The sequence below is a fragment of the Anas platyrhynchos genome, chromosome 5 (assembly GCF_047663525.1).
Source record: "Anas platyrhynchos isolate ZD024472 breed Pekin duck chromosome 5, IASCAAS_PekinDuck_T2T, whole genome shotgun sequence".
Classification (NCBI taxonomy): domain Eukaryota; kingdom Metazoa; phylum Chordata; class Aves; order Anseriformes; family Anatidae; genus Anas; species Anas platyrhynchos.
The window spans coordinates 31216322-31354572 of NC_092591.1; the positions used below are offsets into that span (position 1 = coordinate 31216322).

General features: G+C 46.7%; 7 protein-coding genes, 3 long non-coding RNA genes and 1 other non-coding gene across 15 annotated transcripts in view; 7 read left to right on the plus strand and 4 right to left on the minus strand.

Annotated features, from left to right (window-relative positions):
* Positions 1–247: 247 nt before the first annotated feature.
* Positions 248–36045, plus strand: BAHD1 (bromo adjacent homology domain containing 1). Of its 2 annotated transcripts, none has more exons than XM_072038659.1 (7): positions 248–401; positions 23490–25142; positions 28013–28374; positions 29963–30122; positions 31062–31138; positions 33174–33265; positions 35594–36045. In XM_072038659.1, exons 1-7 carry the CDS (start codon positions 248–250, stop codon positions 35781–35783), a joined length of 2688 nt encoding a protein of 895 aa, XP_071894760.1. In that variant the 3' UTR covers positions 35784–36045. The 2 variants fall into 2 exon arrangements, with proteins under 2 accessions (XP_071894760.1, XP_027314061.2); XM_027458260.3 differs by lacking the exon at positions 248–401 and adding an exon at positions 2226–2471.
* Positions 36046–46198: 10153 nt separating this feature from the next.
* On the minus strand, positions 46199–50105 carry LOC140002630 (uncharacterized). The gene is made up of 3 exons (XR_011809643.1): positions 50002–50105; positions 49426–49558; positions 46199–48655 (listed from the first exon to the last, which is right to left on the minus strand). It is a non-coding gene; the product is annotated as an uncharacterized lncRNA (long non-coding RNA).
* Positions 50106–50107: 2 nt separating this feature from the next.
* Positions 50108–64245, plus strand: LOC140002629 (uncharacterized). Its single transcript, XR_011809642.1, has 5 exons — positions 50108–50244; positions 54945–55101; positions 56286–58456; positions 59055–59167; positions 64074–64245. It is a non-coding gene; the product is annotated as an uncharacterized lncRNA (long non-coding RNA).
* Positions 50729–53312, plus strand: CHST14 (carbohydrate sulfotransferase 14). The gene has a single exon (XM_021272218.4). It carries the CDS (start codon positions 50878–50880, stop codon positions 52237–52239), a length of 1362 nt encoding a protein of 453 aa, XP_021127893.3. The 5' UTR covers positions 50729–50877; the 3' UTR covers positions 52240–53312.
* A 13984-nt stretch (positions 64246–78229) lies between the features above and the next one.
* Positions 78230–82384, plus strand: LOC119717214 (uncharacterized). Its single transcript, XR_005266397.2, has 3 exons — positions 78230–78344; positions 78768–78954; positions 80329–82384. It is a non-coding gene; the product is annotated as an uncharacterized lncRNA (long non-coding RNA).
* Positions 82034–86570, minus strand: LOC101801414 (prolactin-releasing peptide receptor). Its single transcript, XM_038180619.2, has 3 exons — positions 86381–86570; positions 85889–86023; positions 82034–85315 (listed from the first exon to the last, which is right to left on the minus strand). The coding sequence occupies exon 3, from the start codon at positions 85246–85248 to the stop codon at positions 84157–84159; it is 1092 nt and encodes a 363-aa protein (XP_038036547.1). The 5' UTR covers positions 85249–85315; positions 85889–86023; positions 86381–86570; the 3' UTR covers positions 82034–84156.
* Positions 86571–94370: 7800 nt separating this feature from the next.
* On the minus strand, positions 94371–99859 carry CCDC32 (coiled-coil domain containing 32). The gene is made up of 3 exons (XM_072038661.1): positions 99619–99859; positions 97501–97657; positions 94371–96234 (listed from the first exon to the last, which is right to left on the minus strand). The coding sequence occupies exons 1-3, from the start codon at positions 99857–99859 to the stop codon at positions 96099–96101; spliced, it is 534 nt and encodes a 177-aa protein (XP_071894762.1). The 3' UTR covers positions 94371–96098.
* LOC101801091 (protein-L-isoaspartate(D-aspartate) O-methyltransferase) lies at positions 99764–105369 on the plus strand. 3 transcript variants are annotated; one of them, XM_013108389.5, is made up of 9 exons: positions 99764–99896; positions 100906–101031; positions 101912–102016; positions 102547–102578; positions 103058–103162; positions 103402–103522; positions 104207–104292; positions 104537–104706; positions 105016–105369. In XM_013108389.5, exons 2-9 carry the CDS (start codon positions 100917–100919, stop codon positions 105026–105028), a joined length of 747 nt encoding a protein of 248 aa, XP_012963843.1. In that variant the 5' UTR covers positions 99764–99896; positions 100906–100916; the 3' UTR covers positions 105029–105369. The 3 variants fall into 3 exon arrangements, with proteins under 3 accessions (XP_012963843.1, XP_027313600.1, XP_071894761.1); XM_027457799.3 differs by lacking the exon at positions 99764–99896 and adding an exon at positions 100364–100514; XM_072038660.1 differs by lacking the exon at positions 99764–99896 and adding an exon at positions 100521–100644.
* A 310-nt stretch (positions 105370–105679) lies between these two features.
* RPUSD2 (RNA pseudouridine synthase domain containing 2) lies at positions 105680–108630 on the plus strand. The gene is made up of 3 exons (XM_027457797.3): positions 105680–106131; positions 106269–106565; positions 107342–108630. Exons 1-3 carry the CDS (start codon positions 105760–105762, stop codon positions 108131–108133), a joined length of 1461 nt encoding a protein of 486 aa, XP_027313598.2. The 5' UTR covers positions 105680–105759; the 3' UTR covers positions 108134–108630.
* Positions 108631–111322: 2692 nt separating this feature from the next.
* Positions 111323–111404, minus strand: TRNAS-GCU (transfer RNA serine (anticodon GCU)). The gene has a single exon. It is a non-coding gene; the product is annotated as a tRNA-Ser (tRNA).
* A 272-nt stretch (positions 111405–111676) lies between these two features.
* KNL1 (kinetochore scaffold 1) overlaps positions 111677–138251 on the plus strand; it is a 30641-nt gene continuing 4066 nt past the window's right edge. Inside the window, exons 1-22 of one of the 2 annotated variants that reach the window (XM_027457795.3) lie at positions 111677–111808; positions 113634–113716; positions 114161–114230; positions 114653–114692; positions 115430–115489; positions 116732–116793; positions 117249–117304; positions 118015–118054; positions 119086–119123; positions 119471–119523; positions 120952–126132; positions 126863–127007; positions 127885–127952; positions 128078–128176; positions 131706–131821; positions 132653–132743; positions 134404–134520; positions 135039–135126; positions 136935–137015; positions 137490–137529; positions 137642–137743; positions 138209–138251. The exon at positions 138209–138251 is cut by the window's right edge and continues 58 nt beyond it. In XM_027457795.3, coding sequence (XP_027313596.3) covers positions 114196–114230; positions 114653–114692; positions 115430–115489; positions 116732–116793; positions 117249–117304; positions 118015–118054; positions 119086–119123; positions 119471–119523; positions 120952–126132; positions 126863–127007; positions 127885–127952; positions 128078–128176; positions 131706–131821; positions 132653–132743; positions 134404–134520; positions 135039–135126; positions 136935–137015; positions 137490–137529; positions 137642–137743; positions 138209–138251 — 6555 coding nt within the window. In that variant the 5' untranslated portion in view covers positions 111677–111808; positions 113634–113716; positions 114161–114195. The remainder of the gene's footprint in view (positions 111809–113633; positions 113717–114160; positions 114231–114652; positions 114693–115429; positions 115490–116731; positions 116794–117248; positions 117305–118014; positions 118055–119085; positions 119124–119470; positions 119524–120951; positions 126133–126862; positions 127008–127884; positions 127953–128077; positions 128177–131705; positions 131822–132652; positions 132744–134403; positions 134521–135038; positions 135127–136934; positions 137016–137489; positions 137530–137641; positions 137744–138208) is intronic. The other variant, XM_027457794.3, reaches the window with a different exon arrangement.

Consider the following 138251-nt stretch of genomic DNA (forward strand, 5'->3'; position numbering starts at 1 on the left):
TCCTTGCATGAGTGGTTTCCCATTTGAATGCTGCTTAAACAGCCAGGAAAGCTTATTGTTCAGTCCTACACAAGCGTGCAGTACCTTCCGACAGGGATCCGCGGACATGGGAAGCTGCAGATGCACTTAAAGGTACGCACACCCGCCCCTTGCTGGCTTCTGGGGCTGTCTGTAGCCGTTCGGGTTATTTTAGCTCATTTCTTTTCTGCTGCATCACAAACGTTTGGGATTTGTTTCAGGCAGGCTTATGGTTTATCTGGACATGGCGCTGAGATGGAGCGCTTGCTCCCAGACAGAGCTCCCACCCTCTGGATGGGTTTCCTCCTCTCACGGGGTGCTCCAGAAATACGGCGGTCAACGAGGTTTATCTGCCCCGCTTGTATTTGCTGCTACATCGTCAGGTACGGTCTGACTGGGAGGTGGGTATGGGGGGACTGGTGGTCCTTCTTCCTACGCGTGAAATTGGGGCTGACGACCCGTTGTCGTCCATGGGGTCCTCAAATTCCACCAGGAGGAAAAGGCTGGGCTTATCCAGCTTCATCAGACTTCAGCTTGAAACTTCAGGTAAAAAGAAAACCACACATTTTTAGACTCAGTGTCTCCAAATAGCTGAATTCTCCCTCATTTTTTTTGCGTATCCCTTGGGTCCCATGAAGATCCTATTATCGTGCTCTTGCTTGTGAGGTCCAGCTCCAGAAACAATGCAGAGAAAGCACCAGAGCCTCCGGGGTCTCCTCCAGCTTTGCTGCCTGGCAAGCAGACCCTCAGGGCTTGGGGGGTTTAATTTTGTGTGTGTGTTTTGCCTTCCTGGTACGCTTTGGGTTGCTTGCCCCATGTGCTCGTTGCTTGCTTCTCAGGAGTTCCGTAGGTTTAAAAGAAACACTGAGAACAAACAAAAAAGAAAGGTGAAACTGATGGAGACTTCAGTGGTAGGGAAACCGTGGTTGTGTCCTAAGCTCAGCTGAAGACATCTCATCGCTGAGCTGCCAAGACTTGCTGCATCCCTTTTGTTTTTAAACACATTTTTGGGGAGAAATACCGAGGGTGATGGCTGATGGCCACTCTCCTGGTCAGGAAGAAGAAGAAATAGCCGCCATGTGCCAGGCCTGTGGTGGGGGCCGTGTAGACCTGAGTGTGTCCTGCTCTGGGCTGGACATGGGGTTCTGTGGGGGCTGTGGAAGGGTTTTGGGGCACCTGGTGGCTGTGGAGAGGTTTTGGGGCACCTGATGGCTGTGGAGAAGCTTTGGGGCACCCGGTACTTGTAGAGGAGCTTTGGTGCACCTGGTTCTTGTGGAGGGACTTTGGGGTGCCCAATACTTGTGGAGGGGCTTTGGGGCACCCAGCACTTGTGGAGGAGCTTTGGGGTGCCTGATACTTGTGGAGGGGCTTTGGGGCACCCAGCACTTGTGGAGGAGCTTTGGGGTGCCCAACGCTTGTGGAGGGGCTTTGGGGTACCTGATATTTCCCCGCTGGCTTTTTCCTATCTCCAAGCACTCGGTGGTTTCCCCGATGCCGGGTTAGGGGCTGCTGACCGATGGAGGAGAGCTCCTTGCACTTCCCCCCTGCCGATGCCCACGCTTGGGTCTCCCAGGCTGAGGCGTGTGGAAACACCCCAACCCACCCCAAAACGCCCCAAATGACCCCAAATCGCCCCCTAATCACCCACACCTCCCCGCCACCCCCCGGCATCACTCCCCTCAGCGCCGCGCACCCCCTCGGGGTACTTTTCCTCCCCCCCCACACACACACACCCCGGAGGAGAAACTTTTCCACAGTTTCGCTTTTTTATTTGGGGGGCAAACGGAAAATAAACGGAAAATAAAGGGGGGGGGGCTGACAGCCGGCGGGGAGGGGTCGGCACTGGTGTGATTTGCCTCAGGAGCCTGAGGGGAATATGGGGGGGGGGGGGGGCAGGGGAGGGAGGGGAAGGGGGGGAGGGGGGGGCGTGGGGGGGGGGCGGGTGTTGGGAGGGGGGGGAACGTGGGGGGGGGGGGCTGAGGGGGGCGGGTCCAAGCGCTCCCATTGGCCACCTCCGGCGGTCAGGGGCGGCCGCCATTGGGCGGCGCGGCGGAGCGAGCGGGCGGCGATTGGCGGCGGACGAGGAAGCAGGAAGGAGGCCGGAGGGGCGAGCGGCTTGCGGGGAGCCAGCGGCGGCGGCGGCGGCGGCGGCAGCGGCGCCTCCTCCTCCTCCCTCCCCTCCCTCCCTCCCTCCCCTCCCGCCCTTCCTCCTCCTCCTCCTCCTCCTCCTCCCCCCGCCCCCCCCCGCCCCGCTCCCGGCCTCTGCGCGCCGCCCGCCCGGGCCGCTCCGGATCGCGACGCCCTGAGGCGAGGGCGGGCGGGCGGCGGCGGCGGGGGAAGCGCCTGGAGCCCCCAGCCCGGTGCCGGTCCCGCCGCTGACGCAGCAGCGCCGAGCCCCGGCCTCCCTCGGGCTCCCACCGCTGACGGATCCAGCCCCGCGGGAGCGCGCCCCGGTGAGTCCCCGCGGGAACGCGCACCCCCCCCATCCCATCCCATCCCATCCCATCCCCTCACCTCTCCCGGTCCCTTCTCGGCAGCAGGTGCCGGGGCCGCCCGCAGATACCGGGAACTTTCCCTCGCCGGGGGGCTGGGGGGAGAGGGGCCGGGCCCTAACCCCCCCCCCCCTCCGGTCCCGGTCCCTACAGAGCCGGGGGGCAGCCCCCCAGGGCAGCCGGGCCCCGTGGGGCCGCTCCGAGTTGCCCCCCGGGTTGTGGTGCTTGGCCCCGGTCCTGCTCCCGCTCCCCTCGCTTCTCCCCCGCTGGCCCCACGCGTGGGGTGCAGGTGGCTCCGAGCCTGCCCCGGGGCACGGTGCAGGACTTCTGGGCTCCCACCTTCCCCCCCACCCCCTTTTTTATTTTTGATTTTATTTTATTTATCCCTTCCCGCTCCCCTCGGTGGCCCCGGTGGCCGCGGGTCGGTTTCCTCTTCTCCTTTTGTGTAGCGGTGGCTCCCTAATGGAGGCGGCTTCTTCGCTGGCTCCCTCTTTTCCAGCTGCTTCCACGAGACGCAGGAGCCAGCGCATGTGACCGGCAGGACCGCGGCAGGCCGGCGGCGACAGCTCGACACGGGGATGCCGGGAAGGCACGGGGGGACCCCGTGTCTTCCACCAGAGCATCCTCCAGAAAACTCAAAGGGCTGGGGGGGAAAAACCCGTCAAAACCCATCAAAACCCGACCTTCGGGGTCTGCTCCCCTCGCCTTCCGTTCCCTTCCTGCCCTCCCGTTCGCCTTCTCTTCCCCCGGGCGCTTGGCTGAGGGAGGTCCTGGTTCGGTGGTGTCCCAAGGGATGTGGCTGCCCCTCGGCTCAAGCCCTAATTGTCGGGAGAGAGAGGCCGGGTCCTTGGTTAATTGATCTGCTGGCTGCAATTAGGAAGCCCTCGGTGTGATTGCAGGCATCGGGCTCGCAGGTCCCGCTTCTGGGGTCTCATTTTTTCGGGTAAAGGTTCCCCACCCGTATGGTGGTGACGCCGGCCGCATGATGGACCGGTGCTCCTGAAATCTTAATGGGATTTAAATATCAGCACGCCGCCGAGCGCTTTAACAGGAACATCCTGCTAACATATTCATCCCGAGCCATCCTTCACGTTTGTCATGTCCTGGCTACCTGAGTCGGTCCCCGGCTTCAGCTGCGACTGGCTTAAATATTTCTTTGGGGTCAAAACGTGTGTGCCGCTCTGATTTAATGGGACTTTTTTATGATTTAAGCACTGATTTCTGTTTGTTCGCTTAATGAATCCGGCGTGGCTTTCTCAACGTAGCAGCAGCGTAGGTTTCTAGCTGCTCTTCTTGAGCAGAAATGCTACCGCAGTGAGACGTAGCTTTGCTTAGAGGTGTAAAATCGCTTGGAAAACCCCAAACCTGCGGATGAAAACAACTTTGTGGGAGGGGAAAATCCTTCCTGGATGCTCTCTTTGGTGCGGGCTGACGGTGACAGTCGCACAGAGCGATGTAATGCTGCTGAGAAGCGTGGCGCTTGGGGGGCAAAACCAGTCGCAGCCTCACTTCTGTAGCCGAAATGTTGTCGTTTTGGGAGCTGCTGAGTGCTTTTTAACCAGATTGAGTAGTTTGGGGCTGGCGTGCTGTCTTTCTTACCGTCATCTACATCACCTTTTTGTCTCTAGTCTGGCAGCCGTGTTATTTCTTTGTGGTTTTTGTTTTTTTTTCCTCTCTGGGCAAAAGATGTAAATGAATATTGTTTGCTGTGGTGGTGTTAATTGACACTGTGTGATCGAGGGGCTGTATGGATGGGGGGACACGTGCCGGAACAGCCTGTGGATATCCTGTTGAGCTAGTGCTTGGCCATTATTTTGGGGAAATAAACCCTTCAGCAAACGCAGCTCTCATGCTGTCACAGCACCGTAACTAAGCCTTGAAAGGTAAACCTGTCTGCCCAAAGCAAACAGCTGAAAAATAATTAGGAGTGGGAGGTAAATGCCCGCTTGCAGTTTGGCATTAAGTTCAGACCCATGGGAAATGAAAGGTTGTATCTGGTGCTGCAAAACCATGAGGGTATGCCCAAATCTTGGGTCCCGGCAGCAGCGGTGGGTGGATTTTTGTGCCCCACCTCACACTCGGTTAACCGTGGCATCGCACCCCGTGGAAGCAGCAAACCCCCTGCTTTCTGCCCGAGCAGCAGAGCTAATTAAGTTACAACCGTCATATCGTTAATAATACATGAAACAGCAGTTTGGATAACTGGGAAAGACAAAAACTGGAAAATAAACACCCCAAAGAAGCCGTAAAATTAAAAAGAGCTTCAAGCACAAGCTGCGTGTGTTGTGCCACAGGCTGGCACCAGCCAGGATGGCTGTGTGTGCGATGGGAAGGGATGGGTGATGCCTTCCAGGGGCTTTCCTCCCCATCCTGAGGCTTTTCTGGTGGTCTGGCTTGTTGCTTTGTGTTTTTTGTGTTGTTTACTTTTGCTTCCCGATGTATTTGCGTCCGTCTGAAGGCGGGTTATTGGCGAGCTGTGAGGAAGTTGGTTGGTTTTGCCACTGCAGATTTGTGTCAGCCTTCGGTGTGTGTATTTCCTCTGGGTGTGACAGCTGTGGGCCGTGGGTAACTCCTGGATGCAAAGTGCTTTTAAGGAGAAAAAAAGGGAAAAAGGGAGGAGCTCTGGGTGGTGCTCACAAGGAGCTGTGCCCCTCACTTTCTGATTAATCCTGGGAACCTGTGAGGCAGTGGGAATTTCTTCAGAAATCTTTGTAGCCATCCTGCGCAGCAGTCTCCGTTCTCATTTGCACCAACGGCATGCCTTTAAGGACAAAAATATAATAAATAAATAACCTTCGTGGCCAGGTGCTGGCTTAAGTGAAGGAATTATCTGTAACCAGACCATTCTGATTTAACCCTCTCAAGTTTTTGCGCTCGTAACCCCTCTATCAGCAACTGATGTTCATTAAACAGGGAAAACGCACTTAGATCTAGGACGGGGCCTCTTTCTGAAGACAAAAAGGGACAGTGCAACATGCCTTTACCCGCTTACTGCCCAAGCCTGATGTCCTGGCATGTGGCTTTATTATTAAAAATAAAGTAAGAGCTCAGCAATATTTCACGTGACAGTAAAAAATAAAAAGTCTTCCGTCAGAAGAATGGGTTGAAGGAAATCTGGTCTGGATGCAAAATGAAGTGAGGGAGAGATGTTATCATTAAACTGTAGGGTATCATTAAGAAGAGAAGATGTAAATCTGGTTGAAGACAAACCCCTTTGCACCTGTTCTCTCACCCTGTCGATATTTGTGGAATTGGAATCTAATTAATCTGTTAAATGCTATTTCTTCTCTTGCGATGGAGGCAAAACCCTGGACAAAACAGGAGAATAGGAGAGCACGGGGAAGCTGGTGGGACGTGCAAGGTGTGGTCAGCTGAGAGCAGCAAGCAGCCTGAACCTCTTTTTTTTTTTTTTAAATGTATTTATTTTGCAATCTCTGAGCTGTTAATACAAGTCCTAGAGAACATTTCGGGTTCATTCGTGGTAGGAGTCACTCGGCGGAGGGCATCCACAGCCAGGCTCTGGCCAAGTAGGAGTAGCCGAAATGAGGCTACCTTGTGGCAAAGCATTTCCCTTTCCCACGTTCATCTCATCATCGATAGACGCAGAATTTCACGAGCATTTCTCTAGGGGGTGTGTGGTTTAGTGCAAATTAAAAAGAAGAGGTGGGATGCTTCTGAGTTTTGCCTGGGCGCGCTCGAGCGATGAGCAGGCTCGCCACGGGGCGGGCGTTAGGCGGCGGCAGGGACTGCGGTGCCCTTCCTGGGCTGGTTAAAAACGGGGGAAAATGCCTCGTGTGAGGCACTGCAAGGCTGGTGGCACCGAGCAAGCCTTCTGGCTGCCTGTGAGCATGCTGTTAGCCGTGGAGTATAGCAAATAAACACCTCTTAGGACGGGAAAGGGGTGTGCATCGGCTCGCACGAGCTCACCGAGGGCGCAGCAGCGCCTTGGCGGTTTTAGCTTTTAAAAGCTTTTCACGCAGGGAGTGCTTTTATCACCTTTTAAACGTTCAGACTTCTAGCTGCATCTTCATAAAAGGCGGTTGCTTTAATTACTGCTGAGGGCCACGGCCGGCCGTTCATCCCTTGGTGCTCTGCACAGCACCGTGGCCGAGCTGCTTGGTGGGGCGCTGTGGGGGTTTTTGGGATGCACAAGCATTGGATCCCCCTCCATCCCCTACAAAAGACACCGTGGATCCCCTCCATCCCCTCCAAAGCCTCGTCGTGCAGCTGACGCCGTCCCGCGTGCGGCGGAGGGGCGCGCGCCGCGAGCAGGTGGGCTGCTTTGGGCATGGAAGAGCGTGGGATTGATGCCAAGCGCCTCGCGTTCGGCGAGGAGCCGTTCCGCTTCCGAGCTGCAGGTTGCCGTGTTTCTCGTGTCCCAATTTTCTGGAACAAAGGTGTGACTAAACAAGGAAATTATGATTTTCCCCCCGGCTTTGTAAGCCGCATCGCGGGAATGCTTTCAGACACCCATTGTTCTTCGAGCAGTTTTTTTATTTTTTTTTTTTTTTGAAGGGCTTTGAAAGTGTGCAGCCTGCCCGGCTCGGCAGGCTTCATCCCTATAAAAGAGCTCGGCTTGAAGCATCTGCCTGCGTATCAACGCCTCAAAATATTTACGATGCTCTCAGCACCAAAAACCAGGTCCTTCCCTTCGCTTGCCTCGACCCAAACCGCTTGGCCCCCGGCGGCTGCTTTTCGGCGCCCGAATTCTCGTCCTGGAAATAAAAGCGCAGCGCCGGAGCAGCCCCCGGAGCCAGGGGCAGCGCTGGAGCCGCGCACCGCGCACGGCCTTCTATTGTTCCCGGCTGTGGCCTGCGCAGAGCGCTGAAAATAGCACGCTCTCGCCCGCCGTCGTGCCGTGCCGTCTTTGTGTGTCTCCCGGCGCCCGCCGGGTACCTGGAAAGGGCCGAAAGCAGCGGCGGGAGGCGAGGCCGGAGCTGACTTTTCATTTTTTTGCAGGGCAGCAGCGCGGCGAGGAGCGCGGCCGAGCAGCCGCAGCATCGCCGATGCCGCCCGAGCCCACGAGCGCCCGCTCGCACCGAGCCCTCCGCCGGGGAAGTTGTGCCAAGGAAAGGAGCGTTGGGAGCGGACCCTAAAATGGAGGGGGGCACGGCGTTAACGTGAGCACGCCGCCGGCACGGGCGGATGGAGCGCGTTCTTGGGAAGAACGTGAAAAGGAGAAGGGTCCCCAGGGGCGGAGAGGAGGGGGGCACTGACATCTCCCTCTGCGGAGCGAGGCTGGAGAGGCACCGGGGGGGGGGGTTCGGGCAGGGGGAGGTAACCAGCGAGGATCGCATCGGTAAGCAGGGGAGGCTTGGAAGCGCAGGCTTGTGAAGGAAACTAGTGGGCAGCGCAAGTTTTCTGTTGTTGTTTATTTAAAAAGAAACGCACCAGCAGCACGTTCGGTTTTGTTTCTTTGTTTGTCTAGCTCAGAGGCAGTGCAGGAAAGCAAGGCTGGAGGTGGCTCGGAGTAAGGAGATGGAGCAGATCTCTCCAGAGCGAGGAGGATTGCAGCTGCCAAATCCTTTTCCTCTGCTGTCATGTGCAGACCGAGAAGAAAAGGTTTCTTTTTCTTAAAATACCTGGCTAAACGCCAGGTGGCAGGACAGGTACAAGAATCCTGACGTCTTGGACAGGCAAAGCCCGAACTGGGATTTCTTCAGACTTGAGCAAATTGCTGGAGTAGTGGAAGCGAACCTGGCTTTTGGGGGGATTTGTGCCCTAACTTAGTAACCCCAATTCTCCCACGCATCCCTAATTATTTAATGATGGTGCATTTGTTATCCCAGCATATACTGGTGGAGGCAGAATATGCAAAGATACCTGCCCCCCTTCTCCCTCGTGAGAGCCCTGTCATCTTCTCTCCCATTCTTAGATGCTAGAATTAATTACATTCCTAGGTGTCTTTCATTATTTGGGATTTCTACCATCTTTCTTGCTTTCTGGTTGCAAAGAGGTGAACCCTTTCAGACTTTGGAGAGGACAGGCAGCATGATTGGGAAAGCACTGCTTAGCCAGCCTTAAAATAATAACAATAATACAAAGGATTTCCGTTTGTTCCAATATCCATTTGTTTCATATAGTAGAAGAAGATCCAGAGGATGATTCCCTCTTCAGAATACGATACCAGCTTCTCTGAAATCGCTGTTCTGAGGCCCCCAGGGCTGTCAAGGTGGGATTTAAAAAGCCTTGCACCTCTGGATGCTGGGGAATGAGGATGCAGCTTTGCTTAGGAACTGTGGGTCAGCATCTATGTATTAGATGTGCTCCCCGGCAGTCATTAGGGATAACTTCAGCCTGGCCCCGAAGTTTTTTGGTGCGAGCAGCGTGAATGCAGTGCAGAGAGTGCCTCGCTACCTGCGAAGGGCTCTTGTCTGTGCTCAGCCTACATGTGATTCGCATCGCTTGTCCTGCCTGAAACCGCTAATGAGCTTAACAACTCTTCTGTTTTCTCGGTGCTTAACAAAAATTAAATCCTTCCCTGCAAACAACAGTGTTGCGGAGTGCTCAGCCCGGTGGTGCTTTCATGCAAGGACAATGGGGAATCGCTGGCTTTGCCTGAGATTCCACCTCGAAGCTCATTATGGAATAATTAGCTGGTTCTTGACTTTGCCGCCGAGTTTTAGGGTTTGGGGGGCTTGGGGAAGGTGTTTCCTGCACTGAAAGCATGACTTATCTTGAGACCCGGCCTTGATTTTCAGACACGGGGCTGTTTGAAACTCCATCTGCCCACTAAGTGAATGTCAATCCAATTTAGGCTTGCATATGTTTCCAAGGAAACCATTGGAGGCAACGGTGAGAAATGGACCACGGAGGGGCAGGAAAGCGAGCGCACCAGCAGCATTTCCACTTTCCAGTACTCAAACACGATTAAAACCTAGTTAGCTGTAATAACCCTGTGCAGAGCGGTGGTTGGACTACTAAAGTAAAAAGGAAAGTGGCTTCAGGTGCTGCCCCCGAGGTCTTTCCCGTATAGATTATGGCTTTACAGAGTGCAGTCCCATTTTCCTTCCCCTCTAGCCGGCTGGAAAACTCATGCAGCTGTGTTAAACCCTGTCCATCCCCTCGCTTGAACAGAGCGAGTTGTAAATGCTTTCTCTCCCTCCTGCCCAAAGCAGTCTCTATTAAAAAATTAAAATAATAATAATAAAATAAAGTTGAAAGTGTTCAGGCAAATCTAAGCTCAGTATCCTGAGTAGGCTCAAAGCATTGAGGCATCTCGGTGCTGCACAAGGAGCGTTTTTGGGCTGGTTTGGATATTCCTTGCCCAAGGAGCAAGGAAAAAAAGGGTGAATATTTGGCAATTGGCTTCTGATCACTCCAGCGGGCTGAAGGTGCTGCGGTGGCCTCAGGGCTCATCTTTTACCCAACGCGAAGGGAAACCTGTAAGGTTAGACTGAGCAGAGAGCTGCATGGCTTCCTTGGGCACCTTTTACATCCATGGGGCTCTAAAAAGCATCCCCGTGCCTTGCTAGCACTCCCCCAGGGTAGGAAGCACCAGAGTGGTCTGGAGACTCAAAGACAGGATTTGCATTTGGGTTCAGCTCGGAAGAAATGAGCGAGTTTTTTTTTCTTCCCCATTAGGAGGAATTTTCCTTTAATTGAGAGCTTAAATTCTGTCTCAGGCAGAATTGTGAGCCTGCCTTGCTTTCCAAAGAGAGGCATATTTCTGCCTGCTAATACAGCCATTAAATAAAATGTTTATCTTGGTTATTGAAATGAGTAGCAAGGTTCTCACTTCGGAGCTCTAAAGCGGGATATTATCTGTCATTTTACTTTAAAGAATGCTGCTGGCTCGCTCAGGTTTAAAATATTTTACTGTGACAAATAGCTGAAATCCTGGTATCTGGGGATATCCTGCGTGGGTATATTGGATCCTTGTGTATCGCAACTGCAGTCGGGGGCTGAAACTCCTCAGCTCAAAGCTCTGTGCAGCTGTCGTCCAGCATCAGATCCTCTTTGGATCAAATCTCTGGATATTTGGGCTGCCAGCGGCAAAACTGGCTCCGGGGCGGTCGCCTTGGGTGCTGGGACGATGCGGTGCTGCACCGGGGGGGGCTTTGCAGCACGTGCTTTTTTTTTTTTTTTTTTTTTTTTTTCCCCTTATCAGTTGTTTTCCTGTTCACTTCTGCGTGCAGCTGGGGTAAGCAACGCTCGCTGCAGCTCTCTGCCCTCTTCCAGCAGCTCCTGGAAACTTTCCGCCGGTCGACCGGCAGCGGCGAGCGTCTCCCGCTTTGGCTCGGTGTCAGCTGGCAGCTCCTGCAGCTGCAGGCATCCCTCGCGGGTGGGTCAGGTCAGAAAATTCAGGGCGATTTTGAAGTATCAGGGTGCTCTTTTGAGAAGTGCAACTTGTGTAGGGTTTTTGTCCCTACCTAACGCGCTTACATGTAGATGTTTTGAAGCCAGAGCTTGACTTGAAGGGGCCTTCCTGAAGATCCAGTCGGAGGCACCTGGGACGTTTCCACAAGACGAGGCTGAACTGCTTAAAAGCTTTGTGCTTCCAGAGGGGACGTCTCAGTTACGTTCTTTCGCCACTCACCTGAGGTGGGTTTGCATTGCTGAACGTGTGTGCTCTTAAAAATGAGATGGAGAAAATCACAGTCGAGTTTTTGGGCACCTGTGCTGACTGTGTGGCCCCTGCTGCTGCTTACCCGTGGCAGCATCAGGTGCAGAAAAAGACCTTGGGGTGGTCATAGCCATGCTGTGAGGCAGGGGATGAGTTGTACCAAAGCGTTGCTGATGGATATCCTTTTAACCTTCTCTTTAACCCGAACTTCTCCAGGCAGTCTGATGCTTTTTCTAGCCCAACAGGAAGGAAAGATGTAGGAAAAATCTTCTTAAATCTCCCTTGGCGCAGTGTAAGTCATTTCCTTATCCCCTGGAGAATGCCATGCTGCTGTTCTGCGTGTTACAGGCTTTTTTTCCTCCACCCTTTTAATTGCATGACTTCAGCCCTTACACCCACCCTTGCTGGTCGCTTTGCATCCCTCGGTGCTGCCTCACTTGTCCCATGTTGGACGTGGTGCAGAGCCATGAGCTGGAGCCTGCTCCCACCTGCTCCCATCCCGCATTCCTGGGCACATGCCCCAGGACGTTTGCTTTTCTTTCACAACAGCGTGATGATGTTGACTCACTCATCTCGTGCTCCTCAATAAACCTCAGCTGCGAAGTGCCACCTTGCTGGCTGCTTTCATCATGATTTCACTCCTGCCTGTCTGGGCTGTAAATTGTGGGTTTGTCCCTATTGATGGGCATTTAAAACATATTTCTAAATGTTTTTTCTGGCTCATCAGGATCCTACTGTGGATCTGTTACTTGTCCAAGACTTGCTAGCTCCCTCTCCAAGCATCACCTGCAGGTGACTTGCTAATAAAATATTGAATGGTCTCAGGCCTGCCCTCAGGGAGCCTGCTATGTCTTGCTGTGTTTTGGTGCTGAACTGTGAAGTTTGAGGGGGAAAAAGCCCTATTTGAGGCTGCCTGACAGCAGTTTTCTTCAGGCCACGTATCCCTCGTTGGCTCCTGGGGATGTCCCCAGGAGCAGCCGGAGAGTAATTGAGGAGCAAAACCCAGTGCTCTGCTCCTCCTGTGGAGTGCTAACCAGATTAAGTGGCAGCAACCAGACAGATTAAACAGATGATTCCCAAATACTTCTCCTTGCAGACAACTGCTGTTAGTGGGGCCTGTGCACGTGGAGCTCTTAGGGCAGGCTTTGTGGGTCAGGTCACGTAGCACAACCTCACAGAGTCCCCGTGGGACAGGGGGCACTCACATTGACCGGAGCTCCAAATAATTCAATCCTGAACTCTCCGGGCAGAGCATTTAATTTATTCATTGTTCTTAATTCTTCCCGGTTCTTTTCGAAAGTCTGACTTTCCTTTCAGCTGTGCAAGACCCAACACAACCTGAAAAGTGCTTGGGTGGCATTACACGGCTCGCCTTCTTGTACCTCTCGCACCAACAGCTGAGCTCGTTTAATCACTCCCTCTTTAAATGGCCAAATAGTGTCACGCCTGTGTAGGTAGATAAATGCAAGTTAATGAGGGGATATAAAACAAATCTCTCCCAGCACGGGTCTGTGAATGCTGTCCGGTCCATTTAAGGGGGATATTTGTTGCCATGACTGATCAGACCTGGCTGCGAGCACGCGCGCGTACTTAAATACACACCTCTAACGATGTGGGTAAAGGATGGAGGAACGGGGCCAGCTCCTAATGGGACTTAAATGGGCTTCTGGTGGTTAGGAGAGCTCCTCCAGCCCTGCTCAGGACCCGTGGTATCACGTCCCCCTGCTTTCCTGGGCTCTGATGTTCCCCGTTAGGTGTGCTCAGGGGATGGAGGTCCCCATGCCCCAGCCGGGAGGTGCCGTGGCATCGGGCACGGTGCTTGGTCCGAGCGCGATGCTCTGCTTTCCCCAGCCCACCCCAGACCCCGAACAAGCCGGCAAAGAGCCAACGCTGGGCACTTAAAACCTTGAAGGGCTAATTGCTTAGTAATGAAAAGTGTAATGACCGAGCAATTAACTTTAATCGCTTAGCGGCTGGTGGAGGTTGGGGCTGGTCTGATGAAGACATTAGTAACGTCAGGTCCAAACCTAAAATCTCTGTTCCTTGGACAGATCCAGATTTCCTGGGTGCTCTGTGTGCGGGCCAAGCCTTCAAGTCCGTAACCATCACCTCCCTGTCTCCCTGCTGCCTTAGCAGAGCGCGTATTTCAGTGTCTAATTACCTTCCTGGAGAGCCAATCTGCTCTTTAAAACAAAAAAAGAAAAAAAACTCACGCACCTGACGGCAGAAAATCCCTTGTCTGGACAGGTGGGTGTCCTGACACCAGCACAGGAATTACGAGGCTTGTCCTCCGTTGAGAAATCAGGAGGTGTTGCAGCACCCTTCGCTTGGGCTCGTGTTTTTGACTGACCTAGCTCATTAAAGCAGATGAGCTGTGAAATTTTAAGAGGAGCTTTCTCACCTGCCTCGTACTCGATCATAAGTGCTGTGCGCTTGCCTTGCAAAGAGGGGAGGGGGACAGAGCTGCAGTAAGTTGGGGTAGCCTTGGTGCATGGATATACACCTATGTGGATGCTATTAATTGAGACAATATTTTATGGGGAAAAAAATGTACAGTTTTAAATGCATACAAATATTTCTGTAGAGGTATTTTTAGATGGGCTTGCTTCTCGATGAAACACGGGCACCTTACCATTTTTAGGTATTGGGGTGGAAACGGTGAGGTACGGTGTCTTGAAATTCTGCTCTTCCTTTCTTGCAGCTGCGGGTTTCTAGATCTACAAAAGTTCTGTCTGGTATGATGAGAACAGCCTAAATTTCAGCCCCATCCAACCTACTTTTCCAGGAGTAAGTTCAAAGGCGGAAAGTTCAGCTCCAGGTGTAAGCTCCGCTGAGCGTTGAGCGCAGCGCTGCGGCGCATGGGATGCAGGGAGGAGAGCCTTGGGTTACATGGGTGCCGGTGGGAGTTGTCTGGTGCACTCTGAGTATAAAAAAGGGATCAAAATTTACAGTGGCGACATCTGAAATGCCAGGAGAACATCAGCTTTACGGACAGCTCGCTTCGTGCAGAGCAAGCTGGGGCTGAAGTTGTGCAGTGCTTCTGAACAAATTGCGTAGAAACAATAGATGCTTCCAAATGAAGGACGATGCTGTCTTAAGGACTTCCCTAGGACGGAAAATACATTCAGATTGCAGTTTTAGTCTGAAGAGGTAGTTATGGTCAGCGTGCTTCAGCTAGGGATGAGTCAGAACACAGGAATCCTCTAAAACCTTACACGAACTTGGTATTTAACGTAGGCTTTTTTTTGCCTGCCCGGGCTTAAGGTTTCCGTAAGTTTAAGTCAAGGTTATAAACAGGCGTGTTGTAGATTTTAAAATCCAGTTTCTCTTCTGCACCCCCCTTAAGGATTATAACTGATAGAGTCAGTGCCAGGAGCCTCAACGCCAAGGATTCAGGTGCTGAGGTGGGGCTCTGCGTTTTGAGGGACGCTCGGAAGTTACAAAAATACGGTGAAATTATTTAGGGGGAAATAAAAAGGTTCTTGTTAGGTGCATTTTGGGTCTGATGGTTAACTAAACGTTATGCCGAAGGAATACCCTGATTCTCCCTGAATTTCCTATGTTGCTTTTTTCCCTCCCCTAAAGCAATTTCTGAGCTTGCTGAGTAGAAACGTGCTGCCTTTGGATCTCAAGGGTGCCCCGCTGACAGTTTCCAGAAGGAGTTAAAAGAGTGAATAGAGACCTCTGTGGAGGCAGACTTACCCAGGAGGGGACAAATCCAGGTCCAGAGACAGGACAGCAGTGACAGCCAGGCAAAACGGAGAGGAGCTGGCAGGGATGAACCTGCCCTCAAAGTCCCCAAAGGCGGCACAGTTTTGCAGATGTGCCTATAATACCTGAAATCATGGCACACCTCGAATTATTTAATTTGAGCAGCTTGGAGGAAGTTCCTAAAGTGTTCGGGGAAGAGCGTGATGCTGGTATATAGAAGAGCTTTAATATTTACTTTAGAAAAATCTCGCACATTGTTCTTCAAAATACAGCATCTTGGAAATAATTTGTTGTTCCATTTTGTCCGTGTGAGCAGGAGCGGTGCCAGAGCGATCTGAGCAAAGTGACACATGATTGATACTTCACCAGACTCAGCCTTCTGCCATGTAGGAATTTAGTTTGCATTTTGCATGTATGGAAAATCAGATGAACAGGGCTTGGGTTTTGTTGTTTTTCTTTTTTTTAAACCGTGATTAACTTGATTGGCAAAGCTTGTGCTCCTTCTAAAAACACAACTGTCGAAGCTCTTGAAATAATTTTTGCTTGGTTTTTCAAGCTACTTATAGGCATCGTCCGGGGTGCTGTTAGCGTAGCTGTCATGTAGGCAGCTTCACGCTGAACCTATTTAAAGTTCTAGTAGGCAAGTCTTTGTAAACAAGGCATCTTCAGCGCGCCTAGCGTTTTATAGCTAGCAGTGGTTGCTGCTGACGATCTCTGGGGTATTTCACGAGAATTGCAGGATCTGTAGGGCTGCTGGCGGAGGGGAGGGCGGGGACGAGCATCCGATAGCTCTGACTCACAGTGTCAAAGCAGTGTAGAGGGAGAAATCGAGCGATGATTTCTCAAGTGCAGACGTCTCTCAGGCTGGGCTTGCTACCGAAGACTTGGCTTTAATAATCTGGAAACTTTTGTCCTGCCTGTTTCTTAGGTGGCACCCCTCCCGGCTTTCCTGGTGCTCCCCTTGCTCGATCCCTGTAGCTTGCTTGCCTTCGTTAAAAGGAGACCCTAACGAGCACCACGCTGGGGAACGATGCAGCGAAGGCAGAGTGTCAAAATGTCTCCTAGGCTCGAGTGCTCGGTACAAAGCTTTCAGCCTTGCGACGAGCTGAGCCTGATCTCCACCCCACCTGCACGAGCGCACCTCCTGCGCTTGCAGCATGCTCCAGGCTGGTTATTCACAGTCCTCGCTTTTTTTTCCTTTTTTTTTTTTTAAAGATTGGTTTTGAGAGGTGAGAAGCCGACGGTGGGCTTTGCGCTGCGGAAATAATTACAGCGTTTGCGTTGGCAAAGGAAGGGTTTCTGTTTGGGCAGGGGCTGGATTTCTGCGTGTGTTTGTTTGCTCGTATCTTTAATGACATGGCTGCGTCTCATTTTTCCCCAGGGTCCCTAAACTGCTCTGTGCACGAGCAGACAGAGTTCGGAGAAAATATTCAAAGCTGGTGGCTACCGGCCCTGAATTTTAGGGTGGCCACCGGTTCCTGCTGGTGCAGCTGAGAGGCTCCCTTGGAAGAGGGGATGACTGCAGGATGGAGATACTGAGCAGGAGCAGCTGGATGTTGTATCGCCCTTAGGATATCTGATAGCTCAAAGCTTTGTTGGCATCCTTGTAAGTCCCCTCTAACCTGTTGGAAGGCAGAAGAAATGCCTCTGAGCGAGGAAAGATATTGTTCTGTACCTCTCTGAGGAATCAAAGGGGACAGAGCGACATCCAATCTCTGCTTACTTCTGATTTTTGATTATTTTTTGAAGTCCCCATGGAATTTTAGGGTAGGTTTGCTTGTAGGTTAGCACAGCTCTGCATCTGTTCTTGAGAGAGCAGGCACGAAACTGTGGCTGCCCTTGCTCTGAATTGCCCTGAGCTGATTTCTGTCGGCTGCTAAAAACACTGAAACTTTCTGCGGATGTGCAGAAGAACAGCACTTCATGGTCAGGTCACAATCAGGATTGTGGCAACCATTGGTGGTGGAAATCTTCAGTTCTTACAGGCCATAGGAAGTGGTTTTTGCAAGTGTTGGTCGTGCTTGTGCTACGAGGCAGTGAGCGAAGGCTTCGCGTTCGGAAACTTCGGTCTTCAATTCAAGCCTGTGAACAGAGCGCGGCTCTGGGGCTCTGTCTGGTTTTGGTGACTGATTTTGGGGTTGCTTGGGTCATGCGTGACTTCCTGCGCTTCTCCTTTACTACAGCACACATGGGGTATTCAGCCTGAGTGGTACCTTTTTGCTGAAAATGTGAGAGAAAATACAGCGTTGTAGCATCAAGAATGGGGAGAGGAGAGACAGGGCCTTTCTGAAAAGCAGCGTGTTTTTCCCAGACACCGTGGTAGATCCACAAATAATGCACTTTGTCATTGATGTCAAGGGGCCATCTTTCCATGAGATGCACTTTACCGTCTCTTCCAACCTAGAAATTCTGTGATTCTGTGATTCTGTGCTGAGCCTGGTTGCAGGGGCAGGGGAGATGAAGCAGGCACTAGAAACCAGGGGAAGGCTTTGGCTTCCCAAATTGCTTTGGCCAGGGAATTTTAAAGTCCACTTTTTGCCTCGGAGACTTGAAAAGGGCCATTTTGTCCAGGGCAAGCCGTGTGGTGGTGCTGGTAACGCAGGGCGTCTGCCCAGGATGCCAGGAAGGCTCCAGTGTGCTGGGCTCCCGGGTGCTGCTGTCAGGTTTCAGCTTTTCCCTTTTTCCATTTTTTTCCCTGCTTTTTTTCTTTTTTTTTTTTTCTCTTGCGAGCCGTGCTTGCTGGGGCTGCGGAGAGTGTGAGAACAGCCGGAGAAATTTCATTTTGGCTTCCCTGCAAAGTGCTCCAGAGCACTGCCACTAGGCGAGATCTGAAAGCAGATACTCAGGAATAGGACAGGCCCTCCCAAGGAATCAGCCGCGCAACTTCTCTGCCCTGCCGGGCTGTTAACAGGTCAGGCTCATGTTTATGCAAGTGGTCAGCCGTGCAAGCAGGGACTGCACCCCGGCGTGTTCCCTTCGCAGCTTGCCATCGCTTTCAGACAGGTAGAGCGCCCCTGGTTTGAAGCATCCGCCGATAATTGCAGTTGTTTCAGCACTGTAATTCATCACGGGCCACACAGCGACGTGCCTGGAGCAGCGGCTTTCACAACCGAGCCATAATTACTGCTGTCAGACCAGGGAGGGGAGCGAGCAGCCCGTGCAGCCTGGGGATCCTCTCTGGACAGTGCAGGAGGTAAAGGAAACCCCGCATCCCTCCTTGCTTGCCTTTCTGAAGCTAAAGAGGCACCGACTGCATCAGCTGGTGCGGTCTTCACCTCGTTTTCAAGAGGTGCTGGCAAATGGTGAGGGTTGTGTTGATGAGAGAGAAAAACAAGCCTTTTCTGCAGGGTAATGAGCTCTGTATAAACAGTTTTCTCTGGAGCATGTGGATGATGGAGCTTTCGATGAGCCTCCAGAGACAGATCAGGGCTGGACCCCGCGAAGACAAATCGCAGCCCGTAACGATTGTAATTTTTCTAAATGCTTGAGGTTGAAAGGATGCTCCTGCTCGTGGGACTCACGCAGCATTTAGGCGATTCAGCCTGGGATACCTGACGCTTCGGTGCTTTACCCAGATTTCCAAGAGCTCCTGGGAGGCTTCCTTCATGCAACACGTCCTTTATAGCACCGCAAGTGATCTGACTTTAAAAGCAGCAGGGAGAAAGGAGCCAATCCTCCAGACACTTGCAGTTATGGGGTTGTTGTCACAGTGTAAGCTGCACCAATTTAAAAGAATATAACTTCTTCCAGCAGACAAGGGCTGAAAGTCAACAGCACAATGCCGTGCGCAGGGAGGAAGATTCCTGTTGTCGTAACTCTTTGTATGTTACTGAAGTGCCAAACGGATTAGAAGCTCTAAAAGCTTTAAATTTCTGTGCTTTTGGCATCGTCTCCTTGGAACGAGCGCGTCTCTGTAGTGAAGCCTTGGAAGGGAAATGGTGCTTGAATGGGTAGTCCCAGACTGGTTTCTTCTAATTTCACTTGCAATCAAGCGATGGAGAGGAAGAGACAGATGCTGCAGCTGCATGATTACAGAAAATGCAGCTGTTAGCACACTTGCTTATTTTCCTGCTAATGAGGCATCAACTCTCTTCTGATTTTGCTGTTTGGGTCGTGCTTTTATTCTGGCAGAAAACGAGACCGCTGCATTTAGCTTTGAATTTCTGCAGTCGGGTCAGGGTTCTGCAGCTGCCGGTATAATTTTTCTGAACTGGTCCAGTTTGAGGAAGGAGAGAGTGACTGCAGCGAGCTTTAAAATGCCTGGTGGGCTCTGCACGCAGCTGGCTACACCGAGCTGCTCCGCCAAACTTGTTTCACTTCTAGCAGTTATAAATCACCGTCTCCTTGCTGCTAATCCAGTTCCTCAGCTGCAAGCAGGAGAGGGGTGGTTCTGCCGTAAGTATCTTCACTTTCAGTTCTTCAGCTAGTGTCGTGATTTCCTGGAGACTTCTGGGCACAGCTGGCTTTGCTTCGTGAAGCCAGACAGAGGTGGAAAGGGGACGAGCAGCCCTGACGCTCCTCCTTGGTGACTGAATTGAGCGCTGGCTGTAGATAAGAGCTCTCGGTAAGCTCTGTGTGACTCGGATTTTTAAGGCATGATATATGCTGTCAGATATTTCAGTTTCAAGCAGCATCCAGAAGCTCTGCTCATGCTGTATGCTGGGGAGAGAGAAGGGATTACTGGCTCCCAGGTAAGTCCATGCTCAGGAGTTTTGCTGAGAAGTGAATGGGCAGGACTAGCCCCCTGGCAATTGTAATGCAAGCAGTTTGGTAAGCAGGGAATGAGTTCTTGCTAGTCCTGTGTGCGAGAGATGACTTTTGTTCAATGGAGCAACTGAGTAAGACTGCTTGTTTCTGGATGCGTGCCCGTAACAGGGATGAATCGCTGATTTAGCGGGCTCGTTTGCTTCATTCCTGTTGTGGTACCTCTCCAAAACTGGCAGTGGCATCACTGTAGTGGTCTCGTAGCAGATCCTCCTGGCCCTTTCTGCACCTGTGTCCGACAGATCGCAGACAACTGGAAAACGCAGCCAGTTCTCTGGGCTGAGAGCACCTTCAGTGGGACTGCGAGAGAGTTTCTCTAAAAGGGATCTCGAGGACCTGACCGAAAATGTTGCGGGTGGCTTCTGTGGGATATGGAGCTGGGTGTTGGGATCGTCCACCCCCTGCCATCAGTCACGATAAATTCACCCTGCATCCGGTTCTGGAATCTGGATCATCTGGAAGATCCATTCCAGTTTCTCAACCTGGTTGTTCTCACCTCTATTAGAGAATTATGTCAGAAAAAGGGAATTAAAAACACCAGCTTCGACAAGCTGCCCTGTGGGTCATGGCAGTTGATTTATCGTGGTGATATCCCGGGGTAGTTCCCTTTGTAGAAACTGAACCTTCTGAACCACGCTTTGTAAGTGACCACTTCCAGGCTCAAAATCTGTTTATTTTTACTGATGATGTTGAGCTACTGCAGAGCAAACGGGACGCAGTCATGCTTTTGAAAACAAACACAGTTCGCCTAATTTTTAACTTGAGGTTTTTAGCGGGGTGTGATCTGGAAAAACGACCTGCTCTTGGTCTCCAAACTGAATGCTCAAGCGGGTCGGGGAGAAACTTGGCTGATTGGGTTTGTTTATCCAAGGAACTTGTGGCAATTTGTGAGGGAGCAAATACAGAAGTCAGCATTACTTCACTGTGATTGTACTCCTGCGGGTAGCCTGGTGTTTCTGCTATAAAGCTGCATTTCGGAGGGTTTACAATCATGTGGAAGTGTTGCTGGATGGAGCTGATGTTTTCCTTGCTGTTGCTTAAAGGATTTGCGTGGCCGTGATACCAAACCGTGTGGGGTTTGCTTATTTTGTCTTTGCACAAATTTCCAGATACTTAGTTCCTCGTCTGCAGCTGAGCTCGGAGTGGGGGAGAGAAAACTTAGAGACCAGATGAAAAGGAGGAGATCTCTGCAGATGTAGCCTCCTTCTACTAAGAAGTAGTAAATAAAAAGCCTGTGATGGCTTGATTACTGTTGTGCCTGAGAACTCATTGTGTCAAAGAGCTTACGCGACCGCGACTCTTGAAAAGGATCGCGTCGAATCACTGTGTTCTTCACACTTTAATGCATTTTTGACTCAGTATCTCTAATGTCATCTCTGTGTGTTCAACTCGAGTGTTTCTCTTGACGTTCCGGTTGCAGTTGTCAGTGATGAAAGCTGGTGTAGAGAGGAGTTGGAAATACGCTACAGCACGCGGGACGGTGATACCTGTTCTGCACCAGAATGCAGATTTCACATCTGGGCTTCAGAGAGGGAGATGTTTTTGTTGCAGTTGGAGGAAACGTGCATATTAAAGCTCCATTTTCATCTAGAGTATCATAACTTAAAGCATTCCCGTGCTTAGGTTCTGGAAAAGATATTTTATGTAAGCTCTTGTTTGTCTTGGCATTCCCCGTGGGGTCCAACAGGGAAGGCAGCCACTGTGCTGTTACTGATTCTCCACTTCATCGCTGGAGAAATTCCCTTCCTTCAACCTGTACCGAACTTCTTTTTATCCTTTGGGCAGGTCTGGTTTGAACAAAGTCACGTCTAAAGTACTCTGGTTTTAAGAAATATCCTTCTTTATTCAAACACTGCTGTGCTATAAAGCCTCAGCAAGTGAAGGACGTGGAGTGGTGGCCAGAAGATGACCGCTGCTCTCAGGAGAGCGATGGGAGCTTGAGGAGAAGGGGCAGCTGATGCTGGTTTTTAAGGCAAGCCATGGTTGGTTCATTTTTTTCCCCTCCCTGCTGAGCATTTCTGCCAGAGGTCCAATCTTTTGTTGGGGACAGCAGAAAATAGGTTTGGAGTTGCAAGGAAACCACCGGTCTGTATGGACTGGGAGACAAGCCTTGTTTGCACATTTTGTTTTTTCAATAGAAGTCCTCTTGCTAGCTCCCAGGGTTGGCTGTGGTTAATACGGCTGCTTGTGCAAGAATTCCTCAGATTTGGGGAGAAATTGTCTGTCTGAACTGATGAACCATCTTCCCAAATTCCAGAACCTGTGTTGCTTATCAGAAAAAAAAACACGGATGTATATAAATGTTTGCTCCCTGTGGAGCGCTCCAGTTTGGGCACTAGCCAGAGGAGTTATCCCACACGTAACGGGGTGTAAAGGGTTCAGTCACTCCAGGACATCCCAGGAAGGCTTTGACATCTGCAAAAACAACGTGCAAACCACGGCGGCTTTCAATTCCTGGTTTTCTTTTAGTTAATGCATACAGAAGCAAGTCAATTAAAACACACTGGGCTTATTTCAAATAGATAATCTAATTATCAGCTTGATTAAGCCATATCAAATGAACAGTTCTTGTAATTTGGTAGCTTTGTTCTCATCACTACAGATGCAGGAGCTTTAATTAGCCAGCCTCCAAGTAGCAGGCCGGCGTCGATCGTGTCAATCGCGGGGTGCTGCAGCCGAGTAAATACCTGGTGCAGGGGGCATCCAACAGCTCCCGGGTGGATGCTGGTGGGAAGCCTGGCACTTCGGTGCCTATAAAGGGAATCTGACTGCTTTGTAAACACCACTAAATGCAAGCGATCGCCCTTTGCTGCTGTTTCCCATGCTCAGATACAGGCTGTGTTAAATCTGTTCCAACATATCTCAATTAGACTTTTTTTTTTTTCAATGCCTGTGGTTATCCCAAACTCGCACACTTTCGTGGCTTTCAGCATAGAGCTCGGGGCGAGCCGTTCTCCTCCGAGGCCTTCCTGCACTGGCAGGAAAAGTTCCCTCTTACGGTAAATCGGAGCCGGACCGTTTCTTTAACTTTTTACCTGGCTGGGAAAGTCCGGAGGCGGTGGGGCCGGCCGGGCAGCAGCGTGTCGGGGCGCAGGGAGGTGGTTTGCTCAGCCTCGCAGGCAGATGCTTATCTCTTCCTTCTTCTGTTTTGGACATTCGTGTCGGTTTTAACGGTGTCCTTTCCATCTAGATGGAAAGTCAGGGATGACACGGCTAAGTAATCCCTTTCCTCTTTTTGCGAGCCTGCTCGAGCCTCTGCCAGATGTGGCGATGGGGTTGGTGGGAGTCCGCAGCTTTTACAAAACGCGATTGTGGGGAACGACAGCAGCACCAGGTAGCCAGGTCCTAACCTGTATAGGGATTTGCATGTATTTATTTTATTAGCGTTGGCAGATCTCCACCTAATAGACCCAAGTTTACTTTTTATATGAGTAGGTGGACTTTTTTTTTTGTTTTTCTTCTGTCTAATTGTTTCAAAAAACGACAGTGAAGCAGCCTGCCTGTACCAACACGCAAGCAGTCACATACCTGGCATTTATTTCTGTGCCTACCCTGGACCGGGATTCAGATGAGCTTTGGTAGATGCGATGAGAGTTTGTAACGTGGTAGAGACGGCATCGGCTTAGCGGGGAATGCGTTTGGGCTGGGAGCTGGCGAAACAACTCTCTGGATAAATCCTGGTTTTCCTGGCTGCTGTGACACTTGCCGTCACCACCTCGCCTTTAATTACTGCCATGTTCTAGGGCTTAATATTAAACCGCAGCACATTGCATCCTGTCTCCTAATTGGCTTAACTGGCCGTCACCCAAAAAGACTCGGCTCTGTGCAGCAACAAGCTGGCCCGAGTGTTTCCTAACCGGCAGCCGGTGCTTCGTGAGGAGGTGGGTCCCTCTCAGTGCTATTAACAGATGTTTTTTTTTTCCTCTCTTCGTTCTCAGGATTGGACATTGATCCTATGACGCATGCCCGGAAGAAACAACTTTTCCTTCTGAAGCATCCAGCTGGTTCTGCTGGCCAGGCTTCGTCCCCCCCAGGCAGCGGGAGGATGGACAGGACACGGGCAGAGGGCGGCGAGCAGAAGGACGGGGATGGCACCGAAAGCACCAACGGGCCGAGTGGGTTTGCGGGGCCGAACAAAAGCAAGAACTTGCAGGAAGTCCGCAAGACGTACCCGCTGCGCAGACGCCTGCTCCCTTCGGTGAACAAAAAGACCTGCAAAGTGCTCCTCACCAGGCTGGAGGACGTGGCTGGATCTCTGTCAAAGGAGACGCAGAGCTGCAAAAAGAAGGACCTTCCCAGTTGGGTGGAGGGCTTGGGACCTACCTTTTTTGCTGAACAAGTGAAGCCCGTGGGAGCGGGGAAGAGTGATTCCTCTGGGGAGAAGTGCACAATAACTTATCCGGGGACAGACGAAGACCTTGACACCGCTCCTTCGGAGCCCAGGAAGCGTAGGCTGGCCTCACTGAATGCAGAGGCTGTGAACAATCTGCTTTTTGAGCGGGACGATGGTTTGCTGTCTGGCAGGCGCTGTCGGAGGGATTCTGCCAAAGCCTCTGGAGACTGTACGGTCAAGAGCTTGCATTGCAAAGCTGGTGACAACTGGTCTGCCTTGGAGAAACCAGCTGTGAAAACAGGTAAAGGCAAAAACCGCCACGAGCCCAGTCAGAAATGCAATAGCTGTGAGCATTCGCTGGATGAGGTCTTTGATGATGGGACAAAGAGGGAGGATGGTACCGTCCCCTATCATCCCACCCCAAAGAGACTGGCCAGCCTGAACGCTGTGGCCTTTCTGAAGCTGACCCACGAGAAGGACCAGCCCCTGAAGCAGAGGAGTAAATCGGATGGGGAGGGCAAGTCCGAGAACCACTGTTCGAAATCTACGCTCAAGTGGGCCAAAGCCAGTCGGAAGAATTGCGTCAAGTCCAAAAAGGAAGCGGCGAGCTTGAAAATGGAAGGGCAGCACGGCTGGCGGGGGCTCACCCTGGGCGCTTTCGGGAAAGCAGAGCAGCGGGACTCCTCTAGGCTCTACAGGACGGCTGAACCCGTCCCTTACGAATCCCTCTCTAGCTCCTACGCTAGCACGGAGAGCTTCTACCACAGACTGCCTTTGCTCATGGGTGGACAAGCTTCCATGAAGCCTGAGTATGGAAGACCCGGAGAGAAATCCCCAACTCCCAAGCAGGAATTTCATCAGCCTTCCTTTCCCGTGCAGCAGTTCCCTCCCTTGCCCGTTCCCGGGAATCACACGGATTGTGGATGTCTCTATGAGTCCTCGGATCTGACTCCGTTGAACGGGTTTTACGTTTGTTATGGCCAAAGTGGATACAGTGGCTACTCTCACTGCTCGGTTTACCCCAAGGATGAGCTTTCGCAGTCTGCGACCTGTGAGGGGCTCTTGGTATCGCCGGGCTCCTTGCCATCGGGTGCTCATTTCCAGCCCCTCCACTGGTGCAGCTCCCCGTACTGCTGTGGGGAAGGGACGGCTATTAACAGCTACAGCGTCTGCGGCGTCGTGCACGTGCCGGAGGGCAGGATCAGCAGCGTGCACGCGGGACGAAACAGCTACCCCTACAAAATGCCTTTTGCAGCAGGTAAGGTGCAAAGCGTGAGCAACATCTCGGTTGGCGTTCCTAGGAGAAGAGGGCTGCTCTTTGCTTTTTTGCTCAGTGGCTACTGGAGGTGTCTCGCGGTTCCTCAAAGCTTGGGATTGGAAAGAAATCTGTTTCACCTCCCTTTCCCCCAGTTTTAGCCCAGAAAGGCTAAAAAGCCCCTTGAAAAGTCTAACTGGTGTGGAAATCATGGAAGTGCTGAAAGAATCTAGGCAGAAAGGAAGTGACCGAGGGCTTGTTGTGCTGGAGCTGACTGCTTTGCCTGGTGTAAAATGCGTGGTTTCCGTTCCTAGATGCTTTGCAAGGCTTCTCGCTGTCTGCTGCTGAGCAGAGGGCCTGAAACACGTCAGGCTGCGTTGCCCATCCCGTCCCAAAAGCCTGCTCTCACAACCGAAGCATCCTGGCAGAGCAGCGCAAAGAAGCGAGCTCTGCCTCGGTTGTCAGACTCTTCCCAGTAAAAGCTGCTCAGGGGATGCAGTCTTTTAAGGTTTCATTCGATCTGATCTGGCAGGGCTGAGCCATGATTCAGTTTGAGTCTACTGGTTGGACTGATGCTTGAATTTCTTTGCGGTGATGTAAGTGCTGGTAGGTCGTCGCTTCGGCGGATAGCGGTGCTGTTGTTTGCTATTCAACTGGAAAAATCAGGCCCCGAAATGGGGTGAGTGGCAGTGGAAGGGTGGGGTAGTTGGTGAAAGTCACCAAGCAAGGCACTGCTGCTGCTTCCAAACGTGCTGTGCAGGCAGAGCTGCTGCTCAGCTGCTGGGGGTGTAAGCGTTAGCATTTCACCTAACCATAGGCACGCGTTCGAGTCAGAAGAAGCACGACTGAGCCACCCCAAACAGCTTTCCAGGTAGGTGGTTGAGGTTTGGGTTTGAGCGAGGCTTTGCCATCTTCCCTTGTAGGAAGCTGCTGAAAGGCGGGAGCGTTTGGTCGAAGCATAATTTCCATTTTCCCTAAATATCTCCGCTGTCGTAGCGCTGCTTCCTACGGCAGGGGCCAGGCAGTGTTCCCTCGCAGCTTCGGTGCCCTTTCGATCCCAAGACAACCAGCTCGGCAGCGTGTTCTCGTCTGACACCTTCCTGCCTGGTGCCCCCAGGTCATGCCAGCCTGCTTCGTTTTTTTTTTTTTTCTTCAACATTTTGCATGCTGCTGCCTCCGATTCCCAGTAAGCAGAGGGGCTTTTTTCTGAGTTCAGCCCTCCCTACAAGCCCAGTGGCTTCTCGCGGAGCTGGCAGTTTCAGGGTATGTGTTTACCAGCAATGTGTCACCCCGCTGCTCTGAGCTTTTCCCAACGTGGATTAGCAGGCGGCAGGATCCTTTCCTGCTGTAGCACATTTTTGGACGCAGCCCGTTCTGGGTTAAAGCCTCCTGCACGTGTGAATGCTTCGCGGGCTCTCGGTTCCTTCCTGTGAGCAGCTCGGGTTTAAAAGTCTCCGCATCAGAATAATTTAGACTTTGTTCTGCAGGCTGAAGGAGGTCTCCCAGGATATTAACAGGAGTTTGTGCTTAGGAGGTGGTTTTTATAGGTCTGCCTCTGAAATTTCATCCTCCCCTCAAGTGGGTTAGTTCAGGGAATTCAAGGATTACTCGGTTGGAAGTGCCAGGCTCCCATCTGAGAGCATCGGTACGAGGGGATCCAACACGGTGTGTGACACGGGGAGGATCTGTCTCAGGTGGCATGTTCGAGTTGCAGCCTCTTGTGAGCAAAACAGGGGAGAGGGGATTCAGGGAAGCGGTGGTTCACCGCTCCACGGGTCCTGTGGGGATTCCTGAACTCACACCCTGACGTCTCACCAGCAAAGTTGTTTCAGCATCTGCTGCTCGGGGTCAGCAAACCCCAGCGATGCCCACAGCAGCCCTCGGGTCCGCGGTTCAGCACTGGCTTCGGTGCAGCCCTGGTAGGGAGGGAGGCCGATTTCCCCTTCTTGCAGGGGGATCTCGTTCATTATTCAGCCGGAGCTCGGTGACTTCGTGGCTTTTATTACCTTTTTATGTTCTTTAGCAGCTCTCTGTTGTGCAGCAGCGTGCTACCGCAGACCTGCTAGGTCACGCTCTAGGCTGGAGGCATCTCCTGGAGGTTGCCCTCAGCTACTCTTTCAGTCACCACTGAAAGCGTGCCTTTGGATGCAGGGGGTAGGAACGAGTTATGTCTCGGTCTGGGGGTTGTCTTCCTGCTGACACAAGGTAAAACAGACCACACTTGCTCTTTTCTTGGCCTCAGCCTGGTTTGGGGGCTTGTTTTAGGACATCTGTAGGTGTTCCAGGCTGCTTCTGAGAGGCAGCAGCAGCCGAGTTACCTGTCGTGGTCACTGCTTCTGCCCTGGGGGCGCGGTTTTGCTGAAGGCAGCCCCATGCATCATTTCACATAGTTTTGATCCACGTTTTTTTGTATTTCTGGAGTTAATTTGGAGAATCTTCTCATTTTTCCCCTGATTACTTGAATTCAGCTTCTGGAAAGAAGCTGGCTTCTGCCACTGCCGTGGTTTAATCCCTCCCATCACTCCGATAAGCCTTTTATTTCCTTTATGCATATCGACAGGCTGGAGCGCTTTGGATGCTGGCCAGTCTGATGTGTGTTACTGGCTGGCAGGACTTGGGGGGATTTCAGAGGGGTTTGTTGTAGCGCAGTGTCATCAGCAACAACATATTGGAGGATCACAGGCTTAGAAACATCTTCGCTTTTAGAATCCTGTGACGGTGCAAAATGAAATTACGACACGAAGGGGCTTCGCTGCTGTAATGCAATAAAGAGAATTTCAGGGGACGGTGTTGGTGCTTTGGGACAGTCCTGGTTGTGTAGTCCTCTTGTATTTCAAATGACATTCGTGCCTCTTTTCCTTCCCTTCTCATAGAAGGCTGCAAGTCTCTGGACCAGCTGAACCTCACAATCCCCGTGGCAGGGCACCCCGCGTCGCCTGCCCACCCGCTCTCAGGATGCCCTGTACCCAGCGTGCCGCCAGCTGCAGAACCCGTTCCTCACCTGCAGACCCCCAACTCCGACCCTCAGACCATGGCCCGGGAATGTCCGCAGAGCTCCAAGCCTCCCAGCGGCTCCAAATCCGGCCTCCGAAACACCACGGGCTGCCTCCATGCCTCCGACAGCAAGGCGGCGGGCGGCCACGGCCACCCAAAGCAGCAGCGCATCAGCCGGCGACGGGCCACCAACGGCTGGATACCCGTCGGCACAGCCTGCGAGAAGGCCGTCTACGTCGTGGTAGGTGTCTGTGGAGCACTGCTTTCTCGTTCATTTTGTTGTTTTCCTCATCTATTTTTCTCCAAATCCATTTGAGCATCTCCATATTGCTGAGGTCCTGGAGGTTTGGGAAGGTTTGGGGTCTTGTTCCAAGGTAAAGGTGGTCGCTTGATGTCTTCTAAAACCTCCCAGACACGTTGTGAGTCAGCAGCCCTTTGGCTGGGCTTTGAGGCCAGGCTGTTGGCTCTGATTTTCTCGCACACCCTGCATTGCCTTGCGTGACGAGAGGTTTGGAAAGGAAGGAAAACCTGCTGCTCCTGTGCTGGCATCAGCCGAAATGCTGTGGTGATGAACACTCTGGCATTTATGAGGGTGGCACCCGTGAGTCCGTCTTACAGAGATCATCTCCAGCTTCTTCCTCCTGGGTTAGGTCAACACTGAGAAAATAAGGGGTGGTTTAGCCTTGCTCTAAGGATCAGTTGTCCAAAGGCAGCTCCTGTAAGCTTGTTCAGTAAACGTCAGCAGTAAGGAGAGCCGTGGCCTGGGCAGACACATCTGTGATGCCACTTGGTGTGATGGCACAACCTTGAGCTGCTGTGATCATCACCCAGGTTTGTGGTTTCAGCTCTCAGAGCTGCACACGGGTAGCAAGGGCTGTAGGAAGACGAAGCCTGTGGAAGCTGGAGATGGGCCTCTTTCACCCCTCACTCACGCTGTGACACATTGAGAGGGGCAGCACACCGTGAATCTCCTGAAGTCCCGGCACAGAATGCTTCCCATTTTGCTTGGACGATCTGGCAGAAGGCTAAACCCATCCTGCTCGGGCATTCTGAACTCAGTTTTCAGAGCAAAAATCAAAAAATAAAGCTCACGGTCCTAAAAGCAATCCTTTTGTAACATGAGCAGGTGCTAAGGAAATGCCAGCAGCCTTGTTATAGAAAGCTTTACACTGCTGCCTCGCTGCTGCTGCCTGCCTTGTTTGTGTGAAATATTTCATTTTTTATTTGCTTTCTTTCGATGTTTATATCAAAGAAGCACAGAGCATTCAAAATACACCTAGCTTCCAGTGCCTTTGGATATGAAGAAAACGCACAAGTAGGCAGATAAAGCGGTGGTTTCTCTGAAGGAGGGTCTTTTTGCAGAATTGAAGGAGCAATTGTTCTTGGTTTAATTTGAAATAAGAGTATTAATTTCACAGATGCGTGCTTTTGTGAGACTTGCTGTCCGATTGGTGAGCTGTTCCTTCCTGCCAGCACAATACAAGAGGAATAGTTGTATTTTATCTCATGTTCTGTTTGAAAACAGTGGCCACAAATGACCTGCAAGCACTTGGATGCTATTCCCTACTTTCTTTACCTAGGAATGCCCCGAGTAGTTATTTTGACCTGGTCTTTGCTTTCGTAAACCAACACAGTGGGAAAAGGGATGCCAGGGGTGGTCTTATGGTGATGACTTATCTTGGAGTGGAAGCACTTAACTTGTCTAAGCCTACTGAGAGCTTTTAGTTCACAGCAGGACCAGAGAATTCTTGGATCGAGCCAGCAAACAATAAACTAACTTTTTGCCTGTATGCTTGGGCTGCTTTTTCTTCTGTGTGCCAATGCTGTAGAATGAACCTGAGCCAGCTGTTCGCAAGAGCTATCAGGCTGTGGAGAGAGACGGGGAGATTATCCGGGTACGAGACACCGTCCTCTTGAAATCAGGACCCAGGAAGAAATCGATGCCGTACGTTGCGAAGATATCGGCTCTGTGGGAAGACCCCAAAACAGGTACTGAGCCAAAAGAGTACGTTTTGGCTTCCCTGCTTGACAGATGAGGAACTGGGGAGGCGACGGATCTCAGGAGAGCTGCAGGCTCGTTAGGCTACTCCGCTGCTGCCAGGTTGGGTGACAGGGGAGGAGATTAGCTCCATGGGTTTTGTTCAGACTGTTCCAGGAGCTGAAATGCTCTTTAATCACTAGGCTGGGACTGCTAATCAAAATCTTCCTGGTCGTGAAAGCACATAATATCAGCCAAGTGCACATCTTAGCAATGATCTCCTTTATTATTCCATTGCAGCAAACATCTGGGGAGCTGCTGTTTACTCAAACGCCAGCAGACACGTGGGCTGGGAGTTGGTGTGGAGCACGGCTTATCTGCAGAGGCTCTGATAGCACCCGAGTAGGGGCGGGGATGGGAGCAGTGTGCTTTTGGTGTTCAGGTCCTGAATCTGCCTGCTGAGGGCTGTGTCAAGTGTTGCAAAGTGCAGCTCTTGCTTAAAAGGAAGAAGGGCAAAAAAAAAATGTATTTTGTAAAAAGTAATAGTGTGTGGTGAGGCCAGGCTCGGTCGTGCCATCCAGCAGCAGCAATTCTGGTGGTAGTGTGGGAGGTCACGCTGCAAGCTTTGGGTGAGGATCTCCTCCAACCCCGAGCCGCAATGGAAACTTTTTTTTTTTTAGGGAAATGCTTGATTTTTGTGCATAGCCCACCTCTTTGTGACAATGTAATGCAAGTAGAAGGGGGTGAAGGTGTGATGGGAAAGCAACGTGACTGACTCGGTGCAGCTCCTTGCTGTAACAAAAGGACACCTAGTTCAGCATGAAATATTTATCACGGCACAGCTGCCTCTACACGAGCGCCATGGAAATGAAAGGGAGGAAGCTGGATATTAGTGGGAAAACACTGTGACAGCACTGAGCCTTGACATTCTGCAATAAATCTTCTTGCAGGGGAGCTGATGATGAGCCTCCTGTGGTATTACAGACCGGAGCACACTCAGGGAGGCCGTAACCCCAGTATGCACCAGGTGAGCCACCCGGACGCGAAACTAGAGGCTGGGGCACGTCTATATTTTTGTGAGAAGAGGGGATTAGCCTGAGGATCCTCCTGCATGCTTGGGTGGCCTCAAACTTAGGGGGCTGAGCTGCCGTGTGGAGGAAAACGGAGCTGTCTCTTGGCGGCGGCGCAGCTGTTGCCAGATGTGCGGAGCGGCGCTGCCCTACACACGGGTTTTCCCCAGTCTGCTGTCGTGTGTGGAAGCTCTGGGCTGTGATAGAAGCTGCTGCGTCTTTTTTGTGGCTGCCTCTGGTAAATTTTAATGTTTCTCCGCTTAATCGGAGAAAATCCTGAGCGTTAAGTGAAAACTTGTTTTGACTTCTGCTTTAGGAGTAAGGAGGAGTGAGTTTATATTGAATCAGGATGAGGAGCCTCTCTGAAAAGGGTTTTCTGATTCACACCGAAACGTGGAGCTTGATGCAGAAACTCCCACTGAAATTCTGCAATTTTGATTATGCAGGATGTCTGAGCAGATAAGTCACGTGGTGCCTTTTTATCATAAAAATCCCTGAATCTGCTTCTTGAGCTCTGGAAATGTGTTTGTTCTGTGCAGAAATGCGGATGCATCATCCACCCCTGTTTAAATTTATGACAAGAACTGGACTGATTTGAGGATGTTGTGCCAGAGTTAATAGAGTTCACTTCTAAGAAGAAAAATGTGTGAATCACTATGACTTCATGCCTTGTTCTGCTTTGCTTGGACTAGTGTCGGGTGGCAGAACATGCTGTTTTTAAACCAGGAAGGGAGAATTTACTGCTGTTTTTGACCCATTGAAATCCTTGATGCCTTTTTTCATTTAAATAAAATTGTAATGGTGTGAGAGAACAGGATTGGAGAACAGCCAGGGAATTGTACCTGCCTGACTTGCAGGGCAGAGAGGAGTTTCTAAACCAAAATATGCTACCTCATAGCTTCCTGGTCTGTAAATGAAGCAAGAATGCATCCAGTTGCATTTTAGTGTAGGGAGAGAGCCAGGAGTCTGGTTAGGAGGAACTGAGCCACTTTTCTGCACACCTGCTTAATTATACAAGCCTTGAAATGAGAGATTGCCATGTGGGCTGAGTAACTGCGATGGGCTTGCCAAAGATGACTCAGATCATTTTGATGTAAGGAGTAGACCAAAACCTCAACGTGCAGAAGCGAGGTGTGGCATTTTCAGTTTCTCTGATTAAGCCTGGCCCCAAATGGTGACCCTGGTTTGAGTCTTCCTTTCCAGCCTGCTTCCCTGGGGCTGTGAGCAGAAGCAAAGCCTGCAGGTAACGCTTCCAGCCTTGTGCAGAGCATCTGTATTGCCACAGATCATCTCTGCTGATCTAACCACATCTGAAATTCTTTAAAACGGCTCCGTCTGGGTTGCCCCGTGTCTAACCAATCCTGCCTGCTACAGAGCCAAGTTTCCTAAATTACCCTGGGAGAAGAGGCTATTGCTACTTCCCTCACTAAAACAGCCTTTTAAATTGGATTAGGATGAAGAAATGGTAGCAAAGGAATGGGTTGCTTTATCTTTGATATAGAAATGGATTAGAAAGACTCTGAGAGTGTGTCACAGGCCATTAGGTAAGACAGCAAAGTGCTATTCAAACTCTGTTTCTACTCTTAGCTGTACAAATGAACTGGAAGGGTTTCCAGCACAGGAAAGGAACATGAATGAAGAACATCCCTCATCCCTAGGAGCTCAGAGGAACGTGTGGGTGGGGAGCACTTCAACCTCCTGCCTGCAGAAGCGTTGCCCACCGGGTTTTCTGCATGTGGTCTGAAGGATCCTTTCTTGTGGACCCTGTACAAAGTCAGGTTTAGGATAAGCTGGAGCAAAAGCAACCTCTTGCAGGGCCACAAGACACCTGGAAAGTGTCTGACTTATTTGCAATACTGGCTCTAAAGAGCACCTGCTATGAGCATGCTGTGGTAGCCTTCTCTTTGAGGTGATGGGTGAAGGAGTGGGGCTGGCCCTGCCTCCCTGCAGCTCCTGGCCAGCTGGGTGACCGCCTCCTTCCTTCTCTTGCAGAATGAGATCTTTGCATCCCGGCATCAGGACGAAAACAGTGTTGCCTGCATAGAGGAGAAGTGCTACGTGCTGACCTTTGCAGAGTACTGCAGGTAGGTGGTGCTCTTAACTTGCTGCTGTTCCTGAGACCTGTGTCTGTCTCCAGCTCTTGTCACTCTTTCCATTTCCAGCCATCACCCAGCAGAACCTTCCCTGCCCTACAAGCTTTGGTCCAGGTGGAGCTGGATGAGCTGCACTCACTCTCCATACAAGTTTGGTATTGGGGTCTGGGAGCACTTCTTCCACGCCAAGCTCATTACATATCTCATCGTTTTGTGTGTGAGATATGCTTTAAGGGGCTTACAAATGTTTGTACTTGTATGATCTTGGTACCACAGCATGTGGACATCTGTAGAGGACAGTGCAGGAAAACCCATAATGATGGACCTAGTTCAGTGGTAAATTCAAACTGAGCAAGGCTGGAAATCATCTTATATGGTGGTCCCTCTGGTATATGGATGCCCTAGTTTGCTCAAATGCCTGCTGATCAGCTTTTGTCAGTGTTGCTACTGGATCCTAGCAGTCGTGCCTGCAGATTTGGGCGTTCTGGGTCGCTTGGAGTCGTGACTAAAGCACTTACAGTTAAACTTGTGCTGGTTGAATGGAAACTCGGTCAGTAAGAATTTCAGAGCATCCATATTCCATTTTGCCATCCTTGGTTGTATGGATGAGCAGAGCAGAATGGAAACAGGGATTGAATGGGCACACAAGTCCATAACGCAAAATAGTGCTTGAAATGTCTTCAGTTTTGCTGGCTGTATGTTGTTGACTTTGGAGTCTTACCACAGAGGGCATGTTTAAGTCCTGCAGCTCTCTTCTTTGTCCTCCTGCTCCTAGCCTAAGGCTACGCTGTTTGAATTTCTAAAACCAAACTTTTCCAAACTCGCTTTAAACTAAATTTTGTTCCCTCTTTTGAAAACTAAAAACCAACCTAGGGCTTTGGACTCAAACAGCTCATTTCGCTCCTAACAGTCTGCTCTTCTGGAACAGCTGTTGGCAGGATTATTTTTTGTGTGTGTGTGTTCTGCTGTGGGTAAGGTTACCTTTGAATGAAGTTCCCTGAAGGCATCCTGAATTCATCCTTTGCCTGTGTGGAAGTCTGACAAAGACATAAAGGTTTTCAGAAGCCAAGAAGTAGCTCTTAAGTGATTTAGGAGTTGTGGACTGCTCGAGCTAGCTCTGATCAGCTCTGAGATGGCTTTTGTCTTTGGTCACTTTTACCCAAAGGATTTACTACTGCAGGCTGCAAAATCTAGTCTGTACCATAGGCTTTGGCAAAAGGGTTGTTAATGTATCCTGGACAGGAACAGCTGAGCACCTAGAACAGGGGATTTTCTTGCCCTGAATCCTAGAAGTGCTAGTGCAGTTGATGGCATGAAGCTGTTGCTTTCCTGTTGCTCTTACCTGGTGTGAAAGACTCGACAGGTTTATCCCTGACTGGAGCCAGGCTGTGTGACTTGCCATGCTGCAGGCAGCTTCTTTAGCTTAGACACAGGTAGCACGGTTGGTGTTTGAAACATGCATGTGTAAGGAACATGCACATATCCAGTGTTTGGCGTGAAGCTGAACTGGCTTGAGTGCTCACAAAATGATGTTCTTTTTTGTTAGAGGTTGTCTCAGGAGCTTGTCTGAGCTCCTCCAGGATCACCCTAGTAGGTGCATGGGGCATTCAGTCACGGGGACCTGGTTTAGTGGGTGATGGTGGTGGTAGGGGGACAGTTGGACAGATGATCTTGGAGCCCTTTTCCAACCGTAATGATTCTGTGACCTGAAGCCAGCTCGTTGCTCTTTGCTGTTTTGGGCCAGCACCTGACTTCGCGTGGATGTCTGTTAGGCAAAATGTTGGAGTACAGCTCAGATAGACAAAAGTTTTCTTCTAGAGAGAATGCCTTTTGTCACTTACTCAGGGAGGTGTGGATGTCTCTAAAATGTTGCAGGAGGTGCTGTGTATTTGCCTGTAACAGGCACAGTTAGCTTGAAACGCAGTGTCTGACCCTGCCCTCATCGTACCCAGCCCCTTTGTGTCCATCCAAGCAATGCCCTGATGCATAAGACTTTTCCAGGGCTAATTGACAAAAACAAGGCCAAAGTAGTAACAACAAGGTGGATTAATTGCAATCATCTTTCATACTGCATGGAACCTGCCAGTGTAGAGAGCAAAACCAACGTGTCATTCTGTACGGTTCGGTGTAGGATCAAAAGCAAGAGCTGTGTCACCCTATTGAGCAAAGGTGAATTCTCCTACATGCTCCCCATGCTCCTTATCCTCGGGCAGCCACGCTCGTGGCTTCTGGTTAGAAAGACTGACACAAACAGTGAAAATTGTGCGGTGAGAGATGAAGGGAGTCCACACTAACTCTTCCAATGTCGTTGCATTGCAGATTTTGTGCCTTGGCAAAGCGTCGAGTCGAAGGGATCCCTGGCAGGAAAACCATTATGGTTCCTCCCTCGGAAGAGTACTCCACGCCTCTGCACCGCAAGGTGCCCGAGGACACTGACCCCGAGCTGGTTTTCCTCTGTCGTCACGTCTACGACTTCAGACACGGGCGCATCCTGAAGAACCCGCAGTAGTGCAGCCCTGCAGCGGGACCGCAGTGAGGGGTGAGCAGCACCAGAGAGCCGACGGCGGGCTGGCAGCCTGGGACATGCGTGCGCTCGTGGCGACTCACCTCGTGCTGCTTGCAGAGCAGAGCGCCCAGCGCTCTTTCCTCGGACTGAACAGCACGCGCGGGAGCAGATCCCTGCGGAGGAAGGCAGCAGTTGAAAGCACAGCACTTCGTTAAAAGCATAAATGAAAATATATACGTATAAAATAAATATATGTATATAGATATAGGTACTTGCATACGTAAATCTATATCTATATATGTATCTAGAGATGCATATATTGGGAGGAGGGGGTTGTAGGGGATAAAAGCCAGTAAGCTGAATCCAGAGCCATCGTTGGTGGGGACGGTGGGAAGGTGCAGGAGGGATGCTGTGGTGCGTTGGATGAATCAAGCTGTGATAGTTCTGTGGTTTTCGTGCCCTGATGTGAAGTGGGAGGACTGAGACCGGTTCCTTGGCAGAGCGCAGGAGTCTCCTCTGTCCCACAGGGAAGAGGGAAGGTTCCTGGTGAGCGAGAGCTCCCCCGAAATACAACAGTTGCTTTTGAAGCTACCTGGACGCAGAGTGGCGTTGTGTCATGCTTGAATTGGTTTTGCTCCATCGGGGGGAAGAGGTAGCCTCCTCCCCCCCCCCCTTTTTTCCCCTCCTAATCTCTCTCTTCCCCTCACCTTTTTAAGAGTTGTTCTGCGATTCACCACCCGGACTGAGGCTTGGCAGCCAGGCTAGGAAATCTGCTCCAGCTCAGAGGCAGAGAGGGAGCCAGCAGGATTTACCTCCCAGTGTGGCGTTGCAGAGCCGTGCATCTGTCCTAGGTGCCCTTCCCTGAAGGATCACGCATCCCATAAGGCGCGCTGCCAGCAGGCATGCATTGCTCTGGAGCTGGGAGCACACCAAGTGGGCTCCGTTGGTGAAAACCACGTTTTCTCCTCTCTTCTGAGCATTGCTCCTGCTCTGATGGTGCAGAGGGCTGTAGTGATAGAAGTGGGTTTACTCCTTTCTTCCCAGTTTGTTTTTCTGTAATGTCTTTTAACCCCACGTCTTCAGTGTGAAGCTAGACACCTGGGGGGAGAAATGGCAAACACACTCTGAGTGGTTTTTGGCTTTTTTTCCTTAGCCCCCCTTTACGGCACTGTTGTAACCCTGGGTGTCCCACTGAAGCCACCAGCAGAGCTGTCCCAGCGCTGCCTTGCAGCTTCCCCTCATCTCCAAACCCCTCCTGTCATCCGAGCGAGCTCACCAAAGTGGCTTTGTGGCTCCTGAAAGGACCTGAGTACTGGGAAGGGCTTGCACTGACAGATGCAGCCCGCGCCCCGCAAATATTTTTTGCCTCTTGCCTTACGTGTATAGATCCTAGATAGACTTTAGTTTATCTTCAACGCAAGCTGTCGGAGTTGATCCTAAAGCAAACCAAAGGACGGTGTAACAGAGTCCGCCGAGTCAGCCTCGCCAAGCTGGGATCCGTGTCGAGATTGCACTAATGGGAAGGATGAGGAGCAACGCTGCGTCGGCTGGAGCCGCTCCCGTGAGCTAGGGATCTGCATCTTTCTGCTTTTTGGGGTGGGCTTCCGAACTCACGTTAAATGGTGGAAGTACTGAAACTGCTTTCATGTCATCCTGTCGGTGGAAGTGGCGCTACCTGCACTGCCTGCTGCCCTGGTGGGAGCGGCGTTGGCTCGCTCCGGTGGCTGTGTGCCCAGAAGGAAAACCCCATGGCATTGAATCCGTGACATGGGCGTAGCTTGTTAACCAGGAGGTCTCCAGAGATTTGCTCTACATACCAAAGAGGGGAACGTGTCTTGAAGAAGAAGACGTAAGAGGAGATGACAAGAACTGGCACCCACCACGAGGGACAGCAAGGCACCCGTCTCCCTGCTGCTGGTGGACGATTCCTGCTCGGTGTTGCAGAAGGTGCTGGAAAAGCCCCGTTGTTCTTGCCGAGGGGCAAACACCCTGCTCTAGGACATCTGACCCTCGGTGCGTAGGCGAGAATCCACGGGAGAAGCATCTCCCTGATACCTCAAGATACTGTTAGTGTCAAAGTAATTGCTCAGATTTCTCCTTAACAATTAGCTTGGGCACTGGTGGTCTCTTGGAAGGACGCAGCTGGGCTGCCCGTACAGCAGCATGCTGCTGGGATAGGACTTGGGAGCACTGCTGGGGCTCTCAGGTGACCGAAAATGCCATGGGGAGGGGGGCAAGGAGGTGTCAGAGAGTGTTCCCTGCTGCTGCTGGGTGGGAGGGCGCTGGAGAAGCAGAGCTGCTCCTGCCCATCACGACGAGGGGAATCGTGGCCACCCAGCACACGGGGAGCAGAGCAGCTGTGCCCTGGGGCCGTGGCCACACGGTGCCAGCCAGGGAGGACACGAGGAGCCCTAAACACACGTGCTGGCCTCGGCAGGGACGCTGCTGCTACCCAGCCCGGAGCAGGCAAGCTGCCTGCAGCCACCTCCCTCTAGCACAAGTGCCATCGGACGCAGGGTGCTCCAAGACCCACCTGCCAGGCCAACCCTGAGCATTGCTGCACAGTCAGGGAAGGGTTCGAAACCCAGCCTTGGAAACCACAGTAACTCGATGAAATTCCTTCTTCTGACCCCTCTTCTCCCCCCTCCCCCCCCCGCTCCCACCTTTGTCCTGGCTCCTCTCCAGGCAGAAGAGAAGTTGCGCTTGCCCTGGGCTTGGAAGGGGCTCTGCTCCGTGTCCGGAGAGGACAAATCCCGACTCTTCTCATGTTAGAACCTGCTTCAGGCCAAGAACATTGTTTGAGATTCACGTGGTTGCTTATGCTGTTGTGCAAACAGCATGTAAATGAATCAAAATGTCTTATCCATAATGAAAATATTTCATGCTTTTTTAATCTATTAGATATGGAAATATTTTTTGAAACTGAAAATGCAGCCGGTAGAATTTAAATTGAAACGTAATACATGTAAAATATATTTTAGTTGATAATTTTGTAAAATGCACTTTTTTTGTGTCTCTTCCCTGGTTTCCCAGATCTGTATTTCAGTGTTTACAGATGGAATGAGAACATTCCCTATACCCTCCTTCTGTGAGAAAGATATATTAGAAGTAATTCTTAAAAAATAAATTTGAAAAATCGTATTGATTTAGAAAACAAAATCAGTGCAACGCTGTTCTTCTCCTTCTTGCCTGAGCTTTTCAGGATGGGTACCTGCGGGGTGCAGGACTTGAAGAGCCTGGAGGGTGCTGATGGGAGAGCGAGTTTTGGCGCTTGGGTCCTTGGGGCTGTCCCTGGAGGAAGGTGTCCCCATCCTGGCTGGGACGCAGCCCCAAAATGAATGGCTGGTGAGGCTCCTTGTGAAAACTGAGTGAGAGCATGGAGGATCGGCCAGGGGGTTGATTTTTTATTTTATTTCTAGTCTGCTCTCAACAGCTGCTGTCATCGGAATAGTTAAGTCTGCCTTTCAGAAGGGGAAGATGTTAGTGGCAAAGGCTGTCTCCACAGGCTTGGGATGTCAGCCCGTGCTTTAGAAGCACTTTAGGAGCATTTTGAGAGGTTGGTTTGAGAAAAGCATTCCCCACAGAGCGTCACCTCTCCAAGCCAACAGTCCACTTGGCAGCATTTCTGCCAGCCCAGCAGCGTCCCTGCCCCAGGGCACCAAACGCATGCTGAGGACAGGTCTGACAAACTGTATCGCCTCTGTGGACATCCCCAAAAGGCACGAGGGGGATCCCAAGCAGGTGTAAGTGCTGAGAGGAATGAGGTGACCCACCTGATGTCACACAGTGGGGTCAGCACTTCTGTGAGGAGTGGGATCTGGCGGAAACCCTCCGTGCATCCAAACGCAGGTGAGTGCAGGCTGAAGGTGCTGAGCTCGGGTGTTTGCAGCAAGCAGCAGGTCCTGGGAGTAAGGCCAAAATGATTCTGCCTGGACAGCGATGGGAAACAGTGCTGCAAGCAAAATGCTGGCAAAAAGCTGCTGCCAAAGCTGCTCGCCCCAAAACTGTGGCGTTTGGTGTCAGGTTTTGGTGCCCTCTGCATCCACAGAGCTCCAGGCGCAGAGCAGTGGGGAGGAGCCGTGGTTTAGCTCTTGGCTGGGTGGCTGGCCCTTGGAATGGGTTATTTCTATAAATAATACTGTGTTTTAATTAGAGCTGGACCCTTGCGTGCCTGGGAAGGGGGAGAATGAGTTCTGGGAACAAAATGAGCAGGATGAAAAAGTGACGGCTGGTACCAATGCTGGATTAGCTCCTAATTATAGAGAGGGGAGTGAGCGGCGAGCGTGGTTTGTGGCATGAATGCAGATGGGCTGGGCACGGGAACAGCAGCCTTAAAACACAGGGCAGCAGCACAACGGGGTTTTGCACTTGTCTCTTGCCCCAAGGTTGCCTCAAAAGGGAGATTTTGAGATTGCCCTGTTGGTGGGAGCAGTGTATGGATGTGCGCGGGTGGGGCCACTGCTCCCACCACCTTAAGTAGCCACCTTGCCACCCTGCCAGCCTCATTAGCCCATTTTCATTAAGTTCCTGGTCTGACATCTTCATGGGATTAGGGCTTGGTTTTGGTTTTTGCCAGAGGACCTTTGCTTTTTTTGATTTCCCTGCCCATCACCGTTAATGAGGAGCCCTCTTACCATGCTGCTCCTCGTGGGGAGCTGTGGAAAGGTTAAGCACAAACCTGGAGGAGTGGATAAAAATGAGAAAATTTGGGCTGAAAAAGGAAAACCTTCTTGATAATGAAGTGCAGTAAGCTGCGAATTATCTCCCATGGGGAGAAAGGAGCTCATCCCGGGACATTTAAATTTGCAAGCCAGTGTGGGGTGAGCAGGCGTGATGTGCCTGACCCTGGATTTTTGCTAAAGACCCACTCAAAACTTTGAAGTTGTGCTTAGTGCACGTAGAGTGCCAGGGCTGAAACCCTGAGACATCAGCAGTGTGGTGGCCAAAACATGCTCTGTGCACGCCCTCTACCTCTGGACAGCTCCTGCGCTTTGCCAGGCAGTGATGATGTCTCCCAGGGGTCGATTTAAAATAAAAGAAAAATTGAGAAAATTTTTCTATCCCAGCTCTTCATGCACAGTGAGCTGAAAAGCTGTGATTAACGTCAAAATAAAATGGGTTTATTGTTGAAATTGGCCACCCAAGGAGCTGAGCCGAGGGCAAACAGCCCTTCTGGGGCTAGCATCGAACGAATTTGGGCACTTGTGCCCTCACAACAGTGATGAAGGTAACGGGCAGGGGCTCATCTGCCCTGGCTTCAACACGTGGTGTCCAGAGGTGGGCTGCTGGGGTGATTTTGGTGCTTGGGGCTGCAGCCACCTGCAGGGTGAGGCTTGGCACTGGGACACACGTGCTGGAGGGGTGGGAGGTGTTACAAAGTCCATCCGGAGGCTGGGGAATTAAAATCCGTGCAGAGGAAGGGGGCTGCAGAGGAAGGGGAAGAAGGGTGGCTCACTGCAGCCTTGGGGTGTTGGTGCACCTGCTCAACCCATGGCTCAGGGCTGTGTTTTGGGGCAGCTCCTTGCCAGGGGAGGCACCGGGGGGCTCCTGGCACAAGCTTCTGCAGTCACTTCCCTACAGGCTTCATCACTGCCTTCCTCCCCCTGGAGCAGAAGCAGAGCGGCTCTTGGTGTCAGTTCTGGTTACCAAAGCATCTTCCCACCTGGAGCAAAAGCCACGAGCTCTGTGGCTGTGTTTAACCACTGCCTGAACACTGCTAATTGTCACCGGCTGTAGCGGTGCCAAAACTCACCCCAGCCAAGAGACGGGAGTGATTTTGGCCATGGCATTTGCACGATGGAGCGCTCAGCTCGGTCCTGTGCAAGCGGCTGCCAAGCAACAAGCAGCACCCAGACCTGAATAAAAACCCAGCTCAGCCTGTGTCGTTTGTTCCCACTGAAGCCTTTCCTTGCCCCACAAAGCTGTTTTTCCAGAGATACCGAGCTGGGTGGTGCTGGAGGGCATCTCCTGCGGGAAGACAGCAGCAGGACGGTAGCACATCCCCTTCAGCCCTGGGGAAAGGAGGCTGCGGGGTGGGGACCAGCTGAACCACGCTGCTCCAGTCTCCTGCAAACCCCACAAATTCAGCCAAATCTGCCCTTTTAAAGTTAATCCTCCCTGTAATGGCAGCAGGGTGTTCAAACAGGGGGTTGAGGGCACACATGCTGTTTCAATTACTCTTTTTCTTCCAAACCCTGGTCTAAAAAACAGGTTAAGAGCTCTGCGTGCTCCTAGAGGAGATTTTGGGGCAGGCATCCCCCGCCAACCCACCTGTAAGTCGTCTTTCCTTCCTTGCTGGAAAACTCCTACCTGTGCTATCGGCACATTCGACATGGGATGGGGCCGTGAGCGTGGCCACCGAAGGAGCCCCCAGCACAACACAAATCTGTAGCACGGCTCTGTGCTGATGGAGGTAATTAATCAGAATTTATTGAAATTATCAGAATTAATCAGTAATTTATCGGAGATGCCGCGATGGCAGATAACACGAGGCTGAGGAGCTGTTGTGGGAGCGAGCGTGGCGTTCGTGTCACTTGTTGCTATAGGGATGGGACGGCTTTTCCGCCGGAGCCTCTAGTGAGAGCAGCTAATCCATTTCTAAGTGGAAAGGATATTTAATAAAGGAAACAATTTAAACGGGATTTACACAATACGCCGCGTGGAAGCACCATTTATTCTGCGGCTTTGTATTTAATTTTCGTATCTCCGTAAACCTCTTCGGAGTGCTCTGTAGGGACGAGCGGTACTTGGAGCGGGTTCGGCTGCCCAATAATTCTTAGCCTGTTGGTTTGTGTTTACCCTACGGGGGAAGCACACAGTGCATTATAGTAAGCCAGGAGGGGCAGGGTGATGCCTGCAGGTGTTAGCTGGGCACCACCTGACCCTTGCCCAAAATTAATTCTGTTTTTAGAGATGCGTGTCGCACACCTCGCTGCAGGTAGTGCTCTGCTTGTCTGCGCTGACTTCACAGAAAAGGGAAAAGAAAGCAGCCCCTGTGCAAGCGTCTCTTAAACGCCAGGCAGGTTGCTAGAAGCAGTTTTCTTTGTTGCTCCGAGTTTTCTCTGCTCCCGTAAATGACAAGGTTTGCAAGGCGGTGTGCTAGGCAGCAATGGCAGTGCCGGGCATGTTGAGTGCTTGATGAATGAGATGGTTGCAGAAAACCTGGCGGGGTTTCCCCTTGGGAAGCGGTTTGGGACTGTTCCCGAAGCATTTCTGCTTTCCACAGCAGGGACGTCGTGGTTTGGAAAACATCGAGTGCACTGGGAAAGAGCGGGTAAGAAAATTTTTCTCCTTTCCTCTCCAAAAGGTGAACTCCCCATATGCCTTCGTGCCATGATTCAGGCTCCCTGGGTTTTCTCCTGTGACATAAACATGATGGTTTTTTAATTATTTTTATTATTATTTTTTTAATATGTAGAATTTGAAAACCCTGTCTATAGCAGCACATCTTTTCAAAGCACTGAGCATGCTTTTGGCAGTGCCTGAACCCGGTGATCAAAACACGGGGCGCTGGGTGCAGGAAGGACCACGTGCGTGCGCCAGCTGTCCCCTGCTACACCTGGGGTCAAAAATATGAAATTCTCCAAGGGATGAAGCTCTAAATTGCTCAAAATTGAGGGTGACCTTGCGACTAAATGCTTCCCCTCCGTCCCAGGCTGGGATGGGGCGGTGGAGACATTTCTTCTTTTCCAGGTGCAGCTCCCAAATCCTCCCCTTTTGTATCGGAGCTGGAGTGCAGCAAATAAGTAGGGTTGAGTTAATACCACACTGTATAATTACAGTCTATAAAGAGGGAATTATATGGCATGTTAGTGCCATTTATTTTACCGTATTAGCTGCTGTCGTGCACACAAATGAGCACGGTTGGGTTTTGTTCTCGCCTCCCTGCGAGATGAAAGCCGAAACGCCCGCTGTGAATGGATTTCCTAAAGGGAGCGGGGACGCCTCGGGAGCTGCTCGAATGCCCGGTGCCAGCAACCCCGCAGGCATGTGGGGCTGTAAACACGGGGCTGAAAAAGCAGCAGGGCTTCCCTGCAAAGCCAACTCCATTTCCAGAGTCTTCATCCAGCAACAAGAAGAGACGCTCCCGACTTTGATTTATATTATTTTTTTCTGATATTTGGGAAAGTTGGCTTGCAATTTAAATTCCCTCCTTTGCAAGGGTTTTCATGAGAAACTGTGATTTGAGGAGGATGACTGTGGGCCTGCAGGAGAACAAACAACTTTTGCATGGCCCGAGGGTTGTAGTGAGTGTGGTGTGGAGGATTATGGCATCCCAAAGCAAGATGTGGGGCAGCGTGGGGCCGCAGTGCAGAAAGCATCCTCAGCCCCACGCAAGATGTCCCCAGCGGGCACAGCCCCTGGGATGGACCATTGCAGAGGGAAAGTGCTGTTATAATCTTGTAATAAACCCATGTGGAAAAGGATTTCTTTGTTAAAGGGTCAGACCCCCCCCCACCCTCCATCTTCTAGTGTGAGAATTGTAATGCCTGTGTTAGATTCCTAATCATTTTTTTCTAAATTCTGGGGAATTTTTTTTTGCTATTTTAGTTATTTATAGATGGGGGAAGACAGTCTCCAGTGCTTTTCTGCAGAAAGACCAATTTCTCCATGGTAAGGAAGCAAGGGGAAGCAGATTTACTTATTTATTTTATTGCTCTTGACATTTCCTTTAAAATTATCCAGATGGGATGGATGGAGTCCTGGAGTTCTTGCTCAAGTCACTTCTGCTGCTTTGCCTAATTAAAACAGCACATGCTCTCTAACAGTTCATTTTTCAGGAGATGAAGCTTTCTCTCTTCTGTTTCCCGCTACCCAGATCCTGAGCTACCTCCTTCATTTTCCACTCTTGAATGCTCATATCCGACTCCACCTTTATGCTGATACATTTGCAAGGAGAAAACCCGTGTTTGCCAAGCACCTCGAGACCTGCACGATGCTCTCAGTCGCTCCAGTGAGGACCACCCAGCAACTCAGGGGATGTTGTGTTGAGGAATACCCTGCTTAATGGAGATGTCTTGGTAAAATAGGTGGACTTTGGGGGGCTCAGTTGGCTTTTAGTTGGCTGTGCTTTAGTTGTGGGCTCAAGGACAAGTTCCTTCTTAATTCCAGCTTGAGCCTCTCTTTCTTTTGACTTACACCTAGCATTTCTCATCTCCCAGTACCCATCACTATCACTGTCCAACCTCCCTCTCAAACAAATTTCCTGGGGTAAAGCATCCAGTTTGCAGGCTGTTCCTTGCTCCCGATACACGAAAGGACATTGCAAATGAAAATAGCTACCCGTTTGACCTCAGCCCTACTTTCTTGCCTTGTGGTAATAATTTCTGGCATCAGAGATGAGATACTGCAGATTTGGGAGGCGTCAGAGCAGATTCAGTCCTTGCTCTCCTGCCTGTGAAATTAGTTGGCTCACAAAAACATTAGTCATATTCACGCAGCAAGTACTAAAAACTTGCATGCTGGCAAGCCCCCCTGGGCATGGTGAAGTGTCCTAGGCTTTCACTACATCCATTTTGCTCATTTATCCAGGAAAGAAATTGCTATTTCTTACTCTGACATTTGGTTTTGATTTGTTTTATGAAGGAATGTAAGCAATTTCTTTCCTTTCAGACCCAGGAAAGTGTTATTAGGTGCCATGTAGCATTGCCTTCCCTTAACAGATATTTCTGCCTTTCTACCAAGACTTGGGAGGAATATATATAATGAAGAAAGAATATTTCCAACCATCTATCAGGCTGGCATCAGTGAGAACGATGCATTTTCACAAGACAGCCAACCCTTCTGACACATTTTTCCCACTGGAAATAACGCCCTGTCTGGCACATTTATAGGAGATCTTTAACCCCCCAAAAAAGTCATCTACCGAGGATGTGACAAAGCATAAACCCTGCAGCAATTTTCATTTCTAAGGATCAGTCCTGCTGCTGCAGCATCCCTGCTGTGTGTGGCAAATCACTCAGTGCTGACTCCAAACTTTCCTGGTTATTTAAGCGTGCAAGGCTGGCTGAAGCAGGTAATGAGGCCGGTGGCAATCACTGCAGAGGACCTGCAGGACTCGTAACTTCATTACAGCCCCACAAGAGCTGTTTGGGAGCCTCGGGGAACTGCTTGTTGTAAAGAGGAGCAGACGTACCTAGAATGAGTTTGGAGACTTTGAGACCCTCTGGCAACGTGAGTTTCATAGCTGCACATATTTAATGTGTGTTCGTACTGAAAATTTGATGATAAAGCCACAGCTGGCTGCTGACATTAGTGATGTCTGATGTGTGCACAACTGGTAGGGAGACACAGCCCTGGTCTGTAAGGGCTGGGAGGAGTCTGAGATTGACCAGTGGAGGATGAAGAGCAGAAAAAGGAAGTTTTGGTTTCTACTGCTTAAAATTTTTTGTTCTCTGCATGGGAAGGGCTCCTGCACATTGACCTGCTCTTTTTCAGTAGACCTGGAAGCTGCTGCCCGCGGCCAGTGCCAGGAAAGCTCTGACTCAGAGCTGCTGTTACCGAAATGCCGGTCCCTGCGCTATTTCTGAACTTCCCCTCACCTCCTGCCCAGCTGGAGCAGATCCGAGCACTGGCGCCTATATGGTGTGTATAGCCCCAGCGGGGAACGTACAGCCTTGCAGCCTGCCCCACAAATTTACTGTCCTTGCAATCCCGGGGACCTGAGCATGTTCTTTTCCTTCCTCCAGGCATCAGCACACTGGAAGATTGGCAAAGCCAAGGTGGGACGAGCTGCTGTGGCTTCTACTGACCGTGTGTGGTGGTTGTTTCCTTGCAAAAAGGAACCAAAACTCCTGAAAAGGCTCAGTTCCCAGGCAATTGCACAGTTATGCACAACAGAGCAGGGAAAACGGCATTAAACTCAGCATAAGGTCTTTGCAAGTTCAGCCAGCTGCATATCAATTAATTTGCAGTTGCAAGATAAGCAGATCCTTCAGCACTACATTTTCCTTGAAAATAGTGATTTCTATTACGAGCAAGACAGACCCAGCCTATCATAACAATCTGCTCTGAATTATTTAGCATATTCACCCAGCATGTTTGACTTGTTTTTAAAAGACTTTTTTCCTAGAGAGATAAGAAACTCTGCTTTACATAGAAGCCATTTCACAATCAGCTCACTACACTTATCCACTTCCTTAAGAGGCTTTATTACACTAAATTACTGGATAATCTGTGGACACACAGCCATGACATCAGATCTCTTCTCTTCAAGCTTTGCTCGTTTTGACTTTTGATCTGGAGCTGCTCATATCGGTCCAAGAGGTCCTATTTTGCCCACATTTACTTGTCACTGTCCTGTCACGCTGCACTGTGCTTGTTTGGAAAGTTGGCATCAGCTCAACTGTTCTTGAAAGATTCTTTCTTTTTTTTTTTTGCTAAACTTTTTGTTGGGGCCTCATGCGTTCTTACTTTTTGCAGTTTCTCAGCCCAAAGTTAGTATTGGATATTACCCGAAAGACCAGCAGGGCCTTGGCAGGGCATGTGGCAGTGCTTGTGATGACCATCAGTGTTTGACCTCATGCTGAGCTGGAAGGACACGTATGTCCTTCAGTCTTTCTCTCCATCCCCTATAGGAATTGACACTTTCTTTGTTAAGACCATTTCTATTAGTCAGGGATGAATTGTACAATCTGCTTTAAACCTGAGTGTCACCTTCATAAACGATACTGGGTTACAGTGTAATGCAGTTAAATATATAAAACAATGCATTATAAAGTTGCTTCTCTGCTCCTGTGAGTTCGCATCAAGGAAAAAAAAAAAAAAAAAGAGAGACTTATTCAACACCAGCTGGTGGTTACCTGGGGGTGGAGAGAACGTACTCCTAACCCCTTGGTCTGGACAGGCAATGGGCTGACGTTTTCTGTTCCTGCTCTCAGGAATGGTCTTTGCTGGTCTGGCAAGAGATGTCCTGCCACAGATTGCAATGCCAGCCCTGTGATCTTAAGGCAAAAGTAAATGGTAGGGTTTGAAAGCAGCTTGAAGAGTGTTGTAAATTATAAAAATCCTGTTTTTATATCCTTAAGAAATAAGTAATCGTGGGGAAGAGGCTGCCGTTACACCCCTAGGTAGATGAGGATCACTCTGAGATCTGGCAAAGCATCTCTATGAGCATGTCTATGAGAGTTTTCCTTGTTCCATGGTGCTGCATATAGCCATGGGATGCAAACAATTTACTGTGACTTGGTGTGGATGAATGTGTCTCTCTTCTGCATAGGGACTTTAAGATTCCTACAGATGAAAGGTGCAGTTTAAGTGCAGCCATACTTTACCCATATATAGCAACGACAGCTGGATTTGGTTAATCCATTGGGCATGCTGTAAAGCCTGCCTGTTTTCCCAGGCACTCACAGTGGGGGTGGATTGAGAAGGTTGCTCTGTGCAGAGCTGTAAGTGCTGCTGGTATGGGGGACAAACGGTGCTGTGGGCTGCATGTGCTGTCTGAGTTACAGGAGACACGGATTTTTACGGTGTCTGTGAGATGTCGCTTTTTAAATGTGAAAAAGCAAAGGAACAGACTCTGAAATTTCACGTTTGAGTAAGTACAATTTATTCCAGGCAGTGCTGAAGGTAGTTTCTTAACACAATGCTCTACATGCTCCAGCAAGATCCAGTGATAACATCACTGGCTAGTCATTATGCACTAGTCTGGGCTAGGATGACAACTACTGCAGAAATACTTACCTGCAGTGGAGAAACAAGCATCAAAGTTTGTCTAGAGTGCACCATGGAGTCAGCAGATCAATTAGATGAAACAGCATGTCTGCAAGCCTCTTCCTTCCCAAACTGACAGTTTACAATTAGGATCAGCGAGATGCTCACAGATGCAGTCATCAGCAGGCCTTCTGTTTCCATGTGCATCTTATGCGTGGTTCCTGTAATTGTAGCAGAGCCAGAATACATATTTAGTTGGCCAAAATGAGGATCAGTTGCCTTTAGTTATATGGAATAAAGTGACAAAGGTAAACAGGTGAGGTTTGAAAGCATCCTGAAAAGGGCTGCCAGTTATTACAAAATCCTTGATATATCTATAAGAAAGAACTAAAAAATTCCATCTCTTGTGCTTCACAGTACAAGCTTTATAGGCAACTCACAGCAGCCTAAACTTGGGGCTTCTTAGTGACATTTTATGTTCAAAATGTATCTTCTCTGAAGAAAAGGATCTCTGAAATATATTCCAGTAGTTCTGGACACTCTGAACATGGTGCCTCTTTTAACTGTTTTGAGGATCAAGTTTATTACCATGCAGAGTGAGCATTAAGCACATTCAGTATAATTTTATTTTTTTTTTATCGGGGACATGGGCTTTAGTCCAGCACCGCAAATCCTGTATTTTCTTAGCTATGTTGTTTCTATAGAGACTTTGCATCCTAACAAAGATTGTGCTATTAAGACCAATCTAAATCAAAGTTTCCTTGCATACCAGGGAGAAAAAATGAACTGACTGACATTTTGGGCAGTCTCCTATTTCTAGCAGTCTGGAATATATATTCAGAACTCCTTGGATACCATATGTAACTACTCCAGACCTATAGATATCACAAGTGAATAGAAACAAAGGAGGGCAAGCGGTGCTAGGCTAGCATGCCTTCTAAGAAATAAAAATTTCCCTTGTTTGTTTTGGAAATAGTATTAGTGCCCTTACTAGTGTTTACTGTAATCAATCTTCTTCTCCGAGATGCAGACTTTCCAAGTAGGTCTGATTCTCATCTCATACGTTGGCACACCTTCAGTTTACACTGGTATTAAGATCAAGATCAGATCCTCGGACCTGTCCTCTGAAATCATATCAGAAATCTGGTCATGCTACAGATTGTGAAGATTTTCAGCTGTGCTGCTGATCACAGTGTAGAATATTCAGTATCTTCCTAAAACGAATGCTGTATTTACATCAAAATAAAACTGTAAAATGTAAAATAATCTAGCTTCAGGCACTTGCACTTCACTACAAATACTTTGTCTGTCTTGGCTGACAAAACAGTCTTGGCTTTTGATCAAAGAAAACTAAGCTGTTTTCTTTTGATGTTAAGAAAGCTTTTGACAGAGTCCCTGGAAAACTAGTTAAGAAGCATAAACCTTGTGGTATACTCTGAAAGTGCAATGAAGAAAAAATACGCTGAACAATACAAGTATGATATGATTTCTGCTACGGAAAGAGCTCTATTTAGAAATTGCATCCTTAAGTCTAGTTGAGCATTTACCTGCTGTTCGGGCTGCCTACCTGGCTCCAATTACAAGCCTCTGGTTACAGCTTGTTGCTGCTTTTAGGGTTTGCTTTAGGCGGAGGTGGTGTGAGGAGAGCTTCAGCACGAGTCATGCAGACAATCTGAAGAGCAAGGCTTGGGGGAAATACCTACGTATTTAGAAATATTTTTCTTTGCCTTCCAGGTGGTGGCACAGCTGTCCTTGGCTTAGACTCCCCTCTGTGCACAGCACCCAAGAGAAGCTGCAGAGAGCTCACAAGGTAACTTAAATCACTTTGTCTTCCACTTTCAATGCTGAAACTGTGCAATAAAATGTTATAGGGTTGAACAAAGCATGCCATAGCTAATTAATAGTAATCGGGCTTAATGAAGTATTGGGGAAAATGCAGACTACAGACAACTAATTTAAGCCTGTATCATGCTACAGAATGACTAAATACAAGCGGGGAAGCACTGGGTGTCAAAAGGTGCAGCTATCTTGGAGGTCTCTTCCAACCTAGATGATTCTGTGATTCTGTGATTCAGACTCGGTGGATTTAAAGCCCACTCTTTGCACCTCAGTATTTGTTACTGGAGCATAACGAGTGCGTGCAGGTGGGGTCTGGGTGCAGAAAACGCAGCCCTGAAGGGTCTGGAAGCCTCCTGTGGGCTACGAGCACCCTCCAAATCTGTCCTGTAGTTCGGAACCAAGCCCGGGGGTGGTTTATTTCCTTAAATGTAATACTTATCGGGGAGAGGAGAGCGTGGGATGTTCGTGCACCCTAAAATCTGCGCCTGCCCCGAGTGAGGCACTCAGGAACCGCGGAACGCGGCGGGGCTGCAGCCCTGACTGGAAGGGCGGCGGCGGCCGGCTCCAGGCTCCCGTCCCTCACGGAGCCGCCTGAAGGGACCGGATGATACCCTCCGAGGCTTCCTGCCCGCTCCCCCGTGAGGGGGAGAAAGAGGCAGGGATGGAGAGAAGGGGGAAGGACGGGCGCGGGGCGGGGACGCCGCGAAATGGCCGCCTCCTCCGCCGGCCCCCTGCCCGCCCCGCGCGGCCGTCACTGCCGGCGGCTGCCCCGCCTCAGCCCCCTTCCCCGGTGCCGGCGGCCGGGAGCCGGCATCCAGCTCCCCCCCTTCTCCCCAGGCATGAGGCTGGGAGGCTGAGGCGGCGTTGGCCCGGCTCCTTCGAGGCCATGTTCCCCCGGTCCCACTTCTCCGGGGAGGTGAGGCGGGCGCCCGCCTCGGCCTGCAGCCGGTCCCGTTTGCGGGCGGGCGGCACGGTGCTGCTGCCCTCCATGTTGATGTTCGGCGTGATCCTGGCCTCCAGCGGGCTGCTGCTGATGATCGAGAAGGGCATCCTGGCCGAGGTGAAGCCGCCCCCGCTGCACCCGCCGGCGAGTGAGCTCTCCCGGAGGGTGGGCGGCAGGGAGGTCCCCGGCGACTTCGACCATGAGGTGCTGCGGGACATCCGCAACCGCACCATCCGCTCAGTCTGCGGGCAGCGCGCCATGCCCCGCAGCGTCTGGGAGCTGCCAGCCGGCCAGCGGCGGACACTGCTCCGTCACCTCCTGGTCAGCGACAAGTACCGCTTTCTGTACTGCTACGTCCCCAAGGTGGCCTGCTCCAACTGGAAGCGTATCCTGAAGGTGCTGGATGGAGCGCTGGAAAGCGTCGACGTCAAGCTCAAGATGGACCACAAGAGCGACCTTGTGTTCCTAGGGGACATGAAGCCGGAGGAGATCAACTACCGCCTGAAGAACTACTACAAGTTCATCTTCGTGCGAAACCCCGCGGAGAGGCTGCTGTCGGCCTACAGGAATAAGTTTGGGGAGATCAAGGAGTACCAGCTGAAGTACGGGGTGGAGATCGTCAGGAGGTACCGGAAAAACGGGGGCAAGTCGGCAGGCGACGACGTGACCTTCTCCGAGTTTCTCCGCTACCTGCTGGATGAGGATGTGGAAAAGATGAACGAGCACTGGATGCCCATCTACAACCTGTGCCAGCCCTGCGCTGTCAGGTACGACTTCATCGGCTCCTACGAGCGGCTGAACGAGGACGCAAACCATGTCCTCGAGAAAGTTCAGGCACCTTCCTTCATCCGCTTCCCAGAAAGGCAGTCATGGTACAAACCCGTGACAGCAGAAACACTCCATTACTACCTATGCAACACCCCACAAAAGCTGATAAAAGAGCTGCTACCAAAATATATACTGGATTTCTCCCTCTTTGCCTATCCCCTTCCAAACATCACCAGCGAATTCTGTAGGCAATGAGTTTTTTGTTTCAGGATCTGGCAGAAATTCTGCCTACGCTGGCAAGGATTTGCTAAGACGGCCGTTGCTACAAATCATGTGTTGCTGCAGGGCCTGTGAAACACTCTTCTATGCATAATTTCCTAATTTTATACTTTTAAAACACTCTTTATATAATTTTATATATTGCCTTTTCTACTAAGAATACTTTTTGTATTGTTCCAATTTTAATGTGTACATATGCCGCTGACTCGAGCACAATAGCTTTTGTAAATCTATTTTGCTTCAAATTCTTTTTATGGCACGGCATGGAAAACTTTTGTAAGGATGTCAAGAAAATTGATATATTTTAAATATTCTTCCTCCTTTTTTTGTGTTTACTACTACGTAGTGCGCAGCTAACTCACAATCATAACTTAAAATAGTGGTTGATGCGCTGGAAGTTAGCGCTGTTAAAACTGGTCCTAGGTTAGACTAGAGGTAGTTTTTCAGGTATGAGTAGAAGAAAAAGTCTTAAAATTTGGCTTTATTTCTACTTCGTTTTCTCATCTATAGATGGTGGTTGAGCGAGGCTGTTTTGTTTTTTTTTTCCCTGTGACAGCAATAGTATATGTGTTTTTCCTTTTAATTACTAATCATTGAAACAAAACTAGTGATAAGATAATAAAAAAAGTGTGACTTATGATATGAAAATGCAATATGTTTACCCAGCATAACATAATCAGATGCAGCATCAAACTCTAACAATTTCCTCTTCTCTTTCTCTTTAAGCTAAAGATCTGATAAGATCAAAAGCCATCATGGCTCTTATGACAAAAAAAAACAAACAAACCAAAAAAAATCCAACCTGTGCCTGTTCACAGCCTCAGTGGGTACCTGTGTGCCCACATGAATTGCAAACCACCATGGACAAACTTTCTGCAGCCACATTTCGAACAATTGGAGGACTAGTTCCTCTTTTCTGATGTGCACATCATTTTTGTAGCTATTTGTATTTAATTATGACTGTTAAATTGTAAAAGTTTGGGACATAATGTACAGTGCTGTTTTGGGGGCTGTGTCCTCCTTTTAAATAAAATTTTTATATGAATGAATCTATTGCTTTGTGCTTTTCCTTCAATGTTAATGTTTACTTGAATTCTTGTGAGAGGCCTTCTTCCCCTTATGCTATGCGTTAAAAGTATGACAAAGAGGCAATTCCTGCCTTGAATAATTTCTGTTATAAGTGTCAGAGCAGTGGTAACCAGTGGAGAAAGGAACTCATCCAAGCCAAACAATTGGACGACGCAGGCAATTGGATAAAAAGCAGCAGTCAGCAGCAAAATAGGCACCTAATTGCAGTGGTGTTGATACAAAGCAGCGCAGATGGATTACAGGTACGGCAGAGACTTGGTGGTTTCCTGGGATTAATCTTAAGGAGGTAACAGACAAAAATAAGTTTATTTCTCCTTTTTTTTTTTTTTTTTTTTTTAATAAGATTTCCAAAATTGGAAGAAGGGCATGGAGCCCCATTCAGCTGAACTCAAGGTGGAGAGATGGAAAATCCTGCCTAGGGCATAGCCTTACGTGACAATAGATTCACTGCATCTATGAACGCACATGGTGAAATTGCCACCTCCTTCTGCTCAAGTCAATAGCACAGCAGTTTGAGTTTATTGAGCTCAATGATTTCTACTTCTGATAGGATCAAGGTTGTGTGTGAGAGCAATGAGTGCTACGCTCATGGACTTCAGCTCCTGGCTGCGTCCTTCTGCATCCACCTGTGCCTTTCAAAAAAATGGGTTAGACATGGGCTTTTGTGCCAGGTCTACATGGCTAAAACTCCTGTCTGCCCTGGTGATTTTGGTGACGATGCAGGAATATTTGGGGCCCAGCAAGCCAATTCATCTGGATCTGCCTTGTTCTCCAGCCAAACACACCAGATGTCAGCTGGGAATCAGATTTTATTTTATATTGTGAAACAAATGCCAGTGATGGAATGGTCTGGGTTTTAATTAAACATTACCTTCAGGTCTTTCTAACTGGGAATAAACTGGTTAGACTTTACTGTCTTTGTGTCAGTGAGGCTGAGGGAATGCTTCCTACTTGTTCAGCAACTGTGTTTTTGTTAAATGCTTATTTCTCAGAAATTTGAAAAGTTTGTGCTGCCTGTTTGTTTATCTGCTGCACCTTCTGTTCTCCACATTAATTTTTTGGTCTCTTGTCCCCTTAATCTCATTTATTGCACGCAGACGGATTTTGCTTGTCATGGATTCTGCACCTCACTGGATGTCATTGACTGCCTTTTTCTCTCTAAATAAAAGCAGACGGCCTTTTTCCAGTTCCTTGTACCCTTCTTTAAGAAAGGCTTAAATGTGAGCAAAACTCACAAAACCTCATAGCTTGAGCACAATTTGTCCCATACCTGCCAAAGTGTGGAAAAGTCTTCCCAAAAGCCATGGCAGGGGAGGATTTTGTCATCTGCCTCTACAGCCCATTCCTCTTCCTTGGTCAGGGTCACGTCTTTGTTTTTCTGATCTGTCTTTGATTTTCTTATCTCTCTGTGGCAAGTCAGCCACTTGTAGGCTGGTGAATGCAAGTATGAAAAATCAATTGGGTTCCCATTAGTGCTACTTCATTTTATCTGTAGCTAAAAATACAATTTTCTGAGAAACCTTTCAGCTGAGTAGGAAGGGAGCAAAAAGGAAAAGAAACTCATCTTTTATCAGCTGTATTATTTCTTTTAGTCATTTGTTTCTCTGGTGTGGAATAAATCCTGAGCGAATTCCAGAGCTGGCAGTGTCTGCTGGAGGTAAGAGACACGGAGCAGGATCCAGCCCTCCTCCTGGGGACCTGGGGAAACTGAAAGCAGAGACTTCAATGAAGGACTTCAGAGCAGCTCAGGTACATACTGGGAGGAGGTAATCATGAAGTTAGAAGCTGTCTAGGTTTGATCAAACTCTGTTCTTTCTCAAACACTTCTCCTTTCTGATCTATTCAGCATAGCAGCTCCTTTTTCCACTTTCCCATCTCCTTTCTTGCAGTCGCCAAGCAGAATAAAAAGCTGATCTGTTCTCTTTTGATTTATTATTTGTGAAGCCTCAACACTAGATGGGATGCCCCAAGCTTCCCCACCTGAACAGCTCGAGGTCTTAGCACTGGGGTCTTGGCCCTGCATTTTTCTCAGTTGCTTTTCCTAACTTCATGTCAAAATCATCGCCCGGACCATGCCACTCTCCTGTTTTCTCTGCAGAAGCATTTAAGAAGACCTGGAGACACTCCGGTAGTTTAATTCCATCTCATTATATGGAGACCTTCTGACAATGTCCCTCTAGATTATCACAATGAGATTTTATTTTAATTTGCCATTAGTCCCTCCTTATTAAAAAGGAGGTTACCTTAAAAAAAAAAGAAGCATTTGGGGCTCTCAATTTTTTCCATTTGTGTGTGCTGGTTTATTCTTGCTTCCCTGCTGACTCTTGGACATGCCAATCCACTTCTACCAAATTTAAGAGAAGAATATGTTGTACTGATCTTTTGGTCGCTTGCAGCTCCCATAGCTGTAGTGGGGGGCTGCAGAAAGAAGTTGAGTGCTTTACTCCCATGTGAGTGCTGGTCATGAGCCAGCCCTAACGCCTTCTCTTTCCCCCAAATCAATGCCTGTACGATGTCCAGAGCTGTGACATGGAGTGGTGCTTTTTGCACAGAGGAATGCTTCCAGAGTATTTTATGAGGATTTAATTGATCATGTAAGAAATGCAATGATCAGAGAAGGCAACAGACGAAGAGTCTGAGGAAGATCTGGGAGAGTTCTCTTTTGTAAGGTCAAGTTCCTGCACTTTGTGCTGATAAACACCTATTTCATGCCGTTGCTTGTTAGCAGACAGAGAGTTATGCTTGGTGCATGTTTGGTCCTGGACTGCTTTGTGATAGTTGTGTCTGATTCCTGCCTGGGGTACATTTATATATTTCTTACATTAAATCTCTATATCCCTCATAATATACATACACAATGATGTGGGATTTTGTGCTGGAGAGAGGACAAAGGCATAAAACCTTTTTTTCTTTTTTTTTTTTTTTTTCCTCAGGGATTTAGTGATCCAGTATCAGATACTAGATGTCCATCAGTGCTCAGTGTGGCATCTTCCACACAGTCCTGCATGCTCGCATCTTTCCAATTTGCTGGCATTTCTTTTTGCTGAAAGCATGAAAAAAATAGGTAACTGCAACCTGCCATTATGATTTTGTTGTATTGGTTTGCTGGGTTATTTCTCATAACTCATGCTGTACTTGAGACAGATTCACTCGCTCGTGGATCAGGTCTGATTTAGGTGATCCTCCTGTGAAATGAGCCTCGTGCATCCTCTTGCTTCGTGGAAGAAGACCTTGGTTTCTGCAGCGGTGTGAGCACGGCAGCTCTGAGTGCTCCCAGAAGGAACGACCACAGGCACACGGTGAGAAGGTCCCTGCTTGCCAGGGTTAACCAGCTGAGAGGTGTGAAAAATCCATTGCTGCTCTGTGTTGTCTTGTTTAAATCATAACAGCGTGTCAGCAAGCTGACATCTTAAATAATTTCCGTATTGCACCAGGACTACAGGAATGCGAATAAGCGAGCCATTTGAGTTTAGTATGCAGGGCTGCTGGTTTGTTTTCCCCTTTGGAGAAGGGAGCAGGACAGGTCACGATCCCTTATTGTTTCAAAAAATCGTTTTACGTATTGCCTCGTTTACCAATTCCAACGTTAGCAGGTCTGGAAAGCCTCATCTCAGCATACCTAACACCCGCGGGGCCAGCGGTTGGCAGTGCGACGTGAGGAGCATTCGTCAAAGCACAGGGATTTCACACCAGGCAGAAGAAACCACTTGGACCTGGACAACTCAGGGAGGGAGCATCAGTATCGCAGAGCCAGTGTTGGTGACAAGGAGCGCTCGCTGAGCTGGCATCTGCAGCCAGGGCCCTCCGATTTCTAAAGCAGGTTCATTGCAGCCAGCCGCTGGTGGCTGAACAGGGTTTTAAGCACGGTCCCTCTGAGCTTCACAGCTGAGCTCTGGTGCGTGCGTCAGATTTTTTCCTCTTTCCTGTGGGCTTTTTCCTATTGCTTTTGCAGAAATAAATAACTTCCTTGCCAGGCACTGGTGCTGAAGTAAGTGCATTAACGCTGCCAGTCGCCTCGCTGGCTGCTAGCCATAACCCTGTATCTAACGGGAATAAAACTCTCCGGAGCACGGCGGGAGCAAGCAGTGCCATGGATGCTTGTTTTGATGTCTGCACAAGGCACAAAACCAGCTTTGCTTCTGCTCCTCTTTGTTTCAAACCTTTTTTATTATTATTTTATTATGGGGGAGAATCTCCGCAGACAGTACCTCTTGCTTTTAGGTGGGATTTCTTTTTTTTTCACGAGGGAGCACAATCATCCTTGGGAGGTTTCTTTCGTTTTGAAAAAGCTGAAGGAAAATGTCTTTAACGGGCTGTTGTGTGTAATGAGGCCGAGATAATCCTGGTGGAGGCAGTGCTCTGCACATACCCCTCGGGGTTCTTCTGTAGTGCTTACAATCGCGTGTCTTACTTCTGAGGGTCCAAGCTATATGGAAAGAGCCCCTATAATCTGACTCCCTATGTGGATAATGAGGACTCCCACCTATACCCTGGTGAGGGAATTTTTGCCTGTGGTTTTAGAGGAGCTTGTTCAGCTCCGCACGGTTTGGTAGCAGAGAGCAGAGCTCAGGTCAAACTGAGCGGGGTCGTTTTCTGAGTTTTTTTGTTCCAGCTTCATGAGAAGGGTTCTTCTGATGACGTTTTTGCCTTTGGGATGCTGCTGAACAGAGCAGGGAAAAGCTCTTTGGATCAAAATCTAGCCCAAACCTCATAGCCAGTGACTGGGAGGTAAACAGAGCCGGTAATATCTTCTGCAAACATTGACTTTAAGGCACTATAAAAATTACAACAAGCTATTAAAACAAAACTGTAGCCTTACCTCGTTGTGGTTCATGCCAATTGCAGTGTGAATACCAGCATTGCTTTGTCCAGAGTGTAACTTCCCTTTCTTTTGTTTTCTTTCTGCAGGTGGATGTGCAAGGCATAGTATCTGCATGCAACAGCAAGCTGAAAATCTGGAGAAAACCACAGTGGTTTTTTTTTGTTGGTGGGTTCATTTTTCTTTTCTGCATCTCAGGAATAACTTCAACAGTGATGCTTCCATGCTGTCTGTGAGAATGCACCCACAATGGCTGGTCCTGTGTCCAGGGGCTCTTGAAAAGAGGTACATAACCCTGCCTAGTTTTTCTTTAACCCACACAGAGCATGCCCTGCCTTGCCCTCTTGCAACACGAAGGCAAATGGTAGCAAAACAGCTAGAGATAAAAGCAATGAATTCACAAGGTGCTGACACGGACTTCAGACTGTCTTGAAAGCCATGCATCTTTCCTGTTTTGCCTTTGCTAAGATCAGGGTGCTTAGGGGAGGAAAAAAAAAAAAAAAGGAAAAAAAATAAAACAACACAACTGGATGTGGGTTTGAAAACTCAGCTGGATTTTTCCAAGACGAGTGCCCTGTGAGCCAGGGGTTTCCTTGCAGCGCAGTGTACACACACACACACACCCCAGCAGCCGTCTGAGTCATGGAAGGGTTTATTCAGCAAAGGAAAAAAAAAAAAAAAAAAGCACTTCATCCAGTGAAAACATCACAGAGGCTTTTACAGCCTTTTTGTGGGTAACGATAGCAGCAAAGGTTTGCCAAGGCGGTGGGGCTCTGACAGCCCCACAAAGCTCCTAGAAAAGGACAGCAAAGCCATTGTTGAAAGCATTATGAGAGGTTGTGGGTAAAGGTGGGATATTCAAAGCTTTCCTTTTTTTTTTCAGCTGCCAGCCCTGCTTGCTTGTCCCCTCCTCACCAGTGAGGAGGCTGCTTCCAGTCCCAGCTCTGTCCTAGGTTTTGTTGGGAGACAACGAGAAAGCAGCTTCCACTAAACGAGGTGAGCATGACCTGGCTCTAGGCTGCTGCAAAAGTAAGTGACAATGAAAAAAAAGTGAATGCACAAGCACAAAATGCTTCTTGCTTAGTTTGCTACTTTTCCTGATGAACAACCATTTTATTCTGGCAAAAGGTTGGTTTTGATGTCATCATCTTTTGGAAGAAATGCCCCTTTTACTGCAGGAAGCAGAGCAAAACTGCTTGGGGTGAGACCTTTGGGGCAAATATTTGGATGAGGCCAATGGGATCGTTTAGATTTGCAGGGGGCTTACAGGACTCCAGTTAGCAAAGGAGCCAGGTATGGGCTGATGTCCCCATATTCTAACAAGGAGCTAGGGTGCCTTCCTTGCCCTTGATGGCAAATTTGCACAAAATATTTATAATTTATCAGCAGTAAAAAGCTCGTGCTAGGCAAGAAGCAGTTGTGGGTTTTTTTTTTTTTTAAATCTCCAGTCCAAGCCCTGACTATAGCTGGTTTCCATGGAAATAATGGAAGTTGCATCATCTTCACACCTTGTTGGCCACACAATTTCCATGGGAGCACGTGGGTCCCCAGGTGAGGAAAAACTGGCTCAGAGCCGGAACAGCAAAGGGTTCAGAGAGCTCTGATACGCTTAATCTTGGCAATTTGCCCTTTGGCTGAAAGCCACCACAAACAGAGATATCTGAAACATCAGAACTGCGTGGAAGGGCGTTGAACAAGCCTCGTCTGATCTCCCTCTGTCTTTAGCTCCACTGACTTCAGCAGAATCACCCTAAGGTGCAGATTTATTCCTGGTTTATTCCAGATTTAAAAGGCTCGAATCAGTTCATGCATTCAAAAGCAGCCCTGATCAGGTTAATGAAAGAAAGATCTGCCCAACAACACTTTCATTCTTTGAGAGGTTACATGAAGCAGTTGGAAAGGACAATTTCATGGCTAAAACTCTTGCTGCTCAAAGCCCATCCATTGAGTCTGGCGGTAGACTAAAACATGAGGTATTGTCCTTGCTTTCTCGTTAAATCAGAGCAATGCTTAAAATTAGCAGAGAGGATGCCAAAATGTATTTCATGTTTCTGGGAGTGACTATCCAAGCAAATCATGCATGCTGAAATCATTGTGAGTGCAAGGATTTCCAAGAGCAGCCACTGGATGCTCAGGATTTGTGCCTTAGGGGGAGCTTGGTCTTCTGCAGGTTGGTAGTGGAAAAGAAATTCATCCTGGTTTCAGTCGAGGTGTGAATTTGGGATGAAACAGGAGTGTTCTCAGACCAGAGTCAGAGAACTGCATTTGAATCCGAAGGCTTCCATCATTCAAAAGCAATACATTTACATCAGTGCTGGCTTGGGCCGCAAGCATCAGGTTACGGCATCCAGGAAAACTGGGAATGTGCCATTGCCAAGCACACAGAGAAGAGTTGGGTAACATGCTTATGGATCATTTTACTATATCAGCTCTCAAGAATGTGACTTTGGGGGGAAACAGATAATATGTGGTGCCACTGCTCCCTTGTAACTTCATGCACAAGGACTTAGAGGGTTTGGCTTTGCTGCAGGCTGTGGTCAGGCTTCAAGCAGCATGCGATGCTTAGTTGGAAGGGTTGCACCTTTTCATGGCCTTGTGAAGGCAAAGGATGGAAAAAAAGCTCTTTCATCGCCTGTGGTGTTCCTGATGGTGGAGAAGGAACAGGAATCGGGGCTCTGGTCATAATGGAAAACGCAGAGTGGCATAAAGCCATGCCTCTCCTTGATGCCAGAAGGAAGACATAACAATGTCCCCATGGAGAAAAAGGAAAGGAGAGGTGCTGAGCTCTGGGAGAGAAAAATGTGCCCTGATAGTGCCATGGAGAGGAATGGGGATTCACACTGCATGCAGACTTCCTATATGCTTTGAGGTATATGGGAGTATAGGAAATTGTATAGGTATATAGGAAGCGATAAACTGCTTTTTTGGCCATCTGCAAATGGAATAGCAAGCTCACAGCAAGAAAGGGAGGATGGTAGTTTTCTTTGTTTGTTTGCTGTTTTGTTTTTTTAAATTCCCCCAGTTAAAATCATGCCCGCTGTTCCTTGCAGCTAGCTTTGATGGCCTGCTGACCATCATTGATCAACATTTGGGTATCAGCGGCCAAACGAAGCAATTAGGAAAGAGCAGGAGTGTAAAAGCTGCAGCTTTCTCCCAGCCGCGAATAGTAGCAGGCAGCTGATGGAGAAGGGTCTTGCTTCCCAGCGAGAGAGGTCCAAAGAGGTTGCTCTTAATTATCTTCTTGCTCCCAGCAGGAGAGATCAATGCAGCCCCATGTGCGATGCTCGTTTAGGAAGAATCACATCGACTCCTGCAAGGCCCTTAGTGAAGGGGTTTTAATCAAGGCTGGAAGGGGACTTTGGAGTCAAGCAGGTCAAGCTTGAGGGGTTCCAGGGACAGGTCTGATTCAGCTCTTCAGAAAACACGGTGATTTCTTTCCAATTCTTCAGACGAGAAAGGAATAGAAACGTATTTGAACAACCAAACTTCCACTGATCCTCTTGAAATGAAGCTGGACTGAAGGGACTTCTGCAGGACAGACACCTCTGTGGCTGTCCACCATGTGGTTGTTTTTCTGGCACCGTCTGCACCTTGTCCTCGCTGGGGACCCGCTGCCTCAAAGAACTTGTCCACATGGCCTCAGGACAGATTTTGGCTAAGAGCTCTGCTGATGGATGAGCATCACAATCAGGCTGGTTCGTTAGAAAACAAGACAGACTTCAGCAGCTGCTCGCATCGGCAGATACGCCTCTGGCGTGCACACATGGAATGGATTTGGGAGGAAAGATGTCATTTTTATGACCCCGCTTTCCTGAATGCAGTCCTGGCTTTGCAGACAAAATAAGCACCGTGGCAGGGTCCTCAGGCACGGCTCCAGCCCAAAGCTGCAAGTTAGCACAGATCTGCTCTCTCTCAACGGGATTTACCCATCACCTTCCCCTTCCTAGCAGGAGTCATCACCAGCAGTGCAGTGAGGACGTATCGACGCAGCCTCCTCTCAATGGCAGACTGAAAAAGCGGTAAAAGAAAATACACATCTAGAGCCGGAGAAGAGGGAGGACAGCATCGTGCTAAAAATCCACTTCCCTGCTCATTGGCATCCTGCCGCTGGCCAGCCCCCAGGTTTTCTGCTGGTTGGGTGTGAAAAAAGTAGGTGGGTTTCTTGGGGATGCTGCCAGCGTGCTCCCAGCACCCAGGGTGCCCACCATTACCACACGGGGTTTTTGTAGGTTTTCCCCAGGAAGCATTTTGTAGGGCAACCCCATCTGAGGGGTGAGACAGGCTCTGCCAACCTCTTTAACCCCTGGGTTTTCTCATCTCCTTACTACCTGTTAGAAAAATAGACTGGACGGGGATTTTTGCCATCCCTCCAAACTTCCCCGGCGCTGACAGCGCGTGCTTTATGTTAGAGCCCCATTCAGCAAATCGCTTCCGTATGCAACCGTGGCGTCACAGGCTATTAAAAAGAATAATAGAGAAGCAACCGTGGGAAAAGGGCTGCAATATTTTCGACTTTCCTGGTGAGATCGCAACTCGGATGAGTGCTGAACCAGGCTGTAGAGAGCCCTGAGCAGTGCCCCCATTCTTTTTCTCATTGTATAGGCACATCCCTGCCTGCAGGCAGGTTTTTTATGGTTTAATCCTAGGGTGTTCTGCATCATGAAACAGCTCTTTTCTCCTTTCTCATTGCAACTTGGATGTGTGGCAACCCTGAGATCACCATCACGGGTGTGAACAGCTGCTCAGCACAGGGTAACTCCTGCCCAGATCTCCCAGACACTGCATTTCTCCCCAAAATCAAGCCCATAAATCACTGCAGCTCGATCCTAGCGTGTCTATCCGCTGCTGTTGGATTTCTGTGTTTCGTCATCAGCTGCTGGCAAGTTCCTCCTGCACGGTCACTTTGCTGAAGTCTGAGCCAAAAATCTCCATTTGCCCTTAAGCTGCACACTGGGTCTGCAGAGCTTACAGGGCAGCTGCACCCCATAGATCCGGAAAGCTGGAGTAGCACCCAAAGTTTTCACAAAGAGTTTTCCTAGAGCTGGAGCAGAAATTTAAGGCAGCCCGTGTTATTTCAGCTATGAATCAGGTCTGTGCCAGTGAGGCTGCAGAAAGGCAGGGGATGATGACACCCAGCGCTTGTGCGTGTGTTTTGACTGCAGCCTGATGAGAAAAAGGAAAAAAAATAAAGAATCAATGTGTATACCAGAAAAAGTATTTGGCAACTAAAGCAAAACACTGCTTGGAGCTATTTGCATCTGACTAAGCATGGGTTTCAAACATACACAAGCAGACTCAGTGCTCATACAGCTTTGCAGCTTTTAGGAAAAAAAAAAAAAAAAAGAAAAAAAAAGAAAAGAAAAAAAAAAGTGATTTGTGCACAAAAGGGTGATATCTGCCCATGCACTAGAGGCAGCAGTTTGTCCTGGTAGAGATTCCAGGGTGTAAGAAATGGGAAAAAAAGGTCAGCCTGCCTATGTCATGCTATTGTATGGCATCTGTGCAAAAAGCCCTGGTTAAAAGCACGTTAAGGGTCCCCCAGGTGGCATTTTTGGCTTGTAGTGGGTGCAAATGGCTGTAGATGATTAAATACAGTGAGTATTGGATGGCAAGTTTCCAGAGCCCCCCAGAACGGGCATATATTGGGATCCCTCTTCTTTTTTTGCTTCTCTTGCTTTATCTCTTGCAAAATTATCCTTTGCCTCTCCACAGGCTGGACTCAAAGCCAACCATCAGGCTCAAGTGCTGCGACTTGGTGAGGGGCTTTGGAGGAAAAACAGGCAGTTCCTGACCTTAGCAGTGCCTGTCTGGGAAAACCCAGCAAGCCGTGGGCATTTGGTTAATAGTTTGTTGTTGTTGTTTGTCAAGAGTGGGATTTCTTTTTATTTCCTCTCATTTTAAGCCTACAGCTGCCCATCCACCTTCTCCATGCCATGCCTTCTCCATGCCTTACAGCAAAGGTCCTGGTCTGTGAGATACAAAGCACATCGATGGATCAGAGTTGCTCCACGCTTCAGGTATGCATACCTTCAAAATCATTTTCTGTACCTCAGCCAGCACCCAAAGAGCCCAGGCTCTCCAGGGCAGACCCTTTTAAGGCCCTTTTTAAAAAAAAAAAAAAAACAATTAATGTTTGTAGATGGCACATACCAGAGGAGCATCACAGTAAAGGCTATTAACAAGTGGTTTCTGAGTTCTTTCACCCATGCGGAGCCCAAACCCCCACCCCTGAGATGGTGATTCCTGGAGGGATTTATCCTGAGAAATGGGGCAAAAAAATGGCATTTTTGCTGTTGAAAGCTCAGTTTGAAGAATTTTTTGCGTTGTTCCTGTGACATTTGAATCTCTCATGCAAACAAGTCCTGCTCTTCTTGTAGCAGCCAAAAGGATCCGTGGTGGATGGGATGTCTGGGACTCGAAGGAAGTTGTTAGAGGGGTTGGTAACCAAAACTGAAATCCCATGTCATGGCATATGCCGCTTTGTTGTACCCGACCTCCTCTCCGTCTCAGGAAATCTTCTGCATTTGCCTGTAAAGCTGTGTGAGTTGGATTCCTTTTCTCCTGGGAGGGGAAAAAAAAAAAAAAAAAAAAAAAAAAAAAAAAAAAAAAACACCTTTGTTTTTTATAACTTCCAAAGAGCCTTTTCCTGCCAGCCCAAAACACAGAATTAGAGATTGCATTTTCCCTTCGCTTTTAGCACAGCTTGATGTGATTTCACTCGTGGAGCCTGAGCCAAGAAGCTGGGGGAATTGGCTTTGTACCTCCCCAAAGTGCCAGCCCGAGCCGTGAAACCTCGCTGTGCAGCAGGAGCAAACCAAAGCAAAGCAGCACCGTGCTGATTCACCTTCCTGCTCCGTGCAAAAATTCTTTGAAACAGGAGATAACGGGGCACTTCGGGGCTGAATCACCTCCTTCTGCTCCTCTGGAAGTGCCAGGGCTCTGTTTCTACCCCCCCCCTCAATTCAAACACATGGGGGCTGGAGGCTGGGAAATGCACTTGCAGCATCCTGCTTATTGCTATTTCTCTGTTGGGTACGATCAGGTAAGGAGGAAAATGTGGAAAATAGGAATATGCTAAAAAGAGCAGCAACACAAACACCCTCATGACAACTTTTCTGAAACTGTGATTGATGCTTAATAGCGTTTTTTTTTTTAAGATGTCAGAATTATAAATTGGAAGTATAAATGCCTAAATAGTCTGGCGGGCATGGGCCCTGCTTTCCTGACAGCAAAGGAGCAAAACTGAGGCAACCCAGGCCCATTTGCAAGACAGCAGCACAGCCCACGGAAAGGGCTGGGTGGGAGAAAAAAGTTGAAAAAAGTTTGAAATATAAAACGTGAAAATACAACAAATGCACTTGAGCATCTGGCTCCTCGCTCTCCTCACTCATCAGTCTTCCAGGTGCTCACTGTCAAGTCCAAGTGGGTCTTAAGGTGATGAGAGCCCCACCAGGAGCAAGCCTGGCCTGGGAGAAAATAAAGTTGTTCTGCCTTAGCAGAGGTTGCAGAGAGGCACTTTGGGGCTGCGGGGCTTCCACCTCCTGCCATACTGAGCAGCACTAAAAATAATAATGATAATAATTTAAAAAAGCAATAGCAAGAGGTAGCCATGACTCTTATTTTAATGAATCTTTTGGGGTGTTTTTGCTGCTGCTGGGGAGATGCAGGGTGGCCCCCCCGGCCCCACACAGGGCTGAGATGCCGTGGTGGCAGGGCGTGACAGTTCCCACGTCCTCTTGGTCTTGAAATTCGTCACCCAACGGCTTTCTGCTGCCCTTTGCGCCGCTGCAGTTCCTCCTGCTGTCGCTGCAGCAGCTCTCACGCAGCACAGCGACCTCCCAGACTTTCAAATTGCAGCTAAACTTTTTGGGTTTTACCGACAAAAATTGAATTGGAGACGAACACTCCTGCATCGGGATATGAAGTTCTTTGCCCTAAAACCATTTTGCACCATGCTCAGCGTGAGCTGGGGAGCTGCACAGCTCAGGGGTTGCTTTTTTCCCCTCTTTAAGCTCCAATTTCTCAGCATTAGTGTGCCCTCCCCCTGGCTCTGCAATATCGGAGCTGCCCGGTGGAGTTTCCTATTCCAGAGGTTGTCCCTGGGGCAAATCCTTTCTCTCCCATCCCTCCTCCTTCCCCCTTTGCCAGTGATGATGGTTAAAGGTGTCAGGATGTGGATAAAGGGAGGAGATGGGGGCTGCTGGTGGAAACACGAGACAGAGAGCAGCAGCGGGATCATCCCCCGAAATAAAACTTGCAGGGGAAGTGTGAGAGGAAACGGGGGATATTTTAAGGCTGTTGTCTGCTCGGAAACACCCTGCTGCCATCCCCTGCGGGCCTGGAGGATTTGGACCACATGAGATTGTGTGTAATTAGTGCCTCCTTGCGTTCTGGTTATTAGCTCGGGTAATTTTGAGCCATCTCGAGGCTGTAGGTGAATGCTTAAAGCACCTCGCTGCTGGTCGCAAATACACGTCACATGCAATGGGTCCAGGTACCAAAAATCCTCTGCATCCAGCCCCAGCTGCTCTTTCCAAAAAAATTGCTGCATGTTTTACCGGGGTTACTTCTTACCAGGTCTCCTACGTGCCTTCCTGGTATTGCTTTCTGTTTTGTTAAGTCACTGCTTGTTTTATCAGGGCTGCCTTGGGTTTTACTGCAGTCGCTGCGTGTTTTGATGGGGTGCTTGCCTGTCTTATCAGAATTATTGCGTATTTTGCCAAAGCCACTGCACATTTTACCAGGCTGCTGCGTGTTTTGCTGGGATCACTGCATATTTTGCTGGGGTTGCTGCATGTTTTACTGGGACTGCTGCACATTTTGCTTCTTTTACCAACTTGCTTAGCAGGATCACGGCGTGCTTTGCCGGAGTCATTGCTTCATCAGGATTTTTGCACATTTTTCTAGAATCACTGAACATTTTACTGGGCTTGCCCCATACTTTACCAGCCCGCTGCATGCCCTGCTAGTTTTGCTGTGTGTTTTAGCTGCAGGTATTTCCCTAGCCACTGGATTTTTTACCACACCACTGCACGTTTTGCCGAATTGCTGTGCTTTTCCCAAGCCTTTTCCTGCGGATGCAGCGCACACCATCCCAACCTCCTCCCTGACCCCCCGGTGCCCCGATCTGCAAATGTGTTTAAAACAAACCCGAATCCCCCCCGCAGCCTCCGAATTGCTGAACGTGAGGCTGTGCTATCGCATTATTTTTTCCCAGCCTTCGCGGAGTGCCGTGGCCCCGGCGGGGGGGCTCTGCCAGCTGCTCCCTCCCGAACACGCAGCCCCGGAGGGCTCGACAACATTTCCCAGCCCACAGGGATTGCTGGCAGGAAGCAATCTGGCAAACAACATGTTTAGAGGAGACTGATGTCTCGGAGCCGCTGAACCATTTAATTGCCAATAAATACAGCCCACGTGTAAATAATTACGGAGACCCGGAAAACTCTGTCGTCTTCTCTGAATGGAAGGAGCTGGAAGCCTGAAAACTCCCCGCGGCAAGCAGATGAATGAAGGTTTCTTGTTAATATGTGAGCAATGAGCATCAGGAAGCCTGCCCGGGTATCTGCTGGTGTTTCTTTGGTAGCGTGATGGTGCCTGCTGGGGTGAGAAGGGTGAGGTTGTGCCCATGGATGCATTTGTGAGAATAAATCTTCAAAATCCATCCTTTTCCACTCATGCTTTTTCCAGGCTCTTGTTACATCCCATCAGGATTATTGCAGTACTCTTTTTTATCATATTTATTGGGACAAAAGTATCTCAGCCCCCAACTTCGGACATTTGTAAGCATCACGTGCACACTGCCAACAAATACAGCTTTTTTTTTTCTCCTTTTTCAGGACACTTAAGACACTTACTGGTGCTGGGTGAGCTGACACCACCGCTTGTCACGTCCACGCTGCTCTTGCATTGATCTCATCCATCTTTTAATTACTCTTAAATCCAACCTATTTGGGCTGGCTGCAAGGAAGCAAGCTGGGCTTTGGCAAGCTCTGGGGCTCAATTCTTTTTTCCTTGTCTGTGCGTGACAGGATGGGACCATGACTATTCCCCTAGTTTGTATCAGGATCACTGCTTGTGTTACCATCCTTTAACCACCAGCTTGTGCATCCCAGGGGGATCTCCATCCCCTAAGGTAACTCTTGGGGGTGCTTTCATCAAACTTGACCTCTTTTCCCATGAACTCACCTTATCCAGCAAGAGAGCTGTGCCCGTGTGTCTCCACCATGGGGATGTCCCTGCTCCGGCCTCGTTCCTCCTCGCTGCTGGCTCTGGAGGTCTACTGGGGATGGGGAACTATTCCTCCCCAAACAGGGATGGGTGTCACAAAATTTTAGGTGGTTACAAGAGACAGGGACACCTGAAAGGGCTCTCCAAAGTCTTCGACAACTATAGAAATAGGGACTCCAGAGCCCATCTGGACAGGTTTGGTTGCACAGAGCTGAGCTGAGGCCACTTCCAGCTGCATGTATGAAAGCTCAGAGCCAAGCACCTATGCCAGAAAGGCCAAATTTTGGAGAGGGGAATTGCAGGATAGTGCATTTATCATGGCATAACCACAGCAGAGCACTCGGGGCTCTGCCAAACCCCCGCACGTGGCTGCATTTTGCGTGCTGAGGTTACCCCAACGCCCTTGGTGGACAAGGAGGGGTGGCATCAGAAAGGGACCGCAAATTCCCATTTCCCCCTCAGAAGGAGCCACGTCAGTCCGGCAATTTGGCGTTTCCCCAGGGTTTAGGGGTTCCTATAGCAACAGAGCGCCGCTCGTGGCAGCTCTTCCCTTTCTGACAATAAAAGAGCGCTCACGCTCATTTTCTGAAATTAGTGCCAGTCACCCTGCACATTGCGGTGCCGCTTGCGTGTTGTCAACATGGTTATACTAATCAGCAGCCAGTACATTGGCTGAAGCAAACCAGAGGCTGAAACGATTACCCCCTGCCTGGGGCCACAGCTGTAGGATGTGTGGAGCAGGATCTGTCCCCAAAACGTTACTGCCAGGTGCAGCAAACCAGGGCATGAAGGATGACCCCATGTCTGCTGCGATAAAAGCCCAGGGCTTCCGTATCAGCCCCCCTAAAAAAGTTCATTTTTGAAATGTGATGCAAGTGATGCCTGAGTTGAGGGTTTCTTTAAGGGAATGCTCCCAGCCCTGCTCCATCCTCAGCTTGTGGCTGAGCCCCAGGTGGTGGTACTCAGATGGGAGTGCTTTGGGTGATGGGGCTGGGTGGTTTGGGGAGTGGCACAAGGCTCTCACCACCAGCTCAGGGAAAAATGAAGAATTAAGTATGGTAAATGCCAGCTTTTTCTCTGAGAGAGGATTTGGCAACTGTGGGAAAAGAATAAGGAGCTTCTCACCGTCTGCTAGGGGAACTGGATAAAGGGTAAGCTAACTGAATGAAAGGTAGACTGGGGTTTAAGAAATCTTCATTAATTTGCCACACCAAGATCTTGCTATGCTTAAAGGAATTAAAAAGTGAGCCCTCAGAATCATCCTGCGATGAGCGAAGGAAGAGAAGATATCGGGGGAACGCATAATGGGATGGGAACAAGTCCGTCCGTAAATCACGTTAAATAATTCGCTGCTGCTGAAGGATTTGGCAGGTCATGGAGTGGTGACGTCCACGTGGAGACGCTATGTTTGTCTGATCCAAATGGATCCAGGATATTTCCCCACCTCCTTTTTGGGGTTGTGGAGGGCAAATGGGTTTCAGATGGCCTAAGCTGAGCAAGAAAACAAACAGTGATGTTTGGCAGCGTGCATGGACCAGGTGCCCACTGGAAACTGCCACCTGCCGAGTCACCAGCAGTGTTTTCAGCTTCAGCCCTCAGAGGGCTTATCATCACAGGCTCATAGCTTTGAGTTAAACACATTTAAATTTGAGTTAAGCAAAATAATTATCCCAGCTCTTTGGAAATCAGGCTTCTAATCCCCGGCAGAAGCAGCAGGGGTGGGCAGGAGCAGGCTGGAGGTAGTCCACGCAGAAAGGCAACAGAAAAAGTTCAAGGAACAGAAACGGACTATTTTATATATCGCTTTATATGCTATAAAATGAAGGTGAATGTTTGGATGCTGTGACACCAGGTAAGTGTTTTGCCTACAAATGATAGGTTGAGCTTTACGGATGGGTAAAAATGGGGTGAGGTTCCAGAGCTGTAACAAGACCCAAGGTGCTTCCAAAAACAGTGAGATGCCAAGCTCAAGCTCTGCATAAACAACAGGAATTTTTGAGAGAAAACGACTTTTAATGAAAATGTTCTGCCTAGCTCTGCAGGAGACACTCCCCTCCTCAGACAGGAGCTTGCCAGGAGAAACCCTACTGCTTTCAAGAGCCCAGGGGTGCCCAGGAACACTGGGAGACACCAGGAGCACTTTGCACTCTGTGAGTGCCACAAAGCACTTTTTTTGCTGTAATTTCCTTCTTTCGGAAATGCCAAGTTCATCATTTCTAACTATCTGACACTGAACTATTGGTCGGCAGGACAGTGTGCAGCTAAAGCACACTGTGTGCTTGGGGCTGTAACTTCCAGGGGCTGAGCTAAATGTTGAGGGCTCCCCTACTCAAGAAAGCCAGGCTGCTCCTGGTGGGCTCAGTGTGCATTGTGTGCATATGCTGTTTATCAAAAAGCCTTTTATCCTTTTATTTATTTATTTTTAACTGTGAAATGCTTTTTTTTTTTTTTTTTCAATAGGTATTCACAAAGCTAAGTGTCACCAGAGCTCAAATTACTTTTTTTTTTTTTTTTTTTTTTTTCCCCACATTAACTACCCCTGTACCACCACCTTTCATTCCTAAAAATGCCTTTGTAGCGATCAAACCTGCTAATGTAGTGGGAATAGTAGTGGAGGAACAGCTTTAAAAGGGACCTGCTGCTTGAAAGGATGGTTTTGAAAGAAAGTGTGGGTAAGAGCAGCTCCGACTGGGAGCTTTCCAAAATACCCAGCGGGACTGGAGATAGATTGGGCCACCCAACGAGCTGGAAGCACTGATGCTCACGCAGTGAGGAATACCCTCACGATGCTAAAAATCCTTATGATGGCAGCTTGAGCAGTGAAACCACGGCACTAGCTCAGGTCTGAGGATGCCCCAGCAGTTTTTACCCAGCCACTGGCTCCACAGGGGCCGTGGCAAACACCACAGCGAGAGTGACTCAGCTGCGATAGTTCACAAATAATGAAATAAGGAGCACATAATAACTGCTTGTTTGGCTCGGTCCTTGGAGCACAATGCAAAAACTCTTAGTGATAAACGTAAATAGCAGTGCTTAATGAGCAGGGCTCTGCATTCTTGCCTCTCGGCCACCCAGCAGTGTGCGGTTGTTGCAGCCTGTGATTTCAGCGTAGTTACCGCCTGCCAAAAATAGACTTGCCGATGGTTTGCATTAGGTCCTCTGGGCAGAAGACAGCAGAAGGTGATGGGGTTAAAGTGAAAACCTCTCCCTGCTGCTCTGCCCCATTATCTGTTCGACTTCCAAATGAGGAGAAATGGGAGATTTTTGCCTGCCTCAGATTGGTTTCAGACCCATGGGGTGAGCCAGGAGGGGAAAAAAGTCCTCCTCCTTCCCCTTTCTCTGGTGGATGCTTTGGCCACACTTTTTTTTCTCCAGTGGCTTCACACCTCAGGGCCCTGCACACCATCTTCCCAGCCCTGGCCATGCAGCTCAGTCTTGCAGGAAGAAATCTGAGGAAACAGCAGCTTCTACGAAGTATTTAAAGTCCATCTTTCTGTTCCTCATTAGGGCAATCGCCCTCTGCCTGCTTACTACAGCAGCCCTTTGGCCAAAGCTCCTCCTTCCTGGGCTTCCCCATCTCCTACCAGGCTTCACCCAAGCACTACCAGCCAGTAGCCAACTCTATCCTCTGGTCCTTCCATCAGTCATCTGGAGCACAAGAGACACATGCAGCTCTCCTTGCTCAGAAAAAGACATTTTACAAAGCCATCACCATATTTTGAGCCTGTATTTGGTCCCGCAGTGCAAGTTTTTAGACTTGGCTTTTTTGCTATATCCTGTCACCATTTGGCTGTCCTGGAGTGAGCCTTTGTTCAGACCTCTGCTTTTTGGAGCTGAGCGGTGATTTGGTCAAATCTCCCCTCGAGGGTCTGTCCAGCTTGTTCTGGAGGTGGCTGGACCTTCTCTTCCTGAGCTCCTCAGAATGCTCAGATCCCTTCAGCTGAGCCCTGGCAGCTCTCTTTTCTCTGCAGCAGAGCCATTAGCCTGCTATTCCACCAATGAGGGATAAAACACTTATTCCAGCTCCTGAAAATGTTAAGGCTTCAGCGTGAAGCCTTTTTGTCTGTTGAACAGTACAAATCACATGGAAACACAAAAGGTGATAGCCATGTTTCTTGCTGCAGTTTTTGATAGAAGATTGCTAAATCCAGGTCTTACTTCTTGATGAAGACTGGGCTCATTGACCACCCTGCTGGATTTGGTGCACCTGATTTCTTACCATTGCTTGGAGGTCTCTGTGGGCTAGAAAAGCAGAAAGAACTGGTTGTTGAGGTTTGTATGTGCTTGTAGCCGGTCATCGATGAACTACACTGTGTGTTGCCTGTACCAGTTTGTCTAGGTCCCCTTTCTTCCCCAGCCTTAAACTCTCAATTACTTCTGCAGCTTTTCTGGGACATTGGGTACCGATGGGAGCTGCTGTGATGATTTCAGGACTTCAGAAGCAGCGTGGCCTCCTCATAGCTCACCCTGTCAATGCAAGATGCTGAAAATACATCACTACATCACTGATAATAATTTATGGGAAAATATGAAGTTTGAGATAGAGAAGGGAGATGTGTTAGCAGCAGTTTGCTAAGCACATCGCTTGGCCTGCAAAAGTTGTTTCTTGTAATCCGGCAATGACTGTGGGGATGGAGAGCTGGACTGTGCTTGTTAATTAACATGTATTTCAGGAATGCATAGCTTGGTGGTCCCCAAAGGAAAAGTGACCCTGAGCAGCCCAGTGACAGCAAAAAGGAGGAAAATTGCTGATGTAGTGCTGGCTGAGATGGCTTATCCCTCTGTATCCCTGCTCTGCTGCTCAACAGCATCTGCTTAAATGCTTCTTAATAACCCAAGAGGGTTGCCTGGAGGGGACAGCCCAGGTGGGTGGGAGATGCCAGCCCAGCTGTGTGCCTTTCAGAGCCCAGCCTCCTGCCCGGCAGCATTCCCCAGGCTGCTGGTGCAGAAGGCCGCCTGCGTGCAGCCTGACCCGGCCGGCATCCTGCACCAAAATGAATGACTCATTTATTTTATTTATTTATTTATTTATTTTTCTCCCGCGGGCTAAATGACTTCTTATTTCTGTAGAAGTGGGAGCACTCAGGTCTGCCAAGTCCCACAGGCTCCAGCAGGGAGCAAATTGCTGGAAGAGGAGCTTGACAGCCTGAAAGAGCTCAACACCAATTTGGCTGATGATGTCAGCTAAGCAGAAACGGGGCCAGCTGGCTCCTTTAGGGGTGATCTGCTGGAAACTCTGGCACTTTCACTGCCTGAGCCTCTTGCTTAGGACCCTCTCAACCGAAGACTGTAAAGGGAAGCCAAGTGGTATCATTTATATACGACCCTTCCTCTTTACCTCTGCTAGACAGGGAAAAAGGACCCTAAGAAGCACATGCCTGAGGAGTGAGCATCCTGGCTGGTGCTGCTGGTGGGGTGTAGGCAGGACCTGGGGCTGTGACCTCCCTAGGTCAGGATGAAGATGTGCAAGGCCATGAATGTTTCTTTCTGGCAGAGCAAAATGACTCTTACAATCCCAAACAATGAGGGAGCAGCCCTCTTCATTGGTGGAGCCCCAGCAAGAAGTCCTCATTGCCAAGACAGACCTTTTCCTGGACCATCTGTGGACACCTTGGGGTTCTCCATGGCCCTATTGCTGTCCCAAAGTGGATACTATCCCAAAATCAAGACATAGGGACTAGTGAGGCCTCCCAAAACTATATGTGCCTCCCAAAAAAGCAGGAGGAAGACCCACTGTTGAACCTGCTGACAGTCCTGGGGGACACCAGCAAGTGGCTGGGACCAGACCACTGCTAATTAGGGTCAACCACACGCATCCTTGCATAAACAGCATGCACAGGTGATCCATTTTTAGAAAGAAGCCATTAATATTCATTTTTGCAGTAATTGCTTGCCTCAGATATTCCCAGGGGCCACAAAAGGCAGCAGACCCCTGGGGTGTGACAGCACCATGCTAACCTGGATGATGGTTTGAGCCAGAACAAAGCCTGGTCTGCCCATGTCTGGGACAAGGCTCTTGTGGAGCCTCTTCACCTCTATTGTCTGATCATTTTGTTGCAATTCCCATCTCTGTAATAGCTTAATGTAGCAGAGACGGGTTTATTTTTATTTTCTGAAGTTGGTGTAAGAGAGGCAAAAGCAAGGGGTCATCTTGTCAGCCCTCCCACTTCCCCTCCCACTCCTCCATCACGGACTGCTTCTCCTTCAAGCTGAACCATTTGGTTGTTTCGACCATCAGAATTCTCCATTTACTTCTGCTGAGCCCTGGGAAAGCACCAGCCACTAAGGAACAATACTAGGGCACCTCCATCACCCCAAAACACTCATACCCTGCTTCAGCTGCCCCATCACCTCGCTGTTTTGGTGTTCAGGGGAGTTTTACAGCCCTACTCTGTGCTTCTGGCCTTTTCCCACCTGGTCACCATGCCATTCCCCCACTGCAGTAACAGAAAATGGCCAAAGGTAAATAGCGGCCACTGAGAAGAGTATTTCCAAAGAGCATGACATTAAGAAGAGTGTAAATTTGCTGCCTGGCACACAGCCGGGGAAGTCTGGCCACAATCTCTGGGCCTCCTCAGGGGAACCTTTGCACAGGAGCTATTTCTGCAGCACTCGTTGCTCATGGCTAATAAGAAAGCCAAGCTGGAGCTCGTAACTACAATAATTCTTTAATATGGGACAACAGCTAAACAAACAGACATCAGAGAAGAAAGCTTGGGCAGGAAGGAGAGGGATCAGCATGTCTTTATCTCAGTCTGCTTGCTAACACTCTCCTGCAGACACTGGGTTTGAACCAAACTCCATGGGAAGAGGAGTGATATTAAAACCTGGGCTCCAAAATGTCGAAATTCCCCCCCCGCTCTCCAGACTTGCTCCCTCATTTCTTAATTTCTATGTTATCTATAACCGCCTGTGGACAAGAGCTCTCTCATTCCCTCCTGATAGGTCTACATGAATTTCCCTTCTGCTGCTGTTTAACAGTCCTTTTGGATTTCAAAACATTTGAGTGGGTTTGTGAATAAAGAGGCCCCTCTGGAAGGTGAATGGGACAAGAACAGCTTATCTACAAGGGGAAAAAATCATTACTGAGCTGCAGTAACTGTTGTTCTTTGTTTGTTTTACCCAGAAGACATGAAAATAAGCCTGTATGTATGTGTTGCAAAGCTACCTTGTTAGTTGAGACCAAGACTTAAAAAGAAAGATGGGCACAGTTTGTACAGCCGATGAAATTTCCACGCACAATCAAGTGGTTTGAAACATGAGAGCTGTTTTGCAAGACCTGCCAAGGAAATCAGAAATGAAGGGATCCCAGGCTGGATTTGTAATGTTATTCCTAACTAACCAGGAAACAATAATAAGAAAACAAATGAACATTTCCTAAGCATTTTCCAGCCAAGTTCTTCCACGACCCCAGTTCAGCAGAGGGGGTTCTCTTTTTATGGCTGTCAGCTGCAATTGCTCTCATCACTGATGACATCAAGGCAGAACAAACACAGCAAGGTAAAACTAGTGGAAAATTACCAGGCTAATTTTGTTTGCTGTGCCTGATTGGAAGACAAAGGAGGAAATTTCCAAGAGGCGATTCAGTACACATGTAAAAAAATATCAGCAATCCTTCATGTACATTTATAACTAATGCTACATCTCGATTTATTCTGAAAGGAAGAATGAAGGATTTCATCATTTGCTGCTGCAGGAGAAAACTGAATGGTAATCAAATAATAGCAGTAGTACCTTGCATGTATGTAAGCTCTTTCAAATGATAATATTTCAAGTGCTTTATAAAGAACAAATAAATATTATCTTTCTCTTAGAGCTATAGATACCTAATCAGACTGAGGCTGAATGACCTGGGCCCTTGTTGTTAAATCCCTCTGTTGATTTGTCCCTAGTATTTTCCCTTTTGGAGATCTCTGATAAGAACTTGGTGGTGGTATCCTTTGATTTAAGAAAGTTTTGGATCTTTCCTAGCAGCCCAAAGCTGAAAGAGCTGAGAAATGGGTGGGCCTGGGGAGGCTGCAGAGGGTGTGTGGTTGCTTTTCCCTGCTGGACATGGAGACAGCCCTGCCCAGAGGTGGTGCTGGGGGCTACACTGGAGGAAAAGGCTTGTGTTTTGTGATGGTGGTCCTTGGAGGTGCCCTCAAACCACTCGGTCTTGGAAGCATCAGCATCCTGATGGTGGTGGAAGGAGCCACCATGCCACCAGGGATGGAAGGATGTTGCAGGGTGGGCAAGGGGGACCAGAACAGGCCAGCTCAAAATAGGCAGGCTAAAGCCACGTGCCTTGAGTATCAAAATCACTGATTATAATCAGTTTAAGGAGGATCACATGAGCAAAGGCACATGGCAATCCACATAAACACGGTATTACCAGTTTCCAAGTCACCGACAACTCAAAGCAAGTGGTCTCAGACATGCCTGGGATGTATTCCAGCAGATGGGAGCGCTGTAAACTGCCAATTTTCACCAGAGAAGAGGATAATCAGGTCTCTAAATACCTATCTGTAATATGCTGGGAAAGACTGTGAGGGTTTCAGTCCAAGGAACATTTTTTGGAGGTCCCACGTTGCCAGCATTGAAATGTCTTGGGGTTAACAGGAAACAATTTCATAAATCAAAAATATTTTCCTCGGCTGAAAAGCAGATCATCTTGTATCTCATCTTGACAGTTAAAAAAGGATTAATCTCAGAGCTGGAAATTAATTGTAGCTCAGATATGTGCAGCCAAAAACTGATTGGACAACTGTAATGTGCAAAAACCCCAACCCAGGTGTCTTTATCAGTTTTAACATATCATCTAATAAAACATTTAAGCACCAGGAGAATAGTTGTCGATGGCTGATGATGAATCTTCATCCTGGAGGTCATACCCTACATTCAAGACTTTCGTACTAATAAAAATAAAAATGAAAATAATAATAATAATAAATAAAAACTTTGTCTAGATTTTGGGTAGTTTAGTGTCTCTTTAGCTTATGGCAACAGGCTGTCACAAGGCTATTTGTGAGTTGCAGTTGAGACCAAAAGCAATGCTAAGCTGGCAAGATCACCGGGTTATCAACCATATTTTAGGTGACAAGAGAGTTTGTGAGGAGAAAATATGCTTAAGCAAAATATTCAACAAAAGACTTAATAATGGAAGATGATTCAACAAAGTTGCCCTGTTTATAGTTGCCAGTTCCTGGTAGAACAAGCTAAGAGGATCCTGTTGAGGAAAGCTCCACAGAGTCAGCCTTCAAACATATTTTATCACTGATTTGTCTAATTTACTTTCATTAAGTGAACAAATTGTGTTCTTCTTTATATATCCAGTTTCTTTGAATCAGAGACTGTCGTTCCTGAATTTGCGGAGTGGTTCTGAATTTATTCTCAGAAGACACTCGGGTTTTAGCTCACACTTGCAAAACAGTATTTTCCCATTTCCTGCACGTAATTTGGGGAGATGAGCAAAACAACTCAAGGGGGGAAACACGGGGGTGGGGATTTGTTCTCCTGGCATTTGAGAATGACAAATTCTAGTCAAGCATGAAAATATGGACAAGGAAACCTTGTATTCTTTGTAGATCAGCTTCCCAGAACTGATTTTTTTTATTGGTCTTGGAGGCATGAGTTATTTCAGATTATAGGAATATATAAAAGAGGCTGAAAGGGACAGAGAGGAAGAAATCACAGAAACAACCCTGCCTTGGGCCACCACTATGGATGGTGGGGATCCTCTTTCAAAGCTGCCTGTTAGTGCCTCTGAGACCCAGCTGAGAAAAAAAAAAAAAAAAAAGAGAGAGAGAGAGACAAGAGGAGTTAATTAGGGCAATTCAAGGGGTTTTAATTAAGGGTGAGCTAATAGAGCTTGTGATGAGAGGAAATTAAGAAAGAAAAAATCGACAGTGGATAACAGCTTCTGATTTCCTATGGTGCTGTTGGTTTGAGGGAGGACTAACAGCCGAAGGCAAGTAGTAAAAATGCCATCCTTTTAGGTCAATTAAAGCTAAGTTGGACAAAATAGTAGGAAATGCAGATGAATCTGGGGGGGGGAGGCAGAGGGAGAGGGGTTAGGATCCTGCCCCCATTTGCACAATTTTCAAGACTTGGAGATAGGTACAGACCTAAATTTTGTCTGTTTATAGCTATAAAACAGAGAATCTGCCAATTCTGCCCATTTAGTAAATGCCTCTAATGCAACCTTGATTTTGGAAGAGGCTTGATTTGGCTTAGCATCTGCTGGGATTTTCATCAGTTGGTGAAAATAAGTTAAAAGGACCTTTGTTTTATTTGCCTTGTCTTGGCCAAAAAGTGGATTTTTTTGTTGTTGTTGTTGTTTTGTTTTGTTTTCATGTATAGAATTTGAAAGGAATTTACCTTAATTTCTTAGCATCCTTTGGTAAGAAATGGGTTTGCATCTGGGGCCACATCCTCATTCCCTGAGTATGATGGTGAATGGTGCATAGAACAGCAAACCTTGTATGGTCTCCAAAAGACACAAAAAAATTGATTCTTCAGTACTCTTGAGCATGTGGAGATGGACTGGCACCCCTTCAGGGGACACCATGGGTGCACAGGTGAGCTTCACATCACAGTAGGTACCCGTGGACCACAAGAGGTTTTTTTAACCCCCAAATCTTCAGTGAGACCTTGAGCAGAGTAAGCCTGTGTCATAGACCTACACATGGCCCCAAAGCGTTTTTCCTCACTCGCACAAACCCATCACTGTAGGAAATCCTTCTGCTCCCTTAACACCCTCCTCCTGGGATTTTGCAGGTTTTTTCCCACTGCAAGACCAGCTCCTTTTCTGTCCAGCTGGCTAAGAGTTAAGAGGGAGAAATCCCTACAGCTTTACAGGGCAATAGGATCAGGAAATAAGGGCTGATGCTGGAGTGAATTGCTTATTTAAGACTTTATATTGCATATGCTCAGACTCTTTAGTTCGTGTTCTCTGCATCTTTAGCCAAAGGTCAAAAAGATTTTGCTTTTGTGGCTCTTATTTGCTGTGAGACTAAGCAAGAGGAGAGCCTTGCTCATAAAGCCCTGAACGCTGTTCAATACCAAGCACTGATAATGTTCTCCAGACCGCTTCATCCCATGGGGGGAAAAATCTGTATAAAGTCCGGAAAAGCTTCTTCCTGCCTTGAAATGTGCAGCAGCAAGACCAGGTCCAGCCTTATACACCCCAAGGTGGCTTTGACTTGGGGAACACGTAGTGACTTTGGGGGCAGGTCCTACAGCCCCAGTGGGACCCAGAACTCTCCCCGAGCTTGATTAAAGCAGCCACTTCTTGATCTGTTTGTCTTGAAAGGAGAAAAATAAAATTCCCCTGGCAGCAGGCATTCCTGGGTTTTGCTAGCAGGAGCTTGGCATCCGGAGAACTGGGCGGCAGGGATGCGCAGAGCCTGGGCTGGGCACGGGGTGGGGAAAGAAAATCTTCCCTGCCGGTTCTCACGGCACATAATGAGGCGGAAAGGTCACCAAAAGGTTTAGCTCAACTCGTAAGTGAAACGGGGATTTGGGGATTTCCGTGCGGTATTTAGCACGGGGAAAACCTCCTCCTTGCGGCAGCTCTGCGAGCCAAAGCAGAGAGCGGGGACGGCGGCTGCAGCCAGGCCAGGTGGAGTCCATTTTCCCTTCCCTCCCTCCTGGGGACATCCAGCTGGCACACACAAAAAAATTCCTCCTAATGAAGACAGGTCTCTATAGTATTGGATACTTTGGCTATTTCAAACCCAAACCACATGCAAGCCCCACGATACCCTGGTGTTAGCATCAGTTACAAGGTGGGAGCGACACATCCCTGTCTGTTTTAGCTCCCCTTTGCAGCAGCACTATGGTGGTTTTTTTTTATTATTATTATTTACTTTTTCACATTTCTTAAGGATTGATGTGTTATTTTTATTCCTTCCAGGCTCTGAGTCCTTCTTTTTATTTTTTTTTTTTTCAAGCTGCATGGCAGAACAAAGCAATCCTCGCCACGGAGGAGCACAGCCGCACGGAGCAGCGCGTGCCTGCTTGCGATGGGCTTTGCTGCAAAGGAGTCAGAAAATCCAAGATGAAAAGGCCCATTTGCATTTCTATTTGTACCGTTTGATGTTGGCTACCGAGTACAACTGGAACAAGCAGCACTTTAAATAATCTAGAAAAAACTATCTAGCATCCTGAGCGCTCCTGGAGTTGGCCTTTGTTTTTTTGTGTATTTTTTTTTTTTTTGCTGTTGTTTCGTAGGCAGCTCTGTGCCTGGTAGAGAAAATGTGATGGCAGCATCACTAAGAGTTCAGGTGAGCAAAGCAGTGCTCCCGGAGAACATGAGCCCAGCAGATAATCCGTCCGTCTGTCTGTCCTCCTCCTGGCTGTGTGCTTCTCCTCTCCCAAGGAAACACAACCCGCACGGCTGAAATCAGAGCAGCCAAGCAGCTTGAGTGAGCCAAAAGCCCAGGGAGGAAATGTGATTTTTATGAAAAACATTGACTTAAGAAGACGATTGTGAGCACTTTGCTGAGTCCCACCTGATTCACCCCTGTCCAAGGCTTCCTCTGAGCCTGTGCTCAGCAGCACGATTCACACCCAGCTGGGAAACACGAGCACCGTGTGATGGAAGGGGTGACTTAATCACTTTTGCATACCATTTTTTTTTCCTGAGTTAATTAAAAGTAGAAGTGCTCATGTCAAGCACAGTGCCTCCGTGAGCACCACGTGCTCTTCAGCAACATGTGGGCAAACAGGACTTAGTGCACTGGCCCAATTTAGTGCAGAGTTACCAGCGACACCCTTTTTTCCATCAAAACTGCAAGATTCTTAAATGCTTTCAGTAACTCCAGGCTGTTTTAGTGCCTTCCCCAGGTCTCCACCAAAAAGCCAAATAGAGAAAAACCTCCGTACCCATCTCACTGCCCTTAGAAGCTCAGAGCCCCTCTTGGTGCTACTGAGCATAGGAGACTTTACAGCAATTCTGGCTCCAGGGGAGCTGTCTGGAGTTGGACCTGTTGAATAGGAAACCCCTATAGTTCAGCCCTGAAAACATCCACCTTACATGCACCAGCATAAAAGCTAGCTTTTAAACTTCATTACCCTTTTCTTTGCTAGGTTTTGTGCTGCCTGCTGACATTCTCATCCCAGTACCAGTTTGATTTTTAAGTCCCTGATCAGCAGGTTTATTACATGAGGATACGCCTGGAGACTTGTGGGGTTTGTGCCTTTTCTTGTAATGCTGGGACTTCTCCCAGCATGAAGGGAAGTGGCTCAGAGGCTGCCCTTGCCTGCGAGACCAATTATTTTCTATCGCAAAATTTCAGGTGGGTACGGGATATTTGTGGTGATGTGGTGAGAAATCAAAGTGAGCAAAAACACAGCATGAGTCATTACCTTGTAAATGAAAAAAATATATATATAATAAAATAAAAATAAAATAGAAAATAAGTAAAAAATAAATTAAATACAGAGCTGTTTCTTGGCAGAGCTCTCCCAAAACCTCAGGCAGCCCCGGTGCTCTGGTCCTGATCACCAGCTGACCCCCAAGCAGCAGCCAGTGATGGTGGCAGAGAAAAACATCTCCAAATTGATTGGTTTCCTGCGATGTGATCAAGATGCACTCAAGGAGAGCAACTGCAGGCCTTATTTTTGGGGGATTTGGATCAATACAAACACACAGCCTGAGCTTTTTAAGCCTTTATTAGAGGAAGGGACAAGCAGTGCTCCTGGCTTGCTCTGCTTTGCTCCTCCAGCACGAGCAGTTCTGGCCTCTGCTCCTGAGCACGTAGCCACAGGAAAGCTGTAAGAAGCAAACGGGGTGAGTGGAATTGCGTTTGGTGGGTCCTCATCTCAGCCAGCTGAACACACGTTGATGTGCCAGGATGGCCATTAGGACCATAAATGTCGCAGCAGGAAGGCGAGCCAACAGCACATGGTTCCCCAAAATTGTTAGGGTCTGCCAGCTTTGTTTGCACTGAAGGGGTGATGGCCAAGGCTATGGAGAGCTTTCATCCAGAGGTGAGGACCTGCCACCTGAGGGCTTTGAAGTCCTATCCCTGGCCATGAAGAGCAGTGGGAGATCCGTGACTTGGCCCCATGGAGCACAGCAGTGGTTGGTGGCACAAAGGCATTGCCTTAGGTGGCCTGCAGCAGTTGTGACCCTGAAACTCAGCGCTCATGGTGAGCATCCCTGGAGGTGTGCAAGGCCAGGCTGGACAAGACCCTGGGCAACCTGATCTAGTGGGTGGCATCCCTGCCATGGCAGGGGGCTGGAACTGGATGGGCTTTGAGGTCCCTTCCAACTAGCCCAGTTCTGTGATTGTGTGTGGGTGGTGCCCTTGGGCTGATGTCTCCAAATGATTCTTCATGGGAAATCAAGAGGTTAAAGCTGAGCTGGCCAACAAAGAGATGCTGCCTTCTTGCTGTGCTGCCTGCACAGCGCTGGCTGGTGGACCACAGATGTGCCAAGCATCTGTAGACACCAAGAAGAGTCCAACCTGCCCTTTATCCAGCAGTTTCTGGGTTACAGCAGCCCATCACCAGGATTCCCACTGCCACCCAAGGAGCATGAACATGGATTTACACGGTCTTAAACTACTCTGTGCAGGGATAAAAACTTCTTCCCCAGCAAGCACACAAACTGACGTTGTACTCACCAACCACCCCATTCCCTTGAGCCCTACCTGTCTATGAAGAACTGCCTGAAGCTTACTGATGTGCCCCGGCTACATCTGCCTTGTTTGGCTGCACGCTGATGACTTGAGAAATCGGGACCTCCAAGTGAGGTTACACAGGTGACTCCTTCAGAAGGACAAGTACATTATGGAAGTCTTCCCCCCGTTCAAAACAAGCCATCTGCTACAGGTAGCCACATGTACCCATATCCTCGCTGACAGAAGAATGCGTGTTTCTGGCTGTGTATTGTCCTTTCACCAATGGACTGCAATTTAAACAAAAGGAAAAAAAAAATGCACAGCTATTTAACTGCTACCTGCGAGAGCTGGTGCTCCTCCAGAGGCAGAAAATGCTATCTGTTGCTTAGGAACAATTTTTATCCCGCAAAATGAAGACGTGCAGCCCAAAGACTTGTTTAAATGCACCCAACATGTATTAAATGCACCCAACACCTTGCTGAGAAGCTGACCCACCCCTGAATACACCATGAGGAGAGGTCTTTGTGCTGGATACAACACCAGCCACCTACTATAGCCAGCTGTGATTGAAGATACAGGGTATAGATCCCGTACCCAACTGCACTGCACGACCCAGCACTTCTCCTTGGCACACGGAGCAAGGGCAAACATTGAGGCAGACTCTGGACGTGTTGATGCATAGGCATTTCTGAAAACTGAGGCTTAGAGCACTATATCAGACTGGTTACGTGTCCAGTCATTCATCTGGATATATGTACATTGTTCTGTTCCAACAGGCAAGCAACCGCTGCTTCATTGACACTTGCTTCTCTCTAGCTGTGCCTTATGGAAACACCTACCCGAGGTCCTGTGTGTCTGCACAAGGGCTAGCAGGCAAGTCCTGCTCAGGACTGCTCCACTTTTGCGTGGCTGTGGTGGTTGTTGTTGCACCATTTTGCTTTGCTGCCAAGAAAAAAACATCCCTGAGCTGCTCAGAGGAGCTGCTCCTCGAAGACACCCATCCCATCTGCTGCTTGCCTTGTGCTTGCTCCTTGCCAGGCACAAGAGACCTTCTGGGAACAGCAACAAACCACCACAACCAGCTCCTACGTCCAGCCTAAAGCAAAGTGTACGCCAGATCTGAGAGCAAGTAAGTCTTTTGGGGAACTTCAGCTAAGAGAACCTGGTTTGCAAAGCTATCTTATCTGAGACCCCAGCTGGAGCATCTGCCAGCGTGGAGCAAGTGTTGAATCGCGAGGCCTTGCAGGACACGATGCTGGAGCTCTTCTTCTTGCGGTAGAAGTAGCTGCTGAGGTGGAAGCGGAACTTGTCGTGGAGGGAGGCGTAGATGAAGGGGTTGTAGCAGGCAGAGCTCATGGCGATCAAGTGGCACGAGACCTGGATGACGTTCACGTACCTCTTGTCCAAGATGGTGAACTCCTCGTCGATGTCTCTGATGAAGTTCACCACCTGGAGGGGCAGCCAGCAGATCGCGAAGCACACCACCGAGACGGTGAGCACGCGGAAGGTTTTCTGCTTGGTTTTGGTCCATTTGTCTTGGCAGGGGTAGGCAGCACCCGGGATGTTCCTCCTCCGCAGGTGGTAGGTAATGGCACAGAAGGAGACTGACACGGCCAAAAGTGGGAGCATGTAGGACAGGAGGAGCATCAAGCACGAGTACAGCAGCCTCTCCCTCTCCTCATGCTTCCAAAACTCTTCACAGATGATCATGTCATGGCCAATGGTGTTGAGATCCAAGTACTGGGTGTGCAGGGAGGTGGGGACAGAGGCCATGATGGAGAGCAACCAGATGCAGGCCACGATGCAGATGCAGGACTTGCGGCTGATCCTCCGGCGGATGGGGTATGCCACGACAACATACCGGTCAACAGCGATGGCCGTGAGGGACAGCACCGAGACGAAGACGGTGGCGGCCTGCATCAAGGTGACGAAGTAACACATGAACATCCCAAAGAGCCAGCCCCGCACCTCAAAGGCGTAGGAGACGGTCAGCGGGACGCAGGCCAGGCACATGATGAAGTCGGCTGCGGCCAGGTTCCCTATCAGGAAATTGGTGGTGCAGTGCAGCTTCTTGGTGAGAGCGATGAGGAGGATGAGGAAGAGGTTCCCTGTGCACGCCACGGCCACCAGGGTGGCATAGAGTGGGATGAAGAGCGGTTTGAGCTCCAGGAGGAGGTCAAGGCCGGTGAAGAGAGGGGCTGAGCCGTTCTGCCAGGAGTCATTCGGGAGCTGGCTGTGAGCCATGCTGAGGTGGGACCAGCTCTGCTTCTCCTCCCTGCCTTGGAGTCGGGCAGAGACCAGAAAATTAGCCCTGAACAGGAAAGAAAAATGCTGAGGTTCTTACACCCAGAAGAACCAAGGTCTGTCCCCAAGGTCTAGATCCTCTTTTCCAGCCCTCACCAGCAGTGATTTTTTTTTTAGAGAGTGAACAAGGGCAGACAAATCCAAGCTTTGGTGTAGGGAAAACGGGAACTTGGTTAGGAAGAGGTTAACCAGCGGCTGTGCTTCTGCAGGGAGCAGCCAGCCTGGGGGCAGGGGCTGGGGATGCTGCATGGAAAGTAGCTGGGAGCTGTGCTGACATGCAGCAGGGAAAAAGAGGCGCTCCCGCATTTCTTCTTGCTCTTAGTGATTCACCTGCCAGCCTCCAGCCACCCCGCTCAGCAGGAGGGATGTCTCCCACCTCTCCCCCATCCCCTTATCTCCTCCCCACCTCTTCCTCATCCCCTTATCTCGTCCCCTTGGGTATTTCCCCCAGGAAAACTGTATATTTCCCCCATCACCTTCCCGTCACTGCTCTGGCTGAGATGTCTCGCAGCATCCCGCTCACTCCGACCCCGTGCTCAGTCCTCCCTCTCGCCCTTTCCCCATCACTTTGGCTAATTACCTGTGGCACTTTGTCGTCTCCTTCCCCGGGTTGCTTTCTCCTTGCAGCGACGGCGGTGGGATGGAGCGCGTGGCTGCTGTCCCCGGCAGCCCCAAAAAACTCCTGACGGCAGCACAAGGCGGGGGGGAGGCAAATCTATTATAGCAGAAAGTGCAGGAAAATGCAGAATTAACCCCCAGGACCCCACGCTGCCAAATTTACCTTTCTGTCCCCCTCTCCAGGACCTGAAAAAAATCTCCTTACCCCTTGTGGATGGTGGAAATAGTATTAATTAAATAACCAATCAGAGTTTACTGAGAGGTATTACAGTTTGCTACTTCACGCTGCAAACAGTGCAGTGCTGGGTCTGCACGCCCTGCCCTGGAAAACAAAATCTGGATAGAAAGTAGAAGCAAACCTGATGATCGACTGAAAGAATAAAATATTCTTTTTGTTCCCTTAAGGAGGTGGGAGTCGAGTCCGCTCTCGATCCCTGCTCCGGAGCTCACTCACCACCCACGATCCGCCTGGGCAGGCACGGGGAGCTCCTCCGGGACCCCACTGTTCCCCAGTTGTCCCAGTCAGGATGGGGCAGGGGGTTTCATTCAGGGGCTGATGTCTACCGCAAGCCCTCCGTCTGCTGCCATCCCTGATCTCACCCCTTATTTTCACGGCGATGCGGTGCCGGAGCAGCGGGATTAAAAGCCGGGGAGGAGCACGGCGTTCCCACCCGCGGGGTGGGTATTCCTGGTACCATGGGGATGGTCTGCTCACCCCCCTGGGCTGTGGGGAGAGGGGGTCCGTCCCATGGGAAGGGGGGAATGGGGTGGGTGGGCACAGGGACCACTCGGAGCTCCCCAATGGGACCCCTGGCTGGGGGAGAGGGAAGGAGGGAGGGAGGGAGGCAAGGGGGGCTGTGGGGTAGGGGTGGGCACTCAGCTGTGGGGTGACAGGGTCCTGGTGTGGGGTGATGGGCACCCAGCTGTGGGGTGAGGGCAGGGTGAGGTGGGGGCGGTGTTGCCATGGGGTGGTGGGCAGCTAAGCGTGGGGTTATGGGCACCCAGTCATGGGTTGATGGACACTTAATCGTGGGTTTATGGACACCCAAGTGTGGGATGAGTATGGCCCTGCCATGGGGCAAGGACAGCTGTGGGATGATGAACACCAAATCATGGGGTAAAAATGACCCAGTCATAGGGCGAGAGCAGCCATGGGGTGATGCGGGGTGATGGCAGCTGTGGAGTGAGGGTAGCCCAGCCATGGGTCAGTGGACACCCAACCATGGGGTAAAGATAGCCCAGTCATGGGGCAGGAGGGGCCAAGGGGTGAGTATGGCAAGAACAGCTGTGGGGTAATCACAGTTGGGGTAATGGGCACCCAACCATGGAGTAAGGATGTCCCAGCCCTGGGGTGAAGGCATCCATGGGGTGAGGGTGGCTATAGGGTGATGGCAGCCATGAGGCGATGGATGCCCAGCCACAGGGCAAGGATAACTGTGGGATGATGGACACCCAGCAGTGGGGGCAAGGACAGCCCAACCATGGGCCAAGGGCAGCTGTGGGGTGACAGCAGCCCAGCCATGGGTCAAGGGATGCCCAACTGTGGCACATATGTCCGCAAAGGGTGCAGATACAGTAAAATAAAGCAGAACTGCTGCAAGTTTGGGTCATATCAGTCCAAATGGGAGTCAAAGACTGTCAGCATGTGACGATTTTTCTTCCCACTGAAGCACCAACTTTCGCCAGGCACTTTGAGCCACCTCTCATCACAGAGCCATGGCTGCACACACCAGAAATAGGTGACCTGCACGATCCGTGGGCCTTTTACCTTCAAGGTAACTTCAACATCGACATTTTTAAGAACGTGGAGAAAAAGCTCCATCACTAAAATGCCCTTTGCACAAACACTTGAAAAAAGCATCTGCAATGTGCTTTGAGTCATGCAAGAAGCAGGACTGGAGTTAGCTTGCTTGACTCTTCTCTCCTGTCTGTGTTTACAAACAATACAAATACCTTTAAAAAAATAAGCCTGAATCTCTTCATCCTTAAAATGAATTAGGCTAGTTTTAAACAGGTATGCTTCAGGGAAATCTGGGCTTTTCCTTCCCTTCTTATTCCTTAGCTTCGCATTAATACCTTTGGGTATTGAGAGAGCAGCCTCTTCCATCTCCTGCTATTCTGGAATTGGGGGATAAGTAGCCACTAAAACACTACTACACACAAGCTAAGCTTTTTATTAAAGTGATGGAAGTGGTTGCAGCTTTTTTAAGCCATGAGCTGCTGTAAACAATCTTCTTTATCTCCTGTTTTGGCCTCTCTGCTTTCTTCTGTGGGGGGAAAAAAAAGCTTATTTTATGTTAGACACACTCTGTGAGGGTATGGAATGGCAGGAGGGCATTCCTGTGTTGTATTGATTTCCACCCACATCCATTCACTTTGGGTTTTGCGTCTCGGATTTGGAGAGGTGGGTGCATGGTCTCAGGATATCATCCAGCCACAATCAATTGGTATTTAAAAAATAAAAATTTGGGACTAAAGGCAAGCATGATCCACATGGTTGGAATCATGACCATTATTCCTCTCCTAAATCCAGTCTATGCCTATGCAATTTTCTATACAGAGCACAGCTCAGGTTGGAGGTGTGGACACAGCTTTGAAGCAGGGTTGAAGATATTTTAATGAGATTTCCCTTTTTGTCACTGATTTTATCTTCCTTTGGCAGGTTTGAGGTAGCACAGGTGAGCCCTGTGCTCAGATATTGAGATTAAACCCAGGGGAGCCAGGGTTGAGGCTTCAGCTGTGGCAAAATGAGGCAAAGGTGCTGGGGCAGATGGAGCCAATTCCCCAGGTAGATATAAAAAGGTCACAGCAGAGGTGGGTTGGTTTGATTTTTTTTTTTTTTTTGAGTTAATTAGCCAAGTTAAATGCATTCTTTTTGTTGTTCTGTTGTGGCAGGGTTTGGTGAAGCTGAAATGATTTGCTAAACTTAGAAATTAGCAGTGAAAGGGTTTTAAAAATGAAAATTAAAGTAAGACTAACATTAAAAATGGGGATGTTCTGTTTTTTTTGTTTGTTTGGGGGGAGGGGGAGGGAAATGTTATAAGAGCTGTGGTTGGTGATGAGAGGGTTTTCATAGCCCTGGTGTTGTGCAAAGGGGTTTTTGAGCTGCTAGAAGAGGTCAATGAAGCTGTTCCTACAGAGCACAGAAGCAAGGAGAGATCACACAAAAATGTGAGTACTCACAAAACCCCCAAAATTCACAAAAACCCCCATTTTATTCCCACTAGGAGCTATCTGCAGCCATGCACTTTGTAGCTCTCCCCCTGCTTGTCAAACTTCACCTGCAGTGCTGGAGGAGGTTCAGGGGGTGGGGATGGGGATATCCTGCTGTAAGGAAAGCCTAAAATAAAAGGAGAAATAAGTTTAAAATAGGGGGAAAAATATATGGCAGGAATCAAGCTCTGAGCTCCTAGTCTTCAAGAAGCCCAGCTGCCTTGCTTAAGGCTGGCAAGGGAGGTGCTCAACAGATTTAGGCTGTTGAAGGAGTGGAGGATCAAAGAGCAAGGCTTAAACTTCTGCTTTCTTCCCGGCTTTATGTTGGCAATGCCTTTGAAATCTGTTTATTTCTCTGCCAGAAAGGGGTTTCTGCACTTGGATTTAAATTTTGGAAACGGTTCCCAGATAATTTCATCTTGGTGAATTGATGTGTGGATAAAGATCTTAGAAACAGGGGCTGGGGAGAAATTAGCCTTAATGGGTATTTATTACCACACCGTAGTTACATCACGCAATTAAAAGGAGAGGGACTGGGTATTGCTTCAGTATCGATTTCAGTTGTGAGATCAAGTTCACAACGAAAGATGTCTAAAAAGACTTGATAGCTGCTGAGAGGCAAACAACGGTGTCGATGTCCTCTGACTGCAGTGATTACCGTGTATCCCTCGCCTTATGCAATAGTGTTATGACAAGCTCGGTGGTAACGAGCTGAAATTAAGCCTGGGGAGAGCAGGGCTGCTGACCCGGAGGGCCGTCTGGTGCTCGGAGGGGGCTGGTGGTGGCCACGTGCTTTGGTTCCTTGCTACGCAGGGGGAGCCTGCAGTGATGCAGCTGCCAAAAAACTTCTTCCTGGCCCAAAAGTGCCCCAAAATCACTTGAGAGGCTGCTTGTTACCCTGGCAATGGCCTTTCTGCTGCTGGCTGGCTTCAGGAGTGAATTTGGGTTGGTCCTTCACTTGGAGGACTTGGCAAATCTGAGTGGCTTGGTGATTTACCTGGGGAATGCAGGAGGAGATGGCCAAGGGGATTTGTGTTTGTGCTCTGGGGGAGGGTGGAGTTAAAGTCTATTTTCAGCTGGACAGTGAAGGGCTTCATCTCAGAGCATCCCATATTGGACAAAAACAAAGCTGAAAACATTGGGAAGTGCAAGGGAAAAAAGCTGCAAAAAAGCCCACGTGGCTGAGTTCACAGTGGGTGTCCAGCACTTCCAATCACTTACTGCAGGACAGGGGATTGTGAAAAGCATGAACATAAAGCATGAAGCATAAGGAGATGATGTGGGCTTTTATATTTGCTCTGCACATCCCTGCAGCCTTGTCCCTGGCTGGGTGAGCACGCGAGGGCTCAGGAGAAGGAGCAAACACCATCTGTGCCACCTCTTTGCTCTGCTGACCCTGAATAAGGGCAATGAGCACCCAGAAATCATCCTGGCTTTGCAGGTTTTGTTCTGGAGGGGGGGGAAAGAAGGAAGGAAAACCAAATCTTTGTTTCTCTTCAAAGGCAGAAGTGCCAATCCCTGTGTGCCCCATGGTAATGGAGCATGGAGTAGCAGGGCTGCTCGTTATTTAACCCACTGGGGATCTGGGTGCCAGCCCCAAAGCAGGTCGCTTCCCAGCAGCTCCCTCATCTTCAGAAGTCTCTGATTCCCCATGAAAGATCTCTTCATCTCTGTGGTTTAGTGACATGAGGAGAAATTAAAAATAATAATCATTATCGGATGGAAATGTCTGGTTGGTAACATGAATGGAAATTCTCGGAGTGGTCCTAGAAGATGCTCAGCAAAAAGATGACTTTTGGCAGACAAAAGCTGTTAATTTGTCTCAATCTGATGAATGTGGGTTGGTGTTATTAAAACTGGCTGAGAGCTGACTTTAAAGGAGAGCACTCATCTCCACCAAATAACCAGCAGGAAGAAAATAATCTTTGCTTCCATATCGCAGTCTGGCCAAGAGCTGCTGTTAATTTTAAACAGCAGAACAATCTGATAAGAAAAGCAGAAGGCTCTTAAAAGATCATTTTAGATGAGAGATGTGGCTTGAAAATGACAGCAAAATAATAAATTGCTGCTGGCTGGGCTGGAACTTGCCCACCTCAGGCCAGCCGAAGCTTCACCCCAGTCTGGGCAGCGAAGCACTTCCCCCTGCACAGCCTCGTCCTGGAAAAGTCTTTTCTGACCTAATCCTCATCTTTTCTAAGGAGCTAGAGGAGGGATTGCTTACTCCAGAGCTTGTATTGCCCCATGCCAGGATTTTTTTGGCTCTGAGTGGGTACAGGAGGCCAGACAGGTGGATTTTAAGATGATTTCAGAAGCTCCATCCTGCCCTGCTCATTCCTTGTCTGCTGTCTGACGATGCTGCTTGAAGCACCAACACTTGAGGCACCTGCAATGGCATCCCAGTGCCCATTCTACCCTTCACGGGTGATGATCAAGGACCTGAATTTGTGGTTTTCAACCCCATATTTAAATACTGGGGTAATCTTTTAGAAACATCTGTGGGTTGCAGGAGCTGGTGGTGCTCAGCATCTCCCATAACCTTTGTGAGGGACCACACAAAGCCACTTTGGGGCATGTCCACCTTGGCCACCTGTCTACGAAGCAGCAGTCACAGCGTGGTCCTTCCTCCCGTGGCAGGCTGCAGGCTCTCTCAGCTCGAAATCCTAGACAGCCTGTCAATTACAGAGGAGCAGCATATTCTTAGCATCATTACGCGGCGCTGCCAGCTCATGCTCTGGATTGATTTCCTCCGTTTAAGCACACCGTGAGCTACTCCTTTTCCCCGTATTGGTGGGTGGGAGTTCTCAGGAAGAGCAGCTGCAGGAGGATCAGGCTGCCAGCAGCTTCCCGTCCCCGTTTTCTTGTAGATGCTGGCAAACCTTGGCCTTGGTGATATGCTGAATTTGTGCGTGGGCTTGTGCTCGATAGGTGTGTGTAACAAATGTTTACAGCAAATTATATTCCACAGAGATGCTAATCAGCCTCAGCCATCACCTGTTTATTTTGTTTTATTATTTTTTTGTCACTCACTGTGTTAGGTGCTGCTTTTTACAAAAAGATGCTTTAAGAAACTTGGTTTTCAGCCTCCTTCCTTCTTCCTGCATGCTGCCCATTGTGCTTCGTTAGCTTGTCTGTTGTTTTGGTTGGTGATATTAAGCAGAAATGGTTCTCGTTCTGCTCTGACAAACTGCAGTCATATTGTCTTAAATTCCCCTTTTTTAACTTTATTCTGCCCCATCTTGAGAACAAATTACTGACAGCCGGATGATGATGATGTGTTACAATGCTGGTGTGATCCATACCTCTGGGAGGCTTCAGGGGGTAGGGAGAGGCTGTTTCATGCTGAGATAAGGGAGAATTGTCATTAAAAGGCACAGAGCTGGGGAGCTAACACTGCACTTGTGATCACTGGTTTCCCACACACTAAAATATCGCCCTCCCTATTTGATAGTACCTCTCTGCGGGTAAGTCACAGCCTGAACACGCTGCTTTCAGACAGTGCTGCTGTGGGCCTGCCCATGCCTACTGATGGTTTGTTTTTCTCCATTGCTGCGCTGTTATCAGCAGCTTGTCTTTTGTTGCTGTTATTTAGATTGGCACATCTCCCAGCATGTAAATTATTGCCACTGGTAGGAAGGCTTAGTGTTGCTGTATAAGCCAAAAATAAAAATAAAAAAAAATCCCTAGTGGAAATGTTGTTTATATCAGCAAGGGTTTATTTGAGTGAGAGCTAAACAGTCTTCTTTTCCTACAATAACCCATAACAGCTTCACGTAATGTCCTTTCTAGTTAAACCACGTGTAGCATCACCTGAGTGCAACACTACCCGCACACAACATGACTCTGCCATTTACTCTCAGTTTAAGCTACTTAATTTTTTCCAAAAGTCTTAAAATATGAGTTCCTGTTACTCTTATGATGATTTTAAGTATAGACCAAGCCCAAGTCTGATTTCCTGTAGCTCGGTGTGTCCAAAGGGTGGACCACATGAAAGCTCCCAGAGTGTTCATCCAAATACCTGTAGCACAGTGCCTTCAGTGGCTGTCTTCTCTCCCCTTGAGCAACACAGGATTATGCTACTCAAGTGTAATGTTTCTATGTAATAAAAGTATAGGTAGCTTAAAACTAGATACTTGGTGTACTTGGAGCATTTTTAAACCCTTTTTGCTCTTAAGCTGATAGATGGGTTCTTTTAGTCCTGCTGTTTACGCACCAATTGAGTTAGACCGAGTCAGACAGCCTTCAGAGCAAGCTGCCAATTGCTGGGTCTGGATCTATCCCTTGACTGGGATGCAGTCTCCAATTAAATGCCAATCTATAAGCGGTTACGTTTTGGCAGGTCTAATTCTCTCCTGAAAAGAATATGCTGCAACGCTTCAGGACCTAATTTACTGTCTTGTGCTGACATTACCAATCAAGAGCTACAAACGGAAAACTGGTGTTTCTTCCTGACCTGTGTCCAGCATCACAAAACAGCAAAAACACCACGGAGTCCTGCACTCATTCGGCTTCCTTAGCCGTGCCAAAGCCGGTAGGTGGAGCTGGTATTACACCGCTGGAAGCCAACAAACCCTTTGACAACACAGTTGGTGCTGCTTAGGGAGGGGATTGACAGAGGAACACGCCTCACAGACAAAGATCTCTTCAGTTATCACTGAAACAACCAGCACTAGTTCTCGTCTCCTCCTCCATCACAAGGCATTTGTTTGGCTTTCTGGCATCCATTCCGCTTGATACTGATTTATTCTGAGTTCGTTTTGTTTGTTTTACTTAAGTCCCTGGATCTGATTTAAAGTTTTCAGGACTTGTTCTCAGTTTGGGGCAACAGGCTTTGTTCCAGGCCATCCTGGAAGAGCAAGCTTTACAAATGCAAAGGGTTGGAAATAGCTGGTCTTTCCTGCTACATTCAAGCAGATTCTACTCTGCAAAATGCCACTCAGAGTAGCTGGTATTTTGGATAAATTGAGGCAGATGGCCTTCCCATTCCTCATTCTTCTGTATGTGAAGAACAGATAAATGTAACTAAGCAGCAAAGGACCTGTGCATGTCTCGCGGGAGTATCAATGCAAATCTGAAGTGCTCAGCTAATTCTAGGTTTGGACAATTTTTCCCCAAGCCCTTTCTGTGAGCTTCTGAGCTACTTTTATTTAAAATGTTGAGTACTGCTTTCTCTAAATGAAGAGCTAGATTATGGGGACCTGAGACTTTAAATGTTTCAGTACAGTTATTTTGAATACATTTCTTGCTCAGATAGCTTTAATGGGAATAGACAAGATGATATAAAGCATCTTCACAGCCACTGTTAATCACAAGAAGGAAGGGTATTGACTGTAAAATAGCCTGGGAACAGAAAAAGAAACTGCATTTTTCTCTTTGTACATACCATTTCTGATAAATACTCAAAAGCATCTTCATTATAGCTTGACAGCACAGGTGAGAGTATTTACAGCACATTATCTGACTGTACGGCATAGCAGACTTATTTTTAGAGATAAATTAATAGGGACATTTAAAAGATGACAAAGAGACCCTTTTCAACACTGCCAGATCTTTGTAGGTCCTATATCACTGACATTCATGTGATTCACCATATTTCTCAAACCTCAGTGTTTGTTCTAATGGAGACCTCTGAGTGTGACTTCTTTCGTAAATGGCAAGGCTGGGGTGGGTGGTTACACGGGTAAGGCTGATTGTGTGGGCAAACACCAAGTCACGACACTGAAGAAGCAGCAACAGAATAACAGCTGTCAGGGGATGAAACAATAGCACCATTTATAATTGTACAGTGACAGGAAACAATGAAGGTGGTACCAAGGAGCTCCTTTTAAAAATGTATTTTCATAGATACATAATGAACAGGCTAGCGTGCATAAGCTGCTAGAACTACCCCTGCAATTTCTGTCTAAAGAGCTTTATCTGACAGAAGATGTACACTGCTTCCCTCTATCGACCTTTAGTGTCAATGCTAAGACAGAAAGCACAGCTCACAGAAGCATTAGTCTTATACAAGTACACAATTGCTGATTCTTTGATTAATAATGGGAAACAACCCTCTGTAGAGGAAACAGGATTGAAGAATATAATATATATATATATATATGCACATACTAGAATATAAAGTCAAATAATTCTGTGCTAGTTTGTGATGAAAACAAGCTATTTGTAGCCTCCTTGGTTATCACACTTGTTTTCCTGATGTAGGAACTCATCTGACCCTCCCCTGGAGGGGCGGAAGTTGATGAGAGAAACAGATACAACATGACCGATAATAAAAATACTCCCTCTCCAGCTCATTCTCTATCAGAGTTTGGATGGCCAATATAGTGGGAAGGAACATTACAAAGACAGGAATGTTAAGTAGTCTTCTGTTGCTACAATCTCAATATTATCATCAATTTAACCACTGCAGTGACAGTTTCCTTTAGGACTCAAAGTTCAGGTAGGTGAACAGTATCTGTCCTCCTCCAGGCACAGCTCAGGGCCAGCTCAATCATAAACAGTGAAGTTCAATAGAAAACACAGTGAACTTTGCAAGAAAAGAATACCCAATTTAGTGATCAAAGAGGTACAAGACAGGAAAAAAAAATTGATTCAGTGGTTTATCTGTTCTATTCTAGACCATTATGTTTTCTGATGCTTCTGAACAACTGCTCTTTCTTTTGTTCAGCGTGCCTCCTGACGAGCTACAGACAATTCACATTCATGCTGGAATGATTAGGTTGCTACAGGTTGGGACTAGATTGAAGTAGGATTTCAGTTCAATGTATGCTGTTTCACTCTTACAACGAATGCCAGTCAATATCTCTGGAGGTCCAGAGCAGTTTTGTTGTTGTCTTTGCTTTCTTTCATTTTTTTAAATGACTGACAATACGTGCTTATGCCTCCCTCCCCCACTCGGGTTATTTATTACTGTTCCTGCACACAGCTTCGTTGGGGTTTGGATGAGAGGCATGGCTTGTATCTCACTGCTCAGCAGCTGGAGGTTCTTCGGTCTCCTGCTTCTCTGCCTGTGATTCTGGAGGGATGAGGTACTGTACTTCTTCAGTATTGATTGCCACTTTATCAGGCTGTAGCCAGCGCTTTAGATGCTCTAATGTGCTGAGGGAAAGCAAAGACAGAGTGAAACATGAGAGAGCAATTTCACAGGAAGATACAAAAAGATCTGTTAGCCCTGCTAACACCAGAAAGGCAGGGAGAGGTTGCAAAAAGTACGTCTACATCCTAGAACTCTAATGCTATGGATACTGTAGATGCACGTAAATACACACTTACTCTCTCACAGACTATCTCAAAATAGCTGGTCTGACCAGAAAAGTTCTACCCCATCTTGTTTAAATACTGACTCAAGTTTATTTTAATTCTAAAATGTGCATCTGTATGCTCATCCTCCAGCAAGTGTGATACATGCCATTCAGTCCTTGCACTGGAAAATTAACTCGTCCTTGCTCTTTTACAAGAGCAGAGTTTTACTTGGTAGTGTCCGTGAGATGATTTGTGTCCTTAAAAGTTAAGGCTGGTTTAATTACATGATTCTCATCCAGCAATCTGGTACCATTCAGGGGTAACCTCTAACTTCATTCAGTCAAATTCTGGTGAGGAAAGTATTTTCATGGATAACATCCTCAGCCTTTAAAAACAAAGTGGGAAGAACATCTATGCCTAGACCAACTTGCTTTTTAAATGTCACATTCAAGCTAACTGGTCAAAGAATCTAAAACCTACACATAAACATGGATTATTTGTCATACTTGAACTCCAAAACTAGCTGAAGTAGATTTTCTTCAAGGGAGAAAGATAATCTTCTTTTCAGTTAGAAGCAATCATGAAAAATGTCAGCTCAGAAAAGAGAAATATGGAGAGCATTATAAGTGATTGGGAGTGTGAGCTTACTAAAGAAAAAGACTCTCATCTTAATTCATACATCATCTGTAAAAGGGCAACGGGTGAGAGAGCAGAAGCATTGTAAGGCAGGCACTAAACTGAGAGCCACTCGGGAAATCTAATCTCAGGACTGGTACCAACCCTGGAAAGAACTTCAAATTCCACTTGTCTCTGAAGCAGTACTTAACAGGGCCCTGACAAAGATGCAGGGAATGGTCTGGACTTCGCTGTTAAAAGTCAAGCCTTAAAAAAGCAATTTGAGATGTATTAGACATTCCCTCCCTACCCAAAATGTGACAAGGGTAGTTGTCAAATAGAATCCTGTTCTTTCCACTCTAGATCACCCCAGTCCAAGGGATGCAAAAATCAGCAAACAGCTTTGAAAGTTCAACCCACCCATGCCCTGTCTGTTTTCCTCTAGCATGATACAAGTCTGTTTGGTGGGGAGGGTTGGATTTGGTAAATTGGTAATTTGCTTATTACCTCTCATCAGATTCGTGTCCCTCTACGTAAAATTCAGACTCAAACTTCTCCTGCAGGAACCTGTCCCAGCATTCTTTCTTAGCTTGGGAAAGAGTACGCAGCATGTCCTTGGAGGTCACCTCTTGAGACAAACCTTTTATTCTCATCAGTCTTCTCTCTGAAGAGGCAAAAGGGGAGGGGGTCTTTATTACAATTTTCTCAGGGGAAAGAAAAAAGTGTCTACACTTTGATATTAAAAAGGTTAAATTAACATTTCAAGACTTAATATTTTAAAAAGTAACTTTTTCTTTTATTTGAAGTCTGCATGACAGCATTTCATTTATGTGTGCGTTTGTAATTTGGAGTGACATTTCAGAAGGAAATAAGGTGTGTATGCAATCAGTCAACTCTGCCCATTTTTGTGTTTTAGTAACTTTTGCGCTTACTGTTCAATTTCAATGAAACCTTCACACAGAAGGTACAGATTTTGGAGGCAGTAAGTCCCCACACTTTCCATGCAAATTGGGATGGAATATAAATCACACTAATTGCAGTGTGAAATGCAAATAATGCTCAAACTGAGACCAGGGATGGTGGAATGCAGAGAGTGCAGCAGTATTATCAGTTGGATATCTCAGAACAGAATGTAATGTTTTAAGTTTTTCAGTCACAGGCTAGTGAAAACCATGTTTTTACCAGACGCAGGGTAGTCCAACTACAGTACACAAAGCTGCAAGGAAGCAAATTTCATGGAGTTCCTTCAGTCACAAAATCCCTTTATAATAGATTCCTTCTTAAATTGGGTCAGGAATCAACTTATGCTCACGCATTTATTTTTTAATTGAAAAGCCTATGATTGTCAGTTGAACTGCACTAGTTCAAGACACGGTGGCCCACTTGTTACTCTTTTTCGAGTTTGTCTTGTGTCACAGAATTTGGTTGTCACTGAAAGTGTCTGGCCTGAGCAATTATTAAGACTTGAAATACCATAACTGGCCAAATGTACCGATAGGCTGATCCTATGATGACTCAATTATTAATCCTGGCCACGTACAAACCCAGTACAAGTTTATACTTCTGTTGACTTAGCTAGAATGCACAAGACAAACTTTGTGCTAGCTTTATGCTTCCACCCTGAGTCTGAGAAAACAGATCCAGATCCAGTATGAAGCCTGCTTGTGAAAAGTAATCCATTAGCATTTTCTGAACAAATTGGAACTATTGCAGCAATTAATAACGGAAGAGCAATTTATGGCTTGTTGCCATGGCACCTTTGATCAGATACCAAGAGCTCTACTTAGTGTACTGTGAAACAACAGTCTGAAACAGTAACAAAGTCAAAATGGAGGCTCTGGCAGAAATAAAAGCTTTAAAAAAAACAAAAACAAAACAAAGAAAAACACTTCTGCAACCCTGTCCCTATTCCTCTTGGTCTGTTCCTGCATGCAACCTCCTTTGCAAGCCAACATGACCATGCGGCTGCACTGCAAACCAGATTACAAACTGACCCAAATAAAAATAACTCCATAGAAAGGAATATTTTATAGATTATGAAGGAAATAACTAATCATGCTGAGGTTAACTGCATGATCTGTCACTTTAAAATACAGATTCTAGCAGGCTTTATTTGGGAAAGCATCAAAGCTTTCTTTCCTATATCTGCCTCCCTACCTCCCCAGCCAGAAAAGAGGTCACAGAAATCTCACTTTTTTTCTTTGCACTCAGTTGCATCTCCTGAGACTCTGTGAAATAATGAAACAAATGATGGTGGCACAGAAACACAGAGGCGCTATAGCGAGTTCAAACCACATTTCCCCTCCCTCAGTCAACTACAGTAGGACTATGTGCTGCCCAGAGAAAGAAACAGCAGTATCCCTATTCTATTTATTTTGCAGGAAGAGCAAAAATTCTTTGGTTTATACTTGATAGAGAGTTTCTTCCCATGGAATAGCTGAAGAAGCTACAGTTGTGCTTATCATTGCCACTTGCATTAACTGAGTCAGACGAACTACTGAGTTTGTGCAAGACATTCTTCCAACCAGAGGTGTGAGCACTGTCATCCTGGCCTCATAAACAGTGCCATAGTTATCAGCAGGCATCTAAGCACATGTAGGAACCAACACCTGACCAGACACTCACCGAGGGATGCCAAATACACCTCTGAATCATTCAGGGGAGCCCAGGGCTTGAGGTTTGTTTGGGAAGAGCCTCCGGACACATTGCTCTGACTTCCCCCATCGGCGTACGCATCCGTGAAGGAGTCTGTGAACGCCTCGCTGTCGTCCTGAAGCTCTGGCCGGGGCAGACAGGAGCAGATTTCAGCCCAGAGGTCTTCGCTGGACCTGGCGACGGTGGCATCAGCGCTCTCGATCATCCTCATGGCGAAGAGCTGAGAGAAGGGGGAGAAAGGGCGCGCGGTGAGTGTGACACGGGACCTCCACACCCGCTGCCCTCTGCTCGAGACACCTCAGTGGGGCCTTTAGAACACCTTTAGGTGTTCTTATGGCACCTTGAGGGCACATTTAAGGGATTTTTTGCATCACGGGGGTGACCCACTCCGGGGCTATCGGTTACAGCCGCGCCCTGAGGGACCCCTCACAGCAGCAGGCCGCGGGGCCCCGGCTGCCCACCGGCCCGGTCCCTCCAGGCCCCGCGCCCCTCCAGCCCCTGTCACAGCCGCCCCCCCGGCTCGGCAGCCCTCCCCCTCCCCGGGCACAGCGGGGCCGCGCCGTCCCTCGCCCCCAAACCTGGCTCGGCCACCGCCGCTCGGACCGTCAACACGGCAAAGCCGCGACGGCTTCAGACCGAGCGAAGATTGACGTGTGGGCTGACCAATCACCGCGCCGCTTTGGGGGGGGAGAGGGCGCCCATTAGTCCAGCCCTCGGAGGAGGCGGGAAGATGGGCGGGAGGTGGGAGGGAGAGTGACGCCGCTGCGCTGCCATCTTGGGAAAGGGCGGAAGGTTTGCTAAGCGGCGTAGGCGAGCGCGGCGCGACACCTGGCAACGGGGCGGCCGCGGGGACGGGACCGGGACAGGTATGGGGACGGGGACCGGTATAGGGACAGGGACAGGGATCGAGGCCGAGTATGGGGCCGGGGCCGTTAACCGGTGTCCCCATGAGCCGCGGACGACGCCTTGTCGTTATGTTTTGGAGGGCTGCGCGGGGTAATTTGCAATTTTAAGCGCAAAAAGCCTTAATTATTGTTAATTACGTCACGGTTCTTCCCTTTAAGCACAAAAAGCCGGTAATTACGGCACGGCGGTTACCGATAACCAAGGTGTCCATGCACCAGTGCTGGTGGCGCCCCATGTAGTGCGCTCCGCTGCCTTCGAGCAGCGCCCAGTATCGATTATTTCGTTTTTAACCCAAAAAAGGCTTGGGGTTGGGCGTGCCCATCGGCGATCCCGTCCCCTTTCCCCTGGCAGGTGTCCGTGGGATGAGCCCCCTGCTGCCCTGCGCCACGCTGACACTCATGGGACTGCTCCTCGCCAGGACGATGGCCTGGACTTCCAGCGGAAAGACGCACCCCGAGCTGGTCAACAACCTCTACAGTGAGTAACGAGGCTGTTTCCAGGTCCCCAGCTGCTTCGAGCTGCCCCTCGGAGCCTCCGGTGCTTCGGGGTTAAGGTTTTTGGTGTCATGCAGCGACCCGATGCAACGCCGGTCGTCCCGAAGCGGTAGAGTAGACGGCCGAAATTTCCCAGCGTCGCAATCTGAACTTGTCCTAGTTATAATTGGAAACGAGAGGTTGTGCCAGAATTAGCCCAAAAGGCTATCTATCCCCACAGTCTGCCTGCCATTCCTCTCACGGGGTAAACGCGTGACACCTTTTAAAACACTGCACGGAGCAGCATTGCTCGGAGCCGGCAGATGCTCAGCTTCTTGGCAGGGTTTCACCTCCAAGGATGTGCCCTGGGGTTGGAGTCACGCGTGGTGGTGCTGCCATGCACCGGGCAGCATCTGGAACACAAGTAAAAATAGCTTTGAATTTCCTCAGCTGCTAAAGCCGTGCTGATTTTCCCTGCGGTGCAAAGGAATGGTGAATGTTTCTATAGTCATTAAATCTGAACCAGAGTCTCCGCCTTCAGGAGTGAAAGTGTGACTTGTTTACTATATTTAACGCTCCCAGGCATGCTGTAGTTATAACTAACAGTCCTCGGAGAGAGGCTGGGCTGGTGGTGTGACTGTATTGTGATTTCATCCAGTGCAGCAAAACCTGAAAAAGATGTACGAAAATTTCATCTGCAGGGTTTTCTCTGTATGTTTCTCTCTCTTTTTTTTTTTTTTTTTATCAACTCTCAGATAGCTTAGTAAGGGTTCTCCCAGTTCTGCTGTTAACTCCCAGAACTGTATTGCCTCCTTCCAAATACCTTCTTGCTTCCACACTGAGGATTTAAGTCCTTTCTCTGTCTGTTTTCCTCCATCTCCTAGAAAAAGGAATAATTAAATCCCAGCGGGTCTTCGATGTGTTACTGGCTACTGACAGAGGCCACTACATCAAATATTTCCCATACATGGATTCTCCTCAATCTATTGGTGAGTAACTCAAAGTATCACCGTTTTTATGGTGTTTATGTTGAGTATGCTAACCACAGTGACAGAGGGGCATGAGGTGGCTCAGCTGGTCAGAGTTCTTAATGCTGGAAGCGCTCTCACCAAATCAGTGGCTGAGTTTTTAGACAGGCCAGGTAGAGCAATCCTCATCCATATTTCAGCTTGTGGGATCCAGAGGAAATAGAACAATAGAACAATATATATTTTCCACAGTCAGAATGTGCATTGATCATTCTGAGTTCAGCTTGTGGAAGGGAAACAAACACAGTCTGTGATAGCTGCAGAGCATTTTTGATGAATGAGCTGGGGGGTGGAGATTGGAGCAGTTGGGAACTGAAGCATTAAATCTACCTTGGTCTTATTATTAATCCTTCAGGAGTTGACTATAAGTCAGTAAAATGCTTTAGTGAGGCAAAAGAGAGATTAAAGAACTGTTTACGGTTTGATAATTAATTGGATCTTATCACCGTCATTTCTTTATCATGTAACTGTTGTCACTGGCTTCCTTTTAGGATACAAGGCTACAATCAGTGCACCACATATGGTGAGATATTCTTAATTATTTTTAACAGACATGCAAGAAATTGTTTGTCTCCCCCATCCCTTGCCTTTTTAAATTTTACTTAAATACTAAAGTAGGAAGGTGAAACAGGTCCTGCAGACACCATTATCGTGCTTGCTTCTTTAGATGCTGAAACTTTTATTTTTCTGAGTTCATTTAAAAGCGTGCTCAGGTAGAAATTCTGTTTAACTGGAGAGAACCATTAATATTGTCATAATAATAATCATTTTTGCACGATATTTTTCTTCCTGCTCCTTTGCATATTGACTGAACCTCTTTGTAACTGCTGTTCTGCAAAGAGACGTTTCAGATCTGACATGACTCGCTCTGAACATGTCAGACAAAACGCCCAGTGTGCTGTGTTCAAATCAGAGCACAAAGTGCTTGGAACAAGAAAAAGTTGCAGGAGGAGGAAAGTAAAATGGGATGTTTCACACTCTCTTGTATTTGTACCCGCACAGCATGCCCATGCACTGGAGTTGTTGAAGGATCAGCTTGTGGAAGGTGCAAAAGCACTGGATGTCGGATCTGGGAGCGGGTACCTTACAGCTTGCTTTGCCAGGATGGTAAGCTCACGGGATAGCTAACCTAACTGGAACTGCTCAGCCTTAAAGGCAAAGTGGCACAGTGTCTGCACCTCCTTGTCCAGACACTTTGCTCTTAAGTTTCTTCCTAGAAATTCTCCAGCCCCCACACTACCTTGTTCTATAAAATGCACCTCTGTACCTACAGGATGTACAAAGTCTTTCCGCATCTCTGTGCATGTGGGAGGTATATGGGTGTTTGTCTGCTCTTTCCTTTGTAGATGGGCCCAACAGGGAAAGCCGTGGGTGTAGAACACATTAGAGAGCTGGTGAACGAATCCATCAGAAACGTCCAAGAAGACGATCCGACTTTGCTCAGCTCTGGCCGTGTAAAACTTGTGGGTGAGCTCTCTGGGACCCTGATGCTTGACCCCTCCTGTGAGCACTCATTAGCTCTGGCTGTCTGCAGAGCTCTGCTTCTCAAAACAGTGGCTCCAAGCTGTGCTAATGCTTTCCATGCTGTTGCTAGAAATCGCTGGCTGGCTAAGTGCAGTTTAACACTGACTTGAACGCTACTGTGTACATAAGCAGCTTTTAATGCTGCAGGCAGTCAAGCACACACCTCACATCTGAATGTGTAGTCCCTACACATTCAGTAAGAGGTGTTCTTCAGAGGAGAGGGATTGTACCACATCGGAGTTTTAGTTTGAGTGAGTTTACACATGCTTTTATTTTGTGTTTTTTCCTTTTTTTTTTTTTTTTGTTAACTTGTATCAGCTTATTCTGTATGCAGAATCTCAAGACTGCACAAAGCTACTGTATTACATAAAGGCCCTCTTGCCTTTGGTTGTTCCATTTTCCAGCATGTTTCAATTCCAGAAATATCTCCCCATTCTTAAAATGTAAACGAATGCTACATTTCTAGCAGACAGGTCAGTGCTCTGATGTGGGAATTCACGTTGCTATCACAGTCTTGCTACAAAGTTTTCCTCCTCGAAATTTCAATTGAAAGAATATATGGAGAATTATTTTTGCATGGAACTGTTGTCCGAACAAGTCTTTTCTGCTTGCTTTTCCCTCCTGCAGTTGGAGATGGCAGGCAGGGATACCCCGAGGAGGCTCCTTACGATGCCATTCACGTTGGGGCAGCAGCACCAACAGTACCAAAGGAGGTAAGAGTGGTCGTGCGGGATGTCAGTTGCTGTTGGCTGCCTTCATCAGTAGCTGTGATAAAACTATAATAAGTAGGGAACTAGTACTTAGGGAACCACGGGAACCTCCTTTTTTTTTTTTTTTTTTTTTTGTCTGTATGGAGCTGGCAAGCTTGTGTTTTTCAAGATGTCGTGACCTTCACAGCTTGGCTGACTTCTCTTGTCTCTTTTTGGCTCTGCTGATTCCGATCTCTCTGATTGCCAGCTGCTGAATGAACTGAAGCCAGGAGGTCGGCTCATACTGCCCGTGGGTCCTGAGGGTGCGAACCAAGTCCTGATGCAATACGACAAAACCAGCGACGGGGAGATCATCGAAACCCAGCTGATGGGTGTGATCTATGTTCCTCTGACGGATAAGGAAAAGCAGTGGCCTCGGTAAACACTCGCAGCGTTTCTCCTCTCCACCCTGTGGGCTTGCTCTCCTTGAGTGCTGGCTTTGCTGACAGATCCCTGGATTCCTAGCAGCTGCTGTTCGTAAAGGACAGAAGGAAGAGGCTAACTAATAGGCACATCAGGGCAGTAGGATGCATTTTCTATTAGCTAGGGATTGCAGACTGAGGACTTGAGCCTTTTTTGTGTTGTTTTTTCTGGAGCCTCTGCGCATTCATAAACACTGCAGCTGTGTCGATTTGCTGAGCTGAAGGCAAACGCATGACAGTAACCGCTGGTTTTTCTTTGCCTCAGGGACGAATTCTGAGAGCGGGATGGAAATCTCTAAGCTCACCTCAGAAAGCTCACGGACAGACGGGACTCGGCCGGCCTGCATGGCTTTGCTTTTGGAGCGGGAGCTCCGGCAGCGGCTGTGCTGGCCAAGGCGAGCACTGCTTCAGCAGAGCGAGGGACGGAGAAAAGACTGAGCCGGGTCTGGCCGCGGTGCCTTGATCCGGACGAGCCCAGCCCCGGGTGACCCCTGCAGAGAGCCGCAGGGGCAGGAGGGCTCGCAGCTCCCCGCAGCCACCCCCTAACAGCGCCCCTCTAACGCTTGGAGACAAAACAAGGCGCCCTTCCCGGCGCAGAGCCCCGAGCTCATGTACGCGAGCGCGGCCTCTTCTTTTCTGCGTCAGCAACCCCGAGGTTTTGGGGTAAAAACGCCGGGAATTGGGGAGGGCGAGAAAACCTGGGGGGCGAGGCCTGGAGGTAGGGGGCGTGGCCTATGGGAGAGGGGCGTGGTCTGATCGGAGGGGGCGTGGTTAAGGGCGATAGAGTGAATGGGGAGGGGCGTGGTCTGTCGTAGGGGGCGTGGCCAAGGGGGAAAGGGGAGTGGTTGAGGGCTGAGGGGGCGTGGCCCGAGCTGGCGGCCGCCTTCAGCGATTGGCTGCGCGGCGCGGCGTCACTCGGCGCGCCGGCGCGCTGTGTGCGGCGTGGCTGCGGGTGGCGGCGCGGGGCTGGGGCCAGGGGCAGCGGCCGCTTCTCCTCCCCCGGCGGGGCATGGCGGAGCCGGGGCCGGGGAGCGGCGCTTTGGGGGAGGAGGAGGCGGCAGCCCCGGCCCCGAAGAAGCGCCGCCTGGCCGCCGGGGAGCGCTACGTGCCGCCGCCGCGGAAGCTGAAGGCGGGGGTGAGCTTCAGCGCGGAGCACTTCGCCGAGACCTCGTACTACTTCGAGGGGGGGCTGCGCAAGGTGCGGCCCTACTACTACGACTTCCGCACCTACTGCAAGGGGCGCTGGGTCGGCCGCAGCCTCCTGCACGTCTTCAGCACCGAGTTCCGAGCCCAGCCCCTCGCCTTCTACCGCGCCGCCGCCCGTGCTGGCCGCCTGCGCCTCAACGAGGAGCCCGTGCGGGATCTGGACGTCGTGCTCAAGGTGGGTGCTTCTCCCTTCTCCTTCCCTTCATCCCTTACTCCCTTCTTCCCTCCCTTTATCCTTCCTAAGCTCCCCAGGTGCATGGCCTGGTGGTGTGCCTATGCAGAATGCACCCTAATTGCTTGCTTTTCTGGCAGAATAATGATTTTCTCCGAAACACGGTGCATCGCCACGAGCCGCCAGTCACCGCCCAGCCGATCCAAATCCTGGCGGAGGACGATGAGGTGGTGGTCGTGGACAAACCGTCCTCCTTGCCCGTGCATCCCTGTGGCAGGTTTCGGCACAACACCGTCATCTTCATCCTCGGCAAAGAGCACAACCTTAAGGAGCTGCATACAATTCATCGACTTGATCGCATGACCTCAGGAGTGCTTATGTTTGCCAAGACGGTGGAGGTGTCCAAGAGGATTGATGAGCAGGTTCGGGAGAGACAGGTGAGAGCTAAGGGCTGCAGTACTTTTGGGAGATTCATGTGTGGTATTTTCTTGAAACACGCTAAGGCAAAAAGTCCGTCAAACTTCTGGTCTAAAGAAACCCAATTCCAAGGACAGTTTGTGGTCTTCTTCCTGTTGTAATTGTGCAAAGGGTGGAGGGCATCGAGAGAGAAAGATGGAGCAAAACTGTAAGCAATTCTGGTAGTATCATATTGAAAAGGGTTTCCAGCCCTGTGGGATTGTGCAAACTGGCTGGTATTGTGCATGTAGTCATAGAAAGGTTTGGGTTGGAAGGGGCCTCTAAAGATCATCTGGTCCGTCAGTTAGAGAGCAGTTTTATTTATCAGTAGAAGCTTGTCAGTCATCTAATACTTTTTCCATTTTAAGCTTTAGAAGTTTTGTTTTTTTCCACTGGTTTTCAGTCCTAACAGAACTATAGCTGTAGGGTGCTAACTTCCAGGATTTGCTCCGAGGCAGTGAGTGTCACAGCAAAATGCACTGAGAGGCAGCTCTTGAACTTGATATGGGTAAGACAGTTCAGGCCCTTATGTTCTTGAATTCCCAACTAGTTGGAAGCTAGAATGAGAGAAAATTGATTTAAAAGCTGCTTTTTTTTCTCTTCCTGTTTAATTGTAATAAAACTTTGAGTAGATTACCTAAAATGAAAGATATGTATTTCATTGATGAGAGAGAGAGGGGAGTAACTAGGGTGAGACTGAATCATAATCAGACCCAAGACAGTTTTCTCTTCTGAGAGTTGTTCTTTCTCCCCATAGCTGGAAAAAGAGTACGTGTGTCGTGTGGTGGGGGAGTTCCCAGAACACGAAGTGGTCTGCGAGGAGCCCATACTGGTTGTTTCATACAAGGTTGGGGTGTGCCGTGTGGACCCCAAAGGGAAACCCTGCAAAACCATCTTCCAGAGGCTCAGTTACAACGGCAAGACCAGTGTCGTCAAGTGTCTTCCGCGTACTGGCCGCACACACCAGATCCGGGTCCACTTGCAGTACCTGGGATATCCCATTGTCAACGACCCCATCTATAACATGGATGCCTGGGGCCCTGAAAAGGGCAAAGGTGGCAAGATTGGTAAAACAGATGAAGAACTCCTTAAGGCGCTCGTGGAGGAGCATCGTTCCAAACAGAGCCTGGATGTCTTGGGGATTTCAGAAGAGGACTTGAACACCAATGCAGAAAATCAAGACTCTGGTAATTCAAGCGAGTGCACAGAATCTGTGCAGGCTGATCCTACAAATGAGAACTCCTGCCCTGCTGAGGGCACTAAGGATCCTGAGAGAAATGAAACACCGGCTTGTACACTGGACCCTGATACCAATCTGGAAACACTTGAAAAAACTACAGAACTAGGTTCATGTGAGAACAAGAGTGGGCAAACAGGAGAAAATTGTTCAGAAGAGAAGGACCCTTTATGCGTGGAGTGTAAAACTTCAAGGCGGGACCCATCTCCTAAGGAGCTGGTGATGTACCTACACGCCTTGCGCTATAAGGGAGCAGAGTTTGACTATTGCTCCAAGATGCCTGAATGGGCCATGGAGGACTGGGAGGAATGACAGAGGGCATGACATCTAAGGGCATTGTTCTAATGTGGCCGGAGAAGTGTCTTGTAAAGACCTAAGGTTTCAGGGTGCTTGAGGTGAAGAAACTGCTGGTGACTTGAAATGGGGTGGGAAGCCCCCATATTGTTGGGGCTGGCAAATTGCTGTGGCTGCTGACAGGCACTGTAAAAGGTGGGCAGGAACATGGGGGTTCAGTGCTAGAATTACATTGCCATTTAGCGAACACGGGCAACAAACACCTCAATGTGTTACGGGTTTGCTGTCAATTACATACAGAGAAAACTTAGTGCATACGCTTAAATTAAGCAACTGATTTTTCTTTTGGCCTGCTCTATAATGTTCTTGTACTGTAAGGTGAGAGCTGTTGGAAAGTTGTTCAACATACTGGATATCAAATCATACAGGAAAACTATTTGTACTTTGATTTTATTGTCACACTGATTTTAAAAACCAAAATGTTAATACTGAGAATACCATAAGGTAAAACCAGAGCACTGTGAAGCTGATTTCTTTACTGTTTGTCAGCAAGGTGGACTTTGCTTTGAAATTGCTCTTTTAGAATTCCTTCGCATAATTACTTGATTTGAGATCAGTAACTCTAGGAATGGATCTGTGCATTGGGCCTATTTCTGGAGGTACTAGTCCCAAGGTTTTATCCTTACGAGATTTATGAGGACACTTGATTTAGCAGAGTGTCTTGTTATGTGCCCTGTGACACATCTTCTGCTTTCTAAAAAAAAAAAACACGTAATCTTCTCTGAGAACCTATTGATTTCTAATCTTTATGCCTCAAATGAAAACATCTCCATACTTGAACAAAAATGCAAGGTAGAGACCAGTCTACCACTTTTCACTTTGTTTTTACCATACCATGGTCAAGTTGTTTCTGAATGGTATTTGTTTTTAACATTGCTTCATGTGTGCTTCAAGGTGACAATTGGCCTTAAAGAAAAAAAAGAATATAAGCAAACGAGAAGCTTTTCTTAATGCATTTTATAATAATGTCTTCAGGATAAATATCACTATAGTTCTTATTTTCATCGATGCTTATATGACCTCTGAGAGGTTTATTACAATCATTGTATTAGGTTCTTTTTTTGTCTATCTTACGCAACCTCAGTGGTAATGACCAGCTGCACACAATCAAAACCTTTCCTGAGAAGAGCCATGTTATTTCAGGATCCTCTGCACTCACCTACAGAGGATGCATGCATAGGGTTCAACACTTCTAAAATGTTATAGAAAACTTTTTTAAAGGTGAGGAAAGGAATCCAGGAGACCTGCTGCTATTCAGTAAGCATGGCACCAGCCTTGCTGAAGCGTGGTCCAGTACTGGATGTTCTTTCCCTGTCATGCTGAGCTTTGCATTCTCTTAACCCACTAAGACACACAGGTTAAGGGAGAAACCCCTGCTTCATGAGGTGTTCTTCAGTGGGGTGCTGGGGACAACGTGTGCTCCACGACTAAGGTTTGCCAGGCCAACAGGAACAACCACCCTCTTCCCTGGCAAGGCTCCTAAAATCACTTGTTGATACCCACAGGTGTGACCAGGATCCAATAGCCTCACGTAGCCAAATGATTTTTTCTTTCCTCTCCTGTACATCTAGCTGTTGTTGAATGTTTCTGTAAGAGTTCATTCAGACTTGAGCTTTGCTCTTCTACATCCTACTAAGGGTCTCTCATGATTCTAATGTAACCACAGATTTTTATATTTTTTTCCTGTCATCATGTAATAAGGCCTGGTCTAGTATTTAGCTGCAGGCAGCTTGTTAAACAAAGGAGGTAAAAACTCCCCTGTGTCATCTAGTTTTTTCAAACACTGAAATATATATATATTATCTAACTATGTAAATGAAAATTCAGTGCCTTCAAAATAAGAATATATGCAGCTGTTACTAGCTTTAGACACAGGAAAAATTATGGATTTAAGGGCAGCTGAGCTTTAGCGGAGACTGATGTGACCCAGGTTATACTGTCTTTGTTTGTTTGCTTGTTTTTTCCTCTGTAAGAAAAAAGCACCTGAAAGAAATTTTACTGACTTGTGTCGATAGATGGAGGCCAAATGTGGAACTGCTGCTCACTGTTGTGTTTCACTTTTTCTGGCTATCCCTAATGACTGTAAGTTAATATCTTTTAATTATCACACCTTACTGGTCAAGAAATGCCGTGACTTGTCTTTTCAAGACAGTTTGGGCAATGACCCTTCAAGGTTGGTTTCTCAAGGAGCTTACCAGCGATGGCATCACATTTTGGTTTGAGTCCGAGGTGGTGGTTTCACACTGTGCAGCCACTGGGTGTCTGCTGCTGGTACCTGCTAAAAATATGCACAAGATAAAACAGCTGCTGGTTTGCTACCAAGGAAAGTGTTTCTGCTAGCGATGGCATGTGATAAATCCCCACCTAGGCCTGAGAATTAGCCCAAATGTGACCAGGGAGCTCATCTTCCACTTTTTCCAGCTGTGTTTTAACCAGTCCATTACAGGTGTCACTTGTGCATATAAAGAGCTACCGTATGGCCATGCTCTGCATAAGGATCTGGTATAATCTGATTTCCACCAGGATTTAAGCATAGTTCAATCTGGGCAGCATAGCCTGGAGGGCTCTGGGAGCTGTTCCAGTAAATTACATGTGAGAGGCCCCTTCTGCTCCTGCTAATTGCAGTAATTATGGCTTCAACATGCAGCGAAGTCTTGGGGGAGCATTTTGTTTCATCAGCTTCTTGTTCCAGATTTTTAAAAGTTAACTCTTCATGCAGAGCAGCTCTTAGTAATCTGTTACACTTCTAAAATCTTGATAGCTACAAGAAAAGCTCATTACAACAGTCAGTGAACGTGGATGTGGTTTCGGTGAGGCGCTGTGATCAGCCTGGCCAGAGCTCCCTCAACCCCTGATTTTGCAAAAATTTATTTACCTGATGCTCCCACCAGGCATTTGGCAAACCTGAAGGAGACAATTTGGGTCAAAAGAAGCAGTTTGGTGGTGTTTGGGCACAGAGGTTGCAGGGCCCCAGGGCATGCGGCTACCTCCCCTCAGGCCTCCTTAGGCGGTCCCAGGCGGCAGGAGGGAGGCACGGAGCGGCGATATGCGCCTTGGCAGCCCTCGAGGCTCTAAAATAGAATTTAAATAAGTAAGGAAAAAGAAACGGGAGTGGTAGGAGGAAAAAAAAAATGAAAAGCTAATTTCCGACGAGGATGGGATTCGAACCCACGCGTGCAGAGCACAATGGATTAGCAGTCCATCGCCTTAACCACTCGGCCACCTCGTCACGAGAGCCTTTTTCCCCGCACAGCCCATAAGAATCCGCACCACCTGCTCCCGGCCTCGCCTCCCGCCCACCGCCCGCTCTGCGAGATGGCGCCCGCCTGCTGCCCTTTGGCCTCAAGAACACAGGGCGACACGACCGCACAGAGACCGAGCCATCCTATCCTGGGCACTCCCCGCTTCTTCACACTCATTTCTGTGGCTGCGGCGTGGTACCGGCGAGGATTAATCCCGAAAAGGCAGACAACGGGCTGGCATCGCGGACGCCGCCATGTTGTACGGAACGCTGGGGGCCGCCATGTCGTACGGAGCGCTGGGGGGCGCCATGTTGTACGTCCTGCCGCCGAGCGGGCGGTTTGGCGCGCGGCGGTTGGGTTTGAACGGCGAGGCGGCGGCGCCCTGAGGGCAGTGAGTGAGGGGCCGGGGGGGGCGGCGGGGCTGAGGCGGCTTCGGAGCCCTGGGGGGGATCTGGGGGAGCTGGGAGCAGTGCAGGGGGCTGTAGGGAACGTAGTTCTGTTAGCTCGCAGCCAATTTGTAATTCTTTTATATTTAAAAGTTTTGATGAGCGCGTCAAGCGACCAGCGAAGTGTTCCTGTGGGCGTCGCCAATTGGGGGCCAACCCTTCATCGGCGTTCAAATGATTTCTTTCCTTTATTTTTCCTACAATTATGCTTTTCAAAGCTGGCTTACTGCATTCCGAGTTTCTCTGGGGTCTCCTGCCGTTAATGTTGTTAATAGATCTCGCAGCTGCCTTCAGCCCCGTCGCCAGGCGCGGTTGTCCCTCCCTGCAGATCGCAGCCAAGGCAGTCGGTGGCCGTGAATTTGGAGGAAAATTGCAAAAAGGCGCACACGAAACAGTTTTACACAAAGTATTTTCGCCTAAAATGGAAGACGCTTTTATACCTCAAGCCTTTAAAAGCTCCCTCCGTGTGCTGTGGTGTGGCGAACAAAGAAACCCTATCCCGTTGCTGACTTTCACAGTACCCGGATGCATTACAGCAAAAATACTAAATGTTTTAATTGCATTATGATCTCGTTATTTAAGTCATGAGATTTCCCTGTTTGTGTTATTTGTGAAACCTGAAAGTTACCAGGTGGAAGCTGTTCAAAAGATGCTGCTCTTCCACAGGCCTACGGTAGCCTTATTTTTGAATATATATTATTCCGTCTCAATGAACTAAAACGTTTTATATTTAGAAACAAAACATAACCTAGTGCTGTTAATTGGCTGAATGGTGCCAAGTTTGGGCCTGAGGGGATTTCAGTGTGCTGGGGCAGCCCAGAAATGTGAGGGGAACCTCGATAAAACGCTCGCGTTGGTCAACACCAAGCAGTACTTTTGGGAAAACACCTCTGTAAAAGTCGTAGCTACAGGTGTATGCTAGCCTTTGAGTGTCTTTCTGGGTAGTGCTCCCAGACCGTCTTGGTTTTGTTGCCTCAGAGCTGCAGGCCCTGAAAGCCAGGGCCTCTGCAGTTCCCTTTCTGAGGGGTGTATAGCAATACCCCACTAGTAAGTGATTGATTTAGTGTTTCACTAAACCTAGAGCATTTTTTTTTAAGCCTCCCTAAAGCTTAGTTTTTCCTTGGTCAGCTGGTGGTTTAAATGCTGTGATCTACGGTGAGGAGACTGGCTTGGTGGAGAAGGGGAGGTGTGGTGTTGCTTACTTGGGAGAACTTATGAATGTGTATAAAACCTTTGGGAAAGTTTCAAGAAGATGGAGCCAGAAGGGATGAGATGCAATGAGCACAAACTGGACTACAGGAAATTTCACTCACACATTAGAAAAAAAAAAATGCAGAGAAGGTGGAACAGGTTGTCCCAGAGCAACTGGCCATAGCTTTGGGCAGGGGGTTGGACTGTACGATCTCCAGAGGTCCCTTCGCACCTCCAAGAGTCTGTGATTTTGTGAAATGCAAAAGCTGAGCAGTTCCTCTCTATTTCTAATTGTCTCTTTTTTTAAAAAAAAAAAAAAAAAAAAGTGTTTTACAATTTGCTTAACCCTTGCCTAGGCAAGAGTTTCTTGTTTGCTGAGATTTAGCAAGGGGAAAATGAAATGTGGTAGTATTGTCAGATTGCTTATAGCTGTCACATATGAATATTTTGCAATTGTAGTAACGATGGAGATATGCATGTAGATAAATCTCACTGAAATCTAGGAAAGCGCACAGAAAACTGCATTTGTTGATATTATGGTGTTGATTCAGTGCTACAATATATTGTGTTCTTTGTCAGGTCCATGGGAGAGCGAGGTTATGAGGAATATTAACCTGGTATTCAAAGCCTTGCATTTTGTTGTGCTCTGCAGGAAACCTTAGGTAATATCCTAAGGCATCTTCATGGTGTGGGTTAACTCATTATCCCCTGCTGTGACTGTTAATAGGTGTACTAGTTCATAAAAGAGAAGATATTCTTGGGGTGGCAGGGAGTAGTAGTGGATGAAAAATTGTCTTGTGTGTCAGAGCAAAATAGTGCACTTTGTATTGTAGAAGGCTTGATCATATTTATCTCCAGCAGTTACCGAAATCTTAATTTTAAGTAGAAGGCTGCCAAACCAGTAAGACTCAAACTGCTAGCTCGTTTGATTTATAACATGATATGCAGTAGAAAACACTGAATTGGGAGGCCTGTTAGACATTAGAGAATTCCTCTGAGTAAAGAAGGATAGAGGAGAAAATCATAGCAACTATCTGAGTCTAGTATCTAGTTGTGGTTGTATACAATATTCTTACTGGGATTCATTAATGTTTTTTTGATTTCAGTACTGCATTTTAGATGAAAAGTACTTCCAACAGAAATGGACAAGATTTATACAGACCCTAACATGGAAAAGTAAGTTGAAACCTCATAAGGACCTCATTGAGATTTGACTATTGTCTTTTAGATGCAAAATGTTTCTTAATCCCTGTGTGCACCTTAAGATCTCTTGAATGAAATATGCTGTCTGTCATGAAGAAAAACAGGGAGGTTTTCTGATCATGGTGTAGGAAAGCTCAAGGAAATCTCATAGCAGTGGATTGTCTAGGGACTGGCCACAGGGGTCAGAGCACAATATGTTGATTTTTCCAAGGGTCATTTATGGCACCTAGCATTGGAATAATCTATTCCAAGCAAGTTTGTTTAAGTAACTTCACACTTGTAAAAATAATGGAGAGATTAAATTATTAGCCATAAAAATGTGGCAGCACTGTTCAAGAAATACATCTTGGTTCCAGTTTATGCACTAATATCTATTTCTCTTTTTTTCCCCCCAGTGATAATACAGAGCACATGAGAAGAAGGCGACTGTCCTCTGTGAGTAACTTAAGGCATTTCTAAAATAAAACTGAGTGAGTGAAGGAAGGGAAGGGGAGCCATAAAGAAGAATTAGTTTTCTCATCACAGCCTGAAGAAAAAACATACCAAGAACAAAGAAAGACCTTATTAAGTTTGTGATTGAATGTGATGCTTCTGGCGCTTACAGATTCTCTACTGCCAAGTAATCAGTTCATGTATTCTTGTGAAATAGTTCACTGATTGTATGGCTGTCTGATGTATTCAAGTCTGAAAGCGTTGCTTTTCACATTAGCAATGTGGCAGAAGATGATACAATTTCCACAGAAGGATTCGCAGGTGAAGCGAGTGTACAGGGATATACCTAGTAATTTTCTGATTGAAGTGAATGAATTTAGTATGCACAAGGGCAGTTTACCCACTCTTTTCTCAAAATAAATACGTGAATAAGATACTCAAAAATTAAAGTTATGCCTTCATGGTTATGGATTCAGAATTTTATAAATTCTTTGGTCAATAATAAGTATACCTCCAGCTGTACTCCCATGTGTGGTGCATTGGTGAGAAGCAGGGTCAGAGTCTGGGACAGATGTCCAATGCAAGAGTGAATTGTAGGTTATGAAACCCACGGTAACTTGTGCATAAGTGACGTCTTGAACTGCTTGTACGCCAGCTGTGACTGAACCAGTCATTTACTTGTTGCTTGATCCTTTCTTTGTGGGAGCTGGGTCTGATTTTCTCAACTTACTCTCTTTTAGATTTTAAAGGCTCCACGAAATCCTCTTGATGATTTGGGAAACGGGAATGAACTCACTCAGGTAGGTCTGTTAAGTCCTCGTTTGCTGATGCTCTTAATATCTTTGGTTTGCTCCTCAACCAGTCCCTGGTTAAACAGGGTCACTAGAATAATGTAGGTGTAAAAACTCCTGTAATAACTGCTTTGGAGGATAATGTTTGGAGTAACAAATATTACATGAAATCTGTTGAACTTTTATTTTACATCAGAATATGTCTTCTGTCAAGCAGGGAGGAATAGTCAGAAATTAATAGATACATCTTGCTTCTGGTGTAGTCCAAGTTTGCCACCTGGAGTACTGTGTGCAGCTCTGGGGCCCACAGTGTAAGAAAGAAATCACCTCTCAGGGTGGGTCCAGAGGCTGAAGCACCTCTCTAATAACTTCTTTCAAAATATATGAAATATGAGCCTGAAATACCCATGCATAACATACTTCAAAACTGGTTTGAGCATGAAGAGCAGCTCAGTCTTCATTTAAACATTAATACCTTTTAACAATGATGTGTAGTACTGCTACTGAGCAATATAGAACCATCATATGCAGTAGTGCGACTTTGTTCATAACTGCTTGTGATGCTGACATGGTTCCTCTGTGCGTATAATGGATAATGTCAGTACATCAACACGTTGTCTGCTTTCTTAAACAGTGAGTGTTCTGCTGCCCTGGACAGAGCTGTTTAATTAGGGAAGCTTACTGCAGACACAGTACTGCCGTGGTATGGTGAATTAGCTTTACAGTATATGCAGCGTTGCATTGTTACACACCTTGTAACGTTGCATTAGTATAATCATGCGGTCAGTGACACCGTTTAAACACTTCTTCAGGAAAATATCAGTGGTGATTTTGATTCTTCCATGTATCCTTTCCTTTCTCCCATAGAGGTGAGGTTTTTTTCCAGTTGTCACAGAAAACTAAATTAAAAAAAAAAAAAATCCTGCAACTCACTTGTGCTAAGCAGCTAAGTGTTTTTTCCCTAGTATGCCAAACATTAAGCCAGACAAAAACCCTTATAAGTGGTATTCTGCTTCTTCTGTCTGAAACCAAGCAGTTAGTACAAAATGATCTTTAGAACCTGCTTCTTGTGAGATAGGTGTCTCCCTGTGAAGAGGAGAGAAGCTGGAGAACTATAAGTAGTTCAAAGATGTTTGAAAATATCTGTTGTTAAGCTATTACACTTGCAGTTTTTCTTTTTTTTTTTTTGGTGAAGAAGAACATAAGAACTGTTCTCTGTACATCAAACTGTCTTTTTTTTTTTTTTGTCAGGATATCAATATAGAAAAACGTAGGAAAAACTCCCGACGTGTCAGCTTTGCGAACACCATAAAGTAAGTTTGATCTGAAGAATGCAGATCTACATCTCTTTATTTAAGCATAAAGTTGTAGATAATAATCTGCTATCACCTGAAGTTGCTGTTTGCATACACTTACGGGCATTCAGTGAAGAAAATTGGTGACTTGTTATACTAAGTTGGTTTTAAGCCCCGGTAGAAACATTACGCACTTTCTCATCCTAGCTATAAAGAATGATGGAGTAAATTTCATATAATTAGGAAAGTTTGGTTTTCATTAACTTTTCTAGTGATTTCACATGAAGTATGATAATGGTATCTTCCTGCTGGAAAGTATGGTTGGGTTCAGTAAGCTGCTGTCTTTCGGTACCATTTCAGAACATATCATGTGGGAAAAGATTGAGATTAATTTTTTTTTATTATTTTAATTTTTTGTTTGCTTTAAAACAGATCATCTTGTGTTTTTAAAAACTGTTTTTCTTTGTTCTTAGCTGCAGAGTCTTCCAGCGAGATCTTAAGAATAATGCAGCAGAAAGAGAAAATGAAGGTAAAAACTCCTCTCTTTTCTGACAGGTTTCACAGACTATTAGCAACGAGACTTCAGCCAGAATTTAAGAAGTCAAGCTCATCAGTCATAGATAGGGAACAACATGGTCAGCTGTTTATGATGGACTGGATGAAAACCCATTAGTTACTACTACTGTGGACCTTGTAGCTCGGAGATTATTTTTTTTTTTAGACAAAATGTACGTGGAACAAAATCTGTTTTGGGGATTGTTGTGGTTTAACCTGGCTGGCAGCTAAGCACTACACACCCCTAACCTGCCTGCTGGCAGGACAGAGCGAGAAGCTGAAAAGTCCTTGGCTTCGTGTAATTGCTGCTCTGCAACAATTTGTACATCGGTGTGTTATCAACATCAGTGTGTTATCAACATTCTTCTCATCGTAAATCCAAAACATAGCACCCTACTAGCTATTAGGAGAAAAATTAACTCTATCCTAGCTGAAACTAGGACAGGAATTTAGATCAAAAGAAGACTGAGAAGAATGTCATATTCACTCTGTCAAAAATTACCTAGGAAGAATCTGAAAAGCTAATGCATTTTCAAGTACTTTGGTTCTCTGGGTTTTTGCCATGATAAAAAGGAACATAAAGAGTGAGAACTGCAGAACATTCTTTTCTGTGCACTTTACTCTCATCTCTGAATGTTTTGATCCTGTTTCTCTCATTGTAACATCTGATTTTCTTATTTTTAGAGTGTGCAGCAGATACAGGGAATCATGTCCTACTTAATCAGTAAGTCTGGGGAAAAATTATTCCCACACTGCAAATACATTTCTTCACACGGCATGCGACCATAAGAATGTTACTCCTCAAAGAAACCAACAAATGTAACGTGCTTATTTATTTAGATATAAAATTGCTGTATACATTTGACTGGTTACAGGAATACAGCAGAAAAAGGATATAGGTGTTCTTGCCATTCACAAAAAAAGTAGATGTTTCTGAAAAATTGAACAATTATGTCTTGAAACTGCTTCATCCTAAGTTGATTGTTTGGGAATGTCTTCCAGGAGAGACCTACCAGATTCCATATTTGATAGAGATGGTCTTGGATGTTTATTATCATCACTTTTTCACTCAGAGGTGGATAGAGTATTAGTCTGGTCTCAAAGTTCTGGCCTAGATAAAATAAAATTAGGAGATTGTTGCTCACCAACTCAATTTAATTTTAAAAGATTTAGACTGTTTCTATGCATGAAGGCATTTTTTTATATTTAAAATATACAGCAAGGGAAAATTTACCTACAGCTATAGTTAACAAACACTTATAAAGCAATACAGTAACATATGTGTGTATAAACAAAAATCAGTATTCTAGACAAGGCAGTCTGGGCTTGAAAGAACATATAAGAAAACACTGAAGAGTAGAAGTCATTAAATGTTAGATGAAAAGCCAAAGTTGGTCGGTGTACCTGGCTTTTGATTTTGCAGAAAAATGACTGCAGGCTTTAGGAACACGTCTTCAGTTTCCCGAAAAGAAAGGAACAACTAAAAGTAGAAAGTCTGAGTTAAAAATAACGCATTAACCTGTTTAAAAATCAAGTATTAACCTATTTTCCCATGAAAAAAAGAGTTTCGTGGGAAAATACCACTTTAGTTCAAATTACAAATATGTCTTCAATATATCCTAATGTTTGGTGTCTGCTGCCCAGTCGTGTATGAGCTCTGCAATAGAATTCAGAATTCTCTGCCTGTTAAGTATATTGCTGAAGCCCTCCGGTTTGCAATCTTTTAACAAACTTTACCTAAACCATCTTTTGTAGAAATGAAGAACCTGAAGATGTTCCATGTGAGATCACTGGTGAGTTTGAAAATAGATTTAACAACAGAATGACTATTTTTATTCCAAACTATTGATAATAGTTGACAGAACACTTTTAACATGTCTAGAACAGTCTCACTGATGGAGATCACTATTGCATGAACAGACTGTCTCAGTGCTTATAAACAGCATTATGTATTGTAGAAGCATGGGTAAGCTTACTACGTGTTCAAAGGAGTACTGAAAATATTTTTCAGGATACATTTCGTTTTAAATGTGCTTACTCAGAATGTGATACTTATGTAATGAGTGCATTGACCTTCATTTCAGTTGATTAAAATAATAAAATAGCTCAGCAAATGCACTATATCCTTTTCTTTTGACAGGGATGAACACTTTACTTCATGCCCCTATCCAGGCATTGGTGCAGCAGACTGAGGTATGTGAAGGTGCTCATTTTTTCAGTGCTGAGAATAATAGTGTCCAAAATATACTGCAATAATTTGTGTAGTAAAGGTGAAACATGTACCCCAGCTGCCTAAAACGTAAATCCTCGTATTCACAAGAAATTTGTCTGAAGCATAATCTTCTATGTTTTGAAGTAGTTTCCTAATCTGATGGTCCTTATACTACACTGTTGATAATTTTTGTTTCTAAAATTGCTTTTCAGTATCTGAGCTAGTTCTTACATTTTTTTTCAATGCTTATCTAAGAATATGTAAAGGAGCTTATGTTTCAGATAGGTCAGTTTAATTTTTTTGCTCATGGATTACTGTCTACTTTTTTTTTTTTTCCATGGGTGGAATGGATATACACTGTCTGTTCCTACTGTTAAAAAGGTTCAGAAAATTGCAGTGACTAGCATGAAAAGGTAACTGAAATGCTTCAGTTGACTCAAGTGATAAAACAACGTTTTTAGTTAAGACCTTCACAGCCACAGAAATCCTGAACTGTGCTATACTTCAGTGGTGATGTCATAGGTCTATTTTATCAAACAAAGCAATTGAACAGTATCCTTTGATCCAATGGCTTCCTTTCATGCTGAATTTAAAGATATGGTTTAAAGAATGTCTTAGCTCTTGTGAAAAAGTAAAGGTTAAAATCTAGATGTGTGCCATGATCCTAAAAAGGTCATACTGAAACCCTCTCTCCTTGCTTTAAGTAATGTATATGATTCTTGCTTTTTCTAGTGTATTTTATTTCTTGCATTTATAAAATAATAATGCATATATAACAATACACTTAATTTAAATTAAACACAAAGTTGTTCTTAATCAGTGTATTCATTATGTTTGATAAAGTACAGTATTATATCTTGATACTGGCCAGTTTTTATCCACAGCTTTAAAACTCTAAATCGTTTCTATTAAAGAGACTAAAATCTTCTTAGTCAGGGTGGAAGACTTTTAAAAATTCCAGCTTGGCACTGCTGTTTTGGGGAATGTACATAAGCTGGGCAGGGATTTTGCAGTGAGTGGATGGGGAAAGATAGAAACACCACATAGAAAATATTGATTCATAAGTCTCGGTGATTGTTCCGTGTCTACAAGGATTTCACATGTGAAGACGTGAAGTTTTTGTCCAACAGAAATCTGAGCAACATTCTTTCAAAATTCTATTTAAATACATAAAGATATTACAAACATAGAATGTAGGCTGTAAGAATTTGTAACAGTTAAGTTGTCCTTTCCTTTAATATGTTACTACTTGTTGAGGAGGACTGAAATGTTTTTTTTCCTCCCCAAAAAGCTGTAAAGATAGAGCTCTAACCTTTAGACTGCATTAGTTGACTTCTGTTTTGAATAGAGTAAACCACTGTGTCATTTGTTACAAGTGTCAGTAACTGTCACTTCTTGTCTTTTTTCAGTGCCATGATGTGGACAACGCCACTCAAAGAACAAATAGGCATGACACAACACTCATCTTTTCAGATGAAAATGAAATGGAAATGACAGCTAGTCACACTGCAGTGATTGCACGTAACCTGAAAAACAATGAAACTGACAAAACTGAGAAAATAGATATCACATCATTTCTGGCTGGGTTAAACTCTAACAGTGGAAAGGCAGAAATGAGTAAAGAATTTCATTTCTCTGTTGATCCTACAAACCGTGTGTGCCCATCTTTTGAACAGAAGGAAGATGCTACTGCGGTAAAAAAAATAAATTTCAATGAATTTTTGATACGCTTGAAATCAAATGAAAAAGCACTCAATCCTATTGAAGGACCTGAAAAAGAAAACCTTTTTTGTGTCTCTTCACAAGTCTCAGAAGACATGGCACGATCATCGGTGGAATCTGATTATTCCCATGAACCACTGGCCACCATCAATGTAACAAAAATCTTTAGAGAGCAAGATGATGGAATGGAAGTGACAAAATGCCAAGCATCTGATGTTAAAAATATGCGTTATGGTATTTGTGGGGCTCCACCAGAGCAATTACCGTGTCCAGATGTTACTGAGGCATTTGCAGATGATGGAATGGATATGACAACTAGTCACACTGCAAAAATGTCTTTTCCTTTTGCCAGTGTTGGAAATCAAAGTCTAAACTTCAAAAAGGATTTCCCATCCATGGAGACAGATAATTATTCTGTAGTAAAGAGAGCATCTCATCAGCAACTAATTGTAAAGCAGGATCCTCAACTTTGTACAAACAAAAAAACAGTAAATGTTGAAGACACTGTAGATACTACAGTGCCTCAAACTTTTAAGCAAGAGACCAGGGCTTTGTCTGCTATCCCGGGATCTGTTTCTTCTGAGACTGTCTTCCGAGGTAATAAAACTGTTTTTTCGGAATGTGGTGACATGGAAATTACTGGGAATTACACATATGTAATCTATAATGAAAGTGCCAGAGGAATGAGCAGTTCATGTCATAAAACTTTTGAGAAAACAGTTAATACAAACTCTTTGCCAGTAGAAAGCAGACATCCAGCACTTGATGATGATACAGAAAGTCTAACATCTTTAGATAATCGAGCTTCTGAGTTACATAAAACTAATGCACTTGAACACCTTTCAGGCTCAGATGGGAGAGCTGAAAGAGTGACCCAAGATCACAGGACTGCTTCAGTGGATGTTGGTTTTGATTCGTGTAGAAATTCAGTGTCCACTGGTACCTGTAAGGTGTTTTCAGGAAAAGATATGGCCTTGACTAAAACTTGTATTGACAAAGCTGATGGAAAGAATGTTGAAAATGAATTTCCTCCTGGAGTGTCCATGTCTGTCACCCGCAAACCACGTTTTCTTGATAACAGAATATCTACATCTCCCAGTTTAAGTGAGCAGGAAAAAATGGAAATAACTAAATGCCAGACTGTTATCATTGATGATCAAAGCATTGGGATAACTGCAGAAGCAAAACAAATGCATGGTAAAAGAATTCCAGGTGAGAACCACAACAAAAATGTCAGTGCTGTGGCAAGTTCTTTGGACAGGGACAAGGAAAATCTTGAGGCAATTGGTTTTGATGTGAATATGAAAAGAAAACAGCCTATGGAAATGAATACTGATGATGTTGAGGTGATAATAGTCAATAAGAAGCTTAGAAAAACAAACTTGCAGGCAAGTGGTCTGATTTCCTGTGTGAAGAGCGTGTGTTCATTACAAGAGCAAAAGACAGAAATCGCAGAAAATCCTGCCACCACCAACAGTGCATTCATGTCTTTGCAAAGTCAAGAAGCTGATATAACTCAGCCTTTGAAAAAAACCCTTCAGAATGCTTCAGTTTCCTGCACAAATGACAAAACAGACGTGTTTTCAGATGATCAAAACATGGATGTAACCAAAGCTCATTCTGTTGCTTTTGAAGTTGTTCCTATTAATACAGTACAAGAATATGAGAATACTCATAATCAAAATAATGTGATATTCAAGCAGCTGCAAAAACAGATCTCCCAATTTTCCCATAATTCTGGTGTAGATCCCACTGCAGGTCAGACTGCAGCAATAGAATATAGGGATTTTAAAAGGAGCTTGGATAAACAAACTGTTACTCCTTTATCTGCAAATGGTATGTTCATTTCTAGTAGTGAAACTGCTCCCTCTGGAAATACAAGAAATGTACAACCTGCAAAAGTACTAGGTATAAATGCAGATTGCCAGAACTCTGACAGGCAAGTGAAAACCCATACTGTGAAGGTAGTAGACAATGCACTGCCAACTCGAGAAGAATCTGAGAGAGATTTCCTGATCAGCAAAACAGTTTCATCACAAGAGGATTTGAAAAATCCTCTGTCAGTCAATGGCCTGCACTCAGGTATTGAAGAGAAGTTACGAACTAATACATCTGAACAACAGAAGAGAAGTTCCAAGTTGCCTTCCTTTTCAGAAAAGTCTGTTTTATTTCCCTCTGGTGAAAACATGGACTTGACTGAAAGCTATGCAGCAATTTCTCCTGATCAAAACATCCATATGATATTACCAGGAAGAAAAGCAGCATCAGTACGTGTTGTTGAAGATGAAAATAAAACATTATCTTTAAAAAGAGAGGTCATGATGACAATAAACAGTCAGGAGCAGCCTGGGTGCAATACGTACTCCTTGGTATCTGGTAAGAAAATGTTAACTATGACTGGTTTAAAGCATTTCGTAGATGAGAAAACTACCATATTTTCGGAAGATGCTGACATGGACATCACAAGAAGTCATACGGTTTCAGGAGAAAACAAAATAATTTTGCTGCCTAAAAGTTCAAGCAATGACATACCCTTTGTTTCTGGGGATAAAACTTGTGTTTTTACAGACAATAATGACATGGAAATAAGTAGATTTGATACTGTTGGAATTGATAAATCTGTGGAAAAGGCTGCAGCTGGAGGGATGCTTAGCAGAGCTAATAGGACTGAAAGGAAAAGCTCCAAGGGAACAACAGGGGAAAAGACTGTTTTATTTTCACAGAGTAATGAGGATAATGACATGGAGATCACAGAGAGCCATACGGCTGCAATAGGCCATGAAATTGTCTCCCAAAAAGAGGTCAGGCTTCATTCTCTGTCTTCAGCTCAGCCTGTTAAAGCTGTTAAGTTCACAAGTAACCAGAGTTATGTGGACATTACTATGTCTTGCCCTGCTGATAAAATTACAGTAAAACTTTTACATGATGATAACTTGAACTTGAATAAAGAGGTTGAACAGGATGCTCCTTCAAACAGTGATGCTACTGTGCTTCCTGTGGATGATATGGAAATCACTAAAACCCATAACGTAACTTTGGAAGCAAATTCTCTGTGGGCTAGGCAACCCAATCGGTCTGTTCCTCTATGTTCCACAATTATTTTTACAAATGACAAGGCTGATATGGAAATGACCAGCTATCTCCCTGATGATGAAAGTACTGAAAGAGTCATGTGTGAGGACAGAGTAAACCCAGCTAAGCAGGTTGGACAGGAGGCTCTTTCAGGTAACAAAACAGTCGTTTTTACTTCAGCTGAGGATATGGAAATCACTAAAACTCATACAGCTGTGTTAAGAGGTGATGTGTGGGACAGAGGGTTAGTTCCAGCCGTTTCTGCAGTTCCTGCTGATCAGACCACTGTGTTTCCACACAAACAAGATGATATGGAAATAACCGTATCTCATACTGTTGCTGTTAATAACAATATGGAAGGATTTGAGAACCAGCAAGTGTCACGTAAAAGCACTCGACAACCAGACTTGCATAGTGCATCGTTGTCTGCTTGCAGAGATGAAGTAGATTCTCTGCAAGTAAAAGATCTGAATGGTGAGTATCTTAAAAAATCTAATGATAACCTCACCACTCCTGCTTCATCAACCTCAGCATTTCCTACTGAGAAGGGAGCTGCCAAAGTTCACAGTGGTGCAATACCAGATTCCGTTTATTCTGTCTCACTTCCAGAAGACACTCCAGATGTCCGGGCACCACAGGATCTTGACCTTGCCACGGATAATTCAATTCCTGTAAACAGTCAGCAGGATCTTGTACAGCCAGGAAAACTGAAATTAAAGAGAGTGCCTTTCAGATTTCCAGGTAATGCCCCCTTGGAGTGCAGTGAAGAAACTGGAGATGTGGTATCCCATGTTTCTCTTCCTGTTCAGCAATCGGATTCTTTGAAGAGTCCTCCAGATGGACTTAGTAGTCAGACAGACCAAGTATTGAAAGATAATTCATCTAGGCATGAAGATCTAGATGCAGTTTTAGCCAAGGATGGAGCAGTTCCAGTTTCTGACAGCGAATCAAAGGAAAATGGGAGGCTGTCAGCTGAAGGGGAAGTACTTCCAACAGACTTCCAAATAAAATCTGAACAAACTAAGCAACCTTTGGTCAGTGACAGTCCAAGAGATCCAGTAGATCCTACTCTTCTACCTAAATTATCAGGTATTTTAAATGTTTGTTCAAAACTGGAAAATATTAGAAGGAAATCTATAGTTGTCTCTGTTCCTGAAACTACTGTTTCTGACCAGCTGCATAAGTTACCAACTCAACCAGAGGATACCTTGAGGTTAGGAAAAAATACCATAAAAGAACAAGATAATTTATTTTATCCCAAAGAGCAGGAGAATGCATGTCTTGAATCTGGAGCAGCTCCTGTAGGTACGAATTTAGGTATGGCACTTAAGGACAAATATCAAGGAATAAATGTCCCTCTAGGTATCTTCCAGCCTAAACTACCATGCAGAAGAAATCCTTCTGTTTCTAGCGTGCAAGACGTAAATGCAAAATCTTCAGACAAAGTAGAAGCACTGGTTTCAGAAGTAAACCTAAACACCGGTGAAGCACCAGATTACACCAAATCTAGTAGGCAGAACTTCAGCCCTTCTCGGTTTATAGCAGAAGAATTTCTTCCCATATGCCAAGAAGCAATGGATTCGAATGATTCTGTAAGCTTTGGATCTGTGGAAGATGGTTGCAATGAGATAAACAAGAGAAACATCTCCCACAATGAACAGGTTAAACGTGAAGAAACAAAAACTTCTTGCAACAGCACAAAAAGAGCTTTGGAACAAGATGAGGAGGATCTTCAAAGTCTAAAGAAGCTCAAGGCAGAAGAAAGCTTGGTTGGTGGGACCTCTCTTGACTTGCAGGTGAGCCTGATCACTCGTTGACAGCATATTAGTGCACTGACAGTACTTTTTAGATATTGAGATGCAAATTCTCTCTATCACCAGTTTGCAGTCATTTTGTTCTATTTTTCCCATAATTTCTCTCGCTGTTTTCTCAAACTAAAACAATTGATGTGTGCAACTTCACAGATCCATGACAGAGTAAGGGATATGTCAGTTCTCTCCATAGTATCCTGTTGAGCCTTTCTCAAATAAGTATTCTTAGTTGTCTGTACTAAACCATATGCTAGTTGTTGCTTAGGTATAATGATAAATTAAGACTGAAAGCAATTACTTAGAATATGAATGTTTATTTTAAATTAGCTGTCTTATGGACAGCACAAATTGCCATGGGCTCAAGAAAATCTGTGCAAATATGGAGCGCTAATCTGACCTTAAAATTAGTTTGTACATTATCAATACAAACTTTCTAATTCCTAAAGCTGCAAGAGTGTGCTGTGGTGGCTACTGCTTTGAGAAGTAAATGAGGGATTTTGTAACATCGCTTCCTATATGCCGTGGTAGGAAATGGCTTAAGTACATGCTGTTTTTTTATGCTAATTAGCTATAAAATGTGCAGATACCAAAAATAAATTCTGAATGTCAAGAAACAGCTACACAAGCAACTGATTGAGTTATTCTTACGTTGTTTCATATAACTTTTCTTTTCCTTTTTTTTTTTTTTTTTTTTTTTTTAACTTGCTGATACTAGGTTACTTCTGGCGCTCTGTCTCAAAGCCAAGTAGATGTTCGTGAAGGTGAAGATCCTCCAAATCTATCAGCTAAAAACCTGGACTGTACTCAAGCCAACAGCAGCAGCTCTCTAGATTCTGTTAAGGCTGACACTGAATTAACAAGTAAGACTTCCTTTGCAGCAATTGTCTCAAACTTTTCTATTCTTTTTGCTTAATCAAGGATGAGCCCTACCCATAATACATATTTCATTTCTGAAAAGCCTTGAGTGCCTTTGGCACAGCTTCCTACCCAGCCAGCTGACGTGGTTTTACGCTCTCACTATGAGGCCAAGCCATTCAAGCAATACTGAGATGAGGAGGAAAAGCAGTAGAATTTAAGTACACCTTTGTTTTAGTGGGCAGGTTGGGCTGAAGAGGCAGTTTAGTTCCCCTAGCACAGAGTAAATCTTAGTTTATTAGCTCTTGCCGATCAGCTGGTACCTACCAATGAGGCAGAAATCTGCCGGTCATCTGGTAAGTGATATTTTGCCTATGTTTACAAACCCAATTCCAACTTTGCCCCTTGCAACCATGAATATATATGTTTTGTCCAGTGGAAGTTGGACTCTCCTTTGAGTGAGAAACTAGGCCTTCTTAGCTTGGCACTTGAAAGCTATGGTTTTACCTAGAAATTTGCTGGCAGCTCAGATGCCATTTGGTCTCTGCCTACCAGTGTTGCCCTCTGAACTAGCTGGAGTCTGTTTCTCAGATTTATTACCTTTTAGTGTGATACACGTGGCTTTCCTCCTATAGAAAAGTGAATTCTGTCTTTTCATTATCGCTCTAACATTAATTTTATTTTACGTTAAGTTTCTAATCTATTCCTTAGGATTTGCCTAAAGTAGTTTTTTCCTCATTAACTTCATTCAGCACCAGATACACACATAAAGGTCGAACTCTACATTAAAATGGCTTTACTTTTGGAGCTAATGAACTAAGATTCATATTTCTGTAATAATATTTTTAACCCCACCAATGCCCCTTTCTTATTTTTCTCTAGTTCAGCGATGCAGTCAGATGGAGTCTCAGCTTCTCACAGACAGCCTCTGTGAAGATAATTTATGGGAGGTATGCATATAGCTGAGAGATGTTAATTTCTTTTCCTAATAGGAAAAATACTTGTATGCATATATACTAGTAAGCATTCTCACTTGAAGAATGTACTTACGTGTATGTTTTTCCTAACTTTGCAGAAATTTCAGAGTGGTGTTATCACAGTTGGAGAGTTTTTTACGCTTCTTCAAGTCCATATTCCAATTCAGAAGCCCCGACAGAGCCATCTTCCAGCCAGTGTGAGTATCTGTCCCCGTGATACACATGAGGCTTTGAATTGTACTTGTGGTTTGTCGTCGTTTTTTAACAGCTAAGTGGTCTGTACTGAAGGTCTTTAGATGAGTCAAGGCAGAAATCAGTTCCACCTTGGCAAGTTAGACACGACATGCTTCCAATTCCATCTTTGCTTGTTTACCTCTGGTAACAGATGCTTTTTTTTTCCCCTCAGTACTGAAAAGTAGAATAGATTTCTATCTCTTGACAAAATACTGTGTATTGAGGATCATCTGTTCTTGGATAAATATGCTGATCCTTGGTTTTCGAGCTTGCTTAAAGAGCAAAATGTTTGAAAGTAAGAATTAGAAGCTCTATCTAACTTCACTTTATCTTCTTACTACGTCCATCATCCACTGAAGTCAGAATCCTGAAATGCTGCTCTGCCCTCCTACTGCCTCTTCTATTCTCTTCTGAGTTGCTGCACCATGACATACCCGTTCGCCTTATTTCTCACCCTTAAGTCTGTTCTGCCTGATCCTTTTTTCAGTATCCTCATTCTGGATGGAGGGAAGACTTCTTTTGAATTCTTGCTGATATGGGAACAAATATTTTGCACGCATGCATACAGACAAGCACCATGTATTAGTAGTAACCTGATACCAAACAAGGAAGTAATTGTACTGTGCTGCCTCTCTGAAAACAAGGTGTCACAATTAAGAGAAGACTGAGATTTTTCACGAGGCAGTTTTAGGACAAGGAATGCCTTTCATTAATCCACCTCTGGCAACATAATTCTTAAAGTAGAATTTATTTCTGTAAGCTCATCTTGAGTCTGTCTTTAACCCATCACGCTTCTCATGTTCTGCAAATTTTTATATATGAATTTGATCTTCAGGTTGTTCTTCTTAAAGCCCTGTGAAGAGAAAACCTCAAAGCTAGTATAACAGCACATGACTAGCAAAAGCAAAATAAAATTTGTTTGGCTTTGGTGGGGAGGAGTTGGAGTTTTGGGGTGTGGGCTTCTTTTTTTTTTCCCTAGTGGTTCTGTTCCATTATTTTTGAAGGTACATTGAGAAGGCTGCAAAAACATATATTTTACCTTTAGCTATAATGTTCTCAGAGACCTGATCTGTTTTTAGCTATACTATGGTTTTGTTCATTTAGCATGTGGATTGCTTCAGTCAATTACAATTGCACCAAGCCCTTTATTCAGCCTGGGTTTACTCAATGCCTGGAATTTAGTTCTATCATTTACATCCGGTGGAGGGGGGGAGCACTGAGAAAAACTTTCCAAACTGAAAAAAATGTGCTGAATTTTAGTGTATCTGCTTTCCAGTATTTCTTCCAGCAACTCCAATGAAAAGGTAGATTCCTTCTTACATAGTCTAGTTGTTGCTTTCCTTGTATATAGCCACTTCCAGCAATACGGTAGAGAAACTTACAGGGACGGTCAGCTTTGATGTGCAAATTGGTAAGCAAGATACTGAAGTCAGTTTCTTATGTTCAGTCCTTAGTTTTGGATAAGCACTGCAAAATGTAAGTGTGTATTGCCAATTGTGTTCCAAGTATAAATATCTGACTTCTAACTCTTTACTTTCAGAAATAACTGGAAGATGTTCCCTTTATTTCCCCTAACTTAAAAGTAAACTAGGAAACTTGTCCCATTACAATATTTTACAATATTTTAATAGCTTACATATTTCCTATCAACTTGATTTTTACATGTTACTGTTATTATGTCAGTTTTGGGTTTCAGTAAAGATACCTGATTTTTATATAAGCTCTCTTAAGAATGGTGTATCAGGGTTGATTGTTTGTACACCTTTGTGTAGTCAACTGATTTTCCAACTAAATGCTGGAAATAGTCTCTGTCACCTGTCTGGATTTCATGAATAACTGCCATTTCTTAAAAAGATTATCTAATAAAGTAGTATGAATAAGCTGCTTAGTTTTCTCTACTGACATGGAAAGCTGAGTTTTATGAGTAGAGTAAGTTTGTTTTTATTTTTTATTGTGTTTATTTAATAGAGGATATGGGGAATCAGCTCAAACAGTTCCATTTCTTGTTGCTTACAGCAGTTTATGCTGGCATGGCAAATGATGTGCCAGGGGCAATGGAAAAGCCATCCTGCAAAGTGTAAAGCCTTTTAGCAGTGTCTATATAACTTAGAAGTGGGTTTGGCAGATTCTTCTATGCCAGTACTTTTTCTAGCATGCTGGAGAACTTTTCAGTATTCTGTTCGATGTTAAATAAGTTCTAATGACATTCATTCTTCCTTCTTCTGAATGGGTTCTGTGACACCTCTTTTGGTAGAGTGAAGTAGTTTCTATCACAGTGACATGTTAAAAATTCCTAACAGTTGTTGTGTATGAAAAGGTGTATTCAAGAACATACTCTTGCATGCTAAGTGGTATATTTATGAAAATTCTTTACTTGTGAAATTCATTCTGGTACTTCAGGTTTAGTTCTTAGAAAGCTGGCTCCAGTATAACCCAGTCTTACAGTTGTAAGATGTTACATTGTCAGGGTATGTAAGTCAGCAGAACATTCACATTAGAAATTTGGATACCTTCTTGGAAATAAAGCACCCTGTTGTGGTGTTCTGCCTTTATTCATTCCTTCTTTGCTGACTGACTGAGATTTCTGAGTTGCCTATGCAAGAAGAAGTAAAAAGTGTCCATTTTAAAGTTCTTTATAATTCTGATATGGTAAAAGAATGAAAGCCGATAAAAAGAATGAAAGCTATATTAACATAATTTGTATTGATTGAATTGTTTCCTTTATGAGTTTTAAATCTCTTGAAGTTTTGTTTAAGATACTATTCTTAGCTACGATTTAGTTTACACTTCCAATTTGCAAATTTATTTGTACTGAGCTGTCTCTAAATATTCATGCGTCTTACAGAACTTTGGTACGACTCATTAGCATCTGACCGCTGATAAAAACAAACATAAAAAATAAAACAATCACAGAGACTAAAAGCATTCTCTGAAGGGATTGAATTAACCTGTTATTTATGTGCTTCATATATAAGTAATTTTTGGAATATCCCCATCTTATTTATTGGATGTGACTAAAGGCTTACTAAAAATTGTGAATATAAGATAACTACGCTTGATTCAGAATCTTGTTTTACTCTAGAGCACTATAGTTATCTGGGTAATGTACACACATTTTTTCAGGCTTCTGTCTAAAAGTAGTTTAACCTCTTCGAGTTTAGGTTTTCGAGCTCTAGTGATGAGAGCTCCTTTTTTCCCAAAAGGAAGCCTGTTCTCGAAAGTGAGGAAACAGGGAGCATAAAAGTGAAATGAGCTACTAAGGTTATAAGATTACCTTTTCACAGAAATAATTGGACAGGTCCAGAATGGGGAGGAAAAAAATCGTTAAAGTACATCAAGCTACCTCCGTTATTTTTTTTCCTGTTCTGCAAAAAGAAAGATTCAGGCCTTTTTGGTGGTTTCTGTACATGAATTGATAGAAAGTTGCTGTTTTTAAAAAGCATGCATCTTTTTTTCTTTTTCCTCATCATTTTTCCCTCTGTTCTTTTCCAGTGTGCTGTCAGTGCACCACCAACTCCAGAAGACCTGATTCTCAGCCAATATGTTTATCGCCCCAAGCTGCGTATTTATGAAGAAGATTGCCAGGTCCTTTCCCAGATGATAGATGAGTAAGTCTTTTCTTTCTCTTTTTTCAATCACAGGTTATATTAGTAATTCTATTTTTCAGCTCCATTTGCATGCAGAATGTCCTTAAGAAAGTTATTAATTACAAATGGGAAAAACAGAAAAACGGGAACAAACTTACTTAATATAGGTAGCCAGTTTATTACAGGTTTATATGGTATAGGGCAAACTCTTGGGGAGGAGCTGTGGTTATGGAGATAAAGCTTGTTTTTCCTCTGGTACTAATAGAGTGTTTCAGTTGCACATCAGAAGAGTTAAAGTAAAAGGTTTTGAGTTGTACTCAAAATAATCAAACATAGGAAGCAAAATCATAATAGGTTATGATCTGTTGTTTGTTCCAATTTTCCAGTCTTTACTGTTAATTGAAATACAGTTACCATAACTTATTTCCTTAACCTGAAGGTCACTTCTGGTCTGATACATAATGCCATTTACAATTTGTGTTAAATCAAGTGTTATGGTAAAATTCAAAATCAGTAGTAAGATTTTTCGCAGCCCTGTTAGCACGATTTCCCATTTCTTTAGCTGTGTAACTCTCCATCTCCTGTTCAGACCTGTTCTCTACAAAAAAACAATAGAAAGTGAACTTTGCATTATGTTCCAGAGTGTAAAAAACATAGCCCCTGTGTAGTGAAGGCTTTAGAGGACCTCTCCAAGATGTAATACCCAAATAAATGAAAATGTTTACATTTCCATATCTTAATTAGAAAAGGTGAATATAGTGTATAAATACCAATGTACTTCTTTATATGCTTGATGCTGTTACAACGAGCCTTTCTTTCAATTCTTTCTTTTTTTTTTTTCCTGTGTTTCAGATTAAAACAGTATGTAAGCGTCCAGGATCAACCACTGGTGAACGTGAATAAGAGTTTGTGGGAAGTAATGAGAACCTGCTCTGATGAAGAGGTAATATTGCATAACAAAATAATGTAATGAAGAAGTAATTTATGCATTCAAATTTATGAAGAATTTGCACATTTAAATAAAATAAGAACCATAATGGTCACTGAGTAACAGTAGGTAGGTAGAAGATACAAGGTAAAATATTTTCTGAATGAAAGTCTACTGTGAGAACTGGAATAAAGAATTTCTTATATGCCAGAAGGGTTGAATGCAAAAATGGTTATCGTACTTTAGAGGAACATGTTACTGTGAAACAGAAAAACTTGATATTGATAATTCAGGTTAGATAAAGAAGAGAAACTTTAGAGAAGCATAAGCAAACAGTGCAATTTTGGAAGCGAAAAAATGAAGTGCTCTTACTGTTGAAGCTCTAGCTTCACTGGTGGTGCAGAATTGTCCATTAACTTAAATGTTTATTTAGTTTGGAAAGGTATGGGTAATAGTGTGAGACATAATAAGCAGAAAACGTTACACAAAAATAAAACTGCATACAGAATTTGGAGTGCAACGGTGGTGTCATGTGCCAAAAGAAAGATGATGAGGCCAGAGGGTATTTAAAGGAGGATGCTAATGATAATGGGCTCAAAAAGCACCCCAAAGACATTTGAATTTTAAAAAGCAGAAGCATTATAAGAGTGTCCCAAACAGAATTAAAAAGGTAGATCAAGGGATTGTTTTCCTCACTTTCAATGCCAAGAATAAAGGACTAGTCAAACAAAATAAAAAGTAAAAAATTTGGAAGACAGTATTGTTCATAGTTCATAATTAGATTTGTATTACAGTTTATCACTTAGGCTAGGATATTAGCTGGATTCAGGAAAACTATACTTAGAAGCAATAAAAGCACCAGAATCACTAGTGAAAAATAACAGATTTGAAAGGTTATTAAGCAAACCTCTACATACTGGCATTACAATGATACCACCTAGTGGAAATGGATTGAAAACACTACAAAAATGCTTTTTGTAAGTTCCTCTCATCTTCTGGATTGACAACTGTCAGAGGAAACCTTGAACTACACAATTCTCATAGTCATTTATGAAGTAGTTGAGTCACCATTCCTGGAGCTGTTAAGACTGGGGACATGGTTTAGTGGTAGACTTGGCAGTGCTAGATTAACAGTTGGACTTGATCTTAGATGTCTTTTCCAACCTAAAAGATTCTGTGGTTCTGTAATCTGTACATATATTCTATTAAAACAGGGTTTTTTTCATTTCTTGCAGTTTGGGCACTGCATGGACTTCTGTTAACATTTTGGTTAGCCTCCTTATGTTAGCCCCTTAGTAAGGGGGCAAGTGTTCTAAATAAGTCTTGAACAATTAGAATGAGACATCTGAATGAAGCTGGTGTTTTTTAGCAAAAGCATCTCCTTCAGTTATTGGAGCTGTTAAAATCTGATGATACTGCTTTCTATGCTGCTCACTCTTGGAATACAGATTGTGTTGGATCTTTGCTAAGAAAACCATTACTTTAGTAGTAGCCTTGAATTAACTTGGATTGTCCAGTCTTAAATTCAATTTCCTTTGAAACTATCATGTAATACTGCAGCTAGAGAAATGGGGTATTGCAGGGAGGGAGAGCAGAGAAGAGAGAAAGAGTTGATTGAAATCTTTTGTTTCGCATTCCCATTCACTTTCCCTTCTGTATTTTCTATTCATTGCAGCTGAAGAGCTTTGGAGCAGAACTGAACAAAATGAAATCCTATTTCATCAAAGAAAGTAAAATCTTGGCTCACAATGAGAAAGAGGCATTATACAGCAAATTACTGCAGAGTGCGCAGGTAATGTGCCGCAAGGCTGCAGAGGTTTAGGTTTAGCAGAGGAACTTCTATATTTTATCTGTGCTTAGGCTGGCGTAAGCTGTGACCATCAAATGTAGGACCCTAACCATCTTGTATAAGACTCCTTTGTATTGAACTTATTTTCCTTTTATTTATAAGCAAATATAAAATACATTGGGACAGTGACTTTTTCTTCTAGTTGAATTACAGGAACCTTCTACCTAGGTATAAGTTAAAAGCTCTAGAAATTTATTTAGTTACATCTCATCTCATCCCTTCAAAAAAAGAAAGTCATTATGCATGTTGTTAAGTATCTGGTACTTTCTTACCTATGGCAACTGTATTAGTGTCTGTTAGTCTGCCTCTTCATCCTAATGACAGATTGTGTCAGCTGCGTTAATTAGTTTATTAGCAAGCAAAGATCCACATGGCGGTCCCAGGAGGCGTTCAGCTTCTTCAAAAATTTCATTGACTTGTGTAAGAACACATTGCAACAGAGTACAATTTTCCCGTCTTAGGAACAATATGAAAAGCTACAGTCAAGAATAGCAAATGTGGATGAATTGCTCAAGGAGGCAGAAAGCTGTCTGGCTGAACTGGAAGCAGGTATGTGTTTGCAAACCAGCGATTGATTTGCTGATTTCTTGTCCAGTCCCTCTGTTTTCCTGTAGAGCTGCTATGTAAATGGTCACTTCAAGATTCTGTGTCTGGTGGTTGCTTAGAATTTTAAAGTCCCATATTACAAATATCCGTTAGGTCTGAACGCCTTCGTTTGTGTCTGCAAACTCGTTTTGTGGAAATAACCTGCACATCAAATGAAGTCTGGGAGCATTTCTGCATTGAAATACAGAATTCTAATTGTAGCCAAGCTGGCTAAATCTGAAAGTGATGACAGTACAGCTGCTGGCAGCACACAGAACCTGCTAGTGATCCCGCAGATAGGCAAGGCTAAGCTTTGTACTCCAGGACTGTACCATTTTCAGTGTCATGCCTGGATGGTTTAAAACTTGTTCAGTTGTGTTCAAACAAGCTGCAGTCAGTACTTTGGGATTGCCACGTAATGATAACTGTGTCTCTTCATAGCACCATAGAATAGTTTGGGTTGGAAAGGGCCTTAAAGATCATCAGTTCCACACTCCCTGCCATGGACAGGGACACCTCCCACCAGACCAGGTTGCTCAAAGTCCTATCCAGCCTGGCCTTGAACACCTCCAGGGATGGGGCATCCACAGCTTCTCTGGGCAGCCACTTCCAGTGCCTCACCACCCTCAGAGTGAAGAATTTCTTCCTTATATTTAGTCTAAATCTACCATTTTTTAGTTTAAAGCCATTACTCTTTGTCCTGTCTCTACACTCCCTGACAGAGAGTCCCTTTCCAGTTTTCCTGTAGCCCTTTAGGTACTGTAAGGTTGTTAAGAGGTCTTCTCAGAGGTTTCTCTTCTCCAGGCTGAATAACCCCAACACTCCCAAACCCTCTATGTCGGAGAGGTGCTTCAACTCCTTGATCCTCTCTGTGGCCCTCCTCTGGAATCATTCTAATACTTTCATGTCCTTCTTGTGCTGGGGGCCCCAGAGCTGAACACAGTCCAGCAGGTGAGGTCTCACAAGAGCAGAGCAGAAGGGGACAATCCCCTCCCTCATCCTACTAGCCACGCTTCTTTTGGTGTAGCCCAGGACACGGTTGGCTTTCAGGGCTGCAGGCATACATCGATTGCTTGTGTTGAGTTTCTCATCAACCAACACTGCCAGGTCCTTCTCCACAGGGCTGCTCTCAATCCATTCTCCACCCAGCCTGTGTTTGGTTTTGGGATTGCCCTGGCCCAGCTGCAGGATGTCGCACTTGTTGAACCCCATGAGGATCACACAGCCCCACCTCTCAGGCCTGTCCAGGTCCCTCAGGATGGCATCTCTTCCTTCTAGCATGTCAACTGCACCACACAGCTTGGTGTCATCGGCAAACTTGCTGAGGGAGTGCTCCATCCCACTGTTTGTGTCACTGACAAAGATGTTAAACAATGCCAGTCCCAGTTCTGACCCCTGAGGAACACCACGTGGCACTGATCTCCACCTGGACATTGAGTCATTGACCTCAACTCTCCGAGTGCAATCATCCAGCCAATTCCTTACACACTGTGTAGTCTTATCTGTCAAATCCATGTCTCTCCAATTTAGAGACGAGGATATTTATTTTTTGTTTTTCATTTATTTTTCTTCCTACTTCTCAATGCCTTCAGTAGAAATTAAAGTGCATGGTAATAGCTTTGAAACAATGGAATTAAAAGGAGCTTTATTCTTTATCTGTTACTACTTGAGGGTAATACTAAAATGTCTAGAACTCAGAGATACATGTAAATGACTTCTAAATACTGAATCTGGAAATTCTGCAGAGACCTTCTGATCCTTGTTTCCCACAGATTCTGAATGGGAAGATTGTGAGACAGACTGCAGTGAGGAAATGGCAGAAGAGGACTCTGAATCAAAAAAACTAGAGGAAGGTAATGGTACCAGCTGAACTAAAAGCCGTTTTTTGTGGTGTTTTTTGTTCATTAATGTTGGTTTTGTTTTGGTTATGGTTTTTGGTTGTGGTGTTTTTTTTTTAGTTTTGGAGAGGGTAAAACTGCCCCCATCCTTGCTGTATTAGTTGATATCAATGCAAAACTTACTGCTTTCTTTCCCACATTGGATATAGCTAATAACATAAGTGTTAAAGAATGAAAAGGATATGTTCTTCTCATGGATAAATGGGATTTAGGACTTGGAAAAATATGACTGAAAGGGTGTGTGCTGGCTATCATACCCCGCACTTCAACTGTTCTGTAACTACTAGCTTTTGTTGATGACATCAGTATCCAGGCAGAAGTAAGAGCTGTTGAGATCTTTCATGTTGTTAAGGAAGATGACTGCACAGTGAGTTAGGGCTGTCTTTGCTGCTCTTTTCTCTTACAGCTTTTTTTCCTCCTTTCTCTTAGAATTGGCAAGCCTCAAAGCTCAAGAAGAGGAACTTGAAAGGTAAGATGTCAAAAAGCTTAAAGGAGCTTAAAAATGTACACACTCAGGTTCTAGAGATTTTTATGATTTTTCACCAGTGTGCTACATTAGATGTTTTGCTTTATCTTTGCAGAGAACTGTCAGATCTGGAGACTGAGAATGAGCAAATGTTTGTTCAGTTGAAACATCTACAGGAAAAAGAAAAAAGCTGCGAGGAACTCCTGGAGAGATACAAGTAAGGAAGAGGGTTTCAGGTTTTATCTTTTTCTGTCAGTTCATTCTGGGGACTCGCATTTCTATATAAATATTTTGGGGTTTGTTGTTTTTCCTTTTTATTTTATTTGGAAGATCTTTGGATGCCCCTCTCTTCACAATCTAGGATAAGCAAAAAAGCATTGGTGAACTCCAGTATGTGAGGGACTGTTCTATTAAAAACTTTGTAGTGACACTTTACATCCAGTCTTTCTGTATCCAACTCTCCTCCCATCCCAGAATTAACATTTATGTGAAATGAATAGTATTATGCTTGGGTTCCCAAAAGATTCTTACACTCTGTTGACAAATGAAAATTTATTTGGTCTCTTCTAACATAGCTGCAAGTGCACTTAATGCTCTGATCTGTGTCCTTCAGATAATTGATTTGGTTGGTTGGTTGAAACTTAGTTGTGTTTTTGTTGTTTTTTTTTTCTGTTTCTTTTAGCTTCCCTGAGTGGGAGATTAGTGAATGGACTGAACAACAGGCA

What these genes read in the sequence shown, in the direction of transcription:
- BAHD1 (XM_072038659.1), top strand. Translation starts at nt 248, where the DNA reads ATGGTTTATCTGGACATGGCGCTGAGATGGAGCGCTTGCTCCCAGACA. An exon ending in AGAAGGCCGTCTACGTCGTG is followed by an intron (nt 28,375 to 29,962) that starts GTAGGTGTCTGT and finishes CCAATGCTGTAG; the next exon opens with AATGAACCTGAGCCAGCTGT. An exon ending in ACCTTTGCAGAGTACTGCAG is followed by an intron (nt 33,266 to 35,593) that starts GTAGGTGGTGCT and finishes GTTGCATTGCAG; the next exon opens with ATTTTGTGCCTTGGCAAAGC.
- CHST14 (XM_021272218.4), top strand. Translation starts at nt 50,878, where the DNA reads ATGATACCCTCCGAGGCTTCCTGCCCGCTCCCCCGTGAGGGGGAGAAA.
- LOC101801414 (XM_038180619.2), bottom strand. Translation starts at nt 85,248, where the DNA reads ATGGCTCACAGCCAGCTCCCGAATGACTCCTGGCAGAACGGCTCAGCC.
- CCDC32 (XM_072038661.1), bottom strand. Translation starts at nt 99,859, where the DNA reads ATGAGGATGATCGAGAGCGCTGATGCCACCGTCGCCAGGTCCAGCGAA. An exon ending in GGTGTATTTGGCATCCCTCG is followed by an intron (nt 97,658 to 99,618) that starts GTGAGTGTCTGG and finishes TTGCCTCTTCAG; the next exon opens with AGAGAAGACTGATGAGAATA. An exon ending in GGACACGAATCTGATGAGAG is followed by an intron (nt 96,235 to 97,500) that starts GTAATAAGCAAA and finishes GCTTTCCCTCAG; the next exon opens with CACATTAGAGCATCTAAAGC.
- LOC101801091 (XM_072038660.1), top strand. Translation starts at nt 100,566, where the DNA reads ATGGGGCCGGGGCCGTTAACCGGTGTCCCCATGAGCCGCGGACGACGC. An exon ending in GCTGGTCAACAACCTCTACA is followed by an intron (nt 101,032 to 101,911) that starts GTGAGTAACGAG and finishes TCCATCTCCTAG; the next exon opens with AAAAAGGAATAATTAAATCC. An exon ending in TGGCCGTGTAAAACTTGTGG is followed by an intron (nt 103,523 to 104,206) that starts GTGAGCTCTCTG and finishes TCCCTCCTGCAG; the next exon opens with TTGGAGATGGCAGGCAGGGA.
- RPUSD2 (XM_027457797.3), top strand. Translation starts at nt 105,760, where the DNA reads ATGGCGGAGCCGGGGCCGGGGAGCGGCGCTTTGGGGGAGGAGGAGGCG. An exon ending in ATCTGGACGTCGTGCTCAAG is followed by an intron (nt 106,132 to 106,268) that starts GTGGGTGCTTCT and finishes CTTTTCTGGCAG; the next exon opens with AATAATGATTTTCTCCGAAA. An exon ending in AGCAGGTTCGGGAGAGACAG is followed by an intron (nt 106,566 to 107,341) that starts GTGAGAGCTAAG and finishes TTCTCCCCATAG; the next exon opens with CTGGAAAAAGAGTACGTGTG.